This window comes from Ixodes scapularis, unplaced genomic scaffold (assembly GCF_016920785.2).
Source record: "Ixodes scapularis isolate PalLabHiFi unplaced genomic scaffold, ASM1692078v2 PGA_scaffold2__306_contigs__length_199485367, whole genome shotgun sequence".
NCBI classification, from domain to species: Eukaryota; Metazoa; Arthropoda; class Arachnida; order Ixodida; family Ixodidae; genus Ixodes; species Ixodes scapularis.
Window position 1 is genome coordinate 124,615,355 of NW_024609857.1, and position 144,179 is coordinate 124,759,533.

A 144,179-nucleotide genomic window follows, 5' to 3' on the forward strand; every position below is an offset into this window, starting at 1 on the left:
ACACACCTGCTACCTACGTCAAAGGAAAAACTCATTAACTGCATTTTCTTCACTGTTGTATTGTACTGTCATGGCCAGAAATTCGTTACAGGCGCGTCTAGTTCACTTTTCTGTTCCCAAGTGGCGTGTTCACCGTTAACTTCTACGCCCGGTGCGAATTCCCGCCAAAGCGGTGTGTGTACAGAGCGAAAAAAAAAGTAACTTCAGAGATGACAAAGGATGAAATAATGAGTGTCTGGCGGTTGCAACACACTTATAACTTTAGCATTTTCACTTACCACTCCATGGCGATCAAAGGGTGAACATCGAGACTTGTAAACAACTTCCCAGAAGTCATCGCACGCATTTTTATCGTTATCACAGCTTCCTTGGAGTGCGATATAGTTAGGTACTTTTAGAAATAACTGTGTTGTGAGTGAGTGTAAGTCATAAAGCGTATGATGTTACTAGTGGTTGATTTCGCAAATGACGTATCTAGAGATGGATTTTCAGCCTATGTGTTTCAGGCAGATACATTTTTGTATGTTTCTTTATATCTACTTACGGCCTGGTGCAATTTTATCACCAATAAAAAAGTAGATCAATTTAGAACGAAAATGAAAGGTTTAAGGAGCCGAACATGTGCCTACAAACTGTTAGAAAAAAGTGCGAAGCATCTTGCGTCGCCGACGAAACTGTAACTGACCCGAAGCCGCGCGTTACCGTTACTTTCAGACACGCGGCATGTTCATGGGGTGCTCTGAACAAGAAAATTCAATGCAGCCGTGAATGGACTGGAATTTCTTAGAATAGTACAACATTAATAAAAAGAAAGGATCCGGGCAAAGCGGGACTTTCACCCCATTCCTCTGCGTGACAACCGCATGCGTTGCCAACTCCGCCACGCACGCGGCTTTTTTATTAAAATATATTTTCTTATTTGGACAGTGATGCGGTGACACACTCTCGCGATAAAACACTAAAAGACACCAGCCACCTTGGCTATTTCGAACGTGCTACAAGTATTTAGGGGTAGACAATACCTCAGGTGACAGCCCCTCAGGAGTACACTCAAAGAAATGTCTGCACGTCTGCTTACCCGCAAAACACACAAAAAGCCAATCTCTGCGATCTACAAAATCAGCTCAGCCAATGATTAGGGGTAACATCCGTTTAGACGTAAAAATGAAGTCTGCGCTGTGGCATTACGCAATGCAAAGCGTCATGCTTGCATTGAGCAGTGCCACAGCGCAGGCTTAATTTTAAGATGTTATCAGATGTTCCGCCTCATCACGCGCTGAGCTGATTTCGTAGATCGCAGACATTGTCTCTTCGAGTGTTTTGTGGTTAAGTAGAAGCGCAGGCATTTCTTAGAGTGAAGGCTGCTGGTCCTTAACATTTCCTTTAGAATGCACATGTGCTCAACACAATACTTATTAAGCACGGCGAAAACAATGTAGCACCCCCATATGTAGTGCAGGCCCAGCAGTATGATCATGTTGTAAGGAACGTCATTTTCCCCTTTTACCGCTCAAAATAGTATGCCATGTTGTATTAATGAGAAGTCTTTTTTGAGGGTCATCTGCTGGACGTCCCCCCCCCCCCCCAAAAAAAAAAAAACGCATCCCAAACGTCTATGAAAACGTGGTCACACATTTCCTGCTTTTTGTACAATATGTAGTTGTTAGACCAAGCTACTGCATGAGATAACTTTTTCATTTAACCAGGCATTTACTAGGAGTGTTTGACTATGCAAATTAAATAAAAACGTTTTCGTGTTAGGGAGTACCACCATTCGCTTGAGTCGCTTTAATATATCCTACCCTGTACCTGGACTGTTCGCAAAGCGATACAGAAGAATTGTAGAAAGCAAATCAATTAAATCATTTTTTAGTCGCTTGCGCAACACACCAGATAATTATTCGTGCGAGAAACGCGTTACAAAACCAGTAAGCAGCAAAAACGTCTTTCATATGTACCTATCTCCTCGCATGACGAAACAATAAACTCAGAAACCGCACCACGCAATCTCACTTGAATAGCGGTTTGTAAAAGTCAGCGAGGTAGAGGGGCTTAGAGTGATAAACCACAAATTCGAAAGTGGCATCCCCCCGGTGGCTGCCATGTTGTGTGCAAACGTTACTACTCGTTGCGTCACCTCAGAAGAGCAGTGACGTCACCAGTAAGATGGCAGGGCCAAAAGCTGGCGGATGCGAGTTTTTTCGGTGTGCTGCACCCGTGACGATCGTGATGTGCCGCCGCTTTTCGACGATTTCAACCCTCTTTGTGCCCTCTGACGCAGGTAAAATTTGACGATATGAAGAAATAACACTTCATACTGTTTCTCCGCAAGATCGCTCTGGATTATCTGGATATTAACACCTGTGATACAACATCAGCCGTATTGCCGTATCAGTACTCGGATTCCCGGATGTGTTCGGTGATTGATAGAACGTTTAGTACTTTTAAAATAACATTTTCGCATTCTCTTAGCTTTGTTTGAATGTTTGAATGTGTCAGAATCGATGTGAAATATACGCGTCGGACGTAGGGCCTAGGGGAAGTTTCCTCAGCCATAGGTAACCACATAATTATATCAACTTTTAGCGAGGAAGCACCTGCGATCTTTACGCTTTGCACTAAACAACAATTTACAATATAGCTTTCAGCATAAAATGTTCGCATTTTTCTAGCTTCGTTTGAACGTTCGAATGTCTGAGAGTTGAAGCTAAGGATACGTCGCGTTAGAGGCTATAGAGAAAGTTGTTTCAGCCCTGCGTCACCGAATAACCATAGCAACTTTTAGCGAGGAAGCTCCTGCTGTCTTTAGCCTTTTGTGCTAATCGACGATTCTACAAATGGCAGCTCTCAAGATTTTGATATAACGTGTTTTATTTCACTCGCTTGCATTCGATCGCAGTACTTTTTTTTAAGTAAAAAGCTGGCGTTTGCTTAATGGTGTATTCGGCTGGTCGTTTTTCGGCCTCTTGGAGCGCTCTGAAAAGCCGTTGTGCATTCGGCAGGTCGATGCCAGGCGCTCCAAGTATATTCGCCTGGTTCTTTCGGAGCGCTCTCGAAGCACCGACTCTCGCCGTCCTCCGAGTCGGAGCGTTTTGAGGCGCTCTGACTTGGAAGTGGGAGCGCGCGAGAGACCTGGCTGCCGACCGGTCACGTGACTCCAGCCATTCCGCCATTTTGCTTTTGTGTCGGAAGCGGGCGGCGAGAACGCAGCTACTCCGCAAAAAGAGGGCTGCGAAAAACAGCCATCAGTCTCGACGTGTTGTGCTCCCCGAAATGAGGTGAAATGTCGTTGAAACGAAGACGTTTAATGTTAGTGGTGGCACCGCCAGTGCTGCTGGCGAAGCTAGCAGACAGCGACAACACCAGCAGCTCGGACTACGACGACGAGGACCGTGTTTGCGAAGCGAAGTTTGCCGAGTTGTTTGACGCACCTTGTACCTAACGTTGCCTTGTACCAACGTTGCCCTGTACCAACGTTGCCTTGTACGGTGCCCAAGGTCAAGGCCTATGTTTTTATAGTGAGAACCTACTCGGACAAAACGGTAAGAACAAAAGTACGAGAGTTTGCAAGCTGTAATGTTGTCTTTTTTTATAGTTTCGCAGCAACTTCCGCTTGGCACGGCTGGCTTGCGATGACCTTATCAGCGTCCGCGTTGATGGTTGCCATTTTTCAAGGATTTACGGATGAATGGATCACTGAATACTGCTCAACCCTTTGAATCCAAAGAGCAAAAGTTCCGCTAGAGGGCGGCTCGCGCCGTCCTCTAGTGGCGCACGCCACCTTCTATCCGCTCGGCTTGCCGCTCTGAAAATTTGTAGAGCGTTCGGCTGGGCGCGCCGATTCTCTTGCTCCGATGCGGAGTCGCTCCAGGATCTGGTAGCAACGACTCGGATGATTGGGGTGCTCGAAAGTGACCAGCCGAAAATAACATAAGTGACGTGCACGCCAACTGTTACAAAGCATTCTAACCAGTCATTTGGAAAATAATACCATTACTAACGTTCATAAAACAGTTCATTTATCCTCTTAGAACTCAAAACAGACTTAGCAAGTCTCCACATTTTTGATTGATCAGGGCACAAAATGTTGCGTCCGATGTCCCTTAGAAATTAGTATTACTAGGCTATTTACCTTGCCGATCGGTATCAATAGTTCACACTAACCTCGATGTGTATAATCAGACTTCTCTTAGACGGTTGTATAAATCATTATTCTAACATCTAGAATCTTAAAAACAACGCAGCCCCCCTCTTTAGGTGTCCAGAAATAGCACCACACCTATAAATTCTTTAAATGTAATACAGCTACGCTAGGACAATTTAGGAAGCAGTACAGCATCACAAAGCACGGCAGAAGAACTACCCGCTTGAACACAGCCGGTGCACCGCACAACTGTGCTCTGTGAAAGTGCACGCCTCCGCCGAAACAGTTTAGAAAACAGCACAGTATCACATAGCATGTCACGGGAACTATCAGTTCTCCGGTGCGCCACCTAACCAGAGTGAGCCTTCGGTCATTTGAACAAAGCGGCACGACGATTAGACACTGGCAAGCACGACTCACGTAAATACCGTAGCCTAAACTCTATATTCAAATACATTACACACGCTTCACCACAGCGAAGCGCGGTGAAGCGTGGTATGTTACCGAGTCGCAGGAATTCCACGGGGCTTGGTTTCTTCTTACGGTAAGTTTTCTTTCCACTCCCCGTGTTTCCTACCGTCGTTCCGTGTTTCCGTCACGTCCATATTTGTTGTATTGGCGTATTTCTGACTGTTTTTTTGACAGCGGTAATCGGTTTGCGCTCTTGTGTTGGTTTCTGGGGGCGTTTCCTTTTTTTCGAGCCTGTGTTGCGCTTCTGTTAACTTTTAAAGGGCGTCTCTTTGTTTCTTTTTTTTTTTTTGTGCTTGCAGGCATGCTAACACTGGAGCAGGAAGGCGCGATGGCCGCAGCGACACAAAATGAACCTGCTCACGAAGGTCACAGAGATGTGCGACTTCGTGATCCAGCGCCTGGCCCACAGGCCTAGCCAGCAGGAGACCCCACCGCGAGAGCCCCGACCACACTTGGCTGTTCCAGTCTATACGGGGTACGACGACGTCAAGTCCGTGGCAGGCATCTTGGGCGAGTTGCAGACGTACCACCTTGCCTCCGGTGCCTCCGAAGCCTTCGTCGTGGAGTGCATTGTCCCGCTGGCGTTGCAAGACAGCGCCAGGTGCTGGTTAGGGTCGCAGGTCCCCTTCACCAGCCTGGCGGACCCTCAGACAAGGTCTCTAGAAGAGTTCCTGCTTGCGGGCTACGCGACGCAGATTCTTCGAGAACTAGAGGCAAGGACGCAGCACCCGGACGAAAGTCTGGTCCGATACGTTCGGGTCATGTAAGAGCTCTTCAAGGGGGCGCACCCGAAGTCACCGTTGTCGGACAGAGTAGCTCGGGTTAGAAGACAGTGTCACCCAAGGTACCATGTCCACCTGACCAACCGCACCTTTGAGACTCTTGAAGAGCCAGCCTGGGGCGCCCGCCACTTCGAGGAAGCTCTTCATGCCGAGCAGAACTACGTGCCGCCGCCACCAGCCAAGTATAAGATCGAACCGACATGCGCATTGCGGGGCCCAGAGGCCTCCACGCAGGTGGACTGTCCAAACGAGACCTCCCTTCCCCACTGCGTCAACCAGGAGTGTTGGCATGGTATGCATGTCATTCTCCCGTGAAGGATAAGCGGATGTTCGCCTAATTCTCATCGAGAGGTCCCCGGAGGTCACAGTGGGGCCCATGAGGGGCTCGGGTGGGGGTCGCCACGACAGGTAAGAGGTCGTTGGCCGTGCCCTTTCGTAAGCTGGGTACTAACGGAGATCACCACCCAAGCGAACCATCTTCAGTAGTCTGCTCGTGCAAGTGCTGGTGAAAACTGGAACGGTGCGGTCACAATCCCGCAGCCATGCAGCATTGGCCCTCACCGCAACGGAACAAGCTTTCCCCACAACAGCCAGTCGTAAGCCCGGTGGAGGCCCTCCGCAGTGGTTCTTTACCCCATCACTGGAGGCGGTCCGACGGGCACCTCGGTGCGGGTGGCCTAAGCAGGCAACTGCTGCTACGAGTGCGAGCAGCCAGGCCATCAGCAAAACCAGTGTCCAAGACTTCTGGATACTACAAACAAGAGGTGGCACGAGATGGCGGCAAAGGGCCGGAACCGGAACAACCAGAGAATCTACTACGGCTGGCGACGCTGAAGCCAGACAGCCACTCGCCACGGGCTTTGCAGTCCCTGGGACCAATGAGGCCGCGGCTCAGATTACATCGGTATGTTGAATCCAGCACGAGCCTAGCATAATTAAACCGCGGATGACAATTTTACTGTTCGATTTTGCTATTGCCACACTTTTGGATTCTGCGGCCGCTATCTCGCCTGTAGGGGATTTCGTTTCCGAACTCTGAAAAGCAAAAAAAAAAAAAGATAAGCCTCGGGGAGAGCGAAACCCGTTTGCAGCTCGCTTCTGGTACAGCAATAACAGCTGGCGGAACCGTGAGGCTGCAGACTCGGTTTACTGAAAAAAAGCGGCGTCAACGATTTTTTTTTATCTGCCAGGACTCGTGGTACTTGTTGTCTAGGGCCAAGATTTCATAACAGGCAAAAGCTTAGCACTCGACGTTTTTGGTGGTGAATACCGGCTGGCACCACAACCGGAGCTGACTTCGTTTACTAGAGGGGAGTACTGCATCCGTAACCTACCCACTGCAGCCCGGCTAGCTCAGTCGGTAGAGCACGAGACTCTTAATCCCGGGGTCGCGAGGGCGGGCCCCACGTTGGGCGCCATTGTAGTCGGTTTGCCTTGCTGCATTCCCAACCCGGAGAAATCACACGGAGCCAGCGGTTTCAAGAACAAGAAACTACGTATAATGGGACATGGACGAGACGATTCACATTGTTACCAGTGGCGCCTGAGTCCAGGCAACGACTTCCTGTGCGCTGCCTCTCACCCGCCTTATCTAGGCGGCGCGTGCGATCTGCGCGTGGCCGGCTTGATTCCGCCGCCACGCGGGAAATTTCGCCAACTGTGCCCCGCAGCCGGGCAACTGGGCTAGGGAGCCGCCAGGGTGCCCACAACCTCAGAGGTTCCGATGGACAACGAGAGCAAAGAACGTCGCGTTAAAATTTAGTTTCGCGATATCCGAATCAATTAGAGGTCCGACCAAAGGGCAGATTGCTTCTTTCGTGAGAATATCAGTAATATCCTTGTCGATCACCAGCGAAATGCGTACCGTTCCTCCGTATTTCCACGCCATATCTAAGTGAGAGACCACGTTGAACTTTGAAGTCACTTTCGACCGGCTTCATGTGACGGCTCCCGCATCTGAAATCAACTCGCTCAGACCAGCGACAACGAACAGCGCATGCGACAAGCTCCGGCCGACGCTCCGGCCCAGCTGGGGCGAGTCGCTGCCTGGGCGCTGCCATCTTTCCTGTGACGTCACGTATTTGGTTTGGTCATGTGACGGATAGTCACATTTGCCTAAAACAGCAGCGGCCTGTAGGGGGTCACTTTACAGTGCAGACCGGAACCTCGGTTTGTCGTTCTAAGCCCCTCTACCTCGTTGGTAAAAGAAATGTATCTTTGGTCCCTGAGAAAATAAAGGCTTATGCGCATATTCGCATTTGAACGCGTTTGAGTGCGTTGCGGCGACCTTCCGGCCAGAAGCGTCTGCTGGTGGTACGATGCGCGGCGTCGCGCAACGCCTCGCAACGCGCCTCAAGGGAGTAGAGACGAGCTCAACAACTTTGGAGGCAACAGCAGCGCCAGCGGGTTGCGTTAGACCAATCAGAAGCTGACAGAAAGAAAAAGAAGGGTCACGTGTTCGCTTGCTCCGCTCGGCGAGATGAGTCCGGTTTTTTGTCTCTGGAACTTGCTTTTTCGTTTTGTAAAGCGGTGGGGACTGCATTTCCCAAGGCTGCATTGGTTCAAGCTTGACAGGATGTCGGGGAAGCCAGCGGTATTGTCCCAAGATCGAACGCTTCTACGCTGTCGCTGGGCTCCGCCATATTGCCGTGGAGTTCGCTTACTATTGGCAAGCGGCTAGCGACGATAGCACGTTCTTATTGGCTCTTGAATACGGTTCACTGCGTGTCAACGCAACGGTGTGTACAAGCTTGGCGCAAGCGCTCTTCGCAAAGCAGCGCGTACGTTTGCCACTAAGTAACGCACCGCGCTCAAACGCAAATGTGCTTAGGGGCCTTGAGTTTCCCTTATAAACAGATAACAACCACCCCCCCCCCCCCCGCCCCCCTTTTTCGCCTTCACTCCAAACCGAGCAGCAAATGAAAACAGCAGGAACGCGGCGCAAACGTTGTGCGTTTTTATTTCTTAGCAATAAATCACCTGGAAAAATACCACACATATGCGGCAAGGATTGCATTGCAAGATGATGCACGTGCAAAAATAAACATTTCATAACCTTCCATCTTGGTCGCTTTTGCGTGCAAAGATTCAACCTGATCGATCCAATAGTCGTCATTGATGCGGTAGTGTTCCAGGGGAACTCCAAGATAACGGGGCGGCGATTCAGTCCATACAACACTTTTAAAAACAACCGACGTTGATGGTCAGTAGGCGTGACAGATACCCAAACACTTATCCCATATGACAGAACTACTCGTATTTTCGCAAAACATATCTGTGAGCTCAACGGCTTTTTCGGTACCCTCGGAGTTTTCGCAAAACAACGCTGCGTCATCCACGTACGCTAAAACACGCACCTCATTAGCTTCCAACTCAAACCCACGAATAAAATATTTCTGAATAGTACCTAGACAATACGGCTCAAGAAAAAGACAAAAAAATCAAAGGCGAAAGTGCACAGCCTATTCTCGCACCGAAGTGAAAAGGCAAATACGTTTGCTTACACACTTGTTTACAACAAGACTAGTGGTGCAATTTTTGCGCGCCATGCGTACACCGTCACAAAAAACAAACCCTAAGTTAACATGTTCTATTACAGAAAAATAATTTCGCGTGTCACGCGGTCGACCGCTTTTTCTAGGTCGACCTGTAACATGGCAAATCTTCAAACAAAAAGCTCACAACACTCCAAAAAGCACCGGACGACATGCAGAATTGTTACAATGCTCCTTCTATTTATTTGACACGTATGGTGCGGGTCGACGATAATGTTTATAACACTCTGCAAACGCTCCGCTAAAAACTTCATTTGTACCTCATAGTCTCCGTTAGTTAGGGCAAACCGACGTTGCGATCCAACAAAATAAGGTTTAGAGAGGTCTTCACTTTGGTCTTAAAGATCATAAAAAAGCAAACATGACGGGGTAAAACTACAAGTCTGTATGCTTTCCTAGATAGTCAGTGCGAAAAAGGAGAAATTCCTTCTTAAACGGTTTGTAAAACTCAGCACCCAGGCCGTCTGCTCCTGGAGCTTTGCCCGGCTTCAAATTGTCCATCGTCTTACGGTAACGTGATGGGTTGTTGTAACATTTCTTTTAAATCGGCTATCAATATCAGCAAAGAAGGCAAATAAAACCTTCCAAAATCATCTTTGTGGAGTGCACGGAGACTGAAAAGCTTTTTATATTATTTTATGAAATCGCGTTTGATGAATCCTTTATCGCGTGACAGTACTCGTGATACAAAATCTCACTAACTTCATTCTTACACATGTATATTTTTCTGCCCTTATCGCCCTTCTCGTGTGTATCTCTCTGGGCAATAATCGCTTCCACCGCGCTCGCAACATATCCCTCCCATACTACTCAGTATCAAGAACCCCGAGGCGTTTTTATATATTGACTTATTTGTCAGAAAACAAACCGGGAGAAGTGCATTCCTCCTTCACTAGCTACTGAAGTAACGCATCTAAACAGCTCGCTTCTTTCTTTTCTTCCTGGTTTAATAAAAAGAGAAGACACAAACAATTGAACGAGAAGGTAGACAAAAAACGGTGCTGTATTTATTTTTGTTGTTGCCCTTGTCTTTGAGTGTTTTTTTAATATTTAATAATGAAATACCAACTAGCCCAACCGTAAACGATAGTCACCTCCGTTTTCTGTTTAAACAATTCCTATTTAATGCAGAATTCCTCTATGTTAGCTCCTCCCGAAACTTGACAAGGACTGCGAACCGTTTTTACAAAACATTAATCATTTAGAAGCTGTCCATTATACTTCCATAAATCCCAAACAAACTTCCTCGGCGTTTTTTTAAACAAAGCTTAAAGCAGGGGCCTCAAACACGCGGCCCGCGTAGCTCTCGTCAGCTGACCACTCCCCTAGTTCCAATCTGTGCCCCCCCCCCTTTCCCTTCCCCTCCCCCTTTCTCTTTCCTCAACTGTGTCAATGTTTGAATCTTTTGTATCAACTTTGGAGAAAAAGATAAGCCACAGGGGAGACAAAAATCATGTTTGCGGTTTTATTCCCCTTTTTCTGGTGTGGGGCTGGGAATCATAACCAGAAAGTTATGATTGAAATACTCTCAAAACACTTGTTCGGAAAAATCTCCGGGTATTCTTCGTCCGCCCTCTTTTGCAATGTCTTTCAGTATTCCTATAATTTTGTTGCGGCAGCTCTCAAGAAAACAACAAAGCGGTTGATGTTGCTGTGTCGTTGGCGAAGCCATCTACGAAGCTCAAGATTGAAGAAGAGAAGCGACTGTTTCAAGTTCACTGGGAATTTGTCTACTACTTCACATAAACGCGAGGCCAAGCGTTTTGTTTGATTGGCCAGCAGGCCATTTTTGCGTGAAGGAGGATAACGACCAACGGCACTTCAGGTCATGCCATGGCGAGAAGTATATTGCGCTCGCTGGAACAGCTCGTGAGGATGCAGTTTTTCAAATTTGGGCGTTACTGGGAAAGCAGCAATACCGCATTCAGAAAGCCGGCCAGGCAAGCGATGAAAAAGCGAGCTTTATTGTCAATGAGATTATTGCCAAATTCTCAAAGCCGTTCAACGATGGCGTGTTACTCGAAACACGCCTGGTAGAAGTTTCTGACGCTGAATGGCTGACCATGACAAAGACCTTTAGGAAAATAAGCCTTTCGCCAAACACTGTGACTGATAGGATTAACAAGATCAGTGACGATATTGAAAAATCATTGATGACCCTCTGCCATGCATTCTACGCATTTTCAATCGCTGCCTAAGGGTGGACATATGTCACGGATTACGCTCAGTAGCCAGTTTCGTCAGGGGCGTAGACACAATTTTAAACGTTACGGAGGACCTATCTCGTGCCGATGAAGGGGCGAAGGGAACGACCACAGGAGACGACACCATTTCCGTCATCGAAATAGTTGTTGAGCGCGCAGGACTGCCATGGGAGAAACTGGTTTTTCTTGCAACAGACGGTGCGCCATTAATGGCGGGGAGAAAGAGCGGTCTTGTCGGACGGCTGAGGAAGAAACTCGCGGAACATAGCATCGCTAAGCAGTTTGTAGCGGTTCACCGTATTGTACACTGGGGTACGATGATTTAGCGGTAAAATGTCTTTAAACGTCTTTTTTTCATTTGTAAGAAAAGATTGACGCTTCCTTTAAACGCAAGAACAAGATTATCGCCGAGCTGTCAGGTGTGATGTGGCTTATTGCCTTGCATACCTCACTGACATAACTAACCAACTGAACTGCCTCAACGTTAAACTTCAGGGGAAGCAGAAAATTATCACCACGATGTATAACGACATTCGGGCATTTCAAGGCGAGTTGCAGCTCTAGGAGCGTCAGATGGGAGACAGAAGTCTTGATCACTTTCCAACGCTCAAATCGCTGGGGCGCATGGATCAAGAATCTAGCGGTATTAGAGCGCAGCTCTTAGGCGCTCGCTTCCGGCTTGAGCGGCGTCGGCGTCGCTGTCGCCGTCGCCGTCGGCGTAACCACGCGGTGCATTATGGGTAAATTTCTCCGCTAAATCTAGCGGAAAAATTTACCCGTCAAATCTAGCGGAAAAATTTCCCCGCTAAATCTAGCGAAACATTTCCCCGCTAAATCTAGCGAAGAATTTCCCCGTTAAATCTAGCGGAAAACTTTCCCCGCTAAATTTAGCGGAAAAATTTCCACGCTAAATTTAGCGGAAAAATGTCTCCGCTAAACCGTGCGGAAAAATTTCCCCGCTACATCTAGCGGAAAAATTTCCCCGTTAAATCGTAAAAATTTTTTTGGGGGTCACGTGACCTCCCAAGGTCACGTGACCCCCCCCCCCCCCCCCCCCCCCCCCGAGAACAGGTCAGCCTCAGTACCCTTCCCTCCTCCTCCTGAAGAGCAGCGCTCTAATTCGGCGTTACAGGGCGTTACAGGTAAACGGCTTTCATTTTTTTTTCCGAGCTTCACCGTATTCTCTAAAGATAGTCTGAAGCGCGATTTCAAGACGTAAGCAGCCTCTAAAAAAATTTTCGAAGTTTTCTTGTTGCCCTTTTCGGTGCAGGCAGATTGCATAGACCCACAGTTCTAGATGGAACTTCTAGAGCTGCAGGCTAACACCGCACCGAGGCAAACGTTTCAGGACGTAAGAGTGCCACATTTTGTCACGTTTCTGCACGAAGCATGCTTCCCGGCTCTACTTCAACAAGCAGCGAGGACCATCGCTATGTTTGGCAGCCCCTACCTGTGCGAGAACATTTTCTCTTTGCTGAAGGTGAACAAGTCAACACTCAGGACAAGAATAATGGATGAACGTTTGCGATCGAACATGATGATGGCCTCCGCGCAAGAGCGTAAGGTGGACATTTCTTCCCTTGTGCAGCAAGCCCTGTCAGGTGTCAAGTCAGCGTATTCAGAACTTGATGCTTTAATTGTTTTTGTGGTTTGCATGAAATAAACCTATTTCGACTTCCTTCCATTCCCTATTTTAAGACGGATTGCTAGTTCTGACATATTTTACGCGAGTAAAGTTTGCGGAACGTTTGCACCCAATGTCCTGAAGTCCCGGCCCTTGGGGTATTAAATTTTGTCTATGCGGCCCGCTTCACAAAATTAGTTTGAGAACACTGGCGTGAAAGATATAAGAGTATGTTCACTGATGGACACGTGATCACCCTCATACTGCTTGCATCTTCTGACAAGGTCGAAAGAAGCGTGCGCTAAATCCAGGTGCGCGTGCCTTGCACATTGAAAATACGTACACTGTACACCTCAACCGCTTGATACCCAAAGTGCCTAATCTTCTAACTCTCTGAGTTCGACCCAATTATTCAAAAACTCGTTCCTAGCGCCTTTATTTCACGACCCATTCGCTCTGTCATGCCCTATAAAAACAGTTAAAATCGCTTCAAAAATTAAGAAATTTATCGGTTTGAAGATACTTTTCAAGGAGCTTAACATATTAAACGTTCCTCCACCTTAGCTGGAGCGTATGTGCACAGCACCCTGCCACGAACGCAGCGACATCGCCTATCCTTCATTTTGCCTTTAAGTCCAGATGCAGCTGATGCCACGAACTGGTCGGACGAACCAGACAACGTCAAAGCGTCCGATCCTGATGTTCGTTATGTTTCTTTACGTGTTTACCATAGCTGATCTAATCATAAACATAAAAAGGCCTAGTGACTTACGTTTTGACGTTGTTTTATGGTCCATTAGCTCGTAGCGCCGGCTGCGTCTAGACTTTAGCAAGAAACGAAGTATAAAAACCATCGTTTATGCAGCATTTGCACCACGTCTGAATGTACTACAACCTTACATTTATTACATTTATATCATGCATACAGGGTGCTTATTTTACGCTTAAGTATGGGGATAATTTTAACAATAAGTTGAATATTGGACTAATATGTTTACACTAATTTTAGCAAAACTAAACGGATTTTCAAAATTATAAACTTGCTGAGCGTCATCACAAACCATTAGATCAACCAATTTTAGAAAGAATCGCAGCACAAGGGTCTCGAATTGGGGGCCGTTCGACCGTTTTTACGCATCCCTTCATCGTTTGATATTGTGGCGCATGCGCCTCTGCGGGGAGTTTCTTGAGGACTACACAATTTCCAACTAAACGCGGAATATAAAATGCAGATCTATCGAGCTCATCCGGGTGATATGGCAAAGGCTCTCAAATGAATCCTTTTTCAGAAAACCGGTTTCAAATTGGAAACGGTTCGGCTGCTTTTATGCATTCCGCTATCTTAATTTTTATTTTTATTTAAAAGGGTAATACAGGCTATTGAAGGCCCTAGTAGGAATTGGGTACAACGTATGCATTCGCACATATAACAACAAACAAATAACGCGACATAAAAGGGTTTACAACAATTCACTAGCAAATATACAGGGTATATAAAAAAGGGGGGGGGGGGGCGGAGAAGAGCAACCGTCATGCTGCATGTAGTTCAATCATACAGTAATTCAGAATGATCGATATAGATGTAGGACGAAGGTTTATACAATCTTAAAACCCGTGCGAAAAGGATGAACATGCAGCAGTATACAAAGCAACATGCTAGTCATCAAGACGTTCCAGACCTTGTACAAGGTTCGTGTCGTTAAATAGTTCCAGAGGTAAGCCGTTCCAGTCGATAATAATGCGGGGGAAAAAAGCTAAACTCAAACATGTTAGTACGCGCAAAAATGGGTGTTAATGAAAACTGGTGTCTGCGCCGCGTAGATCTTGAATCTAAAGGAAAAATATAGTGCAATGGGTTTATGCGAGTCTGCCCTTGTTGAAGACGAAACAAGAATTTTAATCGTGCCAGTTTCCTTCTGGTCTGAAGGGTGTGTATTCCGTTAGCTTGTATAAGTTGAGACGGGGAATTCAGCCTTCTATATTTTCCGTAAATAAACCAAACTGCTCGACGTTGCACTATCTCCAACTTCGGGATATCTTTCTGTGTGAATGGATCCCAAACGACATTTTCATACTCCAAATTGAATCTTACTAATGAATAGTAAGCATGTAGCTTAACCTGAATCGGAGCGTCTTTCAGCTTTCTTCTAATAAAGCGCAACTTCCTGATGTCGAGGCGTAAATATGGTTTATACGAGGAGACCATAGAAGTGTGTCTGATATAATTAAACCAAGATATTTACATTCCCGCTCCACAGTAACAGGGGTGTCCGCGGTCTTGTAAATGAATTCAAAGGTTTCTTTTTCTTTGGTAATACCTAAAAGTGTTGATTTAGCAGAATTAAGCTTCATTTTCCAGGAATTACACCATGAAACAACTGACTGCAAACTACGTGGTCTAGCAATAACTGATCCGAGCTCGACTTTATTTGTTTGAGAATAATGCAATCGTCGGCAAAAATACGTATATGGACACCTGTGTCAATCATTGAAACAATATTGTTTATGTACACCAGGAACAAAAGAAATTGAAATTTGTGCACACACTTCGGCAGACAGCCTTTTGAGGACAACCTAGTTGTCCTCAAAGCTCGAGGGATCTGTATTTTATATTACAACTTTTATTTGGAGAGGGCTGGGCGTCCACGGAGCGAGCAAGATGCTCAAATTACCTGTTCCATCACGCAGGTTAGTTGTACATCAAATCTACGTGAATTCTGTTGCGATTGTACTATTTTTTAGTCCTGCCGAGCGCTCAATAGCGTCGTGAAATGAAGTATGATTGTTGGCACGTTGTAACGTTGGTCTGTAAATTGCGACTGTAACACTCAGGAGACGTAGAGGAAAACCCTGGGCATGGCGAAAATGTCGAAGAATTGCTTCGAGAAATATTGGCTACTCAGAGTGGCATTGCCGAGGTCATCAATAAAATTAGATCAAACAAAGAGAATATAAAAGCTAACCAGTCACATCTCGAGAACAGCCTAAAATAGATTAACAATAAAATCAGTAAATTTGAAAACACAATGAATACAGTCCAGTACAACGACATTTATATTTTATATATCAAGACTTCCTTCACGCTACACTTCGCTTGCCTTGTAATGGTTAGATAATTTACGGTGCCGTTACCTTTCTGTTATCACTGTGAAGTAAAATACAGAGTACTGTTCCTTAATATTCATTATAATTTATAAACTTTTAAAAAGCTTTACAAACGTAAGCCTATTTTTTTGGCATTAGAGAAGTCATTCGAAGTCATTAGTTAACTCTGATTACCTTTAGCAAACGCGCACCCTTCTGGATACACCACGGTGAGGATTAGCTGCTCAGGTTGAAAAGTATACCGAGGACCGTCGAACTGCCAAAAGGCCGCTGTCATTCCACAGCCACTCTATTTTTACTTTAGCAAACTGAAAAACTAATTTGTGATTTTGCAGGTCATTTAGAGATGTGGCTGAATGTTGCAAAACCAAGGAAAGCGTTTATTTTTTTTTTAATAATGGCTCACATTCATTTTTGTGCAAGGTTTTAATGAAGGTAAACTTCCTGTAGAATTGAAGCCTGTTAGTCCTCTATTTTATTACGAAGAGTGTTCTACAATTCTATCAACAATAAAAAAAAAGGTTTAGATTGGCAATCGACCTGGGTAAAGGCCGCCTGAGGTTGTTCCATTTGGCCTTTTGTTGTTGTACATGATTATCCTCCCCTCTTCCGGTGTTTTTATAGGAGACATCTTGCGAAAGTACTCCGTGAAAACTTCCACGTCCATTCGCCCTGAAAAGCGACCCCGTCAAGTTAGGTTATCAAGACACTAAGAGGAAATATGGAGAAATTTGTAAGCATTAATTGACCTAGAACTTGGAGAGTTCAGCTCTCGTTGCTTGGATATGGAAGCGACGGCGGCATTCCTTTTAAGACTACTTCGGTGCATCGTTGCTTATATTCTTCCTCCCACAACAGTTTTCTGATTCATTATTGTCGCTAGAGGGACTATACTTCTTCACGAGCATTTTTGCAGTCACGCAAGTCTACATAAAATATAATATCCCTTTCATCCATACTTCTCGTCATCTAATAATTATTGATTTAGTTAAAAAGTTACCCACGCCAAAAAACAAAAGGACCTTTGTCGACATGCAGCGAGCTTAGACCGTCGTAAAAAAAAATTAGGTTTATGCTTCAACAAAAATTCCTGAAACCACCAGAGCGGAAATACCTTTCGCCAGTGGTCACGAGCTCGACTCTATTTCGAAACGATAAATCCAGTAATTTATCTCATAAAACTGAATTTGCTTTTCCTTGTTTTTGAAGTAAAGTCAATAGTCATCACTTTGGTTTTGTGTGGGCTGTTTCTTAGTCTATATTCTTGCAGGTTAAGTCTACGAGAAATGCACTCCGGTTATAAAATAGTCACAAGAAAAGTATTTGTGCACTTTTTTGCTTAATGTCCACACTATGCTGCTGCATATTCAATATGTTATGCTTTAACTGAACAATTACCTTTAGTTACTTTGCACACGAGGGACAGTGCCTATGTTTAAACTCATTCGGATAAAATACGAACTGAATTTCTATCGTGCCTTCATTATAAGATTTCGTAGTTCGTGATCTAGAACATAACTGTATTTTATCACGGCTGAATATTGAACAAGTAGACGTCGATCACAGCGTCTCTCTGTGTGCTCGTAAAAATATTACCGCCTATTTCAGCCTGAATGTTATGCCTCACTAGTGATGTAAAAATATGCCTGAATAACAGGTGCCCGAGAAGGGTGAATATGTTGTAAAATGCAAGGGAAAGTGAGAAATGAGACACGAATAGCACACGAGCAGTTTTTATTTTATATCCTATTTTGCATGCTTCAGTTTGAGTCTGGCTTTAAAGGACCTCTTATGTGAAGGAAGTGCTTATTGTAAGCAATTTTCAACACGAGTGTACTCTTTAAGTTTACACATGGCACGTTTAAGGTTACATATGACATGCTTTTCGGATTAATTCGAATTCACACACTTCCCCAACATAAGATACAACATTTGATCGAAGTCTTAGAATTATTTTGACATGTTTTTAATTCGCGGTATCTAATGATTTTTTTAAATATTGTTCAAGGAAGCTGTGGAGAATAACTTAATTAGCCGTGCACATTTTTTGTACATAATGACGTTTTCCCTAAAATAATATTTATGTTGATATACTATAAATATAATAAAACATTAATAATTTAAGGATAAAGGTAACAATTTAGCGCTAGGTACTGTTCAAAGCTTGTTGAAAGAGGGTGTTTGATCGAGGGCATTCTTAATTATTACATTTGTACTGAAATGACATAAAGGTATTACAAAAATTGAATATACGGCCACTTAACAAAAATCCGATGTATAAAAATCACCGCATCAACAAAATATTTACCTTCCGTGGTAATCGATTTCTTAACCTCATCGTCAAACGTGAATCCATCTCCACCACCGGCAATGAAACTTGTTGTTACGATCTTGTAAGTACCGTTGGGCTGAACAATCTCATACTTAGGCACGCTGCAATTAGCACACAATATTTGAAGTGTGTCGGTCCTGCAGGTATTAGGAAATGAGAAGTTATAGGTAACCCTCATTCCTAGAACGAAAAAAAGAATGGTCAATATTAATTTCGAAGTCATTTCACACGGCAGTTCTACACACACCTGCATGGCAGGGTTGGCAACACATGCGGCTGTCACGCAGAGGAGTGGAATTCCAACCACACTCAACGAGGATCTTTTATATATATATATATATAATCTTGTACTTTTGTATAAAGCTGCATCTTGTTCTCTACTGCAATCAAGTATCCTGAATCTTGCACGCACCGCGCGTATAAAAGCAACGGTAACACGATGTTTCGGGCAAGTCTCTCTTCAGACGCCTGATGCTTGATTCTTTCCTCCTTAAGTTTGTAGGTATACACGCTCACCATATTAAACAGTTATTTTCAGTTTTTATTTCTCTACCACACTTCAATTTTTAGCAATATTTTTATAAACACCTTTATTTGGCAATACTATAATCATTGATGCTGAATGTTTTAATCTGCCGTGTTCGTATTTTTTATATTACATTTTCCTATGAAAAGTAAGTTGCCAAGCCAGACTAAACAACTTAATTTTGCACCGGTTTAATGTGGAAAGGAATTCACCCAAGGTGTTATATTTCTCATAGTGCCTTTTAGAGTGAAATTTTGTATTTCACTGCCAACCTGGCGAATTTCTGCCACGGTAAAGAAAAATCACGACTTTAATATTATATAAGTAATGCTTTAATTATTTGCCATATTATATTTGATTTTAATCACATTTATTTAAATGATATTTATTTTATTTAAATCACATTTTCTTGATTTACATACGTGCATGAGCTAAAAAATAGTAGGGGTGTGCGAAAAGTTATTTTTGAAACCGAATCGAATACGAATCGAATAATTGTGGCACCGAATCTAATACGAATACTAATCGAATAATTTTCGAATAGTTTCCGAATAGTAAGTAGGCAGCTACTAAAGAAGAGCAAAGATATTAAAAAATTATTTTTATTGTTCCAAAATGTCTCTTAAACTTATTGCGAAATTCGACTAGACGATAATGACTAGAGTTCAACGATATATAATTAAAGACAAAAGCTACTAAAATATTAGAATACTAAACACAATATCAAGGTTCACGCGGATGCTGAACATAAAATCACAGTTCGCTAGAGCCTGGTACACCCTGAAGCATTGTACTTAGTAAGAACTTTACATTCTCTTTTTATTCCTTGTTGCAGCAGATATCCTTGATTCGCGTATCAAGGAGGGTGGCAAGGGCGTGATGTGCCTATGTGCTGAAGTCTAGGAGCCTTGTTTTCACTGATCTGAGAAGATTCTGGGAAAACGCATTGTCTTGTTCCTCTTGCGCCCTCCAAAAGCAACATCCTCTCACACTGAACAAGTGGAACAACCATGGAAAGTGTTGGGAAAGACTCAACACAATCAGCTGTTGTGGCTTCTTTAATTGGTTGCATGGGAGCGGGCGAAAAACTTACTCACTCTACTGCGCTTTCTTTTCGAACAACTTCCCGCTTCTACCACTTCTACTTCGCTCATACAGAGCGGCGGTACCGTTGCAACCAGTTCTGAAACGTCTCCACGACAAGCTTTCCGAAAGCGTGCACGAGCATCTCGTGCGAAAGCGGTCCTGAAAGGCTGAACTGCATGTAAGCGATTCAGCGAGCGACGAGACGACCGACAGCGACGAGAGTCAGCGGCGAGCGACGATTTATCACTCTCGCTCGTCATGTCGCTCCGTGTTTGGATTTCTAGAAAACGCCCTCATCGGCTTGGTCGTTTGCTCACGCCACTTTCATGAGGCTTGCCTCATCGCGCGACTGACCGAGCGACAGCAAAGCGGGTCGACGTCGCCTGTCTCGTCTTTCGGCAAATCGCTTCATTCGGGTTATACCTATGGGTTGTACTTAACAGAGTGGTCCCTAATGGAGGCAACAACAACGTACGTAGAGAGAGAAACTGCTGCTGAAGATGATGATAGTCATTGTCTGGGAAAAGAGGGTACGTATTTCCATCTTGCGGGCACGTGTGGCACGCGTGCCGGCGCGTTGTGGGACGCCTGGGAGGGAATCTAGCGGCGCGACACCGTAACGACTATTCGGAAATTATTCGAGAAAAATTCAAAACTTTTGAAAATTATTATTCGATTCGAATAACGAATCGAATAGGGTAATATTCGATTTGTTATTCGAAAATGGCGAATATTCTTACACCCCTAAAAAAACCCTAAAAGTAGTAATTTACTTATACATGTATATTTTTTTTTTCAAAATGAGAGATTGAAAGATTAACTCTTTCGATGTCCGATGACAGTGAGGAAGAATGAATTACTTAAATGTAAAAAACAATTTTATTAACTAATTTTTATTGCTCTAATCCCATACCAGATCGCAATCAGATAATTGTTTTTGTTATTTAAAACATTTATTTTCTATCTATTTTTTATTTGATTGCTATGCGGAACGCAAGTTTGAATGCTTCTCGAGCAGGGGCTGCGGTGACGTCAAAACGACGAGCTCATATTGGCTCCGATTGGAAGGGTGATACTTGGACCTTATGGCAGCTAGTACACACTATTTCTCCAACGAAGCCAATCAGAGCTCTGCGTTCTGACGTCAGTGCAGCCCCTGCGAAAGAAACATACGAACTTGCTCTTCGCAGAGGATACTACTTTTGTAGTTTTTGTTTCTTTTTTGTGTGTGTGTGTGTGTTTTTTTTTTTGTAGCGTTAGGACGTTACGTAGCTGAAGAATGAAGCAGACGGTAGAAATCAAGCTCAACGCTCCGATTTGCTTAAAAGATCACATGTTTTTGCTCGTGTTCTGCCTTGTATAAATCTTAACTGCTTGATGAATATTTTGTTTTTATAGAAACAAAATTGCACATAGAAAGAATCTAATATGAGGCAAAATGTGAATCAGTAATATATCTCCAAAGACCTTTTTTGCGGGAAGGTTTTGATTTTAACTTGTCTAATTTATATTAATATTTAAATCGAGCATTAAATGGGTTATGACATGAATATTTTGGGAGGTAGATATGAGGTCTACATCTGTCATATAGTGCTCACAATACGTTTCACGAATTTCGGAGCTCTAGTAACTGCAAAAATTAATTTTCTGATGCTGATCATTTGTAAAAAATGATCAGGCGACCCTGACAGAATATAACGTAGCCATGCAGTCTCCACCCTTGCTTCCAATAGTCACATCATAGAGACCATGGCTCACGTGATGCTGACTCAGGCTCGACACGCTCGGGGACTCTCTTCGCCTAAACACTCTTGCGAGCACAGCGTCTGCCGCCATGCAGCCTAGCGTCTAGCACCTGCGCCTCTTCGCGTCTCTCTTCCTCCGCCGCTTTCATCGCCGGTTGCACGTGTTAAATGGCAAGGAGAAAGGAAACCTAGCCGGTAGCGTGAAAACAGTTGCGAGAATGTAGGATTGAGAGAGCCTTGTTTGGGAGGGCATGCAGCGGGTCAGCCTCAGCTTCGCCGGTTGCGCCGTGGCGCTACCAGGGGCACGGGTGCAGCAGACTGGCCGCGATACGAACCTCCGAACATCTCAATGGGCGGAGCCGAGGATCCACGAGAAAAACGACTGTACCTCTGAATCTAGCGTGCTGTATACAAACAAATATCGCAAATATATGCTAACACGTCTTCGGCCATAGTTATATCATGTTTTGTTGATTCCGTGTCATAACCCCTTTAAGTCACGATATACATATTTGTATGATTGTTATTCCCCCCTTGCTGCGCCTTCGAGACTTTCCTACGAGCACATTCCTTTGTTTTGTAAACCTCGGTTGGGGCGATGACACATTCGTGTAACTCGCAAAGTATATCGAGCAATTCGTGTCTTTGCAGTGATGAAAGCATTGAGTCAACCTAACGCTCCAATGTTTCTCCCATTCCCGGACACTTCTGCTACTGTGAGCGTCTCGGCTAGGTCACTGAAGTCCTGAATCAATGCTTCTGCCCTGCCCTCTGTCAGGTGCTGTAGATTGTTCCATAGGTTTGCACGAGAGCCATACTGACAGTAGCCGATATTCACCGTGGAATGACGTGTTACGTATAGCGCAAATTATAGAGTCAGTGATAGAATCGCTTGAAGCGAGCGCATGATTGTCTCGTTTCCATTTTCCCAACTTTACATCGCTAAAAACAGCAACCACGTCACTTATTTCATGGCCGTTCCTGGACGCCGTTGTACTTTACGAGCGCGGTTCAATTTGTTGAGCCAGAAGTGTTTCTTCGGGGGTTGAGTCAAGAAAGCTTGGGCGTTCTTGAGAATGGAACAATTGTTTTTTTGGCTGTTCCTTAAAGGTGTAAGGATTCATCTTGCTCAAGCTGTCGACGCCGACTCCGGCAATGGGGAATTGGGAAGCTAAAATTGCAGCGACGGGAAAAACACTGGAGCATGTGATAATAAGCTCTGGCTGACAGCGCTCAAGCGATGTTTCTTGCCGTTTTCCTAGCAACAAAACCATTAACGCTCTTAGTTGCTGCCAAAAAATAAACTATTAAGATATCTCATGAGGACGTGCGACAAACTTCTAGGGAGCATTGGAGTCGTCATGGTTACCGATGCTTAACACATCTTCAAATAGGCTGGTAACGCTTTCGTTTAGACCTTGGTAACTGGTTTAGATTGTTTACTCGGCTCACTAATGCTCTTTTTAGCTCTTGCAAATTGTCTTCGATTCAGCTGTAAAACTGTCCCACGACGTAAAGGAAGCTTTGTGGATTTAAAACCAGCATCCCACTCTTCCCTTTAATACAACCCGAAGGAAAAATTCATCAATGTAACCCTGTTTGGCAGTCAATGTTTTCTAGTGAACCGCTGACTGTGCCTGACTGTACGTCAAGCATGTCTGATTGGCCAACAAGTTACTCTGACCGACAGTCAAACTCCAGTCAGACTCCACTTGTCGGCTTTCTGATGGTTTCCTGGTGGCAGTCGGCCGCCGCGAAATGCCATCAAGATGTCTTGGTGGCGATTCTGATTGTGCATCGATTGTCTCTGACTGTACGTCAAAAAGCTTTGACGTGCAGACAGACGTACGGTCAAAGGAGTAAAGTTCATTCGGATACCACTATATCGTCAAATCTATGAATACGAAAAATAATATATGCACAAGAAAACGATTTCGGGACGTGAGCCCATAAAACCGCTGATGTTAGAGATATGACACGCAGCCGACCGACAACCTTGATCAGAAGCCCGCCGAAACGCCGAACACGCCACTTCGCTTCGCCCATAGAGGCTTCGCCGAGCTTTCATGAACGATCGCTCTCGACTCGTTTTGTTTGCCCGCTTGCTCCAACCTGTCGGTCCTGCCCGGGCTCTACAATGTCTTATGTTTTAGTAGAATTTCTACTCGACAAGACCCAGCCTGTTGTGAGTTCCGACGATGTAAGGGACTTTAGCGGTGTAGTTGAAGACGACAAGGTGTACCAGGTCTACTGGGCCGGAGACGCGCGAACAGCAGGATCGTTCTAGGACGTGAAAGTACTCTACATGGCAGGTGAGTAGAACTGAAGTACGGCGAATGATGTACGAGTGCTTTGCATAACATGCTGAAGGCTTAACTGTATTTGCAGCCGAAGCATCTCGTATTAAACGAATGGTCAAATCGAGTTTCCAGAGCGATGGCATAGCATAGGGGTTAAGGTGTCCGATTTGTACGCAAGTGGTCGCGGCTTCGATCCGCGGTGGTCCTGCTTTTTTTTTCTTTTTTTTTTCTCGAACATTTTGTTTTATCGAGGCATTTGGCGATATTTATGAGTGCGTATACCTTTACTCTTATATAAATGCTGCCCTTGTTGATGAAATTTCCTTGGCAGTGGCAGTCAGACGTCATCTGATGGACCATCAGATGACGTCTGAGGGTCCATCATGTTCCACCAAGGCTGCTGACTGGCAGTCAGTGTCCCAAATTACGTATCTTGATGGAATTTTCAAAAGGGAACGTAAAGCAGAATAGAGGGTTTTTGCGCGACACAGGGGACAATTACAAGCGAGTAGACACGGACAAGCGCAAACTTTCAACTACTTTATTCGTGCGCATTCGACCACGAACATCCAGAAAGAGCATGCGTCAAGGTCAAGGTTCTGCGAGCGAGTGATCAGGCGGAAGACTGTTCTTACTCAGAAATAAAATTTGAAATGGGACACTCTATGCATGACATTGCTTTGATCAGTGTAAAAGAGGGAATGGCATTTTAGAGTTCAGTATGTTTGCTGACCAACATCACTCAATAGTATCTCTCCATTGACTAACCTGATTGGTTCTGCACAACTTTCCAATAAAATTTGAAAAATGAATAGAATCCGCTTTTTTATATATTGCCATTGGACTATAGGGCGGTTGCAGATTATGTATATCCGCTTCAAAATCTCACTGGAATTCAAACTGGAGACGTTTAATCTATGAGTTTCTTTGCGCGGCGAAAGTGTTTTCCAGTTGAATTAGGTTCTTTATTTTGTGATTAACTGCGCCACCCACTAGACATAGCAGTAAGCGATGTAATTACGAATAGACTGGAGTTACGTATTTATAGAAATAAGTAAAAGTTCTAGTTGTTTAATGTTTTTATACGTATTTGTTTTTATTCGGAACTAAGACGACCTGGCGCTAGAGGATGCTGACATGTCGGCAGGCATGTCAGCATCCTCTAGCGCACCGAAATCTTTTTATCTTCAAAGTCGGCAGGGCCGACTTTGAAGAGAAAAAGATTTTGGTGCGTGTCAGGAAAAGACAGCAGAGTACGAAGCGCTTTGTCTTCTGCCACGTGGCTCAGTTTATGGTAGCTAGAAAAAATGTATATGCTCCGCTTACGGAGCGGAGCATCCCAAGGGTGTCAAGTTTTGTCATCTAAATTGAGTCGAGAAGCGACTGTCGCTTTTGCAGAAGACGCGACGGGTGCAATGAGATGAGTAGGATATTCACCATGCATATGCGCCGTCGGGCCGCATAGAAACAGCGCTCAACAGCATAAAAAGAACGCAATTACATACGCCTAATTGTCACACACAGTTTCCGAAGTTTCGAGACGCTTCCTGTTTTCTAAACATCAGTGTAAATCTACATTTCATGAACACATGCGAAAAGTAAGTTTCAACCCAAAACCGACACTCTGCAAGGCAGCATCCCCGCAAGCACCGTACTCACATTCGGCGCATGTGACTCCTTCCCCGCCAATAAAAAGTTTACGGCAAAAAAAAAAAAGCTCTGGTTTGTTACTCTAGCGGTGAGTCGCAACCAACGCTCTCTTTGGAGGCGGACGTCACTTCTGTGTGGGACTTCAGCCGTTCTTTTGTATTTTCCACAGAAAAACGCGGAGCAAACATACGTTTCTAAATCTCAAGTGATATGGAATAATTTCACGACGGGTAAGAAATATATGACTGAAATATGGTGACTAATTTTGTTTTAAATGTTAATGAGTAAATTGTAGTTAATTCATTTGTAGTTTTCATTTTACACTCCTTACCTGACGTCCGCCGCGGCCGATAATGTTATTCTTAAAGAACTATTTATTTTTCCGGAGTCATTTGTTTAGGCATTGTATACTATTAATATTATTTTACTTACAAAACTGTTTAGTTCACCATTGCTCGCGTTGTGTAATCAAGCAAAATAATTGTCATACCTGACACCTGAAGGAATGATCCCTCAGGATCGTTCGCCCAAGTGAACTTTGATATACCGTGGTTAAACATTTTCCGCAATTGAAGTCCGGTCATTGTGAGCACAGCCAGAGAACTTTCGAAGGGCATGGCGGCCATGATGTCTTTTCGGCGTACAATACCTATAGAGCAATGCGATACATGTAAAGCAACTTTAGAGGCAATAGTTTCTTCGAAAATGCACTGCAGTGACGAAGATTCAACGGTTAATTAACCTAAAATACGTACTTTGAAAATAGTAAATGTGGGCTTGAAAGCTTCATGTGTATTGAGAAAAACACCATTAATCGTAAATTATAAAGAACCATTAGAGTGGTGGTAATTGAGGTTTTGCAAAAACTCAGTATTTGTATCATAGGAGAATAGTGATTGGATGCTGTCTCCGGACAAATACGCGCACGAATTCTGACACAGATGCGTAATAAAGAGCGTTTCTCTCTAATGCGAACAAATATCCTTTTTTTTTGTAAAAGTTGGTGACAGTTACATGGGTGCCGTCATCAGCCTATGTGTAGTATTGTCAACGGAAATTTTTCTCGGGGAGGCCATTAACTAATTAATAATTTCAGTTCGCTTTTAAAATTAATGGCTTTGTGGGTCATGTCGCAATCAAAGTTCCGTAATGGACGATTATGAAAGGTTAGCTCATTTTAAACAATTTTAGAAAAGGGCCTTGTCATATCCTTTGATCGGTTATTGCGTTCTTTTTATGTTTACTAATTTTAATACTGAAACAAGAAAAGCACCGAGAAATCACCCTACTCTGTGGCGTACTCGTTTCTGGAGTTCGTCATTACGTGGGGACGCAAATATTTAATTTACGCACCGGCAATATGTTTCTAAGATACTAGAAACTTTTAGAGAACTTCTCAGCATTTTCGATCGGTTGAGCCGCGTCCCGAAAAGATCGCCAAACAGCGTCCTTGAAATGCGTCCTCGTTTTCATGACAAACGTGTGCTTGTTTGCAGAAGGAGTACAACGAGACATAAAGCATGAGCGAAATAAGTGGCCTTTGAGCACTTCCGAAGCGGCGTGTAAAGTTATTGGCGAGAAAGATAGTAATAAAAATAATTAAAGAAAGACACAAGATCGTCCTGGGCCTACGTCTGCTTAGTAGGATTATATATTGCCTGAACGGCTCGAGTTTTAGCCTGGGGTTATAGCCGAAAGTAAGAGACCGGCAATAATTACCGGAAAAGTTGGAGTATACTAGACAATAAAGAAAAAAGAAAGAAAAGGTGGAATGCGAGAGGTCCAGCCCGTCACTTTCTGCTCGACAAAGTATTGCGTTCGAGTCCTCTTGGGGTCTCTTATTTTATTTCATCATTTGTTTTTTTATGTTCGTGCAGAAGCACGTGACACAAAGAGTAATTCATCTTCAGAAATTTCTTTATGTATATATGGTGTCTCCCTAGCGCTTAGAGTAGCGCCTCAGTGAGAACAGTTGTCAAATTATGTTCTTCCTTCCTATCGCTGCTTCTGCTCTCTTGTAAATAAAACGCTCAAAGCGCGACAGAAAATAGTACGCAGCGTTTTAAATGATAAAATTATCAGTACCTACAAAATGGAGCTTGATGTCTCGACATAACAGCACTAGATGAAATATTTTGAAAGATGTAATGCGACTCAAAATGCGTAAGAATCTTAAGTGTGACAAGACGATATCTTATGATATAATTATTACTGGCATAATGGAGCCTTGCTATTTACATAACAAGATATGACGCAGGTTTCAGCGAAACTTTGGTAACATGCTTCTTAAAGAGGAGTCCCCAAAAATGCCAAATAAGGTAACGGCAAGAATACGATTAGCCAAGAAGGAATATCATCCTAATGAATGCAAGAACTGCAGAAGAGATTTTCAAAGAATTTGTCAACTAGTAGGACAATTAACGGCCGAAACGGACACACAAAATACTTATCATGAAATTACGAAACATTTGCCGAAACCACACCTTCGAGAGCTTGGAAATTTATTTAATAATAGATTTTTGAATATTCTTCAGGTTTTAAGAAATATAATGTGAAATAACAGTCATACTACTTCCGGCAGCAAAACAAGATTCGACTTCAACATATTTAGCACTAAAGACAGAAAGACATCGGCCTCAATTATATTTCTGGCATGCCAAAAGTAAAACGTGCGAACTTGGTTTGATGCGACTGTGATATCTTTATTGTGATTTCCGTTAGTTGAGAAACATTCTAGTTTCAATCCTTAATGGAATTTCTAAAAGTGAAAGAATTTCATACGGGTTTAATTTCTCAATATTAAGGCTTCTGCTAAAAAAACTGATATAAAAAGGAACATAAGAATTATAGGCCGTTTTTTTTATACAGCTTACAATTTAACTAATTGCAGAAAAATATATAATGGGAGCAATCACGTGCTTATATGTATGTTCTGATTAATACATTCAAGAACATTATGAGTTTCATCATCATAAGTCAACATAAAAGTACGACGGTTTTAGTGAGGAATTCTTCAAACATTATTTATAGGTCATTTGATAATAATAAAATTATTCGAACGCTTTTCCTTGGCCTATCTAATCCTTTTGATACCACAGATCAGGGGTCGGCAACATTCTGCTGCAGCGGGCCGAACCATAGCAAAGCTGAGAAGAAGCGAGCCGGATTAAAAACGAGGGAAGTTGGGGAAGGGTCACGTTAATACAATGCGCAGAGGAAAAGAATTGTTTCCAAGCCCCTGACAACAAAAATCTGACTCCGATCCCTGACGGAAAGGCAGCCGCGTCAAGGAAGACATCACGGAAGAGACCCAAAACATGGCGACGAAATGCTCTAAACGTGTAAATTAAACGATGCTACCTTTATCCATTCAGTCCGGAGTAATGATTATTCGTTTCACTCGAAGAAGCAATAAGAACGATATAACTAACATGGCGCAGTCGAAAATATCAACCATCGTAGACCCCAACGCTCAGGACGATTTCCACAAGGAAATAAAAAAGATCAAGACACAACTCCAAACGCTTGTCCATGCTTTGAACCTCGGCAGCGGTCAAGGCACTGCCCAGCGAGAAGAAGAGAAACACGTCGATGAACGCAGGTCAGAAGTGCCATAAACGTCAAATCGTTGCGCCTTTGAGCTCGTCAACGACCACGAAGTAGAGGTCCTCCTATCGGACAACATCCTCGGCGTCGTCACCGAAATACTGTTGCAAGTCGTGTTGCAAGTTGCGCCAGGGAACGGTGACACGATAGAAAGGCAGAACAAGAGGTTTAATATGGTGATCGGCTCAGAGCCGGGTACGTTCTAGACACGGGCGCAAGGCACGAGTTCATGCGCACGAGCCGCGGAGCTCTATCTGCTCGGCTGCTCAGTGTAGCGCTATCCAACATCTCCCCCATACAGAAGAGTCAAAGTCTTTGGGGAGCCTTGACGCATCGGCCACTTCTCGTGTGTGAATGAAGATTGCCTTCACATTCTGTACGTGGCTCTTGAGCATCTTCGCTGTCAACGACTTCCGCCTCCCGGACATTTGCAGGAAAAGGAACAAGATGAGTTCGGTTACGTCGCACAACCCCGTTGTCAGTGTCTACGAAATAAGACCTGGGTTCCTCCGCTGGTCTCTGCACTGTACCTTTCTGCTTGATGTCAGTGATCCAAACTTCATCTCCATTTAGGACTTCAAGCAGTGTGCGTACGCCATGCCGTCGAATGAGGTCTTTCTTCTGGTTTTCTCGGTATAGTTCTTCAAAGTCGCGAAGTTTTCTCATGTCTGGCATGTGAGGCATGAGCATCTCGGGAACAATAGGGAGCTTGGTTCGTAAACGTCGACCCATAAGTAGTTCAGCGGGGCTGTAGCCGTTCTTCAGCGGAGTCGACCTGTAAGAGAGAAGGGTCAAGTACGGGTCTTTCGTTTTTTCCATTGATTTCTTGATGCATTTCACGGCTGCTTCCGCAAGTCTATTACTTTGGGGAAAATATGGGCTTGAGGTGGTATGCTTGAACCCGTATTCTTGAGCAAATGTAGGGAAATCTGATGACGAGAACTGAGGCCCATTGTCGGACACTACCACCTCTGGAATGCCGTGGCGAGCGAAGATTGATTTGCAGTGGTTAATGACGGTAAGCGATGTGAGTTTCTCAAGTCGTGCTATCTCGGGGTACCTTGAGAAATAATCTGTCATGATCAACCACCAGTGGCTGTTGAAGTAGAAAAGATCCATTGCAACGCGCTGCCATGGTCGGTCAGGAAATTACGTGTTTAGAAGCGGCATCTTGCGATTGCACGTGGTTTTGATGCATTCGTTGCATTGCTTTACTGTGGCAGTTATCTCTGCTGCTATTGTTGGCCACCAGACACTGTCCCTTGCTCTTGCTTGTGTTTTCGTGATGCCGAAGTGGCCTTCGTGAAGGAGGTGCATGATCTCTTTTCTGCACGAGACAGGAACGACGACACGGGCTGCATAGAGGAGCAAGTCGTCTTCTACGGTGAGCTGGTGTCGGTGCTCAAAGAAAGGTTTCAGGTCTTGTGGCAAGTCTCTTCTGGATGGCCACTCCTTTGAGCTTAGTTTTCGTAGCTGGTTACAGACTGTGTCCGATTTTTGGCTTTCTTTTAGCCATTGTAGGCAATGGTCCTTGACTGGGATAGCTTTGTTCAAGGAACAGACAAAAGCTTCGACGTCTTTTTCAAGGTCTGTGTCCCCTGTCTGTTGTAGAGGTGCTCGGGAGAGTGTGTCAGCAGCTAGTAGGTCCTTCCCTGGTACATTTTCTACGCTGTACTGGTAGCGCATCATCCTCATCTTCAGCCGCTGGAGTCTGAGTGTCAAGTCGTCAAGAGTTTTCGACATGAGGATGGGGACGAGCGGCTTGTGGTCTGTCTCCAGCTTGAACGTTTTTCCAACCAGGTAATCCTCGAACTTCCCGCATGCCCAGACTAAGGCAAGAGCCTCTTTCTCAATCTGCGCGTAGCGCTTTTCGGTGTCTGAGAGCAATCTTGAGGCGTATGCAATGACGGCGAACTTGCCATCTGTTTGTCGCTGCCGGATCAGTGCTCCAAGTCCGAAGGAGGAAGCGTCTGCGCTGACGACTGTGTCCTTTCCGGGGTCGTATACGCCCAGTACGGGACGAGAAGATAGTACTGTCTTCCATTTGTCAAATGCTTGTTGCTGTGGAGAGTCCCAAAGAAACTCCTGCTTCTTCGACAACAAGGATGAAAGTGGCTGAAGAACCTCTGAAAGGTTTGGCACGAAGCGGGCAAGGTACGTGGCCATACCCAGTACTCTTTGCAGCTCACTTTTGTTTGTCGGGCGTTTCATTTTCAAAATAACTTCTACCTTCCTTTCATCGGGTCTGATGCCGTTGTAGTCTAGTTGATGGCCTAAGAACGTGAGCTTTTGGACGTTATATAGGCACTTGTTTTCGTTCAGCGTCAATCCAGCTTTGGTTAATGGCTGCAGTACGCTGCGTAGCGTCTCGTTGTGTTCTTCTTCGGTTGAACCCCAGATGAGGATGTCATCCATGTGACAGACCACTCTGTTAATGCCATGCAAAAGACTAGACATCTGTTTTTGAAAGTGCTCTGGAGCAGACGATATGCCGAAAGGTAGTCTGTTGAAGGAAAACCTCCCGAAGGGTGTAATGAAGGTGGTGAGCTTCCTGCTGCCTTCGTCCAGTGGAATTTGCCAAAATCCCGAATTAGCATCTAATTTTGAAAATATCTTCGCGCCGTGCAGCAGTCCGAGTGTGTGCTCGACGGAAGGAATGGGATGCCATTCTCTCAGGACGTGATGGTTTAGACCAGTAAAGTCGACGCAGATTCTTACCGATCCGTTTGGCTTGAGGACGACTACCATGGGCGCACACCATTCGGTTGGTTCGTCGACAGGAGAAATGACACCGATTGTCTGCATTCGCTGTAGCTCCAACCTTGTTTTCTCGTACAAGGGTATCGGGATGCGGCGCGGAGAGTTGATACAAAATGGTTCCACTCCATCGCGCAAGCGAATGCGGTGTTCTTTCTGCAGCTTGCCGAGACCTTGGAATAGTGAAGGAAATTCGACTTTTGGGATTACCTTCTGGGTGACGGCATTGACGAATGTAAGTATCTGCAGATCATTGATGGCGGGCTTTCCGAGCAAGGACGTGTGGACGTCGTGGAGCACGTAGACGTCTTGAATTGTTGTCCTGTCGCGGTAAGCGAGTTCGAGTCTTGCAACGCCCTTAGTTGCGAGAAGCTTTGCGTCGGGCCCGTAAAGTTGACGAGGTGCTTCTGAAAGCAGAGGCTGGCGTTTGAGCATGTCGAATGTTGCTTGTGAAAGGACGGTTTCGTCGGCCCCCGTGTCGATTTTGAATTTTACGGGTTGGCCTTGAACCAGGATTGTAGTCTCCCATTCCGAAGTTTCGGAGGACTTGACTGCTCCTAAAAATCCTTGTTCGCTGTTGGTTTCAGGCGCTTCAACGAAGTCGACTCGTCGAGACCTGCAAACAGACGAATAATGTCCTTTCTTGTGGCAATTACGGCACACTTCCGACCGCGCTGGGCATTGGGCGCGTCCGTGCTGCTCTTTTCCGCACCAGCGACACGGTCTCTGAACGCCGCTCTTGCTTGAGCTTGGAGATGGCTTCACTTCTGTGTGAGGTCGTTCGTCGTTCGCGTGAGCAAATTTCGCCGAAGTCTTGACGAAACGTTTTTGGTTTGCTCCTTGTTGACGCGCCGCGGCGACTTTGTTGACAGTCGACTTGTCGGGATTGAGCTCAGCTTGCTTCTGACGTACGCTTTCGACCTGTCGGACCGTCTCAAGTGCCTTCTGAAGCGTGAGGTCGGCGTCGAGTTGAAGTCTTGCTGAGAGCTTCTGATCTTTGATTCCAACTACTAGACGGCCTCTGACGAGCTGTTCTTGAAGCTCGCCGTAGTCGCAGTGCTTCGAAAGTGCGTGGAGCGCCGTGACAAAATCTTCCGCAGACTCGCCTTCTTGTTGAACTCTCGTGTTGAAACGAGCTCGTTCGAAGATGACGTTTCGCCGCGGGATGAAATACTTTTCGAACTGCTCCATGACGACTGTAAACTTCTTGGCCTCCTCGGCAGACTGCTGGAACGTGCCATATATATCTTTCGCTTGGTCTCCCATGATGTAGAGCAACGCATCTATTTGGTGTGGCTCGGGCTTGGCGATAAGTCCGGAGGATGTGCAGAAACGTTCGAAACGCTTTTTCCACTTGGGCCACTCGGTCGGTGATGAGAAACAAAATGCTTCCGGTGGTTGTATGACAAAGGACGCCATCCTTTATCGCGTGGCTGCAGCCGAAGATCCCCGAGAGCAAAGTCGCCTACCTTCGTGTGGGTCCCTGGTTGGCGCGGCGGTGCCCGCTGAAGAGCTCTTGAAATCGGCTCATCGTTGGCGGCATCCCACTTCTGACACCATGTTGCAAGTCGTGTTGCAAGTTGCGCCAGGGAACGGTGACACGATAGAAAGGCAGAACAAGAGGTTTAATATGGCGATCGGCTCAGAGCCGGGTACGTTCTAGACACGGGCGCAAGGCACGAGTTCATGCGCACGAGCCGCGGAGCTCTATCTGCTCGGCTGCTCAGTGTAGCGCTATCCAACAAATACAACCTCAGCTCGCCCAAGCCCTAAACCAAAACTCAAGACCTCTCTAGGTGCACTCCTCGGGCTGGCCGAAAGTTTGCTTCTCAATACGTATATTGCTTGCCAGGATCCGAGCACTAAATAGTTCTGAAGATATGCATTTTGTCATCCGAAAACACATGTTGTTCACAGATATAAGTACTGTAGCGAACACTGCGATCAAGGCTGCTGCGAGATTTCATAGATTTTTTAACTAATTGAGGAAGGTCATCATAAAAGTTTACGAAGTTGTTCAGTTCAATTTCATTCTTCAAGCTATTTTTTATCTCTCGTGAACATGTTGATCTACCTCTTGAAATTTGTCGAGGTCTGTCATATGAAGGACTTCTAGAAAACGTGGAAATTAGCAAACCTGAATTCGAACTCACCGTTCTCATCACGTACTGTCTCACAGAGGGTATCTTTCCGGAATTGTATACTCGTTTCTCGTACAAAGGTTTTTTTAAAGCAAACATCCCTAGAGGTTCTTGGTTGATAGAAATTCCCGTTTGTTAAAACCACTCGCACCTTAGCTTGCAGTCTCAATTCTGAGACTCTTCCTGCCACGAGTATTCACTCCCTTTGAACTTTTACGAGCCGCTTGTTACTGCGCCATGAAATATCAGCCAGTGATGCTAAATGACACAAGAATTCATAATCAGGCAGATCCTCATAGGGAGTCTTTTCACGAACAAATAACTGCGATTCCTTCACGAATGAAAAAAAAAAAACTTGAAACACTTGCTTTACAGTCCCATCGAACTTCTGTACGCCTCTGTATGAGACAAAAAGCTAAAAATGAGGATGATACGAAAAGTTATTCCGAAGGAAATTTATGCTAAAGAAAACGACTTTATTGATTTTCAATGCCTGACTTTGGCGCGCAATAATTGCTGATAGATGACAGAGCGAACGGTCAAAGAAAAAAACATCAAGAGTGCCATTTTTACATCAGATTTGAAACCAACGATGTTTAACTCGCCATTGTGTAGTCTTCGAAATTGTGTGTGTATAGGGGAGGGGGGGGGGGGGGCGGGTTGGGAGCTTGCGGGCGGTCGCATATTATTGCCTCGTGGACTAGATGCGGCCGTGGTCCCCCGGCTGCCGGCCCCTGCCATAGATCACAGTCATGCTATTCAAATAGCACAAAACACGTTTTGATGGTTGGTTTAAATTGTTTCATAAACTTATTTTCAATACAAATTTCAAATAGTAACAATTAATGGTAAAACCAGTAAAATAAAGAAAACAAAAGTTATTTTTCTTTAGTCGAGTAAAAAAGACTTCATGGTACGGTTAGCTATGTTTAATTCACCAATTAGATTTTGTGTTGTTATTGCTCTTGAATAACGTCTACAGTTTTTTTTTTATTTTAGAATATCATTATATTGCTTTTTTATTCTTATACGTAGTAGAGTGTCAGAGATTTTATGTAGTGTATCGTTGCAATCTGTTCTATCATTAGGCAGAGTTTTTGTGCATTATAGGCCATTAAGTTAACAACTTATATTGCGCACATACTTCCCTTCCTATCGTGTTTGTTGCCTGTCCATTATGTTTATGTTTTGTTTTATGTATGTTTACATTATAAGCCTGTGTTGGCGGGTCTTTTATACAATTGTTCAACGCTAAAGAGGGCCAGTGGCTTTATATTTATATTTTATTTTAAAATAAACTTTATTATTTTCTTTATCCTCACGCAAACCATATTCTACTTAAATTAACCTTTTCGTTCTCACTCATGCCAACTAGGTTTTGCAGTTCGCTTATGCAGTTTTGGTATACTATCAGTATAAGTTGATAAAGATGATCTTCGGCGTCTTCTGTTGCTGCCGCCGAATCCAGGAGCCGTTAGATGGTGGACGTTTTCCAAGGTGTTTATTTGTCCGAATTATTACTGACTCTGTACCTTGTTACAACAAGTCAGGGACCCGGCATCATATTGCTGCGCACCTCAAAGTCTGTGTGCGCGTCGAGCTCATACGCCAAAATCCCCCTTCTCTCGCCCGACACGGGCCTTTGTAGGAAAGGTCCCCCTCTCCCTCTGGCCAGAACCGACCAATAATTTTAAAACAGAAGAAGACCACGTGGTATACACCTGTCCAATAAACGCTCGAAAGTAAATATAATACAACGTCAGTTCTCTAACCGCCAAAACCGAACTCCTCGTCTAATCGGCCCGTGCATTGTTCGCCGCCTGGCCGGCGCCTGAGCGCCGACTGCCCGGATCGGGTAACACGCGCGCTCCGAACACTGAGCGAACGCGTCGGGAGCAAAAACAAATAATAAAAGAACACCCCACCGCCGGCGCGGCAGCCACATCATATACGCCACGCGCTCTTTAACACTCGAGCAGAATGCGTCAGGAGCAAAAACAAATATTAAGAGAACACACACCCGCCGGCGAAGCAGCCGCAATATGCACGCTATTTACCGCGGCCTTACACCTCCCCTCTTAAAACTGTTACAGGGCTTCTAGAACTGTACACAGTAAAATTCACAAAAGGGCCGCGTGAGTACAAAAGGAAACAAGACCTAGTCTTCTCTGCAGTACCGGCGCTACGCAAAGAATAAAAAGCAAACAAAGCGGTTTGAACGAAAGTGTTTTGACAATCATGCCTTGGAACGTTTTAGAGCGCAGCTCTTAGGCGCCCGTTTCCGGCTTGAGCGGCGTCGCCGTCGCCGTCGGCGTCGCCGTCGGCGTAACCGCGCGGTGCATTATGGGTAAATTTCCCCGCTAAATCTAGCGGAAAATTTCCCCGCTCAATCTAGGGGAAAATTTCCCCGCTAATTCTAGCGGAAAATTTCCCCGCTAAATCTAGCGGAAAAATTTCCCCGCTAAATCTAGCGGAAAAAATTTCCCCGCTAAATCTAGCGGAAAAAAGTTCCCCGCTAAATCTAGCGAAAAAAATTTCGCCGCTAAATCTAGCGGAAAAATTTCGCCGCTAAATCTTGCGGAAAAAATTTCCCCGCTAAACCTAGCGGAAAAATTTCCCCGTCAAATCTAGCGGAAAAATTTCCCCGCTAAATCTAGCGAAAAAATTTCCCCGCTAAATCTAGCGGAAAAAATTTCCCCGCTAAATCTAGCGGAAAAATTTCCCCGCTAAATCTAGCGAAAAATTTTCCCCGCTAAATCTAGCGGAAAACTTTCCCCGCTAAATCTAGCGGAAAAAATTTCCCCGCTAAATCTATCGGAAAAATTTCCCCGCTAAATCTAGCGGAAAAAAATTCCCCGCTAAATCTAGCGGAAAACTTTCCCGCTAAATCTAGCGGAAAAAATTTCCCCCCTAAATCTAGCGGAAAAATTTTGGTCACGTGACCCGGGGGGTCACGTGACCTGGGGAGTCACGTGACACCCCGAGGTCACGTGACCCCCTTCCGAGGTCACGTGACCTCTGAGGGGGCACGTGTTTGCCCCCACGTGACCCCACCAAGGTCACGTGCCCTCGGGGGGGTCACGTGACCCCCCCCCCGAGAACACGTGGCCCTCAGTACCCTCCCCTCCTCCTCCTCACGAGCTGCGCTCCAATTCGGCGTTACTGGGAGTGGTAAACGACTTTCACTTTTTTAAAATGTGTAAACAAAACGCTCCTAGCAAGAAAATAAATGAACACATCACTTGCAGAACAAGCCCCAGCAGCTAGTTTCACCGCCATGCCTCCAGCTCTAAGGCGGATAAATCACCTCCTCGCTCTACGGGCAAGTGGGAACGTTCGCGCACACCTCAGGCGACGTGGCTCCAGGATTATCGCTAGTGCCCCAATTACAGTTCCGAAGTCGGGACAGCGCATCGGCATTGCCGTGACACGCACCCTTCCGGTGAGTTACGGACACATCATACCTCTGCAAGGCGAGCGCCCATCTCGCGAGCTTTGCGCCATGCGGCGTGCTACACGTGAGGCAGCTTAGGGGATTATGGTCAGACACAACATGAATGCGGGCTCCAAACAACCAGTAGTCAAACTTTTTTAGCGCCCATATTATGGCGAAAGCCTCGCGCTCTATGGTCGACCAGCGGGTCTGGGTCGGGGTGAAGCGATGGCTGGCGAAAGCTATTGGTTTCTCGGCCCCATCCTTCCCGACTTGTGCAAGGCATGCGCCGGCTGCCGTGGCGGACGCGTCGGTGAAGAGCCAGTATGGCTCGCGAGGTTCTGGTGTGTACAGTGCTACCGCGTTGCAGAGGGAATCTTTCAGTTTAATGAACGCGTCCTCTGCCTCCTGCGGCCACGGGATCGGGTCAGGCACTCCGCGCCTCGTTAGTGTAGTGAGCGGAATAGCTATAGCGGCGTAGTTATTGACATACTCGCGGTAGTATCCACAGAGTCCGAGCACACTTCTGAGTTCTTTCTTAGTTCGCGGCCTTTCCAAACACCGGATTGCCGCCACTTTTTCTGGGTCAGGACCATGACACCCAGAACCGACCATGTGCCCCAGGAACCGGATTGAACCTTGTGCGATTTGGCACTTCTCGGCGCTTACTTTCAGGCCCGCTGCCTGCAACAAACTGAAAATGATGTCCACATGTCTCACGTGTTCGTCCCATGTGCGAGAAAATATGGCGATGTCGTCTAAGTACGCGGAGGCGTAGTCTCGGTGCGAGGACACCAGCGTGTTCACCATTCGTTGGAAGGTGGCGGCGGCGTTCTTGAGCCCGAACGGCATCACCCGCCACGCGTATTGCCCCTCGTGCGTGACGAACGCCGTGAGGTGCTGGCTTTCGGGTGACATGGGCACCTGCCAATAACCGCGCCGAAGGTCCACTACCGTTATGAATTGGGCGTGCCCAACCTTGTAGAGGACTTCCCTGCGCGTTCGTCATGGGGAACGCATCGGAACGAGTCGCGGCGTTCAGTTTGCGGTAGTCCACGCACAGGCGGACGGTCCCATCCTTTTTGGAGACGCAAACCACCGGATGCGCGAAGTCACTTTCTACGGGATAGATGAGCCCTAACTCTAAGAGTTCGCTAATCTGTCGACTCACCTCCCCCCTTAGTAGTTCCGGTACTCGGTAAGGATACGCTTTCTTAGGGTGGAAGCCTTCCTCCAGCTCAATCCGGTGCTCTCCCACGCTCGCTCTACCTGGTGTCCCGTCAAACAATGCTTCATGTTTCGAGAACACTTTTGCAACCGCCTCCCTGGCGTTCTCGTCCAGATGGGCCAGCCTCTCGGAGGCGAGATTTGTGCCGCCAGAGGAGGCTGGTCCCTTTCGGGGCGCATAGTCCACCTCGCCGAAGTCTTCATCTTCGTGAAAAATGACACCGACGTGTCCAACCCTAGCGTAGTAAGGTCTGAGTCGGTTAGCATGCACTACCGTCGTCTTTTTTCCTTCCCTCTCGACTCGGTAAGAGTTCTGTCTTTTGCGCCCAATAACAGCTAATGGTCCTATCCACCTGGGCGCCATCTTACTTGCTCGGTCTGTGTCGAAAAGTAGTACCTGATCCCCGACTTTGAATTCCTTGGCGCGTGCAGTACGGTTGTACCTTTCTGCGTAGTTTTTCTGCTGCACACTAGCTGTTAGCCCGGCGACCTCAGCGGCCACCTCTAGCTGTTCGCGCAGCTGTCGTAAGTACTTCGCAGGTTCTTCTCTTAACGTGTCGGGCACGCTTACGTCGCCTGCCCAAGTGCGCTGGAGTATCGCAAGCGGTCCGGTCGGGTTTCTGCCATAAAGATCGGAAGGGACGGACCCCTGTCGTGTCCTGGGGTACTTCACGGTAAGCCCATAAGACGAACGGAACTAACTTGTCCCAGTTTCTGGAATCCCTCTCCATGACGTGAAACAGCATATTTTTCAGCACGCGGTTCCACCGTTCCACCGCTCCGTTGCTTTCTGGGTGTTCTGGGGTGGAAAATCGCGGAGCGCACCCTAACTTTTCAAGCATTAACTGTGTCAGCTCTGCTGTAAAGTTCGTCCCTTGGTCTGAGCAGATGACCTCGGGCACGCCGGTGCGAGAAAAAATTTCGAGAAGGGCGTCACACGTGGCCCTCGCTGTCAGAGAGCGTAGGCAAACGACCTCCGGCCAGCGTGTACAAAGATCCACCACGCACAAAGCGTACTTGTGGCCCCTTCCCGTCGGAGTGTCCATGGGACCAATGACGTCGACATTGACGACCTGGAAAGGATGATCTGGTCTTGTCAATGGAGTAATGGGCACTCGGTCCCCCCGTCTTCTCTCAGAACGAATCTGACATCCATGACATGTCTTGCAGTGTTCTGCAACGTCACGCTTGACTCCAGGCCAGTAAAAGCTGTATTTAATGCGAGCTTTTGTCTTTTTCGGTCCCAGATGGCCGCCCCACAGAGACTCGTGAGCCAGCTGCAGCACTTCCTCTCGTTTCGATCTCGGCAACACCAGCTGGTCCACTCTTGTTCCTGCGATCGAGTCTCTGTGATAGAGTAGTTCATTCGAGAGGAACATGCCCCCTTTTCCTTTCCGCGCGTCCTCGTACGCTTTCTTTAGACTTTGGTCCCCCCGTTGCTCATCGCGAAACACAACTCGGTGAGCCGTCGCGTCTCCAACATCGGCCACCTCGTATGCGCCGTTCTGCTCCTCACAATCCGCAGCGCTGCAAGCGAAGGTCGTCGCGCCTTCCCCTTCTTCAGTAGTGGTGCCCTCGTTCCGTACGATTGGGACCCCCAGGGTGACAGATGCGGTGTCATCTCGCCCGAAGTGCCCATCCTCACCCAGGAGCTTCCAGTCTTCTCTTGTGAGCAGACAATCTACCTCCGGAGCGAGCTGGTCTGTTAGTGCACATACCACGTGCACCGATCTACCATCCGCGCCTGTGACGTCTGATTGGAGTCTAATTGGTACGCGGGCCAGCTTCGCGACGATTGTCTGCCCGAACGCAGACACGAGCTTCACGGTTCCTGAAGGCTCTTTTACGTCTGTGGGTAGCAGACTTTCCCTGACCACAGTAATTTCACAGCCCGTATCGAGAATTGCATCGGTCGGAACGTCCGCGCAGAGCAGCTTGACGCGTTGAAGTTTAGATGTTGGGACCTGGTCTACCTCTTCTGCCAGTCTTGCGACCAAACCTCTCGGCTCATCGTTTTCCCCCCGTTCGTTCTCATCTCGCTGTAACCTTACATTGTGGGCAAAGGATTTCGGTTTTGTCTCTTGTTTTTTCGAACCCTCGTATCTAGATCGGCGCGGGCAGTCTTTAGCAAGATGGTTTGGCTCGTGGCAGAGAAAACACCGGGGCGCGTGTCCACCCTTACCATTATAAGTCTAGTTTGGTGCGAGTTCGCTGTCTTCACGCCTTGACTTCCCGCCCTTGGCATCGTGTTTCGTGCCCTTCGCCTGATCATATGTTTGCAAAACTTTCGCGATCTCGTGCGCTCTCAGCCATGTCTCGCCCTCGCGCAGCAGAACGTACTCTAGTCTGTCCGGGCTGAGACTTGCCTTCAGCCGGTCAGCGACTAGCAACTCAAGCATCGTTTCTTCACTTTCCGCCTCCCTCGCGCGTAAGTAGTAACTCAAGTACGTCCTTACCCGCGACGCGAACTGCGTCCAGTTCTCGTCCCTGCGCTTAGAAGTGCTGTCAAACCGCTCGCGGTACTCTGGTGGTGCTAGCTGGAGCTCGTCAAGCACGGCTCTTTTTACCTGTTCGTAGTCCGTGCAGTCTTCGAGCTCCAAATTCCGGAGGAGATATCTGACCCTCTCCGTGAGCGCAGGCATTATTAAGTGCACGCGGGCCTCGTCCGGCACCCGGTATGTCAAGAACATTTTTTCGACCTCGTCGAACCAGATGGGGACGTCCGCGTCGCACGGCAGCCTATGACCCTTCAGTACTTTAGCACATTGTACCAGAGGGTCTACGGGGCCCTGGCTACCGACCCTCGATTCAGTGCTCGACCGAGTAGAGCCCTCGCTTTCGAGCTGAATTCTACGTAAAGCAATTCGCTCCTCGGACTCCATCTGCAGCCTTCTAAGTTCAAATTCGAGCTCGAGCCGGCGCATTGTGATCGCCTCTGGCTCCTCCAAATTACCGACTGGTGTGCGTGTGTCATTACCATTTTCCCGTTGGACGTCAGGTGTGCCCTGCCCATTTTCCCTTTCGGGGTCAGATGTGCCCTGACCCTTTTCCCGTTGGACGTCAGGTGTGCCCTGCCCATTTTCCCTTTGGGCGTCAGATGTGCCCTGACCACTTTCCCCTTGGGCGTCAAACATATCCCAAGTCGCCAACCTGCCCCTGGTGCGCCCCATTAATCTGACCAACTCCCGTGGAACCACGTCAACCTAAGCAGTACGCAAGAAATCCCACTCACCCGGAGCCGGCGGCGTGTCCTTCCGGCGAGAGTCCCTGAGAGCTTGCTTGGCCGTAGTCGCAGGTATGACGACAGCAGGCGAAGAACGGCACCCCTTGCGGTTTTGGTGCCCCGTCCTCGACTGTCCCTGCAGGCCGTTGGCGTTGACAGCAGAAGAGCAGCTCCCGTTGTGATTCTGGAGCTTCGACTGCTACGGTTCCTTGTTCCCCCGGAGCGGACGGTGCGTTCCTCCGGCGAGTCCTTCAGAGCTTGGGGCCTGCCGCAGGTATAACGACAGCAGGCGAAGAACGGCACCCCTTGCGGTTCTGGTGCCTCGCCTTCGGCTGTCCCTGCAGGCCGACGGCTTGCTGTTGTGACGCCTGAAGACGATCCTGTCGGCTGCGCCAGTATAAGTTGATAAAGATGATCTTCGGCGTCTTCTGTTGCTGCCGCCGAATCCAGGAGCCGTTAGATGGTGGACGTTTTCCAAGGTGTTTATTTGTCCGAATTATTACTGACTCTGTACCTTGTTACAACAAGTCAGGGACCCGGCATCATATTGCTGCGCACCTCAAAGTCTGTGTGCGCGTCGAGCTCATACGCCAAAATCCCCCTTCTCTCGCCCGACACGGGCCTTTGTAGGAAAGGTCCCCCTCTCCCTCTGGCCAGAACCGACCAATAATTTTAAAACAGAAGAAGACCACGTGGTATACACCTGTCCAATAAACGCTCGAAAGTAAATATAATACAACGTCAGTTCTCTAACCGCCAAAACCGAACTCCTCGTCTAATCGGCCCGTGCATTGTTCGCCGCCTGGCCGGCGCCTGAGCGCCGACTGCCCGGATCGGGTAACACGCGCGCTCCGAACACTGAGCGAACGCGTCGGGAGCAAAAACAAATAATAAAAGAACACCCCACCGCCGGCGCGGCAGCCACATCATATACGCCACGCGCTCTTTAACACTCGAGCAGAATGCGTCAGGAGCAAAAACAAATATTAAGAGAACACACACCCGCCGGCGAAGCAGCCGCAATATGCACGCTATTTACCGCGGCCTTACACTATCTATTAGGCAAGTTAAATATTTCTTTATTCTACGCTGAAGGCAAAATAGATGTCCTTCATGATGTAATAAAAGTAGAACCCGAATGTGTATGTAGCTCAAAATTGTTTTAAAACGTCGCAGCAAATGATAATCTGAAATGAGCCATCTTATGTGAAATAAAACACTTTTTCAGTGTTGGCTCGGTACAACATTGCGCCCACCTTGTTTAATGGACGTCCTCGTTATTCCGGCGTTCACAACAGCAGCATTGACATCAGACCAGGCACCCGGAATGGTGCTGTTCCTGTCGGCGTAGTAAGCTAAAAACGAGTCGGCTATTGTATTCACCATGTTGCATTCTTTCAGGCGGCAGATCTTGTGGTCGGCTTCGAGCAGCACCTTAGAGATCCCAATGTACTCTTCCCCTGCCTTTATAACTTCCTGTCTGTAAGGTTCCAGCAACTCAAGGGTTGCGTTGTCTGGAAATAGATTGTTCGCGTTATTTTTATTTGGTCATAACGTTGTTTTATTCACAGATGTATTTGTTCTATACACGTTCCAGATTCCAAACAAAATCCTGCAGTATTCATAGACCATGCTCAAGTAGATTTGTTTTTCGATGAGTCTGAGCTAAAGTTTTTCTACACTCAGAGCAGGATGCTCCATCCATGGCGCACTGTTATTTTTTCCTTAGCCTAGGTCGCCAAAAATTAATAATGCGAAGTAACCCGGGAACGACACATAGGTTAAGACTAAATTTCTGTGATATGATCAATACCTGGCATTCGAATATTTAAGGTGCGTTGGCCACTGACAAGAAAAAGTTACTAGAGGCATGGCATGACACATGCCAGAATGTATGCGGAATGTTTTCAATTCTGAAACATTTTATATCTTTACAGCAGTAGGCTCGATAAAGAACAGTCCGAGTTTTTATTCTGCTATAGTCACTGACGGCTTAATAAACGCAGGTCTTTCAAGTCTCCAGTATTGTATTACTGCTCTGCAGCCAATCAGATTGGGGCCTTAGCTGATCTGTCGAAGAAGGAATCACCAATCAAAGAGCGTGAACGTCACAAGCCACGCCCTACGTTTGTGAAGTTGTCAGTGACCAAAGATGTGTTAATCTTTAGATCTCCCAAAAATTTACAAACATCACAAACCGGCCTGCGCGTAAATATTAGCGACTCGATACAAAAAGGAATAAAACGCTGTAAACTGATGGGATATATTACACGAGTGAACGAAAAAAATGGTATTACGGGGGTACAAGTAGGATCCAACATAATCTCTACTTTTACGCGCTCTCAGAATTGTGTAAAAATGACCATCTAACTAACAGATATAATTTTTAATATGTCAAAGTGCAGTTTATGAAATCGTGCTCTAGCTACTCTTGCCAGCTTGAGGAAAACCAATGTGCAGGGCGCAGTGAACACGCTAAGTCAATAGGCAATTTTCTTGAATTTCATCTGCATTGTAGCTCTAAACTCATAAAACGTCGGGCACATAGTCGCAACCCTTCTCACGTTTTAAGGACACTCGTTCCTCATAACTACATGCATCGGCAGCTCATGCTGCTAGATTGCAAAAAAATTTGCGTTCTGAATATTCAGTAGAGCAATGTACTCGCAGCTTTATTGCAAGCTATGTTGCTGTAAGGAAGAGTTGGGTACCGAAATGTATGTTTTTGGTAAATACGTTTGCTACATGCCTGGCATTTTGCTGCATGGCAATGCGCCAAATATGTGGTAAAAAGTCATAAGAAAATTATTCCAATTGTAGGATGCTTTTTGCGTTTCACAAAAAATTATTTTTGCGCAGCCAAAAATTAAATTTTAAACTCAAGTGAAGTATAACACTAATAACCAACTGTCCACATTTACTTAGTGCGTCAACATAACTAAAATTATGTTAGAAAAAAGTCACCTAAAAATGAGGAAACACATACTCCCCCTTTTTTCTGCTTTCTCGGTCAAAGGCTATACATTTAGAAAACAAAGTGCATACTGAAACTGGGGTTCCCAGTCAATACTTTAGCTTTGGCGAGTTGGTGAATCATGCTAACACTTCACAGCGCACAAAAATAACACACCAAACAAAATACATGCACACAAAGAAATAACACTTACGCAGCGCTGACTGTCAACAGTAGGGTAAATATTAAACATCTTCGTTATATTTTGCTCTTAGGCATTAAAAATAAGAAAATAAAAAATAACCAAGAAATAACAGAAAAGGAAAAGAAAAAGAGAAAGAAAAATGAGAGAAGAGAAGAAGGAAAGGAATACAAGGAAACAAAATACAAAATAAGGAAAGAAAAAGAAGGAAATGAAAGAGCAAGGGATTAAGTCCGACTACACTAAACGTCACTAAGGACGTCACTAAAGATAATGGAAATGATGTTGAATATATACCGGAGTTGACAGCCAGCGCTGCGTGAGTGTTATTTCTTTGTGTGTATGTATTTTTTAGTGTGTTGTTTTTGTGCGCTGTGAAGTTTTAGCATGGGTTTCCTGTTTCTTAAATATTTATCAGGCACAGCATAAACCAGGTAATAACGCGTTGTGTCAAATTATTAACTAACGATAATTTAATTTGAGCTTATTTGCAGTCACGTGTTTTGTTAAGTGTGAACTAGTCAGCCGAAGTAAACTCATAATTTTAGATCTTAGTCAGTGTCGTGGCAAGCTCTGTGACGTAAATAAAAATTATATTTTTCCACCATTTTGTCAGAAGCAAGTTATACCATAAAATCTGCAGGAAACGTGTTTTTAGTACATTAATGTTTAGATAATGCCTAATGGCTGAATTGCAAAGACTTAGAGATGGGTTCTCAATTTGTAGCACTATAATAAAAACCGAACCCACATTCGGTGATTCGAGTCAGAATGCAGGTCATACCTTGCTCAACCGAGCTATCTAGAAGAATAGGATTTCCCGACCATCCCTTCAGCGTTCCATTCTTGTAGAATTGTATCTTCAGATGGCCCAAATATTTTCCAAACCAGAAATCTTGCGTTACAAGTGCAACAGTTCCACTCTTCCTCTCTACAACCTTTGGATACGGTCCCACTGGTGTGTCATTTCCAGGGCTTACACCTACAGGTAAAAAAAATTAATCGAAACATTTGGCATGTTTTTTTTTTTTTTCAAGAAATTTCGAAACTTCGGGCAGTGCGCAAATGTTTGCGTTATAAATGAATGCTGCGAGCGGATAGTTAGCACACTGCAACAAATTTACATGGCCAGTTATTGAGGTGGTTAAAATTAGGCCTTTCCGCAAAATAACGTTCTTACCTGGGGTCAAACAATCAGTATTATGGATATATTTTGACGCAATAGCATAACTCATGTATAACTGATATTTTGATATCTCACAAGTGACAAATTTGAAATATTAGGCAGTGTTCTAAGATGGTATGAATGGCGAGCTGGCTATAAACAAAATTGAATAAAAACTTGCTGCAGAAAAAGGAAAAAAGCTTGCAAGAGATGAAAAATATGACTAATGTTTTGAGTACCCTTGGAGACATTATGGATGTCTCAGGCATCCGCTTAGCAACATAAACTATCTCCCAATATAAATTTCGAGCTATATTATAGCCCGATGTGTTGCTGCTGGATGAAAAAATATCGTTTGTGGGTAACCGGGAAGTACAAGGGGAGTTCTATTAGGTCGTCCGCATGTTAAAGTATATCTGCCCATTTCCATTGTAAGGCGGACGATTCCAACCAGGGTATCAAAAGGCACTGCGCCGTTGATGAAAGGCTGGCGCGGAACTATCGGCAGGGGCTTTCTGAATCGTGACGCGCGGCGATGACGGTCAATAAATTGCACAGTGGCGATAGAAGCTGTATCACCAAGCTGCAGTAAATATCTACTTGCTGTTGAACCGGTGAGTTGTGTGGCTTGCTGACACGTGTAGCGACAAGGCAAATCAATCAATTCATAAAATCTATCACCATATTCCTCAGCTGAAATCACAACTAATCATCCCCCTACTTTGTTTCAGCACGCCTTGATCATCGTCACAAAGTCGGTGTCCCATTTTGCCACTCTAACGTTTATTATGACTCTTTTATTCCCAGGACTTCCAAAGACTGGAATCGCTTACCTGCATCGCTCACATTAATTAATGACCACGCACTTTTTTGTGCATCTATTGCCAATTTCATGTTCCCTGTTCTTTAAGTATTGTATATTTTGTTCGAATTGTTTATTATGTTTACTATTGTTCCCACCCCCCTCTGTAATGCCATGTGCCCTGAGGGTAAAATAAATAAATAAATAATAAGAAAAACACTGGAGCCCAGAGGTGTTGTGATATTCGTAGGTGATTAAGGCTGCAAACTGTGGTTGTTTTAACACACAATGTGTGTATTAGATGTATTCAATGCGTAAAGCGTTGCATTCGAGTGTGACGAAGAATCGCTACATGCAAGTGAATGCAAAACAAAGCATACACAGCCCATAGCAGGCACATGGAAGCATTTAGAAGGCAAATTTCGCTACACTTAATCACACGTAATTATAATTCCGCCTAATGAATCGTCAAAAGCGAGATTAACCAAGCAGCTCAGAGGTAATCAAGCCACGGATTCTGCGATCAATAGCCGGCACAATGTGGAGACGGTGAAAGTGAATGCAAGCAGCTGTTGTAGGTATGGCTCATGGGAGTCCGCGATATCTTAGAAGGCCGTCGGCGCGCGTACCTGACTCTCCAATTATAAAACGTAGCTCCCCACGTGATCTCACGACGCATAGTAACGCTCAAACGAATAGAGCAGCCCGCTTATGATGTCCTGACTTTGCAAAGCAGCCAACATATGGCATAGCAGGCGCGATAAACCTACTATTCTCGCGGTTAGATTCATTTACCACGACGATTCCTCGCAATTAGAGAGTATTAAGGTGTCAAGGTGCTCCACGCAGCGGCAGAAGCAGTACCCATAGAAACTCCTCAATGAAGCATTTAATTTTGATTTCCTCGGATTTCATTCCTGATTAAATTTAAACTTGTCTTAAAAAAATGAAAGCCGTTTACAAATCCCTGTAACACCGAATTGGAGCGGAGCTCTTGAGGAGGAGTAGGGAGGGTACTGAGGGGGGTCACGTCACCTGCGGGTAGTCACGTGACCCTGGGGGGTCACGTGACCTCGGGGGGGGGGGGGGGGTTACGTGACCTTGGGGGGGTCACGTGACCACCCAGAACCCCACATAACGAAGCATAATTCATACCATAACGCACGCCAAAGAAACCAACGACACATATATGTTCTTCACGTTTATCAGAATGAACACGGAAAGTTTAAATTCGTTAATTGCATAGTAATTCTTCTCGCTTAAAAGGAAGTAGGTAGGACTAAGTTTGCGGGGCGTTTATTTTTTTAATTCATTTGAGCTGATTGCAGTGTTTATTTCTGCGCTTCCACTCGCCCTCTGTGTCGTGGTCAGGCAGATTGTGTTGCTCGCTCATCATCATACATGCGATATAGAGATATCGGTTAAGGCTCTGTTAGACTCTGACCTTGAGCGCGGCGAATGTAGCGTAGCGCGCAACGCGCGCGTTTCATTGTCTGGCGAGCAGGAAGTCGATATCTGCGAAAATGAGTATCTGTATGCGCTGCGCTATGGCGCGTTGGCTACGCTCAACATCGAAGTATAACAGAGCCTTTAGGAATCCAGCTCTTCTGAGCCCGGCGGCCCTCATCCCCAACACGTACAGTCGGCACGGAATGAAACGCAACAGTGGGTGCATGGTTTTCGCTAGATGCTGCACCACCTGAACCAGATGAGAGCTGCAAGAAGATGGCTCCTCCTTCGATGTGTTAGACTCTTGCTCAGTGCATCCAAACCTTTGGTGTTGTGTCTCTAGGAGACTCAGCGTGGGTCGAAAACCATGTGCTCCATGTTCGCGTTTCATTCCGTGCCGGCTGTACCTCTCGAACTGAGGGGCGCAGACGGTGCTTCGTCATCCCACCCTAGCATTTTTTTCTTTTTTTTTTCTTTTTCCTTTCTGAGTTGAAACAAGGTGGTCACCGTACGGACGTAGCACTTGAACGCTTCCGGCCCTGAACTAAACTGACAGTTTCGTAGTGTTTGTGAGATAAAATCTAGGCAGCTAATCGCCAAGAAATGGTCGTCTATAACATATTCGCAATCCTGTTAACCCCATCGTGAAAAAATGAATCAAAAATAAAATAGTGTTGAGGCAAGTTAGAAAAAAAAAAAGTCAGGTGTTTTTTTATATTATGTAAACAACATTAATTTGATTGAAATGAAATTTATTTGATTTTAATTTGATTTATTTAATTTAAACCAGATTTATTCGATTTAAATCAAACTTATTTGACTTAAATAATATTATTTATATTTAAATTAGATCAATTTTATTTAAATTAAGTTATTGAAACCTAAATTATATTCATTTATTTTAAATCACTGTAGCTTAATAAAAAAGATATTCGTTAACACAATATGTACTTTAAAACAAAGCAGATCGTTTGATCTATCCTTTGAATCACTTAAAACAATACAAAAAAAAGACTAATGTACATTTAAAAATTTTATGGTGCAGTTTAATGAACAGCCTTTTACAGATCTAAACCTGCCATACATGAACTAAAACAGCTTATTCCTTAGTTAGTAAAAAGCTGTATTTACTTTTTCGTTCGCGTTCTCATTTGCTAGCAGTAGGCCATTACGTTTATGCGGAGAGCAAGTCGTCTGCTTCTTGCGCAGAAGTTCCGGTGACGTTAGAAAGACGACGAGCTCTGATTGGCTTTGATTAAAATGATAGTGGGTAGACCTCAATGCTATGTCTCGAGGCCTACCAACTATTTTTTTCTCAATTAGCGAATGAGACCTCGGCGTTCCGAAATCACTGCAGCCCCTGTGCAAGAAGCAGATGAACTTGCGCTCTGCATTGTTTTGGTGCCTCTTTTCGCATTTTGATTTGCTTGCAGCAGGACATTACGTAACTGACGAACGAAGTGGTGCTTAGGAAAATGCTCAAAGCTCTGATTTGCTCAGAAGACTTGTGTGCTTTCAACCTGCTGTAAATCTTTTTTTTTTCTTTTTTTTTTTCTGGTTGATACTTATTGTAGTACAAAAGAAGTGCAGATAGACAGAATCAAATGACATAAAAATAGTAAACAAAAGTATTTTTGGAATTATTTACCCTGAAAAGGTTTGATTTAAATTATCATAGTAAAACCGGTGTGCTTTCAAACAAGATATAAATCATCTTGATTTTTATTCGAAACCCCGTTTCCACGGCTACCTGACAGATGGCGCCAGTGTGTTCTCTCGTGCTAAGCGCTTACAAGTGTTCGTAGCCATATAACCATTATAATGTACGCTAGAGGTTCAACTGGTGCTACTGCATATGCGACTTCCGGGAAGCAGATTAAGGCAGACAGTAACCAGTACTTTTGCGGTGCGCCTGTTGATTCCTATGGGAAATCGCAGATGCGTTTTGCCTCTTTGCCAGAAGATAACATAGGTAACCTTTTCATTTTGGATCGTACCGAATATTATATGTACTTTTATTAACATCTTAAAAGTGTAATTGCTTTAGTTACAAAGCTTTCTCACTGAACGCTGTTAAACTTCGCTACATTTCAGGCTCAACCCTATGTTCTATAGCAGGTATGTAAAAACGAGCGACGATTCTAAGCAAAATAACAATCGAAAGGTATATATATTCCGTTTCATACTTGATATGCAACGCTGTCAAAGCTACTGGCGGGAGCGCGTGGCTTTGTCTATGGTTTCGTTTGCGCGAGCACGCGTGCAAATGATCAACGAGATTACAAGCCTCATGCTCGCGCCAGTAGCTTTGACAGCGTTGTACGCCAAGTGTGAAGCAGAGTAAATAGTGTGTTTAATGTCCGCCAGCATTCCGGTGGTGCAGATTTATTTCTAATATGCCCCTTCTGTCAACACACGAAAAAGACTTCGTCGTGCATCGCACTAGCGGTTAAAAAATATTCGAAACATAAATAATAAAGTACGTGCGCTATGAACAGTGTGTTTCTTTATTATTTCCTATATCGGGCACCTGTTCTCTGGCTTCTCCCTATTTGCAAAATATGGAACGTGCGGGTGATGCTTCGAACCCAGAACGAGCATCTTCGCACATATTCATAAGCAGAAAGAATAAGCACTTATTTATTGCAAAGGGGACCATATTACGTGACTTTCAGATTACTTAAAATCTGCATGCGCAACGAGTTATTGATCCAGTGTTATTGCGTAGTTCTTGCCGTCTCTCTTTGTTTGGCACATGTCCTTCGTTCGTTTGGCACGTATATCCCCCATGCTGGAAAGCGCCGACACCGTGTTCGCGGCAACAGCGTCCGTCTGTGCTCGTAAATACATATACAAAGTCGCCGTAACTTTTCAACGCCGTAACTGACCAATTATTTCGTCTGCGTAACTGAGAAATGTTCCGATGTACCTAGAACGCACGAATTGTTTCTGATATTTGCTGTTATAATGAAACTGCTTGAGTCATTATTCATTCGTCATGACTCATTCGGGTACAGCACTAACCATGGCCCCCTGCCGGACATTTACGGGGACGTTGTTGAAATATAGTAACTGGTTGACCGCTCGCCCTATTGGTGTGAGTATGTACTGAATTTTCCACCTGCATAGGTGACGAAGCGTCTTAACCTTTTTGTAACCATCTTTGTTATGTTAAGCAGCAGTAAACGTTTTTTAATCATTCCAGAAGTTGTCGGCAATGGGGAAGAAAGAAGTACTTTGTTCCACGATGCAACATAACATATAAGACGTGCATGGAAAGGCTGTCCCTTCTTGCCAGCTCTCAGAAAGCGTGACGCCTAAAGATATGGCGTCACGCGATCCCGCGCAAAGAGCGCCTGCTGCAGTGACAGACTCCGACTGCGAGATATATTTCTGGTCGAGGTTTGTGATTAAATAGTGGGGAACTGTGTACAAGGGCCTCGTCCTCGTAAGTGCAGCACCAAAAACCGCCCTGGCGAAAGACGCGGTGCCAACGAAGTTATCGGGCTGCCACAGCTTCCCTCGATCGCCGCCTACTGTTGTCTTCTAAGAACCAATCATTACTCCCGGTGTCGCCGACTTCGGGCCAAAGACGTCGTCACTGTGCCTCGGTTTTACGTTGTCGCGTACGTTGTGCATATTGGGAAAACGAAACCATACGCCTACGCCCCGGTGCGTCATTGGAGGCGTGCGAGACTACCCTTTTATCTTACGGAAAAGTGGACGTAACGAGCAAACGAACGGAGCGAAAGAGCATGTCGGGAACCGCGCCGCGTCCGCATTTAAATCAGTCAAGTCAAAACCACGACCGGCTAAAATAAAGACGGCTGCATGCACCGAGGCAATTAGGGCTAGTGAATTAAAAAAAAAAAAAAAGACTCGCGGTTCGTCAGTGCCCTCCTTCCAGCAAAGGGCACCTAGTTGCAAAGGATTGATCAGGGAGCTCTCATGCCGCCGGCTGAGACGAGCCGTCACCTGAAGCTTTGCACGAGTACACCTTGTTCAGTGAAAGTGCATCTGCAAGTTGTGCCGAACCGAGCACCACCATGCCAGGCACATAACTGTTCCAGAACATTTTGGACAGGTCCGAAAGTGCACCACTCCCGACTGCAGCTTGGGCCTGTCATCAGGTTGAGGTTGTCAGATTACGAACTGTTGTATTTTTTTAGATGCACCAGAGTAGTACGGCGACGACACTAGCAGGTGCTGTCGAAACCAATGGTGCCTAAAACTACTACCCTGCCCCTCCGAACCCCATGTTTGTGAGGAAAGCAATCAGCGTTGACGAAGACTTCTTTGACAATGTGACCCTGCTGGGTAAGCGAGAAACTCCTTAATACCTCGAATATTCTGGCGATGTCAACTGTATCGAAGATGTTGAAAAGTTGGTGTCCCATTTTCATGAGGTTCGTTTGTGTGCCTGTAGACCAAGCTTCGACAGTTATTCAAATGTTCCGCCAGAAAGTGATTTTGTTGGTCTCGCGGGCCGGGGGCAACACAAGCTACGTGTATTGTCGCTCAAGCGAGGTGAAATTGCGTGTCCACAGTGCAAGTGCCTCCTGACAACACTTCGCATTCTTAAAAAAACGCCTGCTGGACAGTCGCAGAAAAAGGCACCCCGATATTTCATCCTGACCACTGCTCAGAGGGGCAAAACGCTTGTTTTCAGCAGAGCCCAGTATGCGTTGAAGGCATCCGTTCATCGCCTTTGAGTGTGGGTGCATTCACTGACCGGCAAGTTGAAGGACACACAAGCCAAGCTATCCATAATTTTAAACAAGTTCTGTAAGAATACGCAGAGTGTCTTGCTTGGTGCCCGTAGCCAAGGCAACAGCCTTTAAAGCGTGCAGCAGCTGCCCAATGTTGAAGTAGAAAAAAAAAAAAAACAGAAGTTACGCAGAGTACTGACTCCTGCAGTGTCAACTCTCGTACATATGCAGCCCGTCGTGATGTTCCTGTTTAAGAGACAACAACATCCCACAGCTGCTTTGTATATCAACTGAACAACACCCTACAGCTTCCTTGTATATCAACTGTCAGAAAGTATTTATCCATTGTTCGTGACAAATGTGGCTTTCTGTCACGATTGTGAACCAGAGGAGAAAAAGAAGACGAGAGGATGAATGAGGCGTGGTGTGTGAAAAAACAAAGGAAGAAGAGGTGTGGAAGGAGTATCGAAGGGACGAGACAGCGCTGGTCCGGTGAATGACAGTGGTGACTTCGGCTACGCTCTGGAGGACGCCCACTCGAAGCCCGCTCCAGCGCGTCCACCGTGAACCAACGAGGCGTCCTTCGCCAGAGCGGCCAGGTGATGTCCTTCATCAGGGAAAGTAACATGCAAGCGCACACGAGCAGGGGCACTTCAATGTCGTCAGTGGCCGGGGTGGAGACTTGGTTCTAGGGGACTAAGGGTATACTGTACTGTGTGTTAGTTCATGCCTTTCGCTTTGCTTATTTATAAAAAAAAAAATAGCTGTACATACGGTGGAATTTTGTAACCTGTTCGTCCTGTTTCTCTGTTTCTCCCCGAAGTCCGTCTCGGTTGAGCGTGACACTTTCACACTCACGTTTTCCCTTCTCTAAAAAAGCCGGAAACAAAAGCTATTTCCGAGAGGCATGCAAATCTTGTATTCGATGAAACAATATAACTTTTTCAATTCATACGTCAGAAAGAAGCGGGGATGCATCAAATTATAGGCTCATCTTGCTCCTGTGCTTGCATTCGACTCTTTTTGAGATGATGCTTCAGAGCTCTCTTTCACTTTATTAAAAGCCTACTTTTCCTAGCCGACACGAATTTGTCTCTGGCAAGTCGACGACCACTAATCCGGTCAACTTTACATCAACAGCCTCTCGTATTTTCTGCGAACATGGTCAACCCGATGTTGTTTATTTCGACTTAAGCAGGGCTTTGACCCGGTCTATCATAAAATATTAACATATAAGCTTTATCAATATGGTGTTTGTGGACAGGCCCTTGTACGATTTAAGAGCTACCGACTGGACGGAGAATATTTCGTTCGAGTTAACCATATTAATTCCAGGACACATAGAATGAACTCCGGCGTGCCTCAAGGATCTGTTTTAGGTCTCCTCCTATTTTAAGCATTTGATAATGATGCCTCTCTTGTCATCTCGCATTCATCTTTCTTGTGGTATGCTGATCATAATAAAATGCATCGGAAATTCGAAAAAAAAACAAAAAAACTTGACGACTGCCTGAATCGTCGGGGCGACATGAGTTTATTTAGCGATTGGCATACGGCAAACCAGCTTTCACTAGGTTGTTCGAAACTAAAGTTATAACTATTTTATATTTTATAACAATTTTATTTTTTATTACTACATTTCTTGACAGTTATTGGCTGGCATGAGCGGCATAAAAAATCTCGGCGTTATATTTAATTTAATTCTATGATTTGATGATCATATAAACAAAAATGTTCGAGCGTCTTTACGAGCCCTAGGAATAGTATGTAGCTTAAAAGAGGAGTTTGATAACTCATCCTCCTTCCTGACACTATGGTTCATTTAGTCGCTCCCAGTAGGAACACAGTCAGTTGTGTGAAATAGCATCTGCAAAAGTATTTTTTTTATGTATAACATGCGCAAAAAAGTGCATTTCTATTTTTAAATGCTCCTTTTAATCGAGAATGAGCCTAACCTGAACTATGAGGCTGTGCTGGGACGCGTCAACTAACTTACCTGACATAAACGTCAGAAAAAAAGCAGACTTTTTTTAATACTGTGCATGTTTTCATTTTTTCTAGAAATATCTTGTCTCATTTGTGTATTAAAGACCTGTGAATGCCTACATCGCTCAAATCGACATTTTACGCTGACACAAAACTTAGTTAGCTCAACCCAATATTTAGACTCTAAGATACTGTAATGTTCCATCAAATAACTAAATATTTGAACTCCTGCCGTCAGAAGGGAAGTTTGATATCCAGATTAAACTCCTGTTCGGGTTGGTACGGAGCTAAGAAACAGGAATTATTCAATCTGATGGTGTCAACTGTTGGCTGTGCAGTTGTTTCTTTTTAATCCATATGAAGTGTATTTTCTTTAGGGTGCTGAAAGACCGTGAAATTAACATTTCATTTGTTTCTTTCTTGAAGCTCACCACTTAATACCTTGAACTTTTGTAGTATGTTGTCAATGCCTCAAATTCACTACTGTCAAGAAATAATAAATAATATTGTCCTTATATTCACGCCGTGGACTTCGAACTGCATTTCTACGCGCTATGCAATACGGTATGTGTATGCATTGTCAATTTATTCGTCCAGTTTTTTTTCAGTGTTTCAGTTTATGCGTACTTTGAAGTGTATAAGCTGGGATGTGCCAGCACCAAGACCGCAAGATTGTTGCTGGTCGCCACATTAAATTGTTTTTTGATTCTTGACCTTCATGACTGTTAATAATTACATTAACGAAAACACCGCAAGAGTGCGTTTAACACCTCTTTGTGTCTGCTCTCTCATGTTCAGTATCCTTTACAGGGAATAAGCCATAGAAAAACATACGGGTATTGAAAAAAAAAATAGGTACAACAAGATTTCCTTATAAAAAAATATAGATTTTGTTGTGACTGGATATACTGTTTTTTTTGTTTTTTTTTATGTGGAAAGAAGAGTAGGCAGAAGAGATGAAAGGTTCACGGACCCGTGCCTTCTCGATCAGAACAAGGCACGCTCATCAGTAAACATGAACGGTCTAGTCGCCCAACGTGCCACTCATATTTAAAAACAGACTACAGGCATCTCATATAAATTCTTGTAATTAGTGTAATTGTAATTCGAAGTGTGAAAGAACATTCTTTAGAAATGTGATATAACATATATTATTTCCTACAATCCAAATGAATGCATATTTTCTGGATAAGCTTCCTTGAAATAATGTATTCTTCCGGTCGGACAGTTGTGAGCGTTCACTAAGTAGAACATCGAAGTCTTGTGACGATTGTTTAAGGAGTGAAATGCGCTGTCTTCTAGGAATATGTGTTCAGTTCAAATCTAGAAATGTATCCGCTCAAATCTAGAAATGTATGCGCTCAAAAGATATTTACTTACTCATGTCTGAGGATTACAATTGTGTGTTCTACACACAGGTTAAATATATTCAGTGTATGATTTATTGATATTCATCTTCAATCAATCAAGCCCAACTATATTTTATCACAACCGAGTCCACATAAAATATTACATGTTTATTATATTATATATAATAAATGTCTAAAAACTTACCATTGTAAAGAAACGTGTTGGTATGACCACCAACAATAAAATGAAGGTCTTCTACTTCATTTGCTATTTTTATATCCACCTCGTATCCAACGTGACTTATCAGAGCAAATATTTTCACCTCCTGTTTCTTCAAAATTTTTATTTCATTTTGAATGCTCTCGATCTCGTCCAAAATCTTTATTTTACCTGAAATTATACCATAGAACTCAATTCACACGAACAGACTCTTAACACCACTAGAGATTCAAGATAAAAATTAGTGCTAATTTGGACTATTGACGTGCAGGGGTTTACCCAGGAATTGAAATTAGGGTGGGTGTCTAAATTTTAGGGGGGGGGGGAGGGGGATTAGGGGGAGCATTGAGAATCGAGGAGTCGTTGCGAGGAGTCGTTGTGAGGAGCCTTCACTGTTGACGTGAGGTTTGGTCCTATTGTATATATTGCACTATAACTTGTCAATATTTTCAGGTGAAAGCATCTAATCGCAAAAATAAAAACAAGATAGCCACTTACAACAGCAATCGTTATAAATATATGCGGAATACAAATATTAAGTTAATATAAAGTTTCATCTGTCTAGTTTCGATTTAAATGGCTTGATATAAAGATTGTTAAATTACCAATTTTAAACTACTAAAGAACATGCAACGGTTTGCCTTGTTAAAAAAAAAACGCTCAACTTTACCCAGTAACCAATCACGGCTTGGGTTCTTTATTGGGAGTATATGTTTAGAAGACAACAATGTTCATTACAGTGTCTTTTTTACTATGCTGTTTTGAATTCTCAATACATTATACTGTAACGAATGAAAATTTATGAGGCAACAAAAACTGAAGCAAACTGAACGTTTAATGTGGCGAACTTGTGCCCAAAACACAATAGAAAAAGGCAAGCGTCGGATGCGTCGATGGCAGCGAAACAGCAGGTTTGAACGCTGGGACCAGACTAACTCCGGCTCGCCACGCGGAGCCCCTTATGTAGACGCGTGGGCTCCTGGAACAATCGGCGTAGAAGGTTCGGTGCGCAGAACATTCGCAACTCAATCAGACGACAATGTTCTCGAGCTTACAAGAACGCCAAGTTGAAAGCATCCATATAAGAAGATTCCGCTGACTGGAATTGAACCTAGACCTTCCGCGCGACAGTCTAGAGCGGTAACCATTGGGCCATGCACGAGCTTGCTTGGCGACGCGCGTGGCAATATGGTCATGGTTCACTACCAGACTTGGGAAGTAATTCGGTACTTTTTCAAGTTATTTTGTAATTGCCACGTCACTTTTTCTCGGAAGTAATTTTTAATGTAATCTCGTTACAAAATATTGGTAACGGATTACTTTAACTGCTCGTTACTTTATGAGCATAATCGGTAACTGGAGGAATACGAGCAGAACATTCAGCAGCATAAAGAGAACAAGTTCAATAAAATACAAAACATAAGTTAGGGGAAAATAGCCGAAAAAAATAGACGATCTTTTGGGTTCCCGGTCACTAGAACCGCTAGAAAAAAGGGCAAGGCATGTACAGATATACGAAAGAGAACGATCAAGTAAGACAAAGTCGAGTAGGCTCCCCGTCGCTTTTCATCGTGTTTTTCTTCTTGTTCCGGGCAGGAGAAAGCTATTCGTGTTTAAATGTTTTTGTCTTTTACACCGTTTAACCCTTCCCAACTTCTTCAAGGTCTCCCGCCACCTGCACAGACATCAAACGCGGGTCCGTACCCCCTCGATTCGCGGATTCACAACTCGCGTAACAGACGATGTAGCCTCGCGCAAGGGGGTCGAATTCTCTTTGTCTTTGATGTGCGCTACTGTGTTCTAGCACGCTTTTGAGCACGGCTGAAAAGCGCCTGGCGCGAGGCTAAGAGCATCGTCTTCGAGGTTACGGACGATACTTTTGGTTTGCTTGTCTGGGCATTGTGGTCGACTCCATTCTTCGCTTTACAGTCAACTGTTAACATAAAAAGAGAGGGGGGGGGGGGGGGTGGCCATCTAAGGAGTGCTGACAGAGAGAGTGAGAGAACGCGAAAAAGTGGTGTGATCCTCTATTGTTTTTTGAGACCGATGGCCACCGTTTATTTCGCTCTCTATGCCCTCCCCTCCCCTGGCCTCCACGAATATTGGCATGAAAGTGAGAACCAATGAACGATCGATTACCCGTAACCGTTACTCTGCTGGTCGAGTTTTCGGTCATGAAAGATCCGTCCTCTCCATGGTCCTCTCTTAATAAGATGTTCAAAATTCAGGGCATTAAGTAGAACGGAAACCTAGAGTTTCAGTGGATAATTTGTTTGCAAAAAAAAACACACATTGTCATCAGCATTAACAACAAACTCTAATCTGCGGAAACACATCAAGGTAAGCTGGGACACCTGCATTCTGCATTGGTTATACATTGTAACGTTAGAACCGAGATTTTCTTTTCTTGTGAATAACAGGTGAAACACCCGAGTCAAAAGGGAGCTTTCGTAGATCGCTTCTTTAGCTCCGAATCTCTTAGTGGAGGTAGGCGCTGCTACTGAGCATGCGCGCCGCTAGCTTTGTCTGCACCTTTCCAGGGATCATTTCCGGAGGCCGTAAGCTAGCGGCATGGCGGGTGTGGTTGCAGCTTTCGGTACCTTGTCAGCTTACAGGTGAACGGAGTGCACCTACACTCTTTCTCTTAAATACAATATTTTATTTTTACAAGACTACCATAATACGGGCGTATTAGAAATGAAAGTAGTGTTGGAGAATATTTTTGAGAAATATCAAAATTGTGTCTATTGTTTTGTGAATAAGATGTACGGAAAAAGTAATGTGAAAGTAATTTGTAACATAACGAGTAAAGGAATCTGTTACTTTTCAGCAAAAGTAATTTGCAACGGTAATTCATTATATTTGAGGCTCAGTAATTTGTAATTGAAATTTATTACATTTTTCAAGTAAAAAGCACAAATCAGTTCACTATCAACAATTTACCAATTTACCATTAACAGTTTACGTGATCTGGAGCCGATTATATGCCGCCAATGTTGATCATAGCCACGCGCTGGGGTTGGCAAAGCAGAGGACACGCGCTGAGTTCCAGACATTGTTATGGCTCGGGTATTGTCGTCGTTGCAGCGATCCGACACGGGTCACTACCCAAATGCTTCTCGAGCTAGTAATTATCACAAGCCCAAATCGAGTGCCCAGGCAATGCTCGGGCTTAATCTATGAACCGCATTCAAATATCGTCATTGGGGTGTACTGCGATCCACATGTTACGTCATCAAATTTTGCAAAAAAGAGATTGAATGAAAATGATCGCTTTTGTCCTTGAAATTACACCGAAACAAAAGAGTTTCTTGGCCAGTGACGTTGCGTGCAAGTATCCTTGAGTTCCACTAGTGCCACTAAGCTCGTGTAAAGTGAAAACATTCGAATTGAATATCATTGCGCCGCTACTTTAAAGCGGTAGTTTTGCCTTTCAAGGATGAAGAAGACAGCGATGATAAAACACTTCCATGAGCTCCACATTTTCACGAAATCTGCAACATGATTAGGTGACCAATTCTCACGAGAACTACTGTATGATTTGTTTGCGGAACACTTTAATGTGAACTTGTGGGACAATTTAAGTGCTGATGGATGAAGAGCGCGTTGGTGCGGAGGACGATCGAAGAATCTTGACCTGCACTTTCTTTCTTTCTTTCTTTAATACTGACATTTTAAGAAATATGTTTATTTTTACAAGCCGGAACACCTTCTTAGAAGGTATTAAATACACGAATAAACTAAACTAACGGGCGCCTGAAGGTCGCAGGCAAAACCTTTCAGCATAGGAATATTTGAGAAGTGCGTTTTATCTCGGGAAACCTGAAGTCTTGAAAAAATGAGAGCAGCATTTTCCCAATTTCGAACGACAATGATAATGCAGACGACTAAATTGGGCAATTCAGAGAGTTATTTATAATGTGCTTTAGATAATAGAGCATCGACTTTCGTGATAGAACGTTGTCCAAACTTGTCATCCGCCTTTCTTCTTTTCCAGCCAAAGGAAACTCTCATTACGGGGCCGAGTGGACCAAAAAGAGGAAGCCACAGCACGTTGTAGCGTTTTTTGCGGTCGACCCTTCTTTCATGAGCGACATTTCGTTAACTAGACAGGGCATAGTCTAACTGCAGCTTGGATTGCAGATCTTACTCTGAGTTCTTCCTCATGTGGATTATTTTAAGGTGGACTGCCTTGAGTTCGGGGGCAAGCTCTTCTGCGTAAAGACAGCGTGCTGGATTCAACAAAATTTGTTCTAGGGAAATTTGCACGGAAGCAGTTTACAAACGGTAGGTCCTTGATGATACTCAAAGGAAAGCTTCTCTGTCGAAAAAATCTGTTATAATAAAGTTTCTAGGCTGCCGTAGCGCAGGACACAAGCGAAAAGAACATGTAAACCGTCGGTGTATTCCTTCCACCAAACTGCACGGTGTCACATGGAAATGTTTAAGGAGTTCGCACTCCGCCGGCAATCGACATACAAGATTAGCAGTTTTTAGAACGTGGTATGCGCACCAGATTACAAATTGGCTGCGATTTTTATCTTCAACGTTCTATAACGCATGTAAGGAGGAATATTTTAAGATTATTTAGAACACATTAGACAACCGTTTCGGGGAGTGAAAACATTTTTTTATCAATTGGCCTGCTAATTGAGCACGAATACCCGGTGCATACATCACGTGGCGTCAATTTCCACGCTAAATGTAGCTAGGAAACTAAAGTGCAGCATAAATCCCGTGACGTCCATATTCCTGCTATATTTAGTGCTCAAATTGCATTGATGTCTCTTTTACGTGTTTTTGTCACACGACGTCAATTTCCTTCCTACATTTAGCGGAAAACTGTTCGTGTTTAGGTGACATGACATTCATTTTCCCGCCACACTAAACGAGGAAACTGAATTGGCGTATAGGTCACGTCATATCAGGTCACGTGACGTCAGAATTTACGCTAAATTTAGCAAGGCAACTAAATTGGTGGATAGGTCTTGTAAGGTCAAGTCACACAATATCAAATTTCCGTTAAACTTAGCGGACAATGAAAATTAATCTATAGGTCACGTAACGTTAGGTCACGTGAAGTCAGTTTCTCTCTCGATATTGGCGGGAAACTTAATTGGTGTATTAATCCCGTGACGTCAGGTCACGTGACATCAATTGACGTTAGGTGACCAAAGCACCAATTCTTTTTTCCCGCTAAATGTAGCTGAAAATTCACGGACTGACGTACGGACTACCGCACAAACTTTCGGGATTGGGGATTTATCGTTAAACCATTTTATGCTTTAATAACTTCGCTCTAATTTAACGCGAACTAATTGGCATACTTGCGTGCACAATAAGGGGCACAATTAAATGCAATGCATCAACAACCTCCTGCAATGCGATAACTTTTTTTGTTAATGAACAACCAAAATGTTATTGATCCCGCTTGAATGTCTGATAGAAGCAGAACTTGCTTAGTATTCAACGTTATATTGGTTTTTTGCTCTTTCAAATCTTGGAATGTACTTTAACAGAGCCCCATATACCCAGACATTTGTCCGTTCTTTCGTCCGTCTATTTACCTGCTATATTTCGCGGAGAAATTAGGGTTACGTGACATGGCATCACATTACATGACGACTTGACACCGCGAGTTTGGGCCACGTGGCCACATCGCCTGACGTCAGGTTGCACGATGTTGATTGTCTCATCAAATCTAGAAGAGAATTTCGTAACGTGATTTGACGTCACATGTCGTCGCCATCTGTTTGCCTATGCGAGAAATGCGGATAAACGTTCGACGTCACGAGGGTGGCGTTACTCAACTTGAAATTCCTTCTTACACCTTAGGGGCCACTAGTCAGACTCGTAGGTGAGGTGTTGGAATATACTGAATAAAAAGAAACGAATTGCCATGATGGTGATGGTCAATCTTATCAAATATAAACCTTATATTGCCTCGTGCGCGGCAATATAAGGTTTGTCGTAGCGATTTTTCGTCGTTTCTTGTCCTGGTGGTTCGCCCTCATTTGCTACATTCCTTAAAGAAAAGCTAGTAAAATGTTAGTAACTGTGGAAGTCATTTCCTTTTTCTGATGGATACTACCTTTTATTAGCTTTTTACTCCCTCAAACACGCGACACGCTGTACAAAGTTGGTAACTGCAGACGTTACTATTTTCGAGGGTTACTAGTTATTTACTAATTTAAACGAGCGACATGCAGTAAGTGCAGCTGTCACTAGCTGGGACATGTTGAGCTAGTATCCACCACTAATCTCTGAAATACTGTACATAGTATAACTGGTTTTCTTTTTATAAAATGTGATCGGAATATCTTGGATAGCGCTAAATAATTATCACTTATAAATGACACCATCGAATTATTGACTTTTTTGCAAATAAATGAAGAGCCTCTGAAAACGATGGTAAAAAATAAATAAATGAAACATATGTGCGAACAGTAAAATATACAGTGATCTTTTATTCTTGCTAGCATATATGTATTTAAGACCACTTGAGTGAACATTGCGACCCTGGTCTAATGTTTTAAAAAAGCGGAGGAATAATTGTAGCGTTAATTGACTAATTATCTTAAATTGAATCATTGGTAGCGCTTCACAAAGTAATCACTTGTCACGGTTTGCCGCGGCAAACTGTGACAATGAACCACAAAAATAAATCACGACGACTAACCTACGATGACGAACCTATGACAATGAAACTCTCATGAGGAACCTACGACGACAAGCCTACGACAATGAACCTTTGCCGACGACAAACGACAACGACCTACGAGGACTACCGACGATGGCGATTACAACAACGACGGCCGATGACGGAGAACAAACGATGAAAAAAGCCCGCTATAAAAACAAACAACAACAATTAATGCTTAAGGCAAAAGAAAACAATCAGAAACATTTCACGAAAGGTTCCCGACATGGCGCAATGCCGCCTGCCTGCGGACTTGGCAACCCACGCGGCTGCCACGCGGAAGAACGAATTTGAACCACGCTGGGATGTGTACTTCTGTTTTATGAATCTTTACTCGTCTGGAAACTTGCAGCCTATTTGTAGCTGTGACTGTGGTTTTTGTGTCAGAACCGTCTTGATAGTACTGCATGTATCAAGTCAGCAGTATCGCACTGCTTCGAGTCAGTCACTTTTCCGTCGTGGTTTTTCGTCGTGCTCGATTACTTTAGTTTTAATTTATAGGCACAAGTTCGCTTCATTGAACATTCACCTTTAAATATTATTTCCGTTTTCATTTTTTATTCGTGACACCACAATCTATCTTTGCCTGACGGAAATCATGAATGGTGAAGTTTACAAAGGGAAAATATATAAAGGAAAACACCGTTATTCTAAATTGACGCTGGCGCCCCACTTGCCAGTCGTGTGACATTAACGATAGTTTACACTACCTCTCGATAGGAGCTCTAAATCCTGATGACGTCTTTGGTGTCAGCGTCCATTATTAAAAGCTAAAAGGATGCTGCTTTCTCCTTTTTTTTTCTTTTCAGTAAAAAATAACATCTTGAAATTTCATGGGGCAAAATCCCACAACCCAAATTCACTCAGTACAAAATCATTTTTTTACCAAAAAAAAAAACGCTCTATGCTAGCTTTCATAAAGGCATGGCAATTCAATTTATCAACCCATGTAAATAACCCTAGCATGTTTCTAACATCGAATTATAAATTTATGTGCCCTTTACATCACGTAAAATAAAACAAATATTAGTTCCATGTTAAAACAAAGAAACATTTTGAACATAGCACTCACAAGTTCCGGTCTCAAATCTAAATCTTGCAGACATGGATCTTTTCTACTCATATAAAGTATAATTACAACTAAAATTTTCAACAATATCCGGTACAATATATTGTTTTTAGTCATTTCAACTTGCATCATCTCAACAGCATAACTGTCATCGCAATGGATTAGCGTTAATTATAAGACAATCCAGTTAACTTCCTCAATACCTTTGACAAAATGTTATATATGTATAAACCTTACCTTGCTGATAGAGAGTGTTTATGCACATTCAACCACTTTCATGAACACAACAATAACAAGCGCCACAAATAGCACAAACCTGGTCTGGCGATTGTTCGTGTTTCTGTAGTAACAACTCCCATTACGCCAATCTTCACGCCCTCAACTTCGTATACTATATGCTTCAATACCGTGATGTTATCGTTCGTAAATACTGGCTCTTCGCTTGTGTCCAGGTTGGTTCCCAACACAGTGACGTTTGCTTTTTCCATTCTAACAAGAAAAGGAGCTAGTCCTTCGGGTCCATCATCGAACTCGTGGTTGCCCAAACACTGTACGTGAAAGAGACGAAACAAAATAATAGAAAATATATACACATTTTCGGAACAAGAAAATTATATCTGCCAGATCTGCAAGCGACCATTAAACACGTTTTTTTTTTTTCTATTACATTTTTTTTGCCGGCCAAAAATAAATTACGCATCGCAAAAAAGGTGTAACTCCGTTAGGTGTAACAGAGAATTCGAAAGTTTTAGAACATGACGTTAGCTGGGTCAAATATGAGAGATGTATTTTGTTGGTGGGTCTTTGTCCACTTGAGCCTAATAATTGTAAAAACAAAATCACATATTATTGCGGCCACCTGTAACATTCATTTCAGTAAAAATATGTCAGAAAGAAAGAAAATAATATTGGCCTCTTTGCTGACAAGCCTTTTCCACCTATATTAATTCTACGGGCGCCCACAATGCAAAGATTTGATTTGAACAATGCTCTGCTTTTGCGGACATTGGTTAATAGCGAATTTTTTTGTTGCTTTATTTTTTATTTGTTTAATGTAATTATGTTCTCTGACTTTCACGTTTGATCGCATTTTCACTATGTTTAAGATTGCGGCGACGGGTAGTATATTTTCGCCTGCCAAAAAACTGGGATTCATTTGTTTTAATGGATTTGGTAATTATTTTTACCATGACCTTGGAGATTGCCGGTACACTTAGAGCAGACCTCCTCCGTCGGTCAAAAGCGCTCGACCACAGAGCAGAAAGAACCTATTACTTTATGGTGGTGGCGATTTCTGAAACAAAGCGCCGCTTACTCAAGGCCGTGCGCTCAAGCCAGGGATCCTGGCGTGAAGGTGTAATCTCTTTAGTTAAAGGGACACTGACAGGGTATTTATGCTCGCCGAGGTTTTTAGTTGTACGTGACATATGAGAGCTCAACTACCCAGAACAGAATTTGCGGCTCGAAATTCGGTTTCTTTCCGCCCGAAAACCGCCGATCAAGAACTGGCCGGTTCGAGTCTCGCTCACTCTCTTTTCCGCGGTCACGGGCCGTTTTTTAAGGTATCGATGCGACCACCAAATTTAATCAAAGTCGTGGGTCACTGAAGGGACACACTCAATATTAAAAATAGAAAAAAATATGAAACCCATTTTTTGTGGCTTCTAAAAACCTGCAAATACGTTGATTGAAAAAAAAGTTCCACAGACAACCGGAAGCATTCTGTGCGTGCGTCGTTTCGCGTATCGTGGGACTCGCGGGGACGGCGATGGCAGCGGACGACGGGCGTGGGACCTCTATTTCAGAACTGTCGTTCGCGGTACCGGCGAATTTTGTCCGCCTTTAAAAGAGAAATTTGGGACTGTTCAAAAGAATTGGTATTCATGCCGTACGACACGCCCGACCACCAAGCCGATTTGCACGAAGACGTCGCCGAGCCGTTACTCCCTTCTTGTGGCTGAAGACATCGCTCGCGCAAACGTCAAGCGCGACGTGTCTACTTCGAGTTGAATATGCACGCGTACGATTTCTTTACTAGGTGAGAATGTCGCCAATGCGTGGTGCATCCCGACTTCGACCCTGGAGTGCTTTTGCTAGAGAAAAATTGGCAGCAAACTTTCCAACTTACAGTTTATCGGCTGAATTGTTACTAAGGAAAGAGATCCCCCAGTATCGACATGCCCCAGGAGCTCAGTGGGTAAGACGGCCGCTTCACACGCGGTAGGACCGGGTTCGATCCCCCGTGAAACTTTTTTTTATAATATTTTCTGATGTTTACATTTCTTTTTTTTTTTTTTTTACAATTATCACTGAAGAAACAAACAAAAATAAGAAACAAATGTTGTGGACGACACGTCGCTGAATTAAATGGTATGGGATTTCCTTTTTGACACCTGCGAACTCAATGTAATCACTTTCCACAAAATGCAAGGAGCATATAAATCAGGTAGCGTCCGCTTTCCGAGGTGCCCGTAAATGGTCTACAGGAAATGCAGCCAGCCATTGGCCCCGATCCCGTTGATCTTTCGGAAACTCTGTCGCACAATGCCACTTCTGTTTCGGACGCAGGACATGTGAGCCAGCTCTTCACGCAACATCTTGGGTGTATTCTTTTCGGAGCCGATCAAAATTCACCACGGGCACTCACTACTCATCTCCAACTCCTCAATGTACAAAACAACTCATCTTGGAGCACAGAACAACGAGCGGAACATACATAACTGCAAAAGAATCCCACGGCGAACAGTTCCCGTACGCCGCATGTCGTCTGCTACAAAAAGAAGAAAGACAAAAAAAAAAAAAAAAAAAAAAAGAAAACACGGTCGGGTGTAGCCACGTGACTTCCGCCACTCCACTCTCTTCTCTCCACTTCTCCGACCTCCGTCGGGTTTCGGTTTCGGTTTCGAGCAGTTGCGTCTTTTGGCTTTATTAAAAAAATACGCTACTCTGTTGCAAAATATTAATTGGGTAGTCCTCCGACACCATAATGAAGCGCCTGGCAAAAAATGAAAAATATTTTTTGGGGGGTGTCAGTGTCCCTTTAACGAACACCACAGCGCGCGGCAGCAGCCAAAAAAATTATTCTCTTGTAATAAATCTTTGTGTGTAGCCAGTAAATAACGCTGAAAAATATAGCTAATAAGTGATGTTGAAAAGCGGACATTGACGAGCAGGGACTAAACCTGGGAGCTGCTGTTAAAGCAGTTGGTGCTCTGCCACGAGTCATTTGTGTTTCACAACAGACCCTTCCTGTGGAATATAGCAACCAAAGGAAAGTTTGCGCAGCGGTAATCTTTGAAACCGCGGTTGGACATATACACTGTCATAGGAAGTAATCCTTCGCTCGCAATTTTTCAGCACTGATATGTAGCGTTTGAAAAGACATACTGTGCAAGTACGTGCTCTCTCATTTTTAACTTCCCTATAGATTGCTAGGTTTGACATTTTCTCACTGTATCGAAACTCCGGGCATTAACTTCAGATAAATTCTAGCACTTCTCTTTAGTGTAAATTGCACATTCAATGGCAAAACAATGTTAGTCTTTTTCTTTTGTCAAAATACATTAGTGCACGCAAATTTAGCCCACGCTGGCTCTAATATATAGCACGTTGCTTCGGTTTACAAAAGAAGGTTTTTGTATAGTTTACCACCCCCGTCCGCCAAAACTCCAGTACCTCGCGCTTGCAACGCTACCGAGATGATGGCACACCCACCTTTTAATACGCGTTGGAACTGCTAGAACACCAACAAAAGAATTGGCTACTTCCGGCTTTTCCCGAGGTCGTTCCAGATGAATGCAATTTATAATGCCTCTTTGCGCTCTTTTTTTCAGGCACTGCCAGGAGACCGCCAGAGTGTCACAGGGCATCAAGTTGTCACGTCATGGTGTCATATGACATCCCCGTCTTACGTGATATTCTGGCTTCACATGACGTCACAGAGGACCTATACATGTTAGGCATTTGGATTGACTGGGATGACAACAGAACGTCGCAGACACCGTCACGTCTTCGAGGCTACATCTGAGGTCGCAAAAACCTTAAAAGCTGAAACTCAAAACGTCCTGTATTTAAAATTATTCCCGTCCTGATTAACATTTTAGATTTGCTTAACTGCACACTAGCAGTTGTGTCCACTCGTGCCAGCGCAACCGCTCACGTCAGCTTGGCCCGAGCGGTTTCGCATCTCTCTAGACAAGGAGCTCTTGCCCGTCGCCAGCGGCAGCAAATTGCTGGTAGTTGTAACCCACCTCGCTGGCTCTTCAACACTGCCTGTTTTAAATTCGTCTCAGAGTAGTGCAATGCCATCTTATGCTGAAAGTTGCGGTTAGAAGGGGGCAGAACGCCGCAACGCCTCTGTTTTGAGAGCTACCATTTCATATTTGACTTCCGCGGGGTTGGTTACCCAATCTATTTCCTAAGAATGACGTGCCCACTTAAAACCTAAAGCACGGTTTGGGTTCTGCGCTTGCGGGGTGGCGACGACGCTATTTTTTTTTTTTTTTTTTTGTACGCGATCTTGAGTAAGAAGCGAAAGTATGCAGACCAGTTGATTAGGAAACGTCATAGTCTATACTAAACATTTTAGTGAAAAACCCGAGACTGAGGGAAAACAGACGACGACAAGAAAGAGAAGGAGAACTTCTCAAACACACCTAAACCTTTATTGAGAAAAACACCCTTTATATACGACTGGAAGAAGAAGGAAGGAAAGGGAACCCTTCTTTATATCACCTCTCTCCACAAAAGGTACGACATCAACTCTCTCTACTAAAGGCACGACACCGGACCTCTACCAATGGGGTCAAACCAACAAAAGAACTGACAGCACCAACGATGACACATCCAAAAAAAAAAAAACGCTGGGAAATTAACAGATTGCACTGGACCTTTCACTGAGAAAGTCAGCTATAAAACGACACACACACACAAAAAAAAAAGAAGGTTTACAATATCATTAGAGATTTAGAAATCGCTTATATTCCCCATCTAAAGACAATGAAGGCTTGTTCACTGCACTCCCATGCTTCGTTATTGCGTTTGACTCTTTCAACAGGTACTTGTGGTCGTTTTTTCCTTTTACAATTGTGGTGGTAGAGTTTCACAAAGGCACGCAATTCCTACACTCCTGAATATGCTTGGACACATCGGAATACGGATCCTTGTTTTTTACACAACGTTTATGTTCACCTAGTCTATCATTGATACAACGCTTCGTTTCACCTATATAGGTCTAACGAAGTTTGATGTTTAATATACACCAGCTCAACTGCGCCCTTACGTTCTGCTCATAGTCTATACCCTGAGACACGGAGAAATTGAATAAAAGATAAGACGACACAAAATCTGAACGCACCTGGGTATATTCGCAAGGAAACAAAACTTTATGACAGTCCACAAAGAGAGAAAAGAGGGAAGCCTGAAGACATGCCCTCGCAAAGCTTTTGTGGAACTAACCCAGAAAGATTGACCTCCAACCCAGACACCACAACACCAGCAGACACCATCTGCCAATGTTCCCGACATGAACCCAGCTGCGTGTTATATTTTGTGACATATTGTGCGTTCATTTATTTCGTCGCGTCTCAGGTTTTAGATTATTACACTTCGGCAACTTAATATTATAAATGAAAAATTGTTCGTTACTTCAAGGCTGCTGAAGCATACTTGGATGGAAATGTACGTAATTTGTTTTAAACAGTCTGTTCTTCAGAATATATTAGGTTATTATAACAAAACTATTAAATCTACTGTACTCAAAAAAAAAATAGTAATTTCACGGTGCTTTCAAACTTTTCACATTTCTCCCGATTTAGTGCGAAGATAATGACGAAACAAAGAAAGCGTGTGCTTTAATTTACAAAACAGTTTGTCGCCAACAGGAAGCTTTTTGTTTTTCTTCTTTTGTGGTAGAACAATGGAAAGTTATATTTGACCGAACAACTTCATTCACATGTCACCAAATTGCTTCTCGAATACACCTTTCTGCCCTAATGAACCTTTCGAGTACACCGCGGTTGATTCTATTTGCGTTTTATGGCCGTAGTTTGCATTCCCGTACACTCTCCTTGAATTAACTTTTTCAATATACAAATAAATAAAATCCCATCCTTAACATGAGTCTTCGTGCTGGAAATATTTATATATATATTTAATGTGTTGGTTAGTTGGGAATTGACCTTTCCGTAAATATGTGGTGCCCCAACGTCCGCTGTTTGCATTGTGACGTTCAGATGTACAGCTGCAACGGAAAAAGAGTAGCACAAGTGACCGATGACCGGAGCGGCAAAATAGCGAGACGCGGCGCAATTGTTCCGGAGCGCGCCGATAGCAAGAGTGACAGTCACGTTCCATGTCTCAACGCGGGGGTGGCCGGCAGAAAATTTAGGAATAAGACAGCATTCGAAATACGGGCTTTAGGATGGGCTGCTTTTTGTCGGCCACCCCCGCGTTGAGACATGGAACGTGACTGCACTCTCGCTATCGGCGCGCTCGGGAACAATAGCACCGCGTGTCGCCATTTTGCTGCTCCGAGCGTCGGTCACTTGTGCTACTCTTTTCCGTTGCAGCTGTACAGCACGTAAAATTATCCAAAAAGCGAAGTCAAGGTAGACGTTGGTTTAACAGTTCGTGATTTTAGAACGCAGAGAAGGCGGAATGAAAGGAAAAAAAAAAAAACAGAGTATGTGAGGACCTTGTTTTCCGTTCGCTTAATATTTTTGTCTCTTCTGAGCTGTTAACAATAAGAAAGAATGAATCGTGCCGCTACCGGGATATATGAAGCTTTGGAGACGGCACAAGCGTAGATTTGAGCAGCCTAACAATTCCCCCGTTGCAGGCTTCTGTGAATTTTTAGACCGATCTTTTGATTTAACTGCCGGTACGTTTGGTGTTGTACATAGCATATTCATCTGATAAGTGGTGGAACGTCACAAACATTTTGGTCGTACGTAGTGTAAAAACGTTGACTTAATAGCAACCTGTAGAACAAGTGCGCTTGCTTAAGAGCCAGAGTGTAACTTAATATATTCATGGAATTTTTAATACATGCAGTTTTCGTCTATCGTGAACAGTGCACGACTTTTCACTCCGTACAACACTCATTCAGATGCAGTAATCGTCAGATGATTACTAGGGTAAAAACTCATCATGACAGAATTTTATGTGCGTCAAATCAACTTGTGTTTCCATTCCGAAATCGCTATCACACTGTTAGCGCGATCCTGGAAGACGACGAAAAAAACTCGTGAGGTCCGTGCCACCATCCGCAGTCGCCCTCATGGCAAGCGTACGTGCCTCACGCTAATTATGTTTCTTATTTTTCCTCCGGTCCTAGTGTTCCCGACGAGGTTCTCGCAATACGTATTGTGAAGAACAAATCCTAAAATCAATAATGGTTATAAAATCTAACACAGCAGAGTTTGATCTAGAATTTTTATCAGGGAAATAGTTGGAACAAAAGTGACAACGATTAATTTACATACTAGGTGTTGCCTTCTTTTGATCAGAAGAGGCTGTATTTTCATCTGTTTTATGCCCAATCATATGGAATACTAGAGTGTCTGCCGCATTTCTTGTTCGTTGCTGGTCAATAAAATTAACCGGAAGCAGACATTTGCAAGAACACAAGAAGTATTCGATATTTTATGCCCGTGAGTGATGTCACAATTAGTTAAAATTAGAGAATAATAGACAAATATTGTAGTGGTATTAGACAATCTTCAAAATGTAAATTATTGTTCTGAAGAGAAATAGAACACAAGGACATAAATGCAGTACGTGTGCGAACATTTATCCAATACAGTAATTCTCTGACTTACCACAGCATTGTACATCATGTTTTCCATTGCCAGAGCTACGATGTTGTATTTGAGTACGGTGTACCAGACGGTGCCTTGATAGAAGTCTCCAGCGTTGAAGAAGAACGGGTTCCTTTCGGAATCCTTTAATTCCCTCACCTAAAAGGGCAAGATGTGTTTTTTTTATAAACTTAGTCTGCTAATTTGATACCTGTTTTATTTTAAGTGTACTGCGACTCATATTGAAAATATACTTTTTTGGCTTAGTTTAAAAAAAAAAGGCTGGAAATTTGTCATGAAACAGTTAATGGAATGTCACCCAGAAGTACACTCAAAATAAAGGTTTCTTGGAGGGGAAAAAAAACCAATCACGATTTGAATTATTAGTTTACAACTACAAGATATGTAATTGCGTTCTTATATTGTTCTCAAGATATATCTGAAAGAAATGATTTTTCAAACATTGTAAGCTTTTCAGTTAAACTACGGCTCTTTATCTTTTTTCACCAACAACTGAGAAGGTTTTTCTTTCTTACAAACAACATTACGTATAATAAATGATTAATTATGGTCAGCGTTATCGACCGCAGTGGACGTCAGGTATAGTGGTAATTAGCAAATTATTCACCTAGAATTAACTAATTATCTATCGAAACATTTTCGTTAGCCGCTACATTTCAATCCCAAATGTGTCGGCGACCTTCAAAATATTACAATTTTATTACTGTAAACGAGTTATTTTTCGCGAGAACCTAACTTTCGCGAATTTCGCGAATCGCTTACAATTCACGAAAAATAGATCCCGCGAACAATTCTGGTAAAATGCTCACCAATTGGAATTTGGATTAGGATCCCACCGCGCCGCGAAAATTAGAATTCGCGAGATATCCCGAAACTTCAGCTTTGATCTAAATCGCGAAATATTGAGCCCGCAAAATATTGAACCCGCAAAATATTGAGCCCGCGAAATATTGAGCCCGTGAAAAATATGTCTTTAACAATACTTGAATTGAAACGACCTTATTATGCTCCGACGTATTCTTTCTCGCGAATTTAGGCTGCCATGAGTCCCCCATGCCTTACGCGATGACTAACTTCTCGCGCAAGCTGCAGAGGCTGATACTGCTCACGGGTGGAACTTACGCCGCTCTTTTGAGCCGGTTTACGTTATCTCGGTCTTCTCAGTGATTATTAGTTTCTCATGGAATATCGCAGAGCGAACTTTCGTTGTGTTGATTGTAGCCGCTATACCATATTTTGACGACGTGCAACAGATCTTTAATTAAAATATACCAGCTAAGGTAAATATTTCGAAAGCAAATGTGTGGATATTAGAGTGGATCACCTTCCACCTGACCGTGCAAAAAAGGTGTGGTAGTTAAAGTACCCAATACACTTCTAATCTAAACGTTTATTGGGTTGACCGAACGTTGTAATGACGACGGGCAGCGAGAGAAGCATCATCGGGCGATTGGCCGTCACCGTCACATTCCAGTACGTGCATCGCCAGACACCGTTAGTGCAAACAAGCGATCGCGTTTTTTTCTGTGTTTTTTTTTTTAGGTTCTAAAGGCTTAACGACTGCTGTGGGGCGGATTGAGTAATCGGAACATTAACATATCTACTAAATTATGATTCCCGCCATTGTCTTTTCAAACTAATATATCAAAACAGCGCCCATGTTGGCTTCGTGCTAACAGTATCGCCGTCATGGCTCAACGCTGTTTGTGCAAATATGACATCGGCGATTTTTCTTTTTTGCGTTAGTGCATTTTGTGATCACTTTTCCACTGACCGCTAGATTTCATTAAAGTTTTATTATGGGGATCGAGGGACAAAAAGCACTATAGTCACTGACAAAGTGAAAACAGCAAGGTGTCTCCTTCGAACACCATGCCCCCAGCACGCGCTCCATGCCTTCGACAATGCTTTGGCAGATCACCCACACTCGAGGTGCGCGAGACTCCATAGCGTTGTCGAAGGTATGACGCGTGCTGGAGGCGTGACAGCGGAAGCTTCTTTTGTCGTTCTCCCCTTGTCAATGACTTTGATTAGCCATTAACAGTATCGTGATATGTATGAAGCATTTGCATTAGTTTAAAGTCAAGAGCATTTGCGTTCCGAACGTGATCTGCGGCATGTTGAGTTTGGCGTGGCAATTACACGTATTAATAAAATCCACATCAACCGAGCAAGGTAATCAGTGTGCACCACTTGGAGAGGCTTTGCCACAATGCGCTTTAGAGAAGACACAAGTCTCGAAAATCAAATGACACAGGAACGGTTCATTCGAGTAGAGAGCGAGCGGAATGAACGCAATAATGATGACCACAAATGTATAACTCTCCGATGGTTACAAAATCGTGTTCATGTCTCAAAACGCCAATGTTACGAACATCTAATGGCTGGTCTGGTGGTGATTCATATCAACAAGCGTTGGTTACCGAATTGAATGCCGTGGATATGCTTCTGCTAGATAAATGAACCGGCCTTGCCTTTGGTGGCTTCATCACGTTCGTCCATGATAGCTTGTGCGCGATGCATGCAACTACATGGTTCAGCAAGAACTAGCGGTGACCAGTCGTCGTTGATTTCGTAATGACTCGGTTGATGTTGCGAAAAAAACTCCTACCTCATTTTGAGCAATTATCGTCAGCAGAACATATCTATGCTACAGAAACCAGTTAGCGTGTGTAGAGTCTCAGACATCGTGAACTGATGGGGCTGAAAACTCGAGCCGCCACTATGGAAGGATGACAAACAATACTCGTGAAAGAGTGGTACGAGCGTGCGTGCGCGCGCGCGTATTTCTTTAGAAGAACGCGCGCGTGGCGGATATTTGAGCATAAATTAAGCTATACTTTTGGCGAGTTTCGATTACACGCAATCTTTTTAGCTATTGTGTCCACTTTGTTTTATTTTCTTAAACTTTGTGAAAAAGTGCAGAAAGCTGCGTTGCAAATTGTTTCAGTGAACGCGTAATAAAGTGTTCCTGGAATAAAAAAAATGAAGCTGTTCAAATGCATTAGGGTTTATTTTCGGTCGTTTTTCGTGGTTCATTTGAAGCGGTCCTTAAAACTATCATACGATATTCAATAGGTGTCGCCCCTTGTGCCTTTTGGCTCCATTCATTCTATCATTTCTGATGTGTGTTCCGAAGTATCACACAATATACCTTAAGTGTGTAAAAAATTTATTAACCCCTTTTTTAATATATAATAAAATAAAATAAATAACAGGTGTACGAAAATTGCACCATATGAGGGTTTTAGATCATAACAACCTATTTTAGGGTGTTTCAACTCCACACGTTTTTTTAAGCATGTTCAATATTTCAGCACTTTTTTAGGGTGTTTCGGAACACAAATAAAGGTGCTCCCTGTGGGACAAGCCATTTAAACCAATAAGGGTTTAAAAACGTTATGTATGAAGCATAACAAATAATCACGCACGCATAATGCATCCACGGCACATGCTGGAGACCCAAAATTTTTAAGCATGAAAAAACATTTTACAAGGAGCCCCTTGTAGTACCCGAAGTGATCGCGAGTGAAGGGGTTTATCACAACGCAATGAAACCCGAGTCACGGAAAGGTGGAAGTGGGTGCAGTGCGTTGGGTTAGTTCTCTCTTTAGGGAACGTATAGGGCAGCTAGTGACCATGTGTATTTCGTGGTGGCAACTTTCAGCTGCGTCTGACACGGTCTTGTGTACCGCCTTTTTGTTCCTGTGTCTCAGGTTTTGTTATGTTGCCTCATATTCACCAGCTAACCGGCACCCTCAATCTTCGTTCAGGTTTATCGCGCCCACTAATCTATCTGGTGTCTCCCGTGCTAAGCCGGGACGTCACACGGCCACTGCGATATTCGTTGGTGCTCTATAATCTGCCCGGTAAAGTTGTGCGATTATGTGAGGAGGTACTGCTAAGGCGTCATGCTTCGGGAGCCAGATGCGCGCGCCGACGGTCGCCTGTTCCCACAGACTCCCGCAAAGGCTCGTTCACACAGCTGCGTCGACTGCGCTGCGCTGCGTTGCGTCGTGCAGCACTGCGCCTCCCCACTGGTTCGTCGAAAGGGTCGCCATAGCAACAGCTCGACGCAAGCAGTCTTAACAAGACGCAAGTGGTTCTTGCCGCACTCCAACACAATTGAGTGCGCGATCCTTAATTAAGTCATACCTGCTCTCGCGGCTTGCCCTCTCCATCACATCGCTTTAAATGCTTCAAGAAAAGCCGCAGGGCTGCGGGTCACACGGTTCGGAGCAGGAGCGGATCTAGAACTCCGTTTTTTTTTCTTTTTTGTTGGGGGGGGGGGGGGGGGGGGCGGAAAATTTGTTCTTTCTTGTGCACCGGGGGGTTCACCCATGTCAAATTGCCCTTCGAGAAGGTGGGAGGGGGGGGATCGACTTTGTCGGGGGGGAGGGGGGGGGGGGGCGGCCGCCCCAGTCACCCCCCCCCCCCCCCTTGGATCCGCCCCTGGTTCGGGGTTCGATTCCCACTGGGCCGCTTGGAAACTCGCTTGTTACAATTACTTGCGCCTAATTATAAGGGCGTATAATATTATATGAATAATTACGTGTTATTTTCGGATACTTAAGCCTATCTGATATAGGCTGGGGGGACCGGCTGCCGAGTGTATTAGCGCCCCGCAGCTCTGACCACGTGTAGCGAAAGCTCGCGCTGCAGAATCAGGGATCCTGGGTTCAATCTCCACTCCCGCTCATTCGATCTGGATGAGCGTCGCACCACATTAAAGTCGTGTATCACGACTACGTGATGCACGTTAAAAACACCAGGTTACGTGTGGTATTCCACTGAAAAATTTGTTTTATCTACAGCGTAAACCAGTATTGCCTTTCCTAAAATCAGGCACTCTTACGCCGGCTAAGCGCAAACATCAAATTTGTTCTCTGTTGCAATAGGCTGTGTGTGCTTTATGTTACCTTAACTTGCATGTAACGCTTCTTCGTCACACTAGAGCGAGCCGCATTTTTTATAAAGTCCCTCACATAAACGGAATTCACGCTTAAAATAAAAGCGCTAAATTTAAACGCAATTTTATTTTTTTTTTTCTTAGGAACGCTTTTTTTTTTTTGAGCCAGCGATTTTGCTCTCCGTGCCCAGTGCTCGCAATCAACGCCCCGCTTCCCTTATGAGGGGGAAAGAAATCGTTTCGGACGACGTCGAAATGAAAACCTGTGCTCTATGATGGACATTGCAAGAATAAGCTTTGATTCTTGTGTTCACCTCCGTCATACGAAGAATGCATTACGACACACATTATTGACACGCTTTTGCTACGGGGATCTGGACCGTTAGTACAAATATGAAATCTAATACAAACCCAAACCATAAAACTCCTCCAAACTAAATTTTGTGTTCGCAACGCCTTAAGCTGTTGCACGCATTTAATACCATTCTAAAATAATTTGTTTTATAGTTCTCGATGAAGTCCAGCGAATTTCTAAGTTAAAGTATACATTTATGTTCTAGTAATGCATAGTAAATTACTAAAGTATAGCGAAACAAATAGCGCGAAAGTATACTTTTCTTGATTAGGTTCATGGGCGGACACCAGTACGACATCAAATGTGCTTCTTTGTGATGAGTCGATTTCGCGAGAAAAATTTCACCCGCGTTCTATCAAACAACTTGCATAAACAAGGTGCTTCACACACGGCTGAATAAAGTAATAGTAACTAGTGACATGTTGCCCTTTGTTGAAATATGCCACAGGAGGTGCCAAAATAAAAAAAAAATGAAATCTTGTTAGCGCTATTTAGTGGCGAAGTTAGGCTGTTTTATGTCCGCCGTACCGAAACAAAGACAAATATTCATAAGCTTCACGAACGAGAAGACATCTAAGTGTTGCGCACTTTTTCTGCAACCTCGCGACATTTCGATAACACGACACTGCCATATCGGTTCAGGATAACTCACTCAATTCGGGGAGGTACCAAAGGTTTCATTAGGATAATGCACTCTACTCTGTTCATTTGCGTTAGACAGCGCGCATTCAGCGCCAAATCGTCCCCTATCAGCGTTAACAGACAGCGTCTGAAAGACCGTATGTGTATCGCGCTGTCCACGCTGTCGCGCTTTTGTAGTACACCGAGGGAGAGGGCTGCCGCCGAAACGCGGGGCACCGAATTCGCCAAAACAACAGAAACGGCCGTCTACGGTGTCCCGAATACTGTCCGCGGCGACAGATGGCGGCAGCCACTCCTCTCAGTTCAGAAGAGAAATCTTCGAGGCTGTGCGTGCCCAGCCGCTCTAACTACGTAAAAGCAGTCGGTTCCAATGCCATTGCGTTTTTGCGGATTAAAGGCCCGTTCACACTGTTGCAACCGAGTACGACCGAGAGAGACGAGACTTGTTGAAACCTCTTAAAATTTTCTTAGGACGAGACAACACGCTGGCACGCTGGCGCCATCTATGCAGTGACCCTGCCACTGCATTTCACAAGAGCGAAGGTTTTGCGGGGTTTCCGAGGTCAAATTTGCGTAATGCCTATAAGAAAGGCTCGTTTATAACGTTGACATAAGTTTTTTTGAGCCAAGAAAGAAAAGATAATGCGCGAGAGAAACAGAAAATATGCCGGACCGCCAAGTTTACACTGCTACCCAATAAATGGCGCCATTGTGTCCTCTCGTTGTAAGAGGTTTCAAGGAACTCAGTTTTAAAAGGTCGCAAGAGTGTGAACGGGTTTTAAGATGCATTCACTAGCAAAGTATATAAATGTACTCGCGTGACTTTGTTCTTTCCCCTTGCTCCTCCACGTTATTTTTTTTTTTTTTTAAGAAAACGTTGCGCTCTCCTTAGTATATGAGATACTGTTACTAAGACGGCGACATGCAGCTTCCTGAAATCTAAATACGATACTCCGTTCCACCTTCAGTCCGAGCGCACTGGACGCCACGAGCTATCCCAGCCGATCCAGCGCCGGGAGAAAATCGCGTGACCTGCCGGTTAGGCAGAGCGCCACAGAGAGCTCAAGGTCACAAGACACTCTCTCAACGCTGGATTGGCTGGGTTAGCTCCTAGCGTCTGTTGCGTTCGGACTGAAGGTGAAACGGAATATAGTGCTTGCCCTTTTGCGCAGGCAATTCGGTCGTATTTGTTCGGGCCAAATCACCGGTTTGTCTATATTTCTCTATCAGATATATACAGGTGTGTTTTTCCCTACATACAACATATTTAGAAAAAAAGGCTCGGTGACTCTTACATTGCTTTAGCTGATGGGCTCGGTAGACGTGTGACGGAGCCAGATTTATCACTATCCATTGGTGAATTAACTAAAATTGTCGAATGAACTTTTTAAGTATTGGTTTAAAGGGTCGTATTTCAATTTCAGTTTTAAAGACAGTCACCAATACTGGCTAGATCAATTTATAGGATTGGTGAAAAGCCAATGATATTTATAAGTATATTTCTTCAAACGTTTTCGCATGTTTGTCCGCAGATCAGAAAGTGCAGGCATAAAAGCGCGCCTGATGGGTGGATTGGGATTGCCCTAAATAATGCGAAGAAGAGAGACTGCCTCTTCGAGGTTATCTAGGGAGCGTTCGTTCAACGCTTCATCCTACCACGCGCTGCCAAGAAGAGAAAGAGGAGACCGGCACGGGTAAGTCACTATTGTACCTGGAAAATGAGGAGCGCTTCGTGCGCGTACTTTTTGAATTGCCGACAAACATTCAAAAACGTATCGCTAAATATCTCAGACAATTGTCTTCTTGCAAATTTTATAGGGACTTATCATTAGTAGTGATTGCCTTTAGCCACAATTGGTACACGACTCATAAAACCAATTATTATTACGCAATTTTAGTTCATTAGCTGACAGACTGTGATGAATATTGCCCGTCTAACGTCCGCCGAGCGCGTAAAAAACGCAGTGAAGACCACATCCAAATAAGGGTCACCCATTTATTTATTTTTTTCATTTCTGTATATGGTACAGGTAAAAACAAAAACAGCCTGAATATCATAATCATTCACATAAGTGACGGAGGCGAGGACGATCCCCAACCTCTCTTTTTCTGTTTCTTAACGAGCTGCCCTGAAGCTGCGTAGCGGACGAATTGCGCAAGAAAGTAGCGCACTCGTCTCTTGTTATTGCGAAGCTGTCTGTCGTCATCTTCGTAACATTATGTATGGGTGAAGATGAGTAAATAACAACTAATGGGCGGATGAAGCCACCAAGAATAAAACGCCTAGTCCCAAAGATATTATATAAGTATACGCTTAATACGACATTTCGAACGAGGACCCACTCGAAACGTCCACTATACTACCCATATTCGAAATAGGGCAGGCCACGTCTTCCTCTTAAGTTTTCTTCTGTATAGTTGATACATATTGTAAAAACGCTCATGGAATTTTCCCTCTTCATCTCCATACATAAAGTTTCGTCATGACCATAAGCACTATCATCATCGATTATCTTTACACTGGTGCCTTCTTCAGACCTGCTCCAGCTGGCGCGTCTTTTCTTGAATTTTTGAGAATAGCCTTTCATTAAATTCGACGCTGATACCGCTGGTCTCGTCCACACATAATGCTACACTATACGCAGGGTGTTTCACAAAACGCTGACCAAATGTTTCCTGCGAAAAGTACGCACCTCACACGAAAAAGGTGGTGTCTTATTTTTTAAAGCAAATGTGCAGGGGAGCTGGTTGAGTATCGACATTATTTTAACCCTGGACAGTGGAGACAAGGAGGACAACTCGACACAGATCTCCAAACAAGATCTGTGTCGTGTTGCCCTTCTTGACCCCGCTCTCTAGGGTTAAAATAGTGTCTTACTGATCTTTGTTAGTGGGAGCATTTGAAAGAAAATGATAACGTTCGGCATAATAATGACAATAATAATAATTGTTCCACAAACAGCCTTAAACCTAAAACGTTGCGCACTCTCAGACCAGAAGAAAACACGAACACAGAGAAAAGTGACACGCAAAGTAATAATCATGCACACACTAATGGCTCGATTGCTCGTCGAAAAATGTTCTTGCCACCTAATACAGATTGGTTTAGATTGCTACATTCGTGTTGCATTCGTGAAATTGACGAGGTATGAAAAATAAACAAGGAATAAAAAGAACATTGAGAGTACTGAACCACAGAATGTTGCTGCAGCGTTTCTGGAATGTGACCTGCAACGTTACATGCATGTGGCTAATGACCAAAAAATTCCGTATTGCTAGAACGTTACCTGGAAACATTGCACTGTGTTGGGGTGGAAAGTGATCATTCCACAGTGATTGTTTTAGTAGTCCCATGGGGCAATTTGTGAAGTGTATTAATCTACTGGAGCCTTTGCATTCACCCCAGCAGACTCTGCTGAGCTACAATTCCCAATTGAAAAAGGAGGAACTATAGAGGGGGTGTTTTGAAATGTTATCTGGAAGCTAATGTTCTCTATGTTATTTCCATCAGGGTGCTCAGCAACCGAGCGGACTCTCGTGGAGTACATAAAGTCCAGTGCAATCCTTCTATACTCCAGGGATGGTTAATTGGCTTCTACATACAAACTAGGTATTGGGAAACTGCTGAACGCACCAAGAACTAATCGGAACCCCTGATGGTGAATTGGGTCCAACATCTTTTAAGCCTATGCCTTGGCTCAACCATATACTGTGCAGCCATAATCAAGCAGGAAACAAACTACAGGGCGATATACGCAAAATAAACAAAGTTGGTTTGAGCCCCATGACACATTCGATAAGGCCTTAAAAATGTTGAGATGTTGAAGACATTTCAGTTTTAGACTTCCAATGTGTTGAATGAAAGTCACTTTTGATTCAAATATGAGATCCAGAAACTTGTATTCTCTTTTTATGGAAATTTGACTGCCGCACATACTCAAAGACGAATCATGGCAAATTCCACGCCGACAAAAAAAACAAGCACGTGCTTTTTTTTTTTTTTTTTTTTTGGGGGGGGGGGGGGGGGGGCAAAAATCTAAAACTATTTCTATCAGCCCATTTGGTCAAGTTTTTTTACCGTGAGTTAAACCAGACGTTCACAAATCGTCAAGATACAGGACGAGACGGAGTTCTGCATGTCGTCAACATATATAGAAAATTGTACTGAAGGTGGTATTACAAGAGCGTTAAGTTCAACTTAAGGATGAAAAGAGTGACACTAAGCACGCCTCCCTGGAGGACTTTATCCTCCTGGATGCTCTCTGGAAAGTGTTGTCCCCAGCTTCACACAAAAAGTACGGTGCTCCAAGTAACTTTGGATGGCAGCTAACATGCAACCTCGAACACCGAAACTGAACAAGTCTTGCAATACGCCAAAATGGCTGACCATGTCATGTGCCTCCTCTGAATCAAAGAAAACAACAAAAAATCGAAGACGTTTACAACCCCTGTAACGGGGAATTTCTTCCGCTAAATTTTGCGGGGAAATTTTTGTGCTAGAATCAGTGGAATTTTTTTCCACTAAATTTAGCGGGCAAATTTTGCTAAGTTTAGCGGAAAATTTTTCCCATTGAATTTAGCGGGGAACTGTTTCCGCTAAATTTAGCGCGGGGAATTTTTCCAGCTAAATTTGGCGGGAAAAGTTTTACACTAAATTTAGCGAGAAACTTTTTCCGCTAAATTTAGCAAATTTTTTTCGCTAAATACAGCGGGAAATCTTTCCCGTTAAAATTAGCGGGGAAATTTTCCCGCTAACTTCAGCGGGAATATTTTTCACCTAATTTAGTGGGACAAATTTTCTGCTAAATTTAACGGGGAAATTTTTCGCTAAGTTTAGCGGGGAATTCTTTCCGCTAACTTTAGCGGGAAATATTTTCCGCTAAATTTAGCGGCGAATTTTTCCCGCTAAATTTTCATTTTTCATTCTTTCTCTCGTGACCAGCGACGTCACGAGGGTCACCAGTGAAGTCGCGAGGGTCACCAGTGACGTCGGGAGTGCAACGAGTGACGTCATGAGGGTTACGAGTGACATCACGGGGGTCACCAGTGACGTCACGAGGGCCACAAATGATGTCACGAGAATCACCAGTATCGTGACGAGGGCCACCAGTGACATCATGAAAGTCACCAGTGACATCACGAGTGACGGAACAACGGTCACGAGTGACTTCACAAGTGACGTCACGAGGGTCACCAGTAACATCACGAGGGTCACGTGTGACGCCCCGAGGGCCACCACTAACGTAACGAAGTTCACCAGTGACGTCACTGGTGACATCACGAGGGTCACGCGAGACGTCACATTTTTTTTCTCGTGACCAGCGACGTCACGAGGGTCGCAAGTGACGTAATGAGGGCATACCTCGGCAAACCTCACTCATGAGGGCCCTCACTCACCCTCACTCACCCTCATCTTCACAGGTGAGGTGAGGGTGAGTGAGTGTCTGAACCAGGAAAATTCATGAGTGTGAGGGTGAGTGAGGGCCGTGAGGGCCGTGAGGGCGGTGAGGGCCGTGAGGGCTGTGAGGGCGGTGAGGGCCGTAAGGGCCGTGAGGGCTGTGAGGGCCGTGAGGGCGGTGAGGGCCGTGAGGGTCGTGAGGGCCATGAGGGCCATGAGGGCGGTGAGGGCCATGAGTGCGTGAGGGGCGTGAGGGCGGTGAGTGGCGTGAGGGCCATGAGTGCATGAGTGTGTGAGGGCGGTGAGTGCGTGAGGGGTGTGAGGGCCATGAGTGCGTGAGGGCAGTGAGTGGCATGAGAGGCGTGAGGGCCGTGAGGGCGGTGAGTGCATGAGGTGGTGTGAGGGCGGTGAGTGCGTGAGGCCCCCCTTCAGATCGAGCATCTTTCTCAGCAATTTTGGTGTCCATGGCGGGTTGTTCTCTAGGTTTCCCTAGATCGACACGAATTGCGGAGATCGGGTCCGGCTCGAAATAAGAAAGCAACTCGGAGCAATTCGAATACGTTTGAAGCGGCTGCATCTAATCAGGGACGCAAAATTTTCACGTGATACCTCGTGCCGGTGATGATGACACCGAAAGACTTGGTTCTCGTTTGAAATCGATCGTTTTTTGGAAATAAACTGTTTCAGAAAGGTGCATTAGTATTCTTAACGAGATTTAAATGCATAAAAACACGTTTATAACGCGTAATTGTGTCTAAATAGTGCAAGAAAAATAAAATGTTATGATGACGATGGCAAATTGCAGCAATTGGTTGCTGCGTGTGATCGCGGGCGGCGCGTGTTGCTGGTGTTGCGACGTAAAGTTTCTGGGCGAAATTGCCCCATCTGAAGCTGGCCTGAGTGGCGTGAGGGCCATGAGTGGCGTGAGGGCGGTGAGTGGCGTGAGAGCCGTGAGGGCGGTGAGGGCCGTGAGGGCGGTGAGGGCCGTGAGGGCGGTGAGGGCGGTGAGGGCCGTGAGGGCGGTGAGTGGCGTGAGGGCTATGAGTGCGTGAGGGCCGTGAGGGCGGTGAGGGCGGTGAGGACGGTGAGGGCTATGAGTGCGTCAGGGCCGTGAGGGCGGTGAGGGCGGTGAGGGCGGTGAGGGCCGTGGGGGCGGTGAGTGGCGTGAGGGCGGTGAGTGGCGTGAGGGCCATGAGTGAGTGAGGGGCGTGAGGGCCGTGTGGGTGGTGAGGGGCGTGAGGGCCGTGAGGGGCATGAGGGCGGTGAGGGCGGTGAGTGCGTGAGGGCCGTGAGGTTCAGTGAGGGTGAGTGAAGTGCTGAAGGTGAGTGTAACTGTGAGGGTGAGGGTGAGTGAGGGGCTGAAGGTGAGTGTAGCTGTGAGGGTGAGGGTGAGTGAGGGGCTTAGGTGAGTGTGGATGTGAGGGTGAGGATGAGTGAGGGGCTTAGGTGAGTGTGGCTGTGAGGGTGAGGGCGAGTGAGGGCGACCTAAAATGCCGACCTCTGAATGAGGGTCACCAGTGACGTCACAAAGGCCACGATTGACGTCACAATGTTCACGAGTGACGCCACGAGGGTGCCGAGTGACGTCACGAGGGTCACGAGCGTCACAAGGGACGTCACGAGTGACGTCACGAGCGTCATAAGTGACGTCTCGAGGCTCACCAGTGACGTTGCGAGGGTCACGAGTGACGTCACGAGGGTGATGTGGGACGTTGCGGGGGTCACGTGGGACGTCATGAGGGTCACAAGTGACGTCACCTTCGTTAAATCACACGGGCATGCCCTCCCCCCCCTCCTCCTCAAGATCTGCGCTCTAATTGGGCATTACAGGGAATAAACGTCTTTCATTTTTTACAGCGCAGCTCTGAGCGCCCATTTCCGGCTTGAGCGGAGTCGCCCTCGGCGTAACCGCGCGCTTCATTATGGGAGGTTTTCTGTAATGACGTCACAAGGGACGTCACCGCGGGTTGCATTATGAATAAATTTCCCCGCTAAAATTAGCGGAAACAATTTTCCGCTAAATTTAGCCGAACAATCTTCCCACTAAACTTAGCGGAGAAATGTCCCAGCTATACATAGCGGAGAACTTTCCCTGTTAAATTTAGCCGGAAAAAATCACCGCTATACTTAGCGGGCGGAAAAAATTCTCCGCTAATTTGGCGAGAAACATTTCCCTCCAAGTTTAGCTTCCCGCTAAATTTAGCAGAAATCTTTCTTTTGATAAATTTTAGCGGGGACAATTCCCCGCTAAATTTAGCGGGAAAAGTTCCTCGCTAAAAAATTTCATGCTAACGATAGCGGGGAATTTAGCGGAAAAATCTCTCTGCTGTATTTAGTGGGAATGTTTTCCTCCATATTTAGCGGGAAAATTTCCCAGCTAAATTTAGCTAAAAAGTTTCCTCGCAAAAGATTTGCCCACTAAATTTATTAGAAACATTTTTCCGGTAAATTTAGCGAAAAAATATTCCGCTAAACTTAGCAGCGAAATTTTTCCGCTATATTTGGCGGAAAAACGTTTCCGCTAAATTTAGCGGGACAATTTCTTTGCAAAGTTTAGCGGAACAACTTTCCCACAAAATGCAGCGGGGAATTTAGCGGGAAATTTAGCAAAAGTTTCCCGCTAAAGGGGAGGCGAGCAGGAGAGGAGGAGGGGAGGGTACGGATGAGGAGGAGGGGCATTTCTCCTCTCCGTACCTTCCCCTCCTCCACCTCAAGAGCTGCACTCAAATTCGACGTTACAGTGGACTGTAAACCTCTTTCATTTTTCTCTCCAAATGAAACGTAGGTTTCTTATTAATTAACTACTTCGTAGTCTTGGAAATGCAGCTAGTTAAAGGGATGCTTAACCTAGCTTTGAATATCGCAAAATAAGGCCTCAGCAGGGTTTAACAGGGCGCTACGAACTCCGAAACATTACTCATACATCGATATCTCAAACGCATGACCATATCTTAAGAAACGAAGGGCGCGATCAAATGGGTACTGCGACGTCACGGTCTTCCTGGAATAGTTAAGAATGAGGGGAACCGGCTTTGCTTCTCTCCTCCTCGCTGCGATTTCCTGCTCGACGGGACAAAGCTTTGAGGAGAGGGAATAAGGATCGTGGCGTTCCCTGTCTCGTCAGCTGTGTTCAGTCTCGCACTTTTCCAAAGCTACGCCCAACCATTACAGATATCGCTGTATCAGTGATGTTTTGGAGTTTTGCAGGGTCCCGCATATTCCTCCGGCCTTTTTTTTTTTTTTTTTGAGCTCTAAATTTTTGTTGAGCATGGCTTTTTAAGCTATAAGGTACCTGCAGATAAGTTTCTAGGCTGTCGGATGAAGAAACTCAAGCATATTATAATTAATTCTATCTGGTCCAAAGGCAGGCTGCTTGGATGAAAGAAGTGCCATTTGAAGTTGAAGCAGTGTGTATGAATCATTATGTGGTTCTCGCACAGCCCCGGATGTGGTCACAGTAATGTTTTTCTGCCTGCAGCGTGTATGGCTAGAAAGTTTGTGTTTAATGTTCGAAACTCGATAGAAATTTGAAGTGCTCACCAAGTATGTCTGCTTGTTCTTCCCGACTCGGTGTGCATATTTGATTTCGACTTAAAGGGATACTTCAACGAAATTTCGGTGCTCATTTTTTGGTCTATATGTGCTCAAAAAAGCAGCATCACATCGAACATACCAATATCTTGTTAAAAAGTCGCGAAAAAGAATTTTAAAACGAATTAAACGATTAGCAAAGAGCACCTGGTGGATGTCGCTAACGCCTCGCTTGTTATGCCCGTCTAGGAACCTTGACAGCTAGTGACGGAGGTTGTCTCGCCTCCGGCCACGACGAGAGAAGAGCGGCAGGAGGAACTCCCCTCTTCCCGAGAATGCCTTTTGTGTGTCGCAGAAGTAGCTATTGTCCCCCTACAAGATTACAGAAGATTAACCCGTCACTCAAAATTCGTACAAAAGCAGCCGTTTCGGTGGCTGGAACGACTAGGCCATCCTCTCGACGTCAGCCTCGCCGTAGCTTTGCTCGTCCTGAGACGACCTACGTCACGATTGCGTTGGATGTCACGTGGTCTCCGCTGGGCCTTCTCCGAGCGCTTGCCAGAGTGGGCCGTTTATAACGAAAAATACAGCCACCAGGCTTGAAATAGAAACGTGTCATTGTCATTTACGGATATTGTGGATCATATTTAACCTATTTATGAACACGACGGGAATATTTTAAATTTAGTTGAAGTATCCCTTTAAGAGTGGGACAGAAAGTGCCACGTGAAAACTATCGATTTTACGCACTTTGTATTAAACTTCGTTCAGAGATGCACTGCTAATAACAAAGGAAGCACAACCTCTTAAGTTTTGCGCTTAGCGTGCCTTTGAATATACTTCGCCTGTTCCCTAATTCTTTTGAAATTAATAATGTTTTTCGATTTAGGATATCACATTAAAATTGTCCACGATTTTTTTTTTTGGGGGGGGCATTTTGGCAGTCTGCGGTCCCTACGGCTTTGGCATTTTAGGAAGTTGGTTGGACGTCATCGGTATGGCAATAATTGTAGCTTCCAAGGTGTGTTTTGTGAGATAGTCTGTTGCTTCACCGCTAGAGAGCTGAGGTAGAGATGAAACAGCTAAAAGAGGAGATGATTGCTTAAAGCATGCTTAGTCAGCTTTTCTTTTAAATTACACCGAGGTGAATGCAATGAAGGTGTGACGTGAGGATTGTTCAACTCTAAAATGAGTGGAAAGTGATCACTTCTATACGAATCGGGATGAGCTTCCACGAAAGCAATGGTAATATTACTGGGTGACAAATGGACAGGTCCCTAGAAGTATGAGTATGAGTGGTATAACTAAACTATTTAGGTTTATTTGTGTTAAGTATACACAATCCCGAGAAAAAAAAAATAAAACGTTCTAGGAGAGCCCCTCTGGGATCCCCAAGACCACTCCACCACGCGGGATTTTGTGCATTAGAAATTCCTAAAAGTAAAAAAGGCGGAAGCAGCTGACTATGAATGCCTTAGAGCTCTTTAGTATCTAGCTGATAACTGTGGAGTATATATAAAGAACAAAAATGTAATTATACAATCTAACAAACTTCATCCAGCAAAGTCTGCAATGCCACTGAACGTTGCACAAGTGCAAGGGCTTCTGATGAAAGAGCTGCTTGTACCCGATCCTTGCGAAACACTTGGAAGTACTTTAATATGTTTGTATGGCTCGCTTTCAGATGTGTTTCTTACAAGCAAAGTGGAATGCGGTCATGATCATCAAGCAGCTGGCTCACAACATCCTATTTAGGCAAGAAGCCTCTTCAGGTCAACCGAAGAAACAAATACATTCCAAGGTCAAATTGATATATATATATATATATATATATATATATATATATATATATATATATATATATAGAAGAAAAGAACCCTTAGTGAAAACAGCAACAACGGACGATCTAGTCTTTGACGTTTCGGCCGGAGTCCGGCCTTCGTCAGGAAGATATATATATATATATATATATATATATATATATATATATATATATTATTGTGGGATTCGCTCCCGATTGCCGGCACAAAAAGAAAAAAAGAAAAAGCTCGGGCTCGGCGTTTTGCGCGCAACGTGCGCGCCAGCCAGGTGAGGCTCAGGCGCACGCTCGGGCGGCCAGTCAGTCGTTCACCGCAAGCAAAAAGTAAAGGTGTGTGTTTTGAGATCTGCCTGGTTGGCCCTTCTTTCGGGTGAGCAGTAGCGCCGAACCCTACATTATATATATACAGGGTGTTTCAGAAAACGTAGGCCAAATCGCTCCTGCAAAAACTAAGCATCATACAGAAAAAAAGGTTGGTGCCGTGTTGCGTCTGCCTAAGAGCCCATTTAAAAAAAAAAAAAAGTAACGTTCAGAAAAAAAAGTTTTTTTCGAAGTTTTTTAGAAAGTAACTTTTTCTTTGTTCATTTGAAGGCCATAGTTTCAAGTAGAAACTTATTGGGCATCATCAATAACCCCTGTATCAACACTCTCTAGACGAGTATAAAGCATGCCGAGCATTTGCCATGTTTTGAAAAACCCTTCAATTCTGAAGCGTACTCTGGTTTCGGATTCTTATCCAAGCGCATCTCGGCGGCAGCTGTCCTGGGGCCCTAATCTGGACAGTTGGCGAGAAAGCCGGCGAGAAATCCGGCGGCTATGATTGGCCGGCGGCAAGGTCAAGTGTGGCATTGGCCAATCGCGGCCGCCAGATTTCTCGCCGTCGTTTTCGCCAAGCGTCCAGCTTAGGGCCCCTGCCCTCCAACGGCTGAAGCGCGGAACCAAGACCAGGCCAAAAGTAAAAGCTCAATCTTGCAATGGCATGCCCTTTTGAACGGCGAGGCGTTCCTTACCGCCCTGGCCACGCGCGCACGCTACACTTCCTTGTTTTTTTTGTTTTTTTATTTGTTTTTTTTTGTTTGCTTTTTTGTATACGACAGAGGGAAGGAAGGCGGGCGGGCGGGCGAGCTAGGCTATCCTTCATTTCACCTTAGGTCCGGCCACGGCAGATGTTATGAGCAGAAGGGCCAATCAAACAGCGTAAAAAGCGTAACGTCATGGCGTGCTCTCTGCGCTTGACTAGCCGGCGAAGGAGCATGCACAGAGAGACGGCGAATACCGGCTGGTCCTATCAACTACAGAGAGCACGCCATGATGTTGTGCTTCTTTTGCTCTTCGATTGGCCCTTCGGCTCATAACATCGGCCGCTCTCGGACTGAAGCTGAAACGAAGTATAGCGCATTGTCTGGCTTTGGTTCTGCACTTCGGCCGTCGGAGGGCAGGACAACTGCCGCCAAGAAGCCCTTGGATAAGAACCCGAAACCGGTGTACGCGTCAGAATTGAAGGGTTTTTCAAAACATAATTAAATGCTCGGCATGCTTTATACTTGTCTAACAAGGGTTGATATAGGGGTTATTGATGATGCCCAGTAAGTTTCTACCTGAAATTATGGCCTTCAAATTAACATATAAAAAGTTACTTTTTAAAAACAAAACAAAAACTATTTTTCTAAACATTATTATTTTTTCTAAATAGGCTCTTGGGCAGACACCAACACGGCATCAACTTTTTTTTCTGTGTGATGTTTAGATTTCGCAGGAGCTATTTTGCCTGCGTTCTCTTATACACCCTGTACATGCAGGTACAAGGCTGGGGCTAGATTAGAGACGGAAAAATCGCGCGGGCGCCTTACTGCAGCCGCTAGTCTTGTACCTGTTCCACGAGTGGTTACGTACGTTTCTCACGCGCTCAAAGTCTTTTTGAAAATTACTGATTTAGTGGTTTTCGATGACGCTGAGCATGTTTCTAACTGGAACTTTATGCCCATTTTAATTCATTAAAAAGTTGATTAACGAATATTAATTAATTAGACGACTTATCGCAAAGATTAGCCACCGACACAATGCCCCCCTTGCCGTATAACTCACCTGCACAAACCGCATAAGTGTAACGTTCACGTTTTTTTAAAACAAATCTGTTAATAAAAAACGTCCTCCGTATATATATATATATATATATATATACAGTCTTTAGTTATTTTATTGCAGCCTACTGAGTTCCATGTATTCATTCGTGCGAACTTTTGAAATTTGTAGCCTAATTTTAAGTTCGTAAATATAAAAAATGGACTTAATTGAGCACTTACGCTGCGTCTTCCATTGTCTCAAATTCAAAATAATATTCATCCGCTAATCAACGAAAACGTATTGCCTAAGCTTTGCTCTGGTCATCTGTTACGAAGAAATAAAATAAAACGTACCTTTGTGACAATTCTGGGCACTCCCCCATAGCATTTGTTCTCCTTTGCCTTTTTCTCAGAGCAATTGGCGCCTCTTATGTCACTTTGAAGAAAATGTGAGTGAATATCATTAGTGTGGAGTACTGTTATATTAAAGACCTCCTCTGAAGTCGATGGCGCCGCGCTTGATATAGCAAACAAAGACCAAAAGAAAAAACTCTTCATGATGCCGGGAGTCCGGCAGCTCATCGGTTTCAATCCTGTGAATTAAGATCGGCGTTTCGAGCGCCTCCCTATAAACTCACGAGCTCAGAAGAGAAAGTGATGACGAAAGTTCAACAGCTCCACATGCGTGCAGCCATATATACAACAGCTGGACGCAAGGATTTTGGATAAAAAACAAAAAAAAAATTTAAATCGCTTTTTGCGAACTTAGTTGGAAGCGGGGAATGTCAGCTTCGCCATCAGAAAATACCACGGGTTAGCCACGCTTTAATGCAGCCGGTTCCGGTCGTGCTGCTCTTTTCTCGAAAAATAACTACGATATTTGTTCTCGACTGAAATTTTTTTCTGGTCGTATCTATGAGCCAACAGTAGTTTAAAAAAAAGATTACCGATTCGCCAGCAGGGTAATATTTAGCTATAGCTCAGAGTTTGTAACATGTATCGAGAAAAAAAAAATTACTTCCAAGAGAAATTCCTCAGGTGTATAATAAACAAAAAATTTGTTGCAAAATTATACAGGCTATATTTCGATGGGTTTAGATGCCAAACCGGAAATAGCCGGAAACAACCAAGCTAGAACATTTCACTTAAAAGAGGTTGTGGTAGGGTTGCCTTGCTGCATGCCCATCCGGGAGGAACAACACGAAGCCGGGGTTTCCAAAACGAGAGACTACATTTATTAAAGTAACAGGAATGAATTGTTAGTATCAACGTAAAACATTTCCGGAGCGTTCGAACGGCACGCCTCCGTGGCCACGGTCCGTCTTCCCCTTTCTGTGGGCGCGTGCCCTCTTTTATAGGCTTCTGTGCCTGTCCTATATGTGCGCTATTGCGCGCCTCGGCCGTTGTCCAGTTTGGGCATTCGGCAGCGGCCTCTGGCCGTAGTGGGAGACTCTTACTCCCACAAGGTACAACTACTGCATAAAGATTTCAGTTTCAATTAATTGGTTTAGTTGGACCTCGTTACTTCGACCGCTAAGGCCCGCATCCAACGGGGCAATCTTCCTAGCCATTTCGGTGTTGCCGAGTTGCTCCCTAGCTTTGCCTAAATCCTCGCGCTGCTACAGGAATTGCTTAGATCAAGTTCGGCTCAAAAAAGACGAGCAACTCGGACAACCCAGAGACGGTTGAAGCGGCAGCAGCCAATGAGAGACGCAATATTTTATCGTGACACCGCTGCGGTGGTGATGATAAGAACTAAAAGCTCGGTTCTTGTTCAAAAGTCATCGTTTTTTGGAGTAAATCGCTTCAGAATCATGAGTTAATAATCTCAATGCCATTTAAATATATGAAAATATGCTTAGAGCTCGACACTGTGTGTTTAAATAGTGCAAGAAAATTTTATTTGATTGATGATGGCAGATAGTAGCAACTCGCTTGCTGCGTGTGAACGCGTAAGGCCCGTGTGACTGTGTTGCGACGTCAATATCCCGCCTATTTTGGTGTTGCTGGCGAGTTCGTTTCTAGCGTTTTTTTAGATTCTGGCGCTGAGACACAAATTTCTTGGATCGCGTACGGCTCGAAACGGACAAGCAACTCGGACAACTCCAAGACGTTTGAAGCGGCAGCAGCTAATCAGGGACGTGATGGGAGGGCAGACTCAGGTGAGTGAGGGGGAAGTACCCTCCTTCGCGGAACTTCTGCAGCTGATGCAATCTAGTAACGTTGCAAGGAGTTTATAACAGCTATCACTGTTAAAAAAGGAGCGGTCACCCCCTCAATTCGAAGACAGAAGAAGTGACACGTCATATAAGGCCAATGATATGACGCCGACGTTTATGAAGCCACGTGCTGGGGTTGGTAACGCACAGGGCAAGCTCTGAGTTCCAAACATTGGTAAACTTCGGCCATTGTTGTCAATGTAGCGATTTGACACGAGCCACTGCCCGAATGCTTGTCGAGCTAGTGATTAATACAAGAACAAATCAAGTGCTCACGCAATTTTCGGGTCCAATCTTTGAGCCCCATTCAAATACCGTCACTTTGGTAAAAGTTCAAGCTCCGAGCTACGTCATCAAGTATTGCGAAGGAGAGCTTAAAGGAAAATTATCGCTTTTATTCCTGAAATTACACCACGACAAAGACGTTTCTAGGTCCGTGGCGTTGCGGGCAAGCAAACTTTGATTCAACCAGTGCCATTAAGCTCGTTTAAAGTAAGAAAAAAAGCATTCCAACTCAATATCGTTTCACCGCACTTCTAAATTATTAGCAAGAATTCTTGTTTGGTTAAAACTACTATCATGATTAGTGCTGCTTTGCTCGAAGAAAAAGGTCAATGTGTCGTCCAGTATTACTGCGATTGTAGCTTTATTATTCATAATTTCGAGCACTCAACTTTCGCACTGTTCCATACATCAATAAAACTCATTGACCACCAAATACCTTGGAGATACTGGAGATAAATCAGCAATCTCAAAATTAAATCATGTGCTTAGTATCTGTATATTTGAGCAAAATCATTTCCGTGATATTTAGAATATCTCCTTGCGAGGGCCTCATACCAAGGTGTAAATATTTACGTCTGTACTTAAGTTCGCGTTCGGGTTAGGTTTTACCGACACCAGGTTGATCTGTGTAAAATGCGACTTTATAGTACAGGTTATGTCCGGCCTCTGGCTCGCGTTGTTGTACCAGTGCTTAATACTAAAATGTATGTGCATTAAAATACTGTCAAATTAAAGTGAATTCCGGAAACACGCAGGATTGTATTATTTTGTTTTATGTGCCCAAATACAGCCATTCACGGCTAATATTAGAAAGCGTAACAAATAATTGTGCCGTAACTTTTCTTTGTCATCAGTGGTCTGATTCACTACTCGGCGCGTACGTAATTTATAGAAAGTGTTTCTAATTTTCAGCCTCTATTCATTGTGAAAATTCATACATCAAACAACCTAAATTCATAAAATTGCTACTGCTTTCTGAATATGCATCTTGGCAATATCAAATATTCTGCTTTTATGGAGCACGTGAGAGCTGCTCCGGGTATTTTCTGTAGTGACAGAAACAAAAGCTCGTGTGTTCGGGAATCGAATTATTATTATCAATTGGAAATCTTCTACGAAATATTAGTTTAGAAAACCGTTGATCGGAATAGAGTTTGGTCATATATTATTTTCGTCGAATCATTAAAGTTTCCACCGGAAATCACGTAACGCAATAGCAGTCACGGAGCAACAAGGAACACCGTACGCTCGACGCGCACCTGCCAGGTAACAGTCATGTTTTGCGCATGGCGTGCTGGGTAATGCCGCGCTACATGCTTTGTCGAGGTTTGTGGTTAGCGCATTCCAAGTTTGACATTGGTATTTTCGCTGCTGCCTGGTGCTCCGACTGCAGCTGGGAATGTTTTAGTTAAGTTATGATTCCAAAGCAAAAGCGAAACGTCCTGAAATATGGTTAAACACAATTCGAAGCTTTTCGCCACAATGTGCGAAGTGACTGTGAGAAATGTGATTGCGCATAAACTCTCAGAAAAAAAAAGGAGTATTATTACACCCTTTGTCCCATAGAATACACCCCAAAACTTCAGTTCGACGTACAGCACACTCACGTCGATCTGTAGGTACTAACTTTCACGAGAGGCTTGATAGCCGTGTGTTACAGCTTATTAAAATAGCTAATGTACGTGTTACTGACTACAAAAAAAAAAAAGATAATCGGGGTTTTCTTGGCTCTACTGCAAAACCTCAGTGTTTTTTTTTTTTTTTTTGTGGTCTTCGATACGTACTTTAGCTATTTAATAAGTTATATCGCACCGTTATCAAGCCCCTCGTAAAATTTGGAGCCGTCTGTTCGACTCTAGGGCGCTGTCCGTCGAACCAAAGTTTTGGGGTGCATTTTTATGGGACAAAAGGGTGTAAGGTGACACCTTTGTTTTTAGAGTGTAGAAGCCCTAACTTTTATGTATATCAACTTTTTATGTACTGAATACCACACGCACATACACCACAACCTTGTGATCAATGAGTAATGCATGGAAGGGAACACACAGCAAACCTTAGTCAACATCCTTGCCTAAGAGTAAATCGAGACAGGTACCGTTACTAATGTTACTGGGTCCTGAGAAAATAGTGCCAAGCTCCCCCTTATCGTCGCCATTTTGGCCCATGGAATGAACAGCTTTTTCTTAGCTTAACATTCTTCGCGAGCCAATCGAAATTCGCTGGCAACAAATTGATTTATAGAGAAAGGATGTTGAATACCGAGATTCTGTAGTACGTGCACCTGCGAAACAAGCGCACATCTTCGGGCCGCCACCTCATAAGGCGCAGGTGTTTGGCGGCATGAAAAAGTAATATTTGCTGCCTTTAAATACACAAGAAGAACAATAACATTGTAAAATATCAGTGGAGATAGGCATGATTAATAAGGGTATTTTATGCTCTGCGCCATATAGGCTGATATTGCCAAGAAACGCTTTCAGTACGATGATGCTCCATAGAAATCTTGATAAAGTACTGGTTCAGAACGACCCTTGCGAACCTTCGAATGAACCATAATGGCGATTTCCACGGAAACTGAGACCGATCAGCCAATTACCTTGCGAGGTTTAGTCGCCTGTATGTTAATTAGTATCGCTTCATATCCCACTAGCAGGCAGGGAAGTCGATAACGCTACTTTCCCAGGATCCAGTAACTTTAACCGTTACGAGTGCTGGGCGATTGGTTTACATCTGGTAAACTAAGGTGAACAATATGTAGCCGCGTTCCCCGCCAACCAAAGAAGAAGTAGAAGATACTGTCGCATGACAAGAGCCAAGTCCGAGAGCTTTGCCTAGCGTCACGGGGCTGTGCAAGCACCAGCCCAGGTGAAGCGGAGCTTTCTGCCTCGCATAATGCCGACGCCGCGAATTTAGCTGGCATGTCTCTACAAAAGCTATCGCTGTTATATCAAGCGACAGAAGTGAACGCTGACGGCAGGTAGACGACTTTGTGAGATAATTATGTCTGTACTTGCTTTAAAAGCTTCCTATAAAATGTATCAATAAATATTTTGGTATAGTTGTCGTCTCACCAAGTTCCAATTTCTAAATACTAGTAAGTTTAGCTTTGATTTCTTAAGACATGCGCTTTCTTCAGACTGCGTCAATTCAAAAAGATGAAGCGCACTCTTAAGAAAATTATAAGTCTTATTGCTTAGAATAAGCAGCAAGAACAAGTAAGGCGACGGGTTTTAGCTCATTTTGTAGAAATATTACGTGCACATTTAATATATATAAAGAGAACTATATCTCGGTGTAGGCATAAGGTCGGGAGACAGTTTTCGGCTTTTTTAGTCATATTATCACCAATGACAAACAATCACCCGGCGAATAACTGGAGAAGCAGAACGTTTAATGGGGCGAACTTCTGTCCAAAACAAAATACAAAAAGGCTAACGTCGCAGGCGTCGATGATGTCGACGAAACAGGCAGGCCGGATCGAGCGCTGGGGCGGAACCGCACCCGGCTTGCCACGCGGAGCGCGTTTTGCAGGCGCGTGGGTTTCTTAAACATTCGGCCTAGAACGTTCGGCGCGTAGAACATTGGTAACTCGACTAGGCGAGAAGGTTCTCGGACTTAAGGCCGGTTCAGACACTTGCGTTTGAGTGCGTTTGACTGCGTTTGACTGCGTTGCGTCGAGTACCGAAAGCAAGTCACCGGCACATCTGTACTTCGTATGAAGTGTGGAATCCAATTCAAGGAATCATCTTGGCACGCGATAGAAGCAGCAGGGATGTCCTGGTTTCTCGCTGCCGCAACGCAGTCAAACGTAGTCAAACGCAACTGTCTGAACCAGGCTTTACGGGAACGTCAAGCCGAAGGAATAAATAAAATAACATTCCCCACACTGGAATCGAACCTGGATCTTCCGCGCGACAGCCGAGCACGGTAACCACTCGGCCACGCAAGCGCTCGCTCAGCGACGCGCGTGGCATTACTCTCCCCTTTAAAAGAGCATCGCCTCAATGCAACAGGTCGGGAAATGAAGCAGCAAGACAAACAAAAAGGATGGCAAACCACAAAGACTTGTAAAACACACTTTTATCGAGCGTAGTACAAAACACAATTCTCAGTCCTATCAATCAATTCACAGTACGGCTTGAGGCGCACGACGTGGACGACTTCTGGTCTTGGAGGGCAACGTGAAGTCCGTGTTCCGTCGGACATCACCTCGTAGTTCAGAACCCCGAGTCCACCAAGCAATTTGCAGGAATCAAACTAGCGCTTCAGGAGTTTCTCGCCTAGACCGCGTCGTCGTATGGGTGTCCAGACCAACACATGGTCTCCGGGCTTGAATCGAGCATCGATCCGGCGAAGGTGGTACCGGGTAGCGTCGATACGCTGTTGATCTTGAATTTGGAGTCGGGTGAGCTTGCGAACTTCGGCTCGTTGAGCAACCACCTGGGCGTCGGGGATCCCATCGTCAGCCGGTTCGTGTGGCAGCATCTTGTCGAGCATGGTCGTTACTTTTCTGCCATGCGTCAGCGGGAACGGTGTTAGTGCTGTGGTCTCTTGCACCGCCGTGTTGTATTCAAACGTGACGTAGGGTAATACCTCGTCCCAAGTATTGTGCTCTACGCTGACATACATCGAGATCATGTCGGTAATAGTTCTGTCTGGCGATTCTGTTAGTCCATTTGTCTGCGAATGGTACTCATTGGTTCGACGGTGGCTCGTGCTACTGAGACGAAGGATCTCCAGCATCAGCTGGGCCATGAACGATGATCCACGGTCTGTAATGAGGACTTCAGAGGCGCCGTGACGGAGGACAATAGACTCGATGAAAAATTTGGCGACTTCAACAGCCGTATCTAATGGAAGAGCTTTTGTCTCGGCGTACCGTGAGATAATCGGTCGCAAAGATTATTAATATGTTTTCTTGCGTCAATGGTGGGAAAGGACCAAATAGATCCATACCGATCTGCTGCAACGGTGCGATCGGGGGAGATATTGACTGCAAGAAACCTGCCGCGATTCGGCGGCGGGTTCTTGCGTCGCTGGCACTCGTGGCACGATCGTGTGTAAAGGTGAACTGTCTTCGGGAGCTTGGGCCAGTAATACCTTTCACAAATTTGGGCCAGCGCACGGCTCTAACCAAGGTGTCCGGACGTCGGGTCGTCGTGGCAGGCTTGGACGATCTCCTCTCTAAGGTCGGTAGGGATTACCAGTAGTCATGGTGAGCTCTTTTCTCCGAAGTTTTTCTTGTAAAGTACACCTTGTCGAATGACGAAGGTCGGCAGGACTCTCCAGAAGACACGGGGGATAGTACCCCCTCGTCCTTCGAGGTGCTCGATTAGCGCGTGCAACTCAGGATCGTCTCTTTGACGTCCTGCCATGTCGTCGGTGTTCACCGCGCCTAGAAAGTACTCGTCGTCACCGCCGTCGATGCTGCCGGGAGATGTCTCGACAGGGGCACTGGACAAGCAGTCAGCGTCGCTGTGCTTGCGGCCTGACTTGTAGACCACAGTCATATTAAACTCTTGCTGTCGGAGACTCCATCGAGCAAGGCATCCTTAAGGGTCTTTTATGTTCGCAAGCCAGCGTAGCGAGTGGTGGTCCGTGACAACACGAAACAACCTCCCGTACAGGTACGGGCGAAACTTTGTGATTGCCCAGACGATTGCAAGACATTTATTTTCAGTCATGGAGTAATTTGTCTCCGCTATTGACAGTGTCCCATTTGCGTAGGCGATAACTTGCTCGTTGCCTTCTTGCACTTGAACCACACCACGCCAAGTCATTCGTTACCTGGGTTCGTATGAATTTCGGTTTCTGGATCCTGATCAAAGTGTCCAAGAACAGGAGGAGTCTGGAGTTCTCGCTTCAGCTCGTTGTATGCCTGCTGTTACTCCTCGGCCCATTCGTACTTCTGGGCGTCTTTTGTGAGGTTTGTGAGTGGAGCAGAAATCCTTGCAAAAGCGCGAACGAAGCACCGACAGAAAGCACATAGTCCAAGGAATCTTCGCACGGCATTCTTTTCTGTCGGCGCTGGAAATGCCCCGACGGCGCGACGTTTCTCTGGGTCTGGGCGAACGCCATCGTTGCTAATCACGTGGCCAAGGAACTTCAGTTCGTTATAGGCGAACAGACACTTTGATGGCTTCAGAGTGAGGCCGGCGGTCTGTATGGCTTGGAGAACAGCTCAGAGCCGCAAGTGCTCGTCAAAGTCGCTTGAAAACACTACGACGTCGTCAAGGTAGACGAGGCAGCTCTGCCATTTTAGTCCAGCCAGTATGGTGTCCATGACACGCTGGAAAGTTGCTGGTGCCGTATATAGTCCAAAGGGCATCAACTTGAACTCGTAAAGTCCATACGCCGAGGCGAAGGCTGTCTTTTCTCGGTCCAGTTTGTCGACTTCGATCTGCCAGTAGCCGCTATTCAGGTCCATCTATGAAAAATATCGAGAGTGGCGCCGCCGGTCTCGCGTATCATTTATGCGGGGCAGTGGGTATACGCTTTTCTTTGTCACCGCGTGCAGTTGCCGGTAGTCCACGCAGAGCCTAAGCGTTCAGTCCTTCTTCTTAACAAGTACGACACTAGAGGCCCACGGACTGCTTGAAGGCTGAATTATATCGTCGTTCAGCATTTCTTGCACTTGCTCCTGGATTACCTCCCTAGCTTTGACGGAGACTCGGTATGGCGATCGATGCACAGGGAGCACGTCGTCCTCGGTAACAACGCGATGCTTTGCAACGGTGTTTGGCCGCAGCTTCGACGACGTCACGAAGCAGTCGCTGCCATCGTTTTGGGCCCGGAAGCTTTGGGCCAATGTCAAGCTGCGCTGGCGATGTACAGTCTTGCTGAGGCGGCGATGATTCTTAAGTAATCGCGGCGATTTCGGCGGAGTTTCGGCGTTCCTTGACGTGGCCTACAGTTGCCCCTTTATTTAGGTGTTGCGCTTCCCTTCGGATGTTCCTTCACAAAAACCGCGGTGCGCCCATCTTCAAGTTCAGCCGCTCCTATTGCGACGCCTATTCCTCTTCCCAGGAGCAATTGAAGGTTGCCTTCCAGAACAGGCTCGCAGCAAGTAGCTGCATCGATCACGACGGGAACGACACTTGATCGCGGTGGCAGGTTCACGTGGTCGGCAGCGACTCGGATGGCGGCTGGCGCTTTTTCGGGTTTCCCTGAGCGTTCGCAGCGTCAATATGTTCTCAACGAGGTCGAGGACGGCGCCGTATTCGCACAGAAAGTTCTTGCCGAGAATGACGTCTCTGGCACTGTCTCGTAGAAGGACGAATTTCACGGGCGTTTCGACGCCAGCAGTGCACCTTCCGACTGGTGTGATAAGGTGCCCTCCGGCAGTTCGTATTTGAGGTCCATCCCACAGCGATGTCAAAATTCGTAGGCGGCGAGAGCGGCTCCTACTGAAGACTCAGAAGTCTGCTTCGGTGTCCACGAGTGCCAATGCGTCGTGGCCGTCTATAATAGCGTTTAGGTTGTTGGGCACCGTTGCAGGGGCGTCGTTGCGATGCGTGGCGTCGGGAGAGTGGGAGCGCTCCGGCTTTCTTTGAGGCACTTTTCTTCGGTCGTCTTCGGCAACGCCACCTCCAGGCGTTGCCGCACTTAGTTTTCCCGGTGAGATAGGGGGACAGGCTGTCACGGTGCGACTGACGGAAAGGCGATGCGAAACGTCCAGAGATGGAGAACGGGAACTTCGTGGTTCCGTCGGCCGTCAAAACCGCGCCAAGAGCAGCGTCCGTCATCCGTGCGTCGCACGTCGGCCTTTCGGGGTCAACGCTGCTCTTGGCGCGGAGCGTACTGCGTCGAAGAGACCTCCCGTCTGGGTGTAGCTGAGTACTGCCGGGTGAGAGGAGGCTGCGGACGACGAACAACTGCGGCGTCGGTCAAAGCTGGTGGTTCCGGTGCGGCGTCGGCGGAAACGTCTGGCTGGAGCGCTTGCTAAATCTCCTCTCGAACAATCTCAGCGATGGCGAGTGGAGCTGGACGTTCGGCGGCTGGTACCAGCTTCCGCAATTCTTCACGGACGATGTCCCGGATAATTCCGCGGATTCCCCGGATAATGGGGCTGAGGGCGCAAGTTGTAACTTGATTAGGCGAGACGGTACTCGGTCTTACGAAAACCCCAAGTTGAAAGGATAAATAAAAGAACATTCCGCACACTGTAATTTAACCCGAATTCTCCGCGCCACAGCCAAGCTCGGTAGCCATTCGGCCAATATTTTAATTTTCAGTGGTTAAGCCCAAAGCTTAGCGAAAATCGTTTTCCACCTAATTTAACATGAAAAATGAGTTGGTGTTTAAGTATACATTAATGCTTTTTCCGCGCTAAATGTGGCAGGAAAATTATATGTTACCATTTTGAGTTATATGCTGCGGGAACACGTCTTCTTATTTAAACATTGCCTGAAACACGTTGGGTGTTAAAGTAAGGAAATAAGTTTAGCGCGCATGTGTCCTCACACTCTGATTGGGAACGTTGTTTTTGAAGAAGAAACTTCTCTTACAAGTGGACGGTTCTTTTCCTTTTATTTTGCCTCATTACACTATGTCCGCAAACTTAATTATATTTACATGTATCCCAATTGCCACTCCCATAAAGTGCACTACTCATGTCCCAATTTGTGAATTATCGCTTCGAGCAAGCGATACCACTTGACGGCCATGTTCAAGAAGAATTGCTATTTGGATATAAAAGTACACTAATTATCACTTCGAGCAAGATGTTATAGTGCACTTTACAATACAACTGACATTTACGCGAAGTGGCAGTTAAATTGCATTTCCTCGTTAAACTCTTGCGTCGTTCGGGTTTTTAAGCGTTTATAGGAGAGTGGGCGCCCGCCAAGCGGATGGTTTAAAAGGGTTTGTGGCAATCGGACGTTGTTATCGACCTGTTTCTTTATGTTTTTTTTTTTTTGTTCTTTTTAAAACGCTTGAACGTAAGACGCATTAACGACTGATAGGAAATAACTTTATTTGACGTAATTTTTTCTCATAAACATAGTGTAATCAATTTGTATCCAAGGCGTAATACCATCGCGTAAACGAAAAAAGGTTGGGCGAAGTTACAGGAAAACAACAAAATATTGCTTTTAAGTAACACAGATAAAACAGTAAAACAGCTAACAGCAGACCTAAAACAGCTATAAAAATATTCTGCGCAGAAGGACACAGATCTCGAAGTATTCCAACATGGTTTCCCTGCGTTAGTTTGAGATAAAAAAGGCTTACATGGCGTTAGCGTGACGAATGTGTCACGCAAAAGACAAGTTTTCAAGCACGCCAGAGAAGTGGACAAACGGCTTCGCTTATCTATAACTCTGACCTTTTATAATGGTGGGCGCTAGTGAGCTGTTGCTGCGCCATTATATGGTGAGTAAGAAGGGGAGGTGTGACAATGGGTCATTATGAATAACAAATCCGGGTTGTCTGCTAACGAAAAATGATGGCAGGCAACCTTTTCTCCCCCCGACAGTTCACATTGTCATTCTTTTGGTGTGCAAGTTTTTATTGTTTTGTAACCTATCCTAAGAATATAATCTCGAGAAGAGACAGAATACGCGCAGAGGTGGCCGCTAAGATTGTCCTTCGCGCGGAACAGTGTCGTTTGAAAGTGACGACTGCAGGAAGTAAGGTTCAGGGGAGAAGTGTGGTCATGCGCAGATGCTTAATGAAAAAAGTTTCATTGCGCAAGCGAAGGCGTTCCCGCGATCTGGCCGACATGATGGACTACCATCTGTGTAGAGAGCAGACTTTAGGAGCGGAAGCAACTAAAATCATGGAGGTATTTTGAAACAGAATTCCGGACGCCTTCTGCGCAACTCGTTCCCAAGTGTGCAGGCGTAGCGAGTAGGACAGCCGGCAGCGGGCGGAGAGGCGTAGACGCTTGCAGATAATCTTCGCTTTCGTCACCTTCTCGGAGCTCGTATTTGAAATACGGTCCATAAACAACATGACCTGATCGAGCAGGGAAAACAAATTGAAATTTATGTAGACCGTATGCGTGTGTGCGTCGAAAGAAGCACAACCCCGCACACCTACACTGTTAGCAAGTCCCGTGTATTTGGTGAATATTTGTGGTGAAAAACACGCTATGTACACAAATTACTATAAATTGACACGATGAGTAACGGATAATTCGTTCAAGAATTATGCGAGGTTGTAAAAAACATGTTTTGGTTCGGTCACACACGCATAACCATGTAGCCGACCTCGAAAACACAGATCAGCCCCGGCGACGACCGCAGCATTGCCGGCCATCGAAGTACCGGAATGCTTGGGGACACACTTAGAAAGGGCCGTGGAGACAAATGCCGCGGAAGCAAACATGTCTCGGAGACAGATACGCACCAGAAGCAATGACGCCATGTCGCGGGGCGGTGCGAAGCCCGCGCTTACCGTGCTCGCTGCTATTTTCTGGCCGATGGGAATGTGGCTTCCCTCATGTCGTCCATGTTTGTATTTATTTTAGGGTAGTTTCTGACACACCACAAATAAAGTTATGGGTCGAATTACTCGTTCTAAACAGTTAAATGGATATTAAAAGTGTGTCCTTGATCTGAACACGTGGCATTGCAGTTGGTTTCGTTTTGGCTTCAACCTTCAACTGCAATCTAAACGGCCGTGTAACACCAGGAAAGGGGGGGGGGGGGGGGGACGAAGGTGCCGCCTAGAGCCACTAAATGAGCTGCGCTGAGAGTATCGGCACTCCGTTTCCCGACATTGTTGTGGGCGCCACCCTTTTGGCTCATATGCAGAGCAGACGCAACTGCCGATCGTCATGATTTCAAAGTGCGACTTCCTCAGCATTCGATTCGGTGTTAGGAAGGTCGTGTAATAGTAATTTGCCCTGTCGCGAATTGTTTAAACATTTGTTGAGGCCTGAAAAGCGTTTCCTGTGATTTCAAATAAGCTTCAGATAACTGGCAACCATGATTTTAAGACACAATATGGCCAAGCGGTGTTACTCTGAAGCGTAGCTTATTTAGTGACACTAGTGCTGCCGCTTCCCATGCACTCTCCTCAGACTTTAACGGCGCTCCGTGGTGGTCGCCATATTAAAACATTATACCAGTGTTGCTGCATCTCTAGGTCATCTTTAAGTTAGAGCTGAAAGAGAAAATCTGGCCCCGGCGCAACGCCGGCGTACGCTGGAAGCTAGAGCCGGTTAGCTTTCGTTGTTTTTGTGTGGCCGGGGAAAATCTGGTAACAACGGATGGCGTCGCTATTGTTTTTGTTAGAGGGGACGCGAGAAGCTTCGCAGTTTGCGAGCACATAGCGAAGACGTGACCGGAGAAGTGCCCCTGTGATGTTCCCGGAAGACGGAAAGTAACATTCGTAGTCGTCGTGTGTGCTTTGAAAGCGAAGAGAGTCACAGGGTCCACGAGTGCGCAGCCACAAGCCAAGGTTCACGACAGCGCTGCGTTGACTTCAGCGATCTCGTTCTGTTTGGGGCAACACGACGATGCCACGAAAGAGCCGAAACGTTCGTGGTGTGTGGTGCGGTGCTTGGAGGTAGAAACCCATACTAACATGGAGCTCAAATTGGTTGTTGTGGGGTTGAGGTTGAACGGGTTCAGTCCCGTCGTCGTCAGCTGATCCGGTCCAGTTGGTCCGGGAGGACGCGGCGAGCGTTCTTAAAAGTAAATCTTCCTTGATTAACGTAGAAGTTTGGGCTAGTTGGTAAATAGACATGATAAAAACAAAACAGCGCAAAGACAGGACGAAGAAGAAGATACCACAGGACACAGCGTTGACTTTCTTGGCTTTGCGCTGTTTTGCTTTTATGAAATCTTCCTTCGTTCCGTTTCAAAATGTGGCAGATTCCTGACGCATATCGCGAGTAAAAAGCTGCGGGCGTTTTCAACAAAATTACGTCGTTTTAATTGAGCAATGGACTTCGGATTGTTGTCCTAAATCTGGCGTTTTTATGCTTCGTGTTGTTGGGCTGCGTTTGCACAGCGACGCACACCGCTCGAGTAAATGATTCGGTCTTGCAAACGACCGGTTATACAGAATTTCAGGGAAACTTAAGTCACCACCGATATTTTCCTGGAAATCTCATGGGAGATTGTTGCGCCCATCATGCGGTGTGAATAAATTAGGGCAAGATTTCCTACCTGCCCACAGATGCATGAACTGAGACCATTTGTTACGTAGTGAACATAGTTCGTTTTTATTTTAGGAAGAGGCGTTGGTGTATTTATTATGGTACAGTCACTTGAGAGTTCAGAAATTGGGGAGAGCGAGCAAGCTTTCCCAACTTTGTCTCCTTTCTCGCTGGCACTGTCCCGAGTTTCAACTTTCAGTTTTAGTAAGCATACCTACTAGCAGGTACAAACTGCTCTAAAGCAGGTAAAAGGCAAGGGAAGTCAGGACGACGCGGACTCCGTGTTTTACGTTTTTCGCAAGATGACTGAGTAAATGCTTTTGTGAGGTATGCGGAATATGCAAACGATTTTGTTATGCCCGTCATTTGCGTCTCAAGCAAAACGAATAATATGACCTACAAAGGCACAATAACAAGCCAAGATTTACGATAACAGTGCGTTTCCTTCGGTGGTCCGTGTAGTTGTATTATACCCTACTCTCTACAACACCGTGTCCTGACGAAGAGCTGGAACTGTCACAGTTTGTTCTGGGCTACCGGTTGACGGAAACCCGCATTGCCCGCTTCGACACCGAGTGCACTAGGGCTGTTGATGCTCAAGCCTTTCATTCGCGGCATGTCGCCAGCTGATCCTGCGGCTCGACGGTGAGGAAGTGGTGAGAGTGACCTCTGAACTAAGTGTAAATCCTTGTTTATCCAGTTATCCGGTGTCAAAGTGTTGAAGATGTATAACGTGTACTAAGGGCGGTAACTACGAGCGCTTTTCCTTGCTTTTATAACCGAAACCAGAGCAGCGAGATAACTGCCTTGAGTACTCCAATATGACGGAAGCAATAAGTTTCAACAGGTCGAGTACGTCACCGCAGATGTAGGCGAGACGGTGCCCACTGTTTAAACGCTTCCAGTATCCACGAGTGGTACCATGAAAACGGCGTCAACGAAGAAGGAGCTCGCGATTCAGCCTAATGCAGTGCCACGGGCCCGTGAATTTGCAACATTTGGGTAATGGCGGTATAAAAAAAGATATTTAAAGAAAAACGCGTCAGCGCCACTTTAGTGATCACGAATAACACCAGTCACGAACTCCGAAGCCCCACCGCTCCAATCGACACCGACACGACATACGAAAACAAACTGCATCAAAACGCCCCAAAAGTGAAGGCGTCTGCTCCCGTACGCGTACTGCAACTAGCGGTAGTGAAATGTTGGGTGGATGTCCTTCACAAGAATATATAAAAAATGCTTTGCGCAAGGATAATTTCCATTGATTATTGAATACATAATGATGAAATCCGAATAATTTGTTTTTCTAACTGATTCAAGCTAGTCGGACTGCTCATAACACTGGTCGAGCATAAAAGTAACAAAAATTTGAACTTTTTCATGGCCGGTTTAAGATTTATTGTTAATTCATCATTGTTTTTCGCAACGGAAAACCATTATAGATTTTGCCTTCATACTTTTGAAATGCAAACAGTTCTTACATACGGCTGTCCATTGTGCCGTGTTTTGTGTCTTCTATAAATCTGTAACGGTCAGCGACCAAAGAGCTCACCCGCACATGTCAAGCTTATATACGCCGCGGGGAGAAATGGATGCTGAGTAGGAAGTGTCGGGCGGAGTGTCGGTTGTTGTGTTTGTGTATGTGTCGGTGCTGTGTAATACGTCGTACTCGTGTTGTCTGCGATGTATGTAGGCTTACTCGTGATTGTTCTCAGCGTATTAACAGACTCCTGCTTTTTGTTCTCGCTGGCTGCTAGGAACCTCGCTAGGTGGCGCAAGTTACCACCCGATTCTAAATAGTTTCCTTGAGTTACTTATCTATGTAAGTTCGGTATTCGTTTTTCTACCTAGCGGTTCCGTCGTAGCTTAACGACGCCACCGACCGCCGACGACGCAGGTACGTACCTTTGCAGGTTGCTACGTCCGCCGCTTGGAGACTGTTTACTGTGTATAAAAAATATCGAACAAGAACAAACGCGTCCTGTGTGCTTTTCAATTCGGCTGAAAGGCGCGCGGCTCGCTGGGCTCGTGTCTCGCCTGTTCTCGGCTGCTGGCCGCCATGTTTTATGAGCACGCTCAGGCAACACGCCCGGCCGTGTTTAGCGGAAGAAAAACACGGTGTAGCGTGTTAAGTTTACACGGCACCTCGTGTGTAGACGAATAACACAGATGGCTGCGTGTGAAACGAACACGTTTTGACGTGTCCGCTATGGGACAACGTTTTACACGTCAGGGCGTGTTATTTTTGCTAACAGTGTAGTGAGGGGTCGAGGAGGTGCGGTCGAGCGGAGGTCAAAACTGAAAAGGCGAGAGGGTCAAGTGGAGCTGTGGCGCTGCTGTGGACCTATTAAGTGTACCAATGCAGGCTGAATCGCGGGACCATTATCGCTCGTTGGGATCTCTTTAAGACACCCATAGTCAATCGTCAGATGTCACCATATTGTACGCGTCCACCCTAGGTAGGTATGGGTAGCGGAGGTTTTGCCGGCATGAGGCTTGAGTTGTGCCCTCGTCATTACTTCGCTGTGGGTTCGACTTCCGGCTCAGGTCCATTCACACGCTTCGCATGGGCAACGTTGCCTAAAACATGTCGACAGCCAATATGACTTATTGGGGATGTATTCTCGATGGAGGAGCCAAAAGTAAAAGCACACGTAACTAGATATTGATTTTATTTTGAGGACACGCGTACATACATCACAAAGTAACTTCCCTGAAATAGTAACGCGTTATATCTTCGGGAGATACCAATGCAGGAGCCGCAGTGGGTCAACCACTACAGACGGTGGTAGTATTCGAACTGCGTTTATGTGCCAGCGCCGCGCGAGCCTCGCCTTAGCCTCATCTTCTTTATAGATCGGCCTGTGCTGACCGTGAATGTCGCTATACTATTAAAATAAAAGGAATCTTTAAACGTGTTTCTATTTTAAACGTTTATAGCAAAAAAATAAAAAAAAAGAAGCAGCATTATTTGGAGTTGCTAAAGTCAATCTCGTGACGTTGATATTGCGTATTTTTCTTCTTTCGGTAAAAGTTCATTTTGAGGCATACGTGATCTTTTCACGCACTTACGTTTTTAGAGGCAAAGGAGAGTTCGCAAACCTTTATGAACTTAGAGCGTAGATATGAATTTTCAAATATCGTAGTGGCTAGGCGTGCCCTGAACGACTGACGTTGGTACGGCCGCCATTTATTGGGAGTCTGTTGTACGACTGTTAAGCCTGATTCACGTGTTTAGAATTTTCTAGCGCTTTCGCAGCTGCGACGTTCAGCGCTTTAACCTCCACCACACACATTTTTTTTTCGCGCGAGCAACGTCGCAACTTTCAAAACGCGAGTAAAATCGCACCATGTGAGTCGAGCGTTAGGCGTACAGTCGTCCTCAATATGAGCGTGAACAGGCCGCCGTCGACCGATTGGTAATGCCAGCTCCAGCTATTGGCGCTTCCACGAGTCACTGCGAGAATAAGCGCCTGCGCAGAAAGGACGGATGCGCTGTTACGAGAACACGCGCCACTCCTTTTTCGTGTCAATTTGGATAAGGCAGGGTGTGCTGCATTATATTTATAAAATTTGCGCGGTCAGTGTAGATCCGACCTTCCACGATCGCTCCGTTTTTCTGATCTCGCTTTGTGCGCTAACTTTTCGTTACGCAAAACTGATAAATATTCTTAAGGAGGCGCGCATGTATATTTTGGGGAACTCACGAATTGTTTTTATCTGCCTTTTAAGAACGACACTATTTCAAGCGAATATGTTTATTTCTAGAAAGAGCGAAAGAGCTTTTTCAAGAAAGAAACACAAACAACCCCGTTGATCCTTGTAAACAATGACCTAGTTTGAAGACATCTAGCACTTCCTAGATTGTATTTTGTGCGTCTCAGTAGCGGGTCATGCCACCGTGCACCCTGAGGACGCACGCTATTCTCAAAGGCAGAGACTGAAAAAGCGCTTCGACGATATCGGTCCGTCAGTCGGTTCCACTCGGCTTCCACGGCATTCCAGAGGTCGTCGGCGAATGCGCTGTGGAGGGATTGCTTCGCCAGGTTCCGCTTCATAAGCCCCCAGATGTGCTCGATAATGTTCATATCAGCCCCTTTTGGAGGCCAAGACGGCTGTCTGACGTAACGCTCCTCCAGGAGCGTCCGCAATTTGCCGGCGGTGTGGACTGGGGAGAGGTCTTGCTGGATAAAAAAATCCCCGTCAGGAAATGGGCCACCGAGAACATAGGGAAGCATGACGTCGTCCAAGATGTTGCAGTAGTTCTCAAAGGTCAGCCTTCTTTCAATTCTGTGCAGTGGTCCAAGCCCTTGGTTGGAGACAGCTCCCCAGACGTTTACAACGGACCGACCACTTGCTTCCACTTCCTGAAGGAACTCGGGGTCATATCTGCAGCAGTCCGGCCGCCATAGGCGTCGCTTCTGATCCCAACGAGTCGTAAATGTGGACTGATCAGAAAAAAAGGGCTCTTCCAGTCTGCAAAGGTCCAAGAGCTGTGGTCTCTGGCAAATGCCAACCGCTCTCTCGTTGTCTTCGCTGAGCCGAAGCTTTTGGGCAGCTATCCGGCTTTTGAGCCCAGCCTCCGAAAACCTTCTATAAATTGTCGACGTGCTCACCTGAAGGTTGCAGGCATTGCAAACATCTCGGGCCGACAAAAACGGGTCGACTGTAAGGCCGCCACAATCGTCTGATCCTGGTCGGCTCTTGTCCCACGAGGACGTCGATTGTGCGGCGCGTCCGCAATGCGGCCTTCTTTCTTGTAGGCTCTTATTATGCGATTGACGGTTTTCAATGGGCGCTGCACCATATCGGCGATGGCTCTTTGGCTATGCTTCTTCAGGCACTGGTCTATAATCCGGCGACGCTCGTCGTCGGGTACGCGCGACATCTCAACAGCAGTTTCCCAATGAATACATTTCGCATAGGCGCCCCGTTTATGTGCAATTCAAACACGCCCTCATTTTGAAACGATAACTAGTAGTAGTAGTGACTCGTTGTGGCTTTACGTCGCCTAGGTTGGCCTAGCTATTGACGCTCGCACTGGCAGGCGACGATTGAAGCGATAGGAATACCTATTTCAGTATACTACGTGTCAGCCGGCCTTACGAGCTAATCGGACCAATCAAGCAGCGCCGAAAATGCAAGTCAATGGATCTTTTTTTGTGTGCGGTTGGTTCAGCAATCATAGAACCCGCACAAAATGTGACAAGCAACCATGATGCCGCGCTTTTGACGCTGTCTGATTGGTCCGATTAGCTCTTAGCGTCGGCTGCGTCTGAATTTAAGGTGAAACGAAGTATATATAAAACGTTTTTACTGACACCAACTTTAAGTCCCAATCATACCGCCCCCGTTTCCTACTTTCTTGTCAAACAGATTTGTTTTATACCACCAAGAGTGACTATTGACCAATGCCGAAACGCGCAAGCTACACAGCAGGATTTGTCGTTCAAAAAGCGCAGTCCCTGGCCGATTGCTTATCGTAACCAGCGCTTCCAACTATCAATAAAACAAAACAAACGGGCCACGGGCGGTCTTAAAAGTACAGAACGGGGGTGATACACGCTATTATAACAGCACATCCGTCCTTTTTGCGCAGGTGCTTATTCTCACAGTGACATCATGGAAGCGCTGCTAGCTAGAGCTGGCAGTACCAATCGGTCGACGGCGGCGTGTTCACGCTCATATTGAGGACGACTGTACCCACTGTACACAGATTGTATGAGTGATAATTCCAATGTTCTTGTGTGTTACCTCAGTGTTCATACTCCGTGTCATTAAACAACGCTGTCAAAGCGACTGGCACTTGCGCGTGTCTTCATATATGGCTTAGTTTGCGTGGCAGGGCGTGCAAATAATCTGCGAGATCAAACCCCATGCTCGCGCCAACAGATTTGTATCGTTTTACACGAAGTATGAAGCAGAGTATAGATTACGATGTTTTATAACCAGTTTGCCATCATATTTTCATTTTTGACGTTTAAATTACCTGGGATACTGCGGAGTGTACGTCTGCGAGCCGATATACCTGCGTGAAACCGGAAGTTGTGCTTTAATACCGAATTTAAACTAAAATAGGCGACCAAAGTTGTATAGCAGTAATAAAATAATGCACGCGATTCCCAATTGCTGCTCTTTTACTTTGTTTCTTCTCACGAAGGATAAAAAAGAAGCTGAAACTTCAGGACCGTCGTGAGTAGAACTAGGGATAAAGAGCAAGAGTTGACGACGAATGGTGGTTTTGAGAACGGATAAAATGTGAAAGGTTTTGTTAAGGGGACACATGAACAGGCTTGTTAGCCCATTTCCCCTTTCCTTGGAAAAAAATTAAAAAGCAGTGAAGCAAGGGGCTTAATGCGTGAGTCCATGAAAACGACAGAACGCTTCTGAAAAGGGTCGTCTGTCGCCTGTGTCCTCAGTATAATATTTGTGGTGGGACTTTGCCCTTCCTCAAATACATGATGATTATCGTAGAGAAACATAGTCCACTGAATTAGTTATTAGAGCGAAGCTTCAACCTTTGCAAATGAGAGCGAAAATAGATAGATTAAAATTCCTGTTCAATATTCTTAACGGCACTCTTCATGTTCAAAGCTCTAACTATATACAACCATTATCGACCGGATCCTCACGTCTAAACCACACGAGAGCGTTAAAACAATACAGGTTCAAAAATGACTGTTTTAGATATTCTTTTTTCCTCGGGTAATTCAAGAATGGAACAAATTACCAAATGATGTCGTCAACACAACTGTTGCTAATTTTGTATCTGCTCTTGAATTTATACTTAATTGAGTTTTCATTCATAAATTTGCATCTTGTTTACATGTTTGTATCCACTCCTACCATGGCTACTTGAGTGGAGCCCCAGTAGTATTCCTAAATAAATAAATAAATACATCGTTACCATAAAAATAACCACTAACAACGGACCCTCTTGAGGAACGTTTACTCGACCCTACCTTGCGTCTCAGCAGCTTCTTTCCTACTTTTTTTCCACACAGTGACATAAATACGAGGGCAGTTTCTGAAGGTTCAGTGCCGAATTCATCCCGCTCGTCTTACCAGCAGCGCCGCAAGTACCTCCTTGTAATGTCAACGTTGCCACCAAACGCAGCGTCGCCAAAAAAAAAAAAAAAGTCTGAAACAGCATTCAACTTGATTGCTGAGTATTTGTTTCGGTCGCAGGCAAGGTGTCGTGCTGTACGGGATTATATCTTGTTTAGAACTTTGTGAAATGCGGGCACCTCAACAAATTGTACTTCAGTGTGATATTTTGTTTTTGTATTTATTATAGGTGTTTATGTTAACAAAGTTTCGGACCAACATACGTTTTTCTTTTCTTAGGTGTATCATTTTCTTTTGAGACCATAAACTAAAAAAATGGCCTGCTTGAGCATGTAAAAAAATATTTAGGCAATTTTTGTGCAATATAATTTGCGCTAATTGAGTCTTTTTTAAGTGAAACCCGGTCTTCTTTTTTTAAAAAATCTCTTCTAAAATTTGGTAGATCGTCCTCATCTCAATGATCACGCGACAATTGAAGTGACTGGAGTAAATAATCCCAAAGCAGACTGAAAATATCACAGAGCATGTAGAGGTCTTTACTACCAAAATGCAAGAAGCCTGCGCGTGACGCGTGTAAAATATGACGCATGTCAGTTTGAGCTGATGCAGACTATGATATGATTAGTCTCTTGGAAGCGAGATTCCGTATCTCAATACCAGACACTTAACACTTTAGTCAAAGTTCGAATGTAGAATGCCATGATTACAGGGCAGAAGCTAAACTGTGCGGCGTTAATTACCGCTAAGTGTACATCGCTTCAGATGGAACATTTTACCCTTAATTTTATTCCTAGAGTGTATGGGAACTTATAAAAGTGAGCTTTAATTATTTACTTAAAACCTGTCATATTTCTCTTCAGACTTGACAGTATTTATAGACATTGGTTATACAATTAGTAAGCAAATTTATTTTCACAATTCGAGTGTCCGAGTTCATAGGAAATTTAATCTATTAGGTTAAGCTCCATCTTTACAAACTGTGATCAGCAATACTATATCATGCAGCAGGACATATTTGTTTTTATACTTTATTAACTTGTACGCTCCCGAACTGCACACTCCGAATAGAAATATAGTAGGGAATGCTGCTGCTCCTATTTGATTAACAATGCCGCTTTTAAATTAGTGTATTGCTACTAATTCCTTGGTTCAGATTGATATCTTCCTCCTACCTGTCAATGTCGCGTTTTACTTTCTGTACAAGCCGCAAGTGTCGTGTGAGTCGTCTAATTACCCATTTTCAAAAATGTGACTAATAGGGTGCATATAAATTTACCAAGAACATTGACTGGAACAAGGTTCTTGCCATGAGAGATGCTGATTACGCTACAGAGGAGCTTTACCGACGCCAGCTAGACAAATTCCTGTTTCTGGGCTACTCACATCAAGTAAAAGGCGATCACGGAGTAAGGATCGGACACCTGTGCTGTGTCATCGTTTGGCTCAGGCTCGTGCTTCCTGACTGAACACCAGATCCAGCCGAACCCTGACGTAGCACTCGTGTGCTGTCTAAGCATCATGTCGCGCTCTTATAGATACAATCGCCTTGGCCAGGGGGCGCTCTAGCGTACGCAAGACGCGGTCGGTCGCAAAATAAGCCCTGTGGCACGCTGTAGTCTCCACTAGCGTCCGCAAGACGCGATGGCTTAGTACTGAAGTAAAGTGGAGTCTTGGCATTCCATCACGCATGATTCACGGGCGCGTTTCATTGCCTTTCGTCGTCTCTCCTCGTGCTCCGACAGTGAAGTTTTAAAGAAAGCAACGCGATGCAGTGTGGAAATGCGACATAACATTATCCGACTTTTCTCGCTAGGGCGCCGCTCAAAACTTGAGAATTACTGACCCATTGGTATCGATAGATATTTGCTCTTACGGACTTCTCTCTGGGTGGTGCTGGCTTACCTGATATGTTAAAGACGCTGCTGTCTGTTTTGTTCCTCGTCCATATATCCTTAATGGTTTTGAAAACATAAGTTATACCTAATTGGTATAAAATCTCCATTCAACGAATTTATATTAAAAAAAGGCTCTGTTCTTTTGTACTCTAATAGTATATATTTTGGTTCTGATAAAATATTCTTCAAGCGCTACAAGCGCCTTCACCATGAGGGGAGAATGCAGTTTGTATCGTCAACCAACAACCTAGAAGAAGTTTTAAAATTAAGACACTTGAAATAACAAAAAGTATTCCTTCGGTATTACGTTGTAGGCCGCGAAAACGACAGGGTAGCAATGAAAAGTGATAATTAGAAACCGAATTATTTTAGACACACTAAATTAATTTTGAAATATTTGCCTAGTCTTTCATATTACAGTAAAAAAATTTGAACCCTCGAATTATTCCTTCCGTAATAGGGCGGCGACGTCAGGCTGTCCATAATTCACTCAAGCTTAAGTCCAGGTGTATTCGACGCTACGAGCTGATGAAACCAATCAAGAAGTGTCAAAAACACAAGTCAATGAGCCTTCCAAATATCTGATTGTTCGTGCAAGGATAATACATGTAAAAAACATACATGATCAACACCATGTTGCTGCGTCTTTGACGCTGTATAATTGGTTCCATCAGCTCGTCAAGTCAGCTGCATCTGGCCTTAAGGTGAAACAAAGTTCAAAGTCCTCCACACCGAAACTAAAGTCGCCTTCGCATTTGCGATTCCGCTCAGACGCGAGATCGGCTAAAGCATGCGACTAGAGACCACCTATGTTCGCACTTCACGCGATACGCGAGTCGTGGCCGCCGGGTCGCATCTCGAAAGCTCTCGAAAGTTGTCGTCGATTCAGCCCTTTCCGCAGCGTCCCTTCCCGCAATCGTGCTTGTTTCGCTGCTTTTCCATTTTTGTTCTCATGCAGGTACGCATTCACCATAAGAAATACAAAAAAAAAAGCTCGTGCTATCGGCCTGAGCCTCTACACTGACGTGCGTCCTGCACACATTCGAACTAGAGTGACACAGTATACTTGACAGACAAGCCGAAAATGGCACTAACTTGCTGTCATGCCAAGTTTTTTTTACGGACGGTCATTAAAATAGGGCTGCTGCTTTACATAAATGAATATGTTCTGTTCAATAGCGTTGATCAGAGGCTCCCCAGAGACGTCCGTGGCAACTATTATGGATTGTGATGTAGCGCGGACATGTCGGTCGCATCCCCCAGCAGGAATGCCGAACGTTGGCTTAATGTTAACGTACACGGCACGTTAGCCCCATTCTTTTGAGTCACCGCTCATTGGTTCAGCCGCTCGATGACTCCGTGGTGCGGCTCAGAACATGGTCAGCGAACGCCTGATCCAAACCGGCCGTTTTCCGGCAGCTACTTTCGCTCAGCGACAAATTCCGGTCGCGCGACTCCCGGAACCGCAAGTGTGAACAAGCCATAAGGGTTAAAAGGCTCCAAGTCGAATACTGCACACCCCCCCCCCCCCCACCCCTCCTCCCAAAATAAAAAAAAAATAAAAAAGAAGAAAGGGGGAGCAATGTGTGGCGCGCTTTTCTATGATCATGTAACTCCTAAAAAACAGGATTCTCTCGGATCACTTTGCACTGTCTCGCTACCCGCGCCTGCTGAGGAGGTTCACGCCGACTCAGGTTGGCGTAAACTTTTTCACATTTGTTTTTTGTATCTCAGTCACCCGACGGCACAAATTTACCAGGGAGCTCCACGAAGAGTCTAGATACTTTAATTTTAGCGGCTGTGGCATATTTTTACAACGGGCGATAAATATTTAATTTGAGTGTGCCAAACAATCTGGATGTTTCAAGAGTCGTTTAGTCAGTTTTACACGCTTAATTTGGTAATCATCCCTTTTAACTCACTACCTTTCATTCACCGCATCCGATAACATTATTTCTAAAGAAGCAGTTTTTTATTTAAACATCAAGTGCAATTTTTAAAGGATTATTAGTCGAATTTATGGTGTTTTATTTTATGCTCAATCGCGCGCTTTTTTTCCTCATTTTTCTCAGTCGTGTCACAGGTTGCACAACACGCAGTTCATTCTTGAACTTTCAACCAGTGCATTTCACATTTATTAAAGCAATTGGCACTTGGCATTAAAGCACTTGGCATTTCCGCTGCAGCAAAAACAACTTGATGAGGAGTATGTGCTCCGACATATGTTTTGCTGTTGTTGAAGGCTAACGTTAGAGCGACAACATAAGCTACGCTTCAGAGGAACGATGCTTCAGCTATCTAGGAACTTAAATGATTGTTTCCACTTATCTAAAGACGTTTCTACTCATCTAAAGACGAATTTTCGCTCATTCAGGAATATTAAAACTATCCCCAGCAGAACAAACCGTTACCGCCTGAGTCTAGTCGAACCGTATTTAAAGCTCGGGAAGTTAAAGTTTGAACAGCGACGATTGCCAATTTCGCCTGCTTTGCACTAGCCGACAAATTGACGCCGCCCACAAGAAATCCTGTGTATGAACTGTGGATAATCTAAGTGTACCCTATTGAAAAAAAAAAAAAAAATTGAAATTCAAACGGGCGGCGAATTTCGGTCTGCCCGTTTGAATCTGACGGGTGGCAAACTGGTCGGCCCGTTTGAATCAAACGTGATTATGGCATAGGGGCGCCGTTTGAAACGGTACCCGTTTGATGCGATACCCGTTTGATACGGGCACCCGATCGACCAGTGACTTGGCCACATATTTAAACGTGTACTTCCTCAATGTTTTAACAAATGGGTTGGCCAAGTGCGGGACATCTGAAATAAATTTAAGATATACAGCTTTTCAGACTGTACCCATTTAGGGCTAAGAAAAAATTTGCCTGAATGATCAAAGGACCCGCAAAGGAAATGTACTCGCACAGCTTTTTACAAATAAACAAAATAACAAAAAGGAAAGATATTGTTTTCAAATCTACTAGAAGTTTATTACATACGGCCTATTCCGTAGAGAAGTATAAACCTGCATGCAATGTATGAGATCAAAAGGGGCACTACTAAGCTTTTATACAGCTGGAAAGATTGCGAAGCAAACAAGTTTCGGGGCGATTTCAGGCTATAATTTCTATTCTCCCGGCAGCGGGAAAAATAATTTCGCCAACATTTTACCGGCAGGCGCCTCTAATTGGCGGTGGCAATCAGTTTATCGAACAAGGTTACACTGACAAATCATTTCATTGACACGCTGTTTTTTTGACAGATTGTTTTATAAACAGCTATAATTACCTGTTTCTTTGTAACAAGTCACCCCAGACTGTTGCCGCATATGGCATGTTGGGTGGACCAGCTGGGTAAACATTTTTTTGTAACGAGCCGTCGCAGAATGTCGCCGCGAAGCTGTGTGAACGGGTCGGCCGACCAGTGATACACCCGCGACGAAACGTCTCAACAGCCTGTAATTCGCCTAACAATTTTCGGTGATGTGTTAGTATCGACGAAACGTGGATCTGAAACGTGTATCCACGAAAAGTTGTCTATGAAACTGTCTATGAAACGTGTTTCCACGAAATGACGGGAGTATTCTATCGAAAGTTGTCACATGATTCCAGACAGCTAATAAAAGGCATCTGCCGGTAAATGTTGGGGGAAATTATTCTCCCCGCTGCCGGGAGAACAGACACTGCCTAATTCTGTAGATAATCTGGAAGAGCACTCGTAGAAAAACGGTTATTCGTTGCGAAGAAGTAGGTTGCAGTGCACTTACCATAAAAATAGCGGACTTAAAAGATGTAATCCGAGATATATGTCGACAAGGCCACTGCAGAACAACCAGACAAAGACAGAAAACGAGAAGGGCTCCGTAAAGAAGTTTACCTAACTGCCATGTTAAGTGGAAGGAAGCAGCGTTGTCGGTTTGTGCGCAGTGTTGTCAGTCACATTATTTTTCTGCCAGGCTTCGTACAACGAAAAGCATCACTTGCCGACGCCGTGCGCGCCTACAAATGCCGATGACTGTTGGAGATTTCAGCTAGAGGTTGCTTTTTGACATTTACACAATATGGCGAAACCGATTTAATATATCTGTTACCAGTTAATGTTTGACAGTTACAGTTACCATTAATTCCAAAATTAATACCGGTTTTGTTCCGACTATGTTTACCGAAAAGAATCTACTCTCAAACTTATATCTGTTTGATTTATGGTTCCGGTTTGAGTCCAACCTTAGAGAAAAAGTCTATACTTCAATTATATTTTAAATAAATTTATTACAGGTAATATTGTATTATTTTTTAAATTGCCCTATCGAAAAAATGTTCTTGAGCACTAATCTGGTATAGGACCCTTTCAGAACTTCAAACCCCTTCCGCCTTTCAAACAATCCTATCAGAACTTCAACCCTTCAGCCCTTAACACACCCTTTTATCTCTTTGAATCTGCCCCTTCACCCTTTCAACCCTTCAGCCCTTCACACACCCCTTTTGTCCTTCAAATGTACCTTTTTAGCCCTTCCGCATACTCCTTTAGAACATGTGACTTCAATTACTCTACCCACAAAACTCTCTAGCCAGCAGCGCCACTTAATAAAAAGCAGCGTGACAAGCGCAAGTATCTGCAAACCGTTTACTAAAATAAGGCTCCGCAGCACAAAACAAAGAAAACTATTTATTCAGGTCAATATGCACTGAAAAGAAAATATTGCACTTATTTTAAAGTGAGAAAAATCCTGAACGATTTGAGTATACACTACTTTATCACATTACTCATCTTGCTGAAATACCCATTGGTTGCCATCTTCATTGGGTCTGTGTGAGTTTAAAAATGTATTGCACTTATTTTCTCAAATCTAAAACCACTTATTCAACACAAATAAATTTCTGCTGCAATGCCACGACTTCTGACCAACTCAGTAACAGGTTGCCGGCATTGAAAAACCTGATTTTGCACCATCTAAAACAGGGGCCCAGGATTGTCTCATCTTCATGGACCTGCTTGCACACAGAGACGGTATCATCCACAAAACAGATGGCCTGCCGCTGCTGGGATGAAAAAAAATTAGCACAGCATTAATGAACTTTTTCCAAAGCACAGCATACTGAAGGACATCTCCACAAAGTTCAAATAAATGGTGCTCTTACAGAGAGATGGCACGACAGGTCACCAAAATCAGGTGGCGGCAGATTTGCACTATAAAGTTTGCCTATTTGCTTATAGTTTTGGCGTTAACTTTAAACTATAATTTATAGTTTAATTGAAAATAACTTTTATGAAAATTTCTAATTGTCACCAAGTGAACCTCTGGACAAGGGTACAACATTCTGTCGGCACAACTCATCTGCGTCGTCGCCCATTATTGAAAATATCAACAAAGGTTTTTTTTTTGTGTGTGTGCTTCACAGGGTCGAAGCTATGCCTTGGAACTTCGGTAAGCTAACATCTACCACGTAATTTTACCATTGATAGAAACTTAAGCTCGCTACGTAAAGTTACTTGAGTTTTTCTAACTTATTCTATAGTTAGCTCCTCTAGACCGGACGCATCGCACATAATAGTACGCGTAAATTTGATGGCAGGTCTGCGGCATTTGTTGGCTCAGCTTAGGTGGGAGAGAACCGGCCTGTCCATGGAGATTGGTGGCTATTAAATCATGGTATACGGGCACAGATCCTAAATGTATATAAAAAGATACACTTAAAAAGGAACAATTAGCATATTTCTTGATGGGACACTAAAAATAAGTTGAGACTTCTAGTTGCTATATTTTTCAACAGCACAGAGAGTGTAGAAGCTAGGGCTGCTGATAAATTTGAAGACAGGGATGCTTTATAAATGCCTATATAAGACAAAAAAGTAAGGTAAATGAAATCTTAACAGTTAGCCTAGTATCAACCATATGTCCCTACCAAAAGAATGACCTAACCTCGTATCCTCGTACCAGAAGAATTGTGCTCTCACGTACAAGGTGTGACACTATAGTTGATAAAAATCCTGCAAAAAACACCCCAGGCGCTATAAGTTTTTGGGAGCCAGGTGAAACTAGTGCCTGTCTGTGACTATCTTACGATTCAAAACAACAGACCTTGCCAATCTTCACAGATTCATACTATGACAATCAAAATACTTAATTGTACAAAGTTTAGGAAATAGTTGGGTAAGTAGGATCCAGCAAAATCTCATAAAGATTTGTGCGCCAAGAACAAAAAAAAACTTGATTAAACCAAGTTACCTATCTCTGAAGGTGAAGCGAGTCATTGTATGTGGGAATTTTAGACACCCTACAACAATGACAAAGAGCAGGCCAACAATATGAGCAAAAAACAATTGTGCCACAAAAGCACGACACTGCAGCAGGACCAGAGCAGTATACATGAAAACATTCGTTTCTCGAATAGATGGCATACGTAATGACTTAGTAGTTCCCTACGAACAAGCTGGAAGCCGAACACAAAAGATTGTAATATATACTTTTTTTACATACGCTCATGAACGTAGCCTAGTTGAGAGAAGAAACAGAGCTCCATCCACGCACTTCGTCACTGCCGGAATGGAAATAGCCACCTTCACCCCTGTCTCGGTCACGTGCGCGCAAAAATCAACTTCTGATTTGTTCTTCCTTTGTCTGCCGTGTTCTCGACCTGTGTCTGTCTTCTGTCTCGATATGTGTGTTCCTGCCGTGTCCGAACTGCTATTCAAGGCTGGTCTTGTGCAAGCGATATTGACCGATTTTCGCACTAGTTAGCGCTTTCTATTGCTTATTGCTGTTCGTATAGAGAATATGTCGTGTAGATATATTTACTTGAATCTGTTCCTTGTTTGAAGCTTTACGCACAAGAGCGGTCGCACCTCCAAAATGCCTCGTGTTGTGGGTGTCGGTGATTCGGCGGGGAAGTACTTACTCTAGTATTTCCCATCGAGTTGCCGGGTGGTTGTTGAAGTGCTGGTGATTCGTGTTTCCCACGTGCCTTGACATTTTGAGCAATTTTTGGTATGTCATTTTGATCTTTGGCACTAACAACACCAGTGTTAGTACTAGTGTTTGTTTTGGTGAGTATCGCGAGAGGGCCCCGAGATATTGCAACGTGATCCAATGATGCAGATTGTCTTTTTTCTGTTCTGAGATGGGATAACTTGTTCTATATTATAGTGGCAGCATAAGCATGTTGAGCTTTTGCGAAGAAATTTCAGGCAATAGCAAGTGAAGCGCACTGTTTCGTTAACAGATGTGCTAGGTTGCTTTGGTACAATTCAATGATGCGAGTTCATTTGTACTCTTTCCAAAAAGTGAAACTCGTATCCACAAACAACAGTTCTCTTCGTAACAAAATAAACACATTCGTTTATCTTCATTTCCTCAGTTTTCTTAATCAAAAGTTTGGTGCGAATATATCACCATCGAATCACCGGCAACAAAAATACGAGGCATGTCAGAAGTGTGACCGTGCTAGTGCCGAAACGTTTACCAAAACAGCACATTCATTTAAACATATCTACAAGAACTTTAGATACGTTTGGTCTACACAGAGAGCAGTAAATACGAAGGCCCATGTTAAGCTACTGTTTCAAACAAATCCAAAAACTGGTCAAAATCGCATGGGCGAAACCAGTCGGGAACATGCATAGCCTCGGCAGCCGGTCGAGCACATGGAAGAACAAAATAGGAGACCAAAAGTCGATTCCTGCGTGAACGGAGGGGAGCCGGAACGGGGCTGAAGTTGGCTACATATACTCTGAAAGTGACGTTGTCCATGGATGAAGCAATGTTTTCTCCCGACTCGGCTATGTCCACGGGCGCGGTCGCAGCCTGTCCTTTGCTTTCCTTTTTTTTCTTGGAGGGTCCAGATTTTTCTTGAAAAATCAGTGAAAGCTTACTAATGGACTTTGTACGGGGTAGTAATAGGGCCAGTGGGACGTAATATAGAGAGCCAATCGTCACAGTCCGTCAAGTAACAAACTAAAGTATGTTAACTAACGTTTTATTTACTGAAAATAAATATATAGTTTTATTTAAAAGCTTCATCAGGGCCATCTGAAAACTACAAAATCATTTAAGTTTAAGAAGACATAAAACACGTGGGAAATGCAGGCGTGAGCTAGAGTTATCACTCATGGAGCGGGCGGAAGGCTGGTGAAAGGAAAATACAGATGATAATCGCATTACCTGCGTTTACACTTAGCCAGTCTTCTGCCTGTTCGACCAGTACTAAGTGTCGCGCGTCTCTGCCGTTTTCACGTGCTACCAGTCCTTGTATACTTAATCAGCGTCATGCAAAACCACTAAATCAGTAAGGTTTAGTAAGGCTTAAAGCACGTGGAGAGCACAAGGATACATAAAATTTACCACTTTTCGAGCAAGCGGAAGGCTGGCGAAGCGATAACACAGATAATATCGAGGCGAACATGTGCCCACAAACTTGAATAATAAAAGGCAACGCATCTTCCGCTAAGGACGGAAGGGCGACTGCCCGGAAGCAACGCGTTATAATATGCGCAGTACCTTTTTCTGAGCTAGAGCACATGATCACAGCCGGGAATGGACAGGAACTTCTCAGCACCACAATTATTTATATAAAAGAAAGAGACGGGCCGAGCGGAGTTCCAACCCAAGTCCTTTACGTGGCAGCAGTGGGCATTGCAAACTCCGCCACGCATGCGGCATTACATTCCCTGCAGGAACCAGTGGCGCGTTGTTCCATCGAAATAAATAAAAAATAAATAAACACCCTAAATGAAAGACTCAAAATGCCATGCCTTTCTCGAAGCTCCAAATTACTGTCAAGTGCTGTCCATTGCGGACATCGCCGTTTGTCGTCAGCATTGGTCGTATTCGTTAGCCATTATAAGGGCCTTCATCACCGCCGTTATTGTTGCCGTTCGCCGTTGTAGGCAGTCATCGTTGTTGTTCGTCGAGGCCGGTCCTCGTCGTAGGTGGTTGCCGCGGTTTGTCCTCATCATAGGTCATCATTGTAATTCGGCGCTTGTTAGTCCTCGACAAATATTCCCCGACAAGGTCCTTATGGGGGCATTGAGCATGGGGGAAGGCTACCCAGTAGGACTACGGAACTATGATAATTGAATGACACAAGCTGGAATGGGATCCCGCCGTTCCGGCTGGTGCACGGCAGAAGCGATACGCTCGACGACATCCTGCCTCACGTGCCAATCGATGGTGGTAACGACGATGCTCAACTGGTTGCTAAGCGCGCGGAGGAGGCTTGTAAAATGGCCAAGTATCAGAATTCAATGTCAACAGCGATTCGACGCACGCCTGTATACAACGACGACGAAGACCGCTATGACGCTACCGATAACGAGCATTGCTGACGACAAATGGCGATGACCACAACGGACAGTACTTGACAGGACTATGGAACTGTGAAGATGGCATATTTTATTTCTTCTATTTAGGCAGTTTATTATTTTGTATGTCTTTCGATGAGCAGTGGGCCACTGTTTCTTAGAAGGAATGTGATGCCGCATGCGTGGCGGAGTTGGTAACGCCCGTGGCTGCCACATGGAAGACCCCGCTCGGCCCAGTACTTTTCTTCACAAATCTTTGCTGTGCCGAAATGTTCCCGCCCATCGCCAGCTGCCATCATGTGTTCTGGTTCAGAAGATTCTCGATGGCAGTGTGCATATTTAAGCAGAGGTAACGCGCTGCTTCCAAGCAGTCATCCGTCCGTCGTCGAGTTTGTGGGCACAAGTTCGCCTCAATTAAACATTTATTTTGAGTTTTGTATTTGTCTACAGGTTTCCATTCGTGACAACATGATTACCATCCGCATTTTTCCTTCGCCTCTCTTCTGCCTGCTCTACGAGTGGGAACTTTAGCGCATTTATGTGCTTCACACATACTTGAAGTATTTTTGTACGTCTTACCAATTTAGAATTTTTAATGATATAGAATAACTTTTTAATTGTAAGTAAATTCACCAATTTTAGTTAAATGTTTGATATGTTAGTACGATTAATTACTTTATAACGTGAGCCTGGCAGTGTAACTTTCCTGCACAAACGGCATTAGTGTAGTTTTCACGGGTTTTTTAGGAAAAATCTAGATCCTCTGGAAAGAACACGCTGTATATCTGTGTTGGGTGAAAAGTACACAAATTAATTAATGCGGTTTTCCTACCTCCTGATTTATCTTCATCCATCAGTGCACTGTTCACTGAGGAACCTGCGAATCTGTTTTGAATGAGCGACTGCCTCTTCCTTTCGTAATTTGTCAATAAGGCGCTTTACGAAGAATTTTATAAATAAAAGCATTAAGAGTAAATAAAGAAGTTGGAAAGCTAGTATTAGCAAAACATTCGACGCCATAACCAGTTTTCGGAATTTGGAGAATTTAGGCAACCAAACCGTGCACATTTTAAATTTAAGAAGGATTGTTAAGAAGGACCACAACATATTTCTTTAAAAATGACAACTTCTGAGACTTTTTCCGCTGTCTTCATTTACCGTTACATTCACTGTTATATCTGAAATAATTAACTACTCACTCATATCTTCTCGATGCTCTAAAAGTGTCACATTCTGAAAGAGCATTCTTAAATGAATTTTTCGCCAATCTAGAGAACCGCTATTAAGAACGTTTTAGAGCACAGCTCTTAGGCGCCCGTTTCCGGCGTCATCGGCGTCGGCGTCGGCATAACCGTGAGGTCACGTAAGCCCCCCCCCCCCCCCCCAACACCACCCAGGTGGTGTTGCCCCCCCCCCCCCTGAGGTCACGCGACCCCCCCCCCCCCCTTGAGGAGGAGGGGGAGGGAGGATGAGGAGACGAGGGGAGGAGGTTGAAGGATGAGAGGAGGACGAGGTGAAGGAGGAGGGTGAGGAGGAGTAGCAGGCAGGACCACGAGGTGAAGAGGAGGGAGGAGGGGTATACCCTCCCCTCAGTACCCTTCCATCCTCCTCCTCAAGAGCTGCGCTCGAATTCGGTGTTACATGGAGTTGTAAACGGCTTTCATTTTTTCTGATACTGATGGCACAAGGTTGCTGCTAAAATTAACTGTTTGCGTCCTCATAAGATATTAATGCCAATGTTACTTATGTTACACACTTCACTTCTCCGGTGTTAGTGGAGGGACGACCTCTGTCTTTCCTTGAGCCTTAACTTTGTCGAGAGCCTCCTTGTGAGGCTCTTTCCTTCAGGACTTCTGTTCAACCATATTGAACTAGCGCCCTTTTTTGTGAACAGGCTATCGGTCGTCTGCTTGAGCAGGTCATCCCACTCTTTTAGTGTTATCAGTGCATTGTGATCAATATCAACATAAGAAATAGTTAATACTTTCATGAGAAAGAGACATTTCGACAGATTTGATTAAAATCTACAATATTCTCCCGAAGACAAATATTGAGGCGGCGAATAACTGGATGAACTAAATGTTTAATGGGACGAACTAGTGCCCAAAACAAAATAGTTAGCGTTGACGGCGTCGAATGGCGGCGTAACAGCAGTATCGAGCGCTGGGTCGAGACTGACCCCGGCTTGACATGTGGAGGTGGGTTTCTGGAACATTCGTTGTAAAACTTTCGACGCGTAGTACATTCGTACCTCTTTCAAAGGACGAGGTCCTCATACTTACAAGAACGCTAAATTTAAAGAATGAAATCCGGTCCCAGGAAATGAACCTGGGGCCTCCGCGCGGAAGTCAAGCATGGTAACCACTCGGCCATGCACGTGCTTACTCGGGGGCACGCGTGGCATTAACCCCCTTTAAGAAGTGCATCGTCTCGATGCAACATGCAAAGGAAACAAAGCAAAGTAAATTAAAGGAACGGTAAACCAAAAAGATTTTCGGTCTAGAAAAGGCACACAGTCCTATCAAGTGTACAATGGCTTGAGTCAAACGATGTGAATCACCTCGGGTCGCAGTCAGCGTAGTAATGATGCTTGCGTTCCTTCGGGCACCACGTGGTAGTCGAGCTACCCGGTGGTGGTGGTGGTGGTTTGTTGGGTTTAACGTCTCCTGGGTTAGCCTAGCTCTGATGTGCTGGCCTGGGCAGGTGACGAGCTCCAATAAAGCTAAAAAAAACAAAAAAAAAATGAGGGTAATGCACTAAGAAAAAACCATGAGCCTGGGCCTACTTTGGCTACAGGCGCTCAGTCAGTTCTGTGTGTCGTAGGAACGCCAACAATGCCTTGAAAATCCTCCGGCACTTTCGTCTGGGCCCGTCGGGAAAGAGCAAGCTGTCTGTTGTCATCTGGGTGCCCTCCTTAACCCGTTGACGCAGCGCTTCCCGTTGGGTCTCGTATGCCGGGCAGACGCAGAGGATGTGGTGGATCGTCTCTTCTGCCCTGCATTGAAGACAGCTTGAGCTCTGCCGTTTTCCCATTTTAGCAAGGAATTTGTTTGTGTATGCCGTATTTGTCCGTAGTCGTCGCACCAGTGTCTCCGCTGCCCGGGAGAGACCGGTCAAGGTGCCTTTGGGTAAAGATTTCTCCGGCTTCTCCCGCAGGAGATGCCAGCGGACATCGAGAGCTGCCTGTTGCGGGTGTGCAGGTGGTGGGACCTGGGGGGGAAACTGATGCGCTTCCGCGGCGAGGTCATCCGCGCGTTCATTTCCCTGGATGCCGACGTGCCCTGGGATCCATTGGAAACAGACTGAAGAGCCATGCGCTTCCAAGATAGCCAGGGCCTTCCTTGCAGCGGCCGTTGCAGGGTCTCTGGTCTCGGCATTGGCTATCTTTTGGATGGCGCACCGGGAGTCCGTGAGAAGGACCATCGGTTGGGGCAGTAACTTGGCGGCCTCCAGGAGAGCTTTTTCCATGGCCACCAGCTCGGCCGTTGTTGACGACGTGGGTTTGTGGAGTCTGCCACTCCACTCCAGACTTAGTTTCGGTATGTGATAAGCCGCCGTGCTGGAGGTTCGTGAGTGGTTTACCGACCCGTCAGTGTATATCTGCAGCTTTCTGCTGTGACGTTCTTCGAGGTGGGCCTCCACTAATTCCTTGATGACAAGGGGTGGCTTGTCTTGTTTGGAGCGCAGGTACTTAATCCGCACCTCACTAGTTATCTTCGGCACTTCCCATGGTGGTGCCCTTGACTCGCTCTGTGGCATCGTTAGGGGGTCCGCGACTCGAAAGAAAACTTCCACCACCTTGCTCCATGACGCTGTCGTCCGGCCCTGAATTCTACGCAGGAACCATCTACCTGGGTGGGTTGTCGACAGTCGTGCCAGTTGGAAGAGGCTTCGTTCCCAAGACTGCCTCTCGAGCGACTCTAACCTCGCTTCTTGGAGGACCAGGGTGTTCTTGGCAGCCTTCGGGATCCCCAACGCCGTGCGAAGGCCCTGGCGGTGCAGTTGTTCCAACCTCTCCAGGTCCGTCGGGGATGGGGACATGTAGGGCAGCCTGTACAGTATCCTTGACGTGACGAGCGTTGTCTGGGCGGCCAGGATGGTTCGTTCTGTACAGCCCCATGTGGCACCAGTCATGCGGCGGACAGCATTCGTGGCCGGCCTGCAGGCTGTGATGGTCGCCTCCGCGGCTTGTGCCCATCGCAGTCTGTCTGTGAGGATGATTCCTAAGAACCGCTGCCTTGTTACGCGTGTGATTCTTTCTCCTGCCAACTTGATGTCTGGTGGGCGAAAGTGGCGTCCGTTCCCCCATATGGACATCCAGGCTGTCTTATCTCTGGAGAGGTTCAGCCCTGAATTGGTCAGAAATTTGTCCACAGCGTGGATGGCGTCCTGTATGCTCCGATGGATCTGCGTGGTGTAAATGCCCGATACCCAGAGACATACGTCGTCTGCGTACAGCGATACATGCACCGGCAGGGGCGTTGGTGGGATGGAGCACGGTAGCTGGGCCATCACGATGTTAAAGATCACCGGACTCAGCACACTTCCCTGAGGCAACCCTCTGTGCAGCACCCTTGGTGACGATACTGTCCGTCCAGAGCAAACTTGTATTTTTCGCCCCGTCAGGAAGTTCGCCAGGAAGGCTTGGATTTTGCCTGTGATCCCCGCCTCGGTCAGTCTGCAGAGGATGGTGGCAAGCGGGACGCCGTCGTAAGCCCGCTCCACGTCGAGGAAAACTGCCACCGTAGTTCTTCGCTTATTCTTGTTATCTTCCAGGTCACTCGTAAGGTCCAATATACTGTCCTGGGCTGACAGACCTCTCCTGAAACCAGTCATACACTCGGGGAGGAGACAGTGTGCATCCAGGTACCAGCGAAGGCGTGCTTGCACCATTCTCTCGAACACTTTGCTTACGCATGACGTTAGCGACACCGGGCGGTAGGACTCCGCCTTGCCGGGGGGCTTTCCTGCCTTGAGTAGGGGCACTACGGTTGCCAGTTTCCACCCGTTGGGTACGTCGCCAGAGTCCCATATGGTGTTGAACCAGGCGACGAGGGCTTCTTGTGCGTCATCCGGAAGGTTCGTGAATACCTGGTATGGGATTCCATCGGGTCCCGCTGCACTCTTTTTTCGGCATCTCCGGAGAGCACTCTCAAGTTCCTGGACGGTAAAGGGTGCGTCTAGGGGCCCCGGGGATAGATTTGGAGTTCCCGGTTTTTCTGGCGCTTCGGCAGGGGCGTATAGAGCACATAATCTTTATGCTGCCAGCTGCTCTGTTATGTTGGCTGAAAGTGCTAACACCTGCAGCGCATGCCTTGTTCTGCAGCTCCCAGTCATTGCACCTAGGACTCCCCAGAGTTGGGGCACCGATGAGTGAGCGTTGATGTTCCTGCACATCAGCTTCCATCGAGCTCTCACCAGCGCCTTGGCGTGTCTTCGTATCTTTGCCGACACTCTGTTAAATTGGGTTTTGTCCTCCGGGTTCTTCGTGCGTCGGTACTTTCGTTGGGCCCTTGTTCGCGCCGCCCGCAGGTTTAGGAAGGTGAGGTCGGGGTTTGGCAGCCATTCAGAGATGCTCGTCGTGTGTGTTGCCTCCTGCAGAGCCTGAACGATGGTTGTCGCAATGTCTGCACGGCTTGTGTTCAAAGCTGCACGGAAAACGTCCCAGTTTGTGCACGACCGCACCACCTTCCTGACCGTCTGGCACCCCTTGACTGTGATGTGGATAGGGAAATGATCGCTCCCTCTGGTGTCCGGGGCAGTTGCCCATGCCAGCTCGAGTGTTGGTGTATGCGCCGTGACATCGATGGCGCTATACGTGCTGGGAGGCCTGAAAAAGGTGGGCCCTCCGTCGTTTGCCACGACCAAGTGCAGCTCCTCCAGCATTTTCGTGACTGCGTCCCCCCGTTTGTCCGTTTTCCGACTGCCCCATGCTTCACTGTGCGCATTGAGGTCACCACACAGAAGCAGGTCCCCGTCGATGTTCTTGCACCATGTCAGAAGATCATCTGTCGGCCACTCCGTGCCATCCGGCCGGACGTAACCCACGAGCACATGGAAAGTTTTTTTTGCCGATGCTGACTCTTGCGGCCACAAACTCCGCCGACAGGGTACACAACTGACTGGTATCCACTTGAAAGTAGGGCACTCCTTGCCGTATAAAAAGCGCCGCATTTCCATGGGGAAAACTGGGGATGGATTGCGTAGTAAGCTTCACGTACCCAGGTAGTGTCCGCTTTCCCGGAAGGCCGGCTTCTACGAGTGCCAGCACTGGGCTTGGGTAGCGTTGCAGATGCAGGGTTAGTTCGCTGTGTCTGGCCGTAAGTCCACGGCAATTCCACTGTAGCACGGTTGGGACGTCCCGTCCCCCCGTCCTATGGCTCGGCTGTCGCCCTTCCTTCAAAGTTGGGGTGCTTGTCGAGTTATCTTGCTTCTGTGGACTCACGATACCCGGCTTAGGCATTCTGTGTGATGATTCCTTCGAGACTCTCCCCGAGAGCATCTAGTACCTCGAGTGCGAATTTCGCTTCTGGTGTGTGGCGTCGTGCTTGTGCCAGTTGTCGCACCGCCCTGAAGAGCCGTGAAACCATTCTTAGTAGGGCGGCGTCTGTAGCCTCTCCCGTCGATGGGGTCTTGTGGCGTCCATCTCGTGCCACATGGGCAAAAGACCGGCGCCTCTCCACCTGCGCAGTGCCTTCTGGTTCGCGTGCTCGGTTACTTTCCGTTGGTTCAGAGCGGGTTGCGTCTTTGTGCCCCGCCATCTGCTTCGCCCCAGTTTGTCGCGCTACTAGCGGCGGGAAATCGTCTTCTGGCAGTCTTGCCCGTCCCTTTGCACTCGCAGCTCCTGAGGTTGCTGTAGGATGTGCGCCACGCCGGCTGGCTACCTTGTCCGTGTTTTGCTTTCGTACCGCTGCTCTCGCTTCCGCGTGGGTGGAGGCCGACCTGGCGCGCTGCATGCACACTTTCCTCTCTTTCCTCAGGACTGGACACTCCGACGAAGTGGCGGCGTGGTCCCGTCGACAGTTGACGCATCGCACGGTCTCGCTTTCGCACGTCGATGTTTCGTGATTACCTGTACATTTCGCGCACGTTCGTTCTCTCTCACAGACCGCGGTGATGTGGCCCATTCTATTGCACCGGAAACACTGCAGAGGACGAGCCACGAAGAGTGCAACCGGGTGACGCACGTATCCCATGTGGACATATTGCGGAAGGTCCTTGCCTTCGAAGGTGACCCTGACAGTCGTCGACTTCCCCAGGCGCCGCACGCCGAGGATGTAAACTGGGGCCCGCATGCTGTTGTAGATGTCTTCCTCAGACAAGCCTTGATCTACGTCTCGAACAACTCCTGCGATATGATGTGTCGTCCATGGTACGCGGGCCTCAACCGGTATGCCGCCGAGCTTCCTGACGAGTAGAAGTTTAGGCACAGCCTCTTTCATGTGAACGTCGACCGCTATCACGTTCTTTCGGCCGTTGACCCGTATCTCCTTCACTTGCCGAGGAGCGATGACGTCGAAGTGAGCGTTTAGTTCTACCCTGTTGAGCTTCCGGACGTTTGCTTTCTCTGAAGGCCAGAACAGTACTGTGAGCTGGGCTTCAGTGTTCCTGGCAGCCAGTCGCGATTCCTTGGAGACTACTGTGTCGCCGCTGTTGGTCGAGCCCCGTCGACTTTTCTTCGGGCCTACGAGGGTGAAGCCGTCGTCCCCTTCGCCCTTGTTGCTGGCATGTGCGTTCGTCCCGTCTTCCAGTGCAGACTCAGCCTCGGAGCAAAAGGATGCTACTGACGCATTCGATGCCGAAGTGGGGCTCAAGTCGCGGTCCCTTTTCCGATATAGCCGACCTGGTGTAGCCGGTGGGCCTTGGTCCTCATCCATGGGGCTGGGGCTTGAATGGGCGCCCCCCGAAGTGGCCGCCATGCTTGTCAGCCGGTCCCGCCGTCTGTGTTGCAGGGATTGTCCGTCGTCAGACAATCTGCTAGCTCCGGTACGAAAATCCGCCCCGGTGATGCGCTTGACGACGCTTGACGACGCAACACTGTACACGAAAACTCTTCTGCAAAACGGAAAGAAAAGACCGCCCGAACTTCGTAACCCGCTCGAAGTGAGCCCTCGGTAGGCGTGTTGCTGACGCCCCTTTTTGAGAGCTACCCGAGGTGACGAAGCGCCTTATATTGCCGCGCGCAGAGTCACGGACTTGTAGAAAGTTCTCGTTTATTCTCGCTGCGGACATAACTTCTATCGTTTGTCCCTACTTTTGTTTTTCCAGAAAGTGCGTGTTCATTCTCGCCCCGAGCGCGCCACGCTCGAACCTTCTTCGCCGAATCTTCGAGATAGTGACTCACTCTAGATAAGAGGCCGCCCGCGACCTTGTCGAGTCAGTTTTCGCCTCAGCGTTCGATCATGCTGCTTCGCCGCCTTCGACGCCCGCGACGCTCTGTTGTTAACTTTCTTTCTCTTATTTTTGGGCAGAAGTTCGCCCCATTAAACGTTCAGCATAGAGTAATCTACACAAGGTAAAGAGCGGACACTGCCGTAGGCCCCAGCGTCCCGTATAACAACTAGCGCGCCAAACGGTCGATGAGAAAAGCTTACTCTTGATTCCGGTTCCGGTGGTTTCAGTTTCGGTTTCGTTTCCGGCGCTTTTTTTGCCGAGCCTACTGTCGCGCTGCTTCTTTTACTTGATGGCACAAATGCTTCTGATTAGAGGCTTCACACCACGAAAGGGCAAAAATTATTGTCTTTACTGCTGCGAAATATTAAGATATCTATTCTTGTCATATTGCTTCCGTTTGTTTACGTGTTTACGAAGTATTTTCAGGCAACAACAAAAAGTGCTTCAGAATGATTTATTTTGAGGTCAATCATTAAATAGACTTGAACAATTCAGAATTGCGAAGTATTCTTCATGAGGGCACACAGATTCATATCAAGATGAAACGTTACAAAAGTCCCACATTTACCAACACTCCAGAACTTTCCAGTGATGCTAAACGGTTTGATTGAATTAATCATTGGTTGTCAAAATGCTGAGCAGTTTCAGTAATGTGGACATGTGGTTATAGCTATCATTAACAAGTACTGTAAGCGACTTTATTGCTGCGAGCTCGACATTTAGCGATGTGCCAGTTTCGGGAATATTTCGCGGGCACAAACTTTCACCACCGTGAGTGACATTGCATGTATTCATGTCCATAGGGCAACTTATCCACACTACCAACTTCTTGTGAACTTGATCAAATCGCGATATTTGCGAAAATTAGGTCCACGCGAAGATTAGGTCGTTTACGCTATTAGAGCACAGCCTAGACTGCGCAAAATTCAAAGAAGCAGATTCAATGTCAATATACAGTACACTATTTGGGGTAGCCTAAAACTTCTCGTAAACTAACAAAAAGGACCTCATACAGACTCAGGGAATATTCAACATTCCTATCCATATTCAACACAATGAGTGTACAGCAAAAAATATAGCAGTGCTAGTACAGGGCCTGTGGGAAATTACAGCAAGAACAGGCAGCCAAGGTCAAACCACTTAACAGTGTTAGGTAATAAAAATATACAAAAAATCTGTTACCAAAGTAATCACACAACATTTGGATTTGGTCAATATACAAGGCACATTGATTAAAACATTAACATATCGGATATGTTCGGCATATACTCCACGCACGCACCCATCAAAGATCACTTTGCTACAAAACGTCCCCATCCCGTGTATAAAAAACTATGTCCTGCATTATAAAGTTGCAAAAAAGCTAGAAATATAATCAGCATGCAAACTGCACAACCCAATTAAAAATCGTTCTTTCATAGGCGCCTGAAACGTCATACCATACTAAGCTTTGAACTTCTCGAGTTGAGCGCCAGCAACAGAAGAATGAAACCGAACTTTTTCCAAGTTTTGATTAATCAAGCGCGCATGCCAGCACAACCGCACCCTGCAAAACATCTTCAAGAACCTCCGCTGACACTCCTCGGAGCATAAATGCAAAAAAACCAATACGCGACAGATGGTGATACAAAACATCACAGAGATTGCGCAGGTGTGCTACGCTTTCTAGAACACACATAAAGTGAGATTCCAGGCTCTGAATGTAAGTGAAAGTAGCCTCCGAAGGCACAGTTAAGTTGCCGAACATCTTTCCTGGAATATGAAAGGCTTTAAGCATTGTAAAATACTGGTGGGGCCAGTTCAAGTTGTCAGACCCTTCCCTCAGTTACCCAGAACAGAGACCACCCTGTGAACTTTTTTCCAGGAACAGCTTGATTAGAAATTCTGCAACATAATAGGTGGCAGAGTCGTCTATTATGTTAGAGTCTTTACTTGATGCAAGTTCAGAAATATCGCCGAATGGAGGGAAGGCGTCCACGGGGGCACATTCCACTGCATCAGCGATTGAGGTTGTTTCTAGTGAAAACGGGGACATCTCGTGAAGGAGGTTAGTGTTGTCATCTTCAACATTTCCCTTTTCCTACAGTTTTAGGAGCTTCCTAATCCCAATGTGCTTCAGTCCACAAGTAAACTGATACACATCAGGATTGGTGTTGCAGCCGTGTTGTTGCCTCATCTGCCCGAAAATATTTTCGAGGGAATCTTGCTGCAGTTGCCGTGTCAAAAGAAAGCTGAAGTTATATTTCTCAGAAATATCCTCCCAGAGCATGAGAACGGCCCTTATAGTAACCTGCCACCCAGTGACTGTTTGTGGCTGCCGTCTACCCTCAAACTTCCAGACTGCCACCCATGGAAGTTGGTTGCAAAGGAAATCAACGATTTCAGTGTCGCCCTTTCTAATCGCATAGCGTAACTTTTGTTCCGATTTTTTTTTTGGTCTCGAGCTGTTAAGACAGTCAAAAAGTTTGTCCATGCGGCCAGAAAAGTATGCCGTGGACATCGCCGCCTCACGGAGCTGTCTGGCATACACAAGAGCTAAAAGTGCAAAGCATACTGATGAACTGAGGACCTGAGTCGCACGTTTTACCTTCAGGTTACTGAAAGGTTTCTGGTAAATATCCCGGTCTGTCAGTTTCGGGGCTAATCGCAGTCGCATCTCGTGCGTGGTGTGGTAAAGTTGCACAATGTAGTTCCAGCCTACAGTTTCACTCTCGATGTGAAGCTTGTGGGCTTGCAGGTTGTTACGGGTGGTCTTTATCAGGTGCGCGACATCAAAAATAAGATAGACACTTTCATTTCTTACTTTGAAGAATGGCTGCTCAACAGACACTCCAAGTTGATGCGCCAAACTTACGTTGGAGGCACCCTGGTCACAGACCACTGCATTGATAGTAATGCCAATGTCCTTCAGCAGCTCAATAAATGACATAAGCAGGTTACGAGTTACAGAGGATGGTGTTGACGTATGCCCAATAGTATATGCTACAGGTTGCACCCACCTGCTAGAAACTCCAGAGAGGAGGAAAACCTGGGCTCTGTCAGCAATACTGGAAGTTCGCTCAACACCATCATCGGCAAATCTGAGGAGAACATCCTGCGCCACATCGCATGACAAGGTCTTTTTCAATATCATCTCGTCAAACACTAAAGTACAAATGCGGTCGCGTTCATTCCATGACTTTGTTTTTGACGCAATCGATGACATGATGCCTGGAATGATACCTGGCGTCATTTTGACATTGGCGAGCCAGCTTCGTAGTGAACGCCGAGATGGTAGCGTGAACACTGAAGACATAAATCGGTATGCCCGCGGTCCATGAAAATTCAGATGGAGCGCAAATTTCTTCAGCCACAGTGGAAATCGCTTCCCCTTGCCCTTCGACCTTTTCTTTACATGCGATGAAAGGAGGTGAAATACCTCTTCAGAAACGTGAGGTCGAATTATTTCCAGAGCTTGGGAAGCTGTCTGAGGCGTCTTCAACTGCTGTTTCCGCAGTCTGGCTATCGTCTTTCTGTAGCTGGAAAGTCTCGCCTAGAGTCGCTTGATAACGTCCTCGGGCCTTTTCGTGAGCTTGCGGCAAACAGGTGTAGGATAGTTTGGACCAGCTATAAAAGTGGCAACAAGTCAGTGAGATTGAAAACAGTTGCGATACGATTTAACCAGTACAAGCACCACTAACCAGTAGCATACCAGGTAAGGTGTGGAGTGAAGCCTGAGTTTTCTTCTTGTGCTTTACCATTTAAGCACTGTCAAAGCCAGTGAAACTTCTGACCACCAATTACGTTATTCTTTTACTAGTCATGTAAAATGTTCTGTACTAAATGTCTTCACTTAAAATCCTTGATAACCTTGCAAGTTCGAAAGGCTGAAATAGCATGAAAAACGCAAAACAGCCATGAAGAATTCTCTTGAAACCTCCGCTTGATATGTGTGTTCCAGTTTCCCACACCTCCCCAGTCATTAGTAATACAAATGGTTAGATCGGTATGCCACACACACGAAGCAAAGACCATAGCTTATAAAGAGACCTAGAATTCTTTAAACTGATCTTTTTGGGACAGATTGTATTATCTACTGGCTATAGAGGTTCACACAAATATGTTTCAAAAAGTGGCGAAAGCAAAATGGGACACTTACAGTGTTGACCTGGACCACAGTGGCCAGCGAAAAGCCAGAAGAGCTGGTTGCCTGACTTGGGTCTGGAAGAGTGCGCATATTAGGCACAGGCTGGTGCTTTAAAATAACTCTATATTACCGAGTGCTGCAGAGTGCAATACTGCGGAGCGGCATGGGAGTGGTGAATTCTGCGGTCTGTCGGGCTCTGCCTGATCTGGAAAGGTTTCATTATTAGACACAGAAGTGCACCATGACGAGATAACCTCTTACCAAGCACAGCACGGCTAGCTGCGACGGAGCTGCACTGGAGTGAAGGGCCAGACGAGCTGGTTGCCTGAGTGGGACCTGGAATAGTGCGCATATTAGGCACAGGCGGGTGCTTTAAAATAACTATATTACCGAGTGCTGCAGAGTGCATTACTGCGGAGTTGCATGGGAGTGGTGAATTCTGCAGTCTGTCGGGCTCTGTCTGGTCTGGAAAGGTTTCATTATTAGACACAGAAGTGCACCATGACGAGATAACCTCTTACCAAGCAAAGCACGGCTCGCTGCGACGGAGCTGCAATGGAGTGAAGGGCCAGATGAGCTGGTTGCCTGAGTCGGACCTGGAAGAATGGGCTTATGAGCCTACATAGAGAAGTTACTTATACCTTTGTGTATATCTGGGAAACATATTATTACAATCACCTATTGCAAATGCCCAGTTTATGGGAGGACGAACAGTAGGCACAGCTGATCGCACTAGGGTTGTTTGCTCTGGGTCCATTATATCTTTTGCAGTGATCACTGCAGACGCGATAGGTGGCATAGAGTTGCGAAGCAGACTTTTCAAGAAGATCGTACCTCTAGGCATAGTCTAGCCAAGCTGTTGGCCTGGAATATATATTGTTTTTCAATGTGTTAAATGTACACTTTGGAACAAAATGTCAGATGCCAATCTGCAACACTCTCTTCGACATTTTTGCTCCGCTTGCAAGCGATGGGGACATATTTTTATTTGGCAGGTTTGCTTTGGATATCTCAACGCACACAGACAAATTTGGGTTCCTGCTCCAGAGTAGTGCAAAAGTAGCTGAACTAAGAAATCATGGTTTTTGCGTGAGAGGACGAACACAAGGGAGTACAACAAGCACAAGCGCGCTTGTGCTTGTTGTCCTCCCTTGTGTTTGTCCTTTCGCACAAAAAAGATGATTTCTAAAGATCACCAACTCGCCCAACAACAGGTCATTTTGTAGCTAATTAACAGCAGGTGCACATTCACATTTCTTTAGGAAAAGACAGTATCAGTAGAGAGAAATATTCACCCCACCATGAAGCAGTGCTTTTATAACTCAAATTTAGAGCCACATTAAAAAAACACGAAAATTCACCCCACCATGAGGCAGCACCTTTATAACCCCAATTTAGAACCACATTAAAAACGATACATTCAAGCTATGTATAAGACAAATCAAGGGCTGCTTCTTTTCCTTAACAATTTTGTCTTATAAGATTGATTTGTCAGTTTTTATCTTCAAAGACAAAGTGGTAATTCAGTACTAAAATTAGTGTATTTGACCTGAGATCGCTTAGCCCAAATCCCTACATTACAGTGAAGGCATCCAGTCAACTTTAGAGCTTGATTTAAAAGCGTATTCTAGTAATTAATTATATTGTGAAGAAAAATAAATAATTGGGATTTTTTTATATGCTCAAGCATGCAAATGGTTCCAAGGAACTATTGACAAGAAGGAGCTCACGCCAACCTACCTTGCGTCACGTGGGATTCGGAAAAACTTTGTGCAGGGTTTCTTGTGCGTTTTACCGTTGTTTTTGCAATATGTGATACAGCAGTAGCTACCGTAGTAGCAACCGGAGGGCATCTGAGAAAGAAACAAACGTAAGATATAAACACAAATATTCGTAGCTCTGAGTACGATAGCGCAGCCCATGTAACAATAATAACACACACGGGAAAAGCCGGCTGCTGTCTGGGGTTTATTTCGCAGAGTCTGTTGTACCTCTGAGCATGCAAATAACGGGTAGAACAAACGGACGCGATACAGTTCGCTTTTTTCTCTTGCCCTTGTCTGCGCACGCTGTGTTTTGCTCGCGACTAAGCAATAACAAAAAAATGAGAAAACGTCTTACCTTCTGAAGAAACCTGTTAGGCGCAGACAATATTCACGTTGTGCTCACATTCTGCTCGCTGTGCTCACATGTGCTCAACACAAAACGCGTTGACAGGTGTCAGGCACCATGCGGTCACGCCGTCCACGCACGCGTCCGTCCGTCCGTCCGTCCCGCTCCAGCCACTCCAGCCGCTTTCTCAGAGTGGCTGCAGGAACCGGAACTGGCCTGTATACATCACGTGATCTTCTTAACGTAGTAAACAAAAACTATTTCACCTTTTATGATACTTGCAACAATTTTAAATATAATAAAATTAAAACTTGAGTATTTATTTATAACAAACCTCACGAAATATTTTCATTCTTTGGCACACTGGCACCACTTAGCGGTCGGTGAGAAAACTAAACGCTCGGCCGCGAAACGGCTCGAGTGGCCACTCTTTCCCTTGTGTAGATTACTCTATGCGTTCAGTTTACTCAGTCCTTCGCCGCCTCGTCACTTGTCATCCGTGACATTTTGGTGGAGGTGCGGGGTACCGCATGTCCGTGCAGCGCACCCCTTCAAGTTCCCGTAGTACAAGTCGGAACCCAAGCTCCGGAGGACCCGACGAAGACCAGATCAAGACCCGATCAAGTCACCGCATCCAAGGTCTACCCCCGGAACACGGACTTCTGCCACCCACGACCAAGCCGAAGACGACGATGGCCAACCAGGCGCCGACCCCGGCTGCTTCTGCCGTCGTGTACCTGCCGGTCGCACCCAGGACTCCAACGCCTTTCCACGGAGACGTCCAAGAGGACACTGAAGACTGGCTGCAACACTATGAACGTTTAGCCCGCCACAACGGATGGACGACTGAGCAATGCCTCCACAATCTCTACTTCGCACTCGAAGGAACAGCGAGGCATTGGTTTGAAAACCACGAAGCGTCCTTCATTACATGGGAGTCCTGCGCCGCCGAGTTGAAGCGAACGTTCCTCAACCACCACCGTCGGCAGCGAGCGGAGGAGCTTCTTCAAACAAGGGTGCAGGGCCCCAACGAAAGCGTGACCAGCTTCGTAGAAGATGTGATGCGCCTATGCGCCCGAGCCGATCCGGAGGCAGCCGAGAAGAAGCAGCTTCGCGTCCTTATGCGTGGCGTGAAGGCTGAAATTTTTGGGGGCCTTGTCCGCAATCCCCCGACAACTGTCGACGGTTTTGTGGCTGAAGCCACTAACATCGAGCGAGCGCTGTCGGTCCGAGCAAGGCATTACCATCGACTCGCCGGCGTGCCTGCTCCTCCAACCGACGAATCCTGCCTGAACACCACCGGTGTCGACGGCCTTCGGGAAATCATCCGCAACGTCGTCCGCGAGGAGCTCCGGAAGCTGCTACCCGCCGCTAACCGACCCGCTTCGCTCTCCATCGCCGAGGTCGTGCGAGAAGAGGTGCAGAGAGCCATTCAGCCAGAGGCTCCCAGAAGCGTAGCAGTCCCCGAAGAACCGTCGCTAACCTACGCCGCAGTGGCCCGACGGCCACCACCTCCTCCTCACGCCTATGTCGCACCGCCCCGACGTCTGTCTCCTGCGCCGCCACACGACCGACGCCACGATGACCAGGTCCAGTACGCCTGCCAGGCGCCCCACGAACCCCGAAAGACCGACGTGTGACGAACGCCCGACCGGCGCCCTCTGTGCTTCAATTGCGGGGAAGCAGACCACACCTACCGCCGATGCCCATACCGACGACTCGGGCTGCGCGGAATCCACCCGAACGACCCGCGCCCCCGTTATGGTGAAAGCCCTCGGGAGATTGACGAGTACCTGCGACGATCACAGTCCCCCGAGCTTGCGCACCGCCGAGAGTCCCGGTCGCTGTCGCCGCGACGTCCAGCTTCGCCGATGCACCGACCCCGACGTGAAAGCCTGTCAACCCTCGCTCCTCGCCGGGGAAACTAGGCGCGGCAACCCCTGGAGGTGGAGTAGCCGAAGACCACCGACGTCAAGATCCTCCACGAACTTCGGAGGGCCCCCACTCAAACACCACCAGAGACCGAAACGACACTTCTGCAACGGTAAAGAATAACCTAAACATTGTTATCGACGGCCACGACGCGTCGGCTCTCGTCGACACCGGGGCAGACTACTCCGTCCTGAGTGGGAGGCTCTCCCAACGCCTTGGGAAAGTGACGACGCCGTGGGATGGCCCACATATACGGACCGCCGGGGGACATCTTATCACGCCAGTCGGAAGATGCACTGCTCGCGTCGAGATTCACGGCGAGACGTGTCCGGTAAAGTTCGTCGTTCTACAAGACTGTGCGAGAGACGTTATACTCGGAATGGACTTCTTGTGCGAATACGGCGCCGTCATCGACCTGGAAGCCGACAAGTTGAGGCTGCGGAAACCTGTCGCAGTGCCCGACGATCACAAAACTACGACAGCCACGTCAGCTATAGTGCGTGTACTCTCCGACCACGTAAACTTGCCACCACGCTCAAGTATACTTGTGCCTGTCGTGACCGGAAAAGGCATCTGCGGAGAAGCTTTGCTGGAAGGTAGCGTCGAACTGCTATTAGAAAGAGGGATCACGGAGCTCCAATACGGACGCACTTTTGCACTCGTAACGAACTTCCGACAGGAGGCTCAGCACCTTACGAAAGGCACCGCCGTGGGTCACGCCGAGGAACTACCCGACTCAGCCGCTATCGCCGGAGTATCAGAAGAACTCTCCTCCTGGCCACACGAGACAACGCCGCCTTCGCAGTTCGACATCAATCCGACCCTGCCTACCCCACAACGGCGACAACTCAGTGACCTTCTCGCCGAGTTCAGTGAGTGCTTCTCCACGTCGTCAAAGGTACGCCAAACGACGGTTGCGAAACATCGAATTGTTACGGATGACAACGCACTTCCCGTTCATCGATCGCCGTACCGTGTTTCGGTGAAAGAGAGAGAAGTCATCCAGAAGCAAGTTCAAGAGATGCTCGACGACGACATCATCCAGCCCTCAAACAGTCCGTGGGCTTCACCGGTGGTCCTGGTGAAAAAGAAGGACGGGACTCTTCGGTTCTGCGTGTACTATCGTCGACTGAACGCCGTAATGAAAAAGGACGTCTACCAGCTGCCCCGCATCGACGACACTCTGGACCGGCTGCGCCATGCCCGATACTTTTTGTTGATGGACCTGAAGAGTGGGTACTGGCAGATCGAGGTCGACGAACGGGATCGTGAGAAGACTGCCTTCGTCACGCCGCACGGACTGTACGAATTTAAAGTGATGCCGTTTGGACTGTGCACAGCACCGGCGACCTTCCAGCGCGTAATGGATACCGTCCTCGCAGGCTTGAAATGGCAAAGCTGTCTCGTCTACCTCAATGACGTCGTGGTATTCGCAAGCGACTTCGACGAGCCCCTGAGACGTCTGCGAGCCGTGCTACAAGCTATCCAGAATGCTGGGCTGACGCTCAAGCCGTCAAAATGTCAGTTCGCTTACGGCGAGCTTAAATTCTTGGGCCATGTCGTGAGTGCTGAGGGTGTAAGCCCTGACGCGGCAAAGACATCCGCTATCGCCGCATTTACGAAGCCGTCAGACAGGAAGGCCGTAAGATTTCTTGGACTATGCGCTTACTACAGGCGTTTCGTTCGCAATTTCGCCAAGATTTCTGCACCCCTCACGCAACTGACGAAGGACGACGTGAACTTTCAGTGGGGGGAGGAGCAAGAACAAGCGTTCGACGAACTGAAGGAAAGACTCCAGTCGCCCCCTATCTTCGGACACTTTGATTCAGCAGCGGACACGGAAGTTCACACGGACGCCAGCAATGCCGGACTCGGCGCGGTACTCGGCCAAAGACAAGACGGGCGGAGAGGGTGATCGCTTACGCAAGCCCGGCACTGTCCAAGGCAGAAACAATTACTCAACGACCGACAAGGAATGTCTCGCTGTCATCTGGGCGTTAACCAAGTTCCGACCGTACCTGTACGCGATCCCGTTCCGCGTTGTCACGGTCCACCACGCTCTCTGTTGGCTCGCCAACCTCAAGGACCCGTCAGGACGCCTCGCTCGTTGGAGTCTCCGGCTGCAAGAATTCGACGTAACCATTGTGCATAAATCCGGCCGCAAGCATAATGACGCTGACTGTTTGTCTAGTGTTCCAGTCGAACCTCCAACCTCCGGCACCGACGACGATGACGACGCCCGTTTTCTGGGCGCAGTTAACGCTACCGACATGAGGGAACTGCAACGCAACGACACAGAACTTCGCTCCGTGATCGACCACCTCGAAGGTCGAGGAGGCTCTGTCCCTCGGGTCTTTTCTCGGGACCTACCGAGCTTTGTCCTGCGGCGAGGCGTGCTCTTCAGAAAGAATTTCTGAACCAGCAAAACTCCCTGGCTACTGGTTGTCCCTATAAGCCTCCGAGAAGAAATTTTTGAAACGTGCCACGACGACCCAACGGCCGGACATCTTGGCTTCAGCCAGACCCTTGCCCGATTCGTGACAAGTACTACTGGCCAAAACTCTCGAAGACTGTTCATCTGTACACACAGTCATGTCACGAGTGCCAACGGCGTAAGAAACCTCCGACGGGACCTGCGGGATTCCTACAACCGAGGTCGACCCCTACTACGCCTTTCCAACAAATTGGTATGGATTTGCTTGGGCCCTTCCCGCCATCGACGTCGGGGAACCGCTGGATAATCGTTGCCACGGATTACCTTCCCGGTACGCGGAGACGAAAGCCCTTCCGTCGGGAACAGAGATGGAGGTCGCCAAGTTTTTCGTCGAGTCTATTCTCCTTCGACATGGCGCCCCCCCAAGTCTTGATAACTGACCGAGGGTCGTCGTTCTTGGCCCAGCTCAAGCAAGAGATCCTTCGGCTCAGCCACACCTGCTATCGTCGGACCACGGCGTACCACCCGCAGACCAACGGGCGAACGGAGCGGCTCAACAAGACAATCGCCGACATGATCTCTATGTACGTCGACGTAGAGCACAAAACGTGCGACGAGGCATTACCATACGTCACGTTCGCCTACAACACCGCAGCTCAAGAAACAACCGGATTTACGCCATTCGAGCTGGTGCATGGAAGAAAAGTGGCGACAATGCTGGACGCGATGCTGCCCCATGAGCCTGTGGATGACGGATGCGACGATGCCCATACGGTCAGTCAGAGAGCAGAAGAAGCACGCCAACTAGCCCGCCTTCGAATCTACGATCAACAGCGTGTCGACGCTCGCCGGTACAATCTTCGTCGCCGCGCCGTCCACTTCCAGCCCGGAGACAGGGTGTGGGTGTGGACACCGATCCGCCACCGTGGTCTCAGCGAGAAACTGCTGAAGTGCTACTTTGGGCCTTACAAGATCATCCGACGCCTCGGAGATCGGAACTACGAAGTTCTTCCCGACAGAACACGACCATCAACCAGACGTCCGCCGCGACTCGAGGTGGTGCACGTCGTCCGGCTGAAGCCGTATTACGAACGATAGCACTTTCCAGCGTCGTCGACGTGTGAGCTGTGAACAGTGAGTGAACTGTGAAGTGTGAGCTGTGGCTCGCGATGCTGCTGTCCTTTAGTTGTGGATTTGTTTTTCTTCTTGTGCTGCATCGGGACGATGCGCTTTTAAAGGGGGAGATAATGCCG

General features: G+C 45.6%; 2 protein-coding genes across 2 annotated transcripts; both read right to left on the minus strand.

Annotated features, from left to right (window-relative positions):
- Positions 1-16,407: 16,407 nt before the first annotated feature.
- Positions 16,408-91,633, minus strand: LOC8036860 (protein 5NUC). The gene is made up of 9 exons (XM_040216984.1): positions 91,406-91,633; positions 72,335-72,472; positions 64,831-65,062; positions 56,731-56,916; positions 45,850-46,047; positions 43,167-43,424; positions 26,014-26,172; positions 18,193-18,396; positions 16,408-16,556 (listed from the first exon to the last, which is right to left on the minus strand). The coding sequence occupies exons 1-9, from the start codon at positions 91,631-91,633 to the stop codon at positions 16,408-16,410; spliced, it is 1,752 nt and encodes a 583-aa protein (XP_040072918.1).
- A 35,085-nt stretch (positions 91,634-126,718) lies between these two features.
- Positions 126,719-128,440, minus strand: LOC120845181. Its single transcript, XM_040216985.1, has one exon. It carries the CDS (start codon positions 128,438-128,440, stop codon positions 126,719-126,721), a length of 1,722 nt encoding a protein of 573 aa, XP_040072919.1.
- Positions 128,441-144,179: the final 15,739 nt, after the last annotated feature.

What these genes read in the sequence shown, in the direction of transcription:
- LOC8036860 (XM_040216984.1), bottom strand. Translation starts at nt 91,633, where the DNA reads ATGAGCTGCCGGACTCCCGGCATCATGAAGAGTTTTTTCTTTTGGTCT. An exon ending in ACGAACAATCGCCAGACCAG is followed by an intron (nt 56,917 to 64,830) that starts GTTTGTGCTATT and finishes GTATAATTTCAG; the next exon opens with GTAAAATAAAGATTTTGGAC. An exon ending in ATCATTCCTTCAGGTGTCAG is followed by an intron (nt 18,397 to 26,013) that starts GTATGACAATTA and finishes TTTTCGTTCTAG; the next exon opens with GAATGAGGGTTACCTATAAC.
- LOC120845181 (XM_040216985.1), bottom strand. Translation starts at nt 128,440, where the DNA reads ATGGCCCAGCTACCGTGCTCCATCCCACCAACGCCCCTGCCGGTGCAT.